Source organism: Saccoglossus kowalevskii, chromosome 19, assembly GCF_978046115.1.
Source record: "Saccoglossus kowalevskii chromosome 19, keSacKowa6.1, whole genome shotgun sequence".
NCBI lineage: Eukaryota > Metazoa > Hemichordata > Enteropneusta > Harrimaniidae > Saccoglossus > Saccoglossus kowalevskii.
The window spans coordinates 14,761,452-14,881,198 of NC_140659.1; the positions used below are offsets into that span (position 1 = coordinate 14,761,452).

The 119,747-nt window shown below is 34.9% G+C and overlaps 3 protein-coding genes across 5 annotated transcripts; all 3 read left to right on the plus strand.

Moving 5' to 3' along the window:
* Positions 1–11,683: 11,683 nt before the first annotated feature.
* LOC144356687 (uncharacterized) lies at positions 11,684–15,294 on the plus strand. The gene is made up of 2 exons (XM_085493595.1): positions 11,684–11,799; positions 13,670–15,294. Exon 2 carries the CDS (start codon positions 13,675–13,677, stop codon positions 14,932–14,934), a length of 1,260 nt encoding a protein of 419 aa, XP_085349721.1. The 5' UTR covers positions 11,684–11,799; positions 13,670–13,674; the 3' UTR covers positions 14,935–15,294.
* Positions 15,295–15,498: 204 nt separating this feature from the next.
* On the plus strand, positions 15,499–62,880 carry LOC102801874 (vitamin K-dependent gamma-carboxylase-like). 2 transcript variants are annotated; one of them, XM_085493954.1, is made up of 18 exons: positions 15,499–18,277; positions 29,330–29,490; positions 38,117–38,356; positions 39,236–39,391; positions 42,644–42,809; positions 43,869–43,947; positions 46,017–46,123; positions 47,041–47,204; positions 47,861–48,015; positions 48,796–48,936; positions 49,620–49,751; positions 56,497–56,648; positions 57,483–57,652; positions 58,008–58,138; positions 59,085–59,229; positions 59,687–59,855; positions 60,330–60,487; positions 61,935–62,880. In XM_085493954.1, the coding sequence occupies exons 3-17, from the start codon at positions 38,125–38,127 to the stop codon at positions 60,442–60,444; spliced, it is 2,214 nt and encodes a 737-aa protein (XP_085350080.1). In that variant the 5' UTR covers positions 15,499–18,277; positions 29,330–29,490; positions 38,117–38,124; the 3' UTR covers positions 60,445–60,487; positions 61,935–62,880. The 2 variants fall into 2 exon arrangements, with proteins under 2 accessions (XP_085350080.1, XP_085350079.1); XM_085493953.1 differs by having other exon boundaries at positions 60,330–62,880.
* A 19,004-nt stretch (positions 62,881–81,884) lies between these two features.
* Positions 81,885–109,177, plus strand: LOC100329050 (polycystin2-like protein). Of its 2 annotated transcripts, XM_085493978.1 has the most exons (17): positions 81,885–82,461; positions 86,099–86,212; positions 91,564–91,694; positions 96,333–96,586; positions 97,623–97,847; positions 99,084–99,312; positions 99,746–99,916; positions 100,849–101,030; positions 101,935–102,055; positions 102,635–102,733; positions 103,085–103,218; positions 103,643–103,760; positions 104,361–104,408; positions 105,210–105,370; positions 106,182–106,329; positions 106,777–106,977; positions 107,644–109,177. In XM_085493978.1, exons 1-17 carry the CDS (start codon positions 82,101–82,103, stop codon positions 107,674–107,676), a joined length of 2,730 nt encoding a protein of 909 aa, XP_085350104.1. In that variant the 5' UTR covers positions 81,885–82,100; the 3' UTR covers positions 107,677–109,177. The 2 variants fall into 2 exon arrangements, with proteins under 2 accessions (XP_085350104.1, XP_085350105.1); XM_085493979.1 differs by lacking the exon at positions 104,361–104,408.
* The last annotated feature ends 10,570 nt before the right edge of the window (positions 109,178–119,747 follow it).

Consider the following 119,747-nt stretch of genomic DNA (forward strand, 5'->3'; position numbering starts at 1 on the left):
TTTTCGAGATATTGATGGTTGTATATTAGTGGAAAGTCGCCATTTTTACACTATTGTAACACTTTTACCACAGGTTCATATGGCAGAGATATTATGCAATATCTCAAAATCTGACCTGGTGGCATAGGCTGAAAAAAATCATATATTGTTAATGATGGAGTACAATTTGTTGTTCTGAATTATTTAAAAAATCTGGGTTTTAAAAAGTGTCAACAAATGCAATTTTTCTTTAACACTGTGTTCTATGGAATTGTTCTAAAAATAGCAATTTTCAAGAAATATTAGGACACGTTTTCTAAAAAGCATAACTGTAACACACAATATAATGTTATTTCAATGTACCATGAGACATTAGCTTCATGAGTAGACTTCTACCTTAACGCGAGTTGTACACGCTCTGACATCTGTCTTTACTTTACTAGAAAAAAATCTAAATTTCATTAACGCGTTACGAACTTTTTGCGATAATCTCAGTGTCAAGTTCTTGCGAGATTCTTATGCGCGACACCAATGATATTATTTTATTGTCTTGTTATTTCCCGGGAAAGCTGTTAAAACCAAAAAATATAATATATAGAAAGTGGTGTGAGGAAATCCTAGTATTTGGTACTTATTCAAAAAAAAACATAGAGATGTATGAGTAAATTGCCATGCGGACGTTTGACTCAATAAAATTAGTATTTTTATTTTTTTTCATTTTGGTATAATTTATATACAATCTGTTTAAAATCTGATGTAGTGTAGTGTAGTGTAGTGTACGGGCTTTAATTATTTTTAGCTATGAACTTATTTTTTATTACTTTTGTTATTATTATTTTATTATTACCTTTTATTACCAAACGCTTCAGCGTGGTATTAAGAGTTTGTTTTCAGGGGTGGGTGATACCAAGGTGGGAAATGGATGCACATATGGGGTTAATTCCTTGAATTGCAATATAGAGGGTTCAGGCTGAAATACAATATATAGTGTTTTCATGTTTCGTCTGATATTTCTGTGGTATTCTGCTGATGTAAGTAATGCACGACTTGTTCCGAAATTCAGTATATTGTGTGTATTCCAGGGTTATTCGTTTTTTGCTGAAAACACCCCTATTTTTTAGTGGCAGAGTTTGAATAGTCTCACTCCCACTGGGAAATCTGCATTGTTGCTTGAATGTGAGTTAATTAAACACATTTTCCAGACCGGCGAAAGAGTATGCAACAGCCAATTTTAACAGCCTGTCACGTGATTTTAGTCTGAATGTCAACATGAAGAGGCTAGTCCATTTTACGCAGAAGTAATTGGGAGTAGAATATGTGAGGAATAGTATCAACAGAGATGTGTATAGTGAAAAGTAATATCTATCCTTCATTTACATCTCTGAGCATTTCTGTTTTAGTATATTGGTTTGAAAATGTTGAACTTGCATGATTTGCAATGTGTTTTTTTAATGGGACTCCCCTATTGATCGTCGAATCCCGGGTTTGAACGAGAACGGCACACCACGTGATTCGTTTGAATACAATGCTGATGGCAAACATGCCGTGTTACTGCGGTACTCCACTGACGGGATGACTTACTGCATGCTACAACGTCGCTTGTGATATTGCTTGTTAGCCATGGATTACATGAATCTTGATTACCAGTCAAATGTTGCTCATTTGACGTTGGTAATCTTTATTTGGAACTGAGTAACTTCCTGATACTTCGTACTATGATAAAAATCAGTCAACATACATCAAGTTCTCTCAATTGTAGTATTCCATGTGATGTGCACCTAATATGCCAAAAATGTTGCTGAACGATTTGAACTGAATAAAAATAGCAGACGAAAATTTGTTTACAAAATAAAAATACTTCGGTTGCCAATGAAAACCGGTAAAAAACAAGCAATATGTTTTCGGCTGTTATCATGGAAGGGACATGAACGTGAAGCTAACGTCTGTTTATAACTAAAACCGGGCACCTTATACGAGGTTTGCAAAATAACATGGCAGTCATTAGAAGTCACTTTATTTTATTGTTAGGACGTATTCAGCCGTTAAATGTATAATTTCCAATCGTTTTGCGATAGTATTTTCTAGATTGGAAGCAGCATTTACATTTTATTCAAAGTTCAAAGCTGCGTTGGGATTCCGTTGACAGTGGTAACAATGTCGGCGCCGGTGATCTCTTACCAGTGCGCAACGTAGCCAAAATAAAAGGCATGATCATTTGGGCGCTGCTATTACAAGACTTTGTCTGTTGCCATGGTAGCGGTGGGTCAGGATTGTTTTTCCAATTAGTGATGGTACGACCTGCCTGTCAAGTATGAACCGTGACAAAATCAGCCAAGCCAAAAAAAAATCACAGAAGAGTTAAAAAGCCATTCCTGCTGAACAGTTACTCTAACTTCGGGGTCAACTTTCTCATTAATGAAAAAAGATATCAAAAATTCAAATAGTAACTTTTTGCCCACACTCCAGCCGAGTACAATGAGCTATGTCTGAGGTGTTGTATCACAGGGAGTTGGACAAACTTGTGTATTTTAATAAGTTATTGAATAATAAAATGTTATATAACTTTTCTTTTACCCCCCTCCCCTTCCTGGTATCTATTTCAAGTATTTTTGTCAGGTTCAAATCGTTCACCAGCATTTTTGGCATGTTAGATGTACATCACATAGAATACTAGGATTGGGAGAACTTAATGTTTGTTGACCACCTGGAATCTGAGTTTTATAAATCTTGAAGGGCTCTCGGAAGATCCACCCGCTGCCTGGACCCGCAGTAAAATCTCCGATTAATATGGAGCCGCAACCATCAACATCGATATACCATGAGGTTTCTGCTGGCGACGTTGCGGCGTTACTCAGTTCCAAATGAAGATTACCAACGCCAAATTAGCAAAATTTAACCGGTAACCAAGACTCTTGTTTATCCACGACAAGCAAGCAACATCACAAACGAGGTTGTAGTGTGCAGCTCACGAGTCAGCGACGACCGATTTCAACGAAAGTCATTCCGTCAGTGGAGTACCGCAGTTGCACGGCATGTTTGCCAATGCACAGATCTGTAGAGGAACTTTTAACTTCAACATCAACCGTGTATCGTAGTCGCCCAGTTTAAGTTCTGGTTCTGTCGTGGTCCCAACTAAAGGGCGACAGTCGTCGTGTCGCGTCCTGTTCGATATGGGACTCACAGCGACGTATACAACGCGTGTAAAATGCATTGTTTATTTACATGAAATTTGAACACGCGTTGTGCTACGACCACCGCGCTTAAACATCCACGAGTTATTTATTCGGACAATGACTTAAATTAGACGTCTGATTATTTTATTTTCACACGTACAGCGACACGCGTTCTACACTGACAAGCGTTGCTAGGTCGCAGCACTGTCTTGGAGCATATTAATGGGCAATTGGGTTCCCCGATCTAAATTTCTATCCCGGTTTGTTGCACGTTCTTTTTTTAATATGAAATAATCAAATATGGGACATGTGTATAATAACAGAACCCCACACCCTCCCCGTGGCTTCGCTCGTGAAAGTACGGCAGCAGGATACACCGCATCACTCGTGAAAATAACTTCCATACGCAATGAAAGCCACGGGGAGGGTATCTGTCATAATACTTCATTATCACTGAAAACATTTTTCCCCTGAAATAAATTCCAGTGAATATGCCATTTCCCTCATACTATATTGAGACACAGCGCAGTGAAAATTAGATTCACATGTAATGCTTGAAAACATGTCAGCAAAAATAAATTAAGTGAAATTCTACGTGACTTCATAATAGTTGGAAATGAACACATTACACCCGACCCTACCACTCCATATACAATGTAAACTACACCCCAAAACATCCTTTCACCCACAGTTACTACCGTGTTTCACCAGTGTATTCTATTTGACGTCAGGAGAAATTGAAATAAACAAATTAATTATAATTTCAGCCTCTAGTTTACCACTGATTAAATAAACTACCTCGTCTTTATGTCAACTTGCAGTTATTCGTTGCCTACATCAGTGACTTCAAAATATATGGTTCAATCCCAGGAATTTCACTCGCTGTTAATTGCATGGGAGTGGCAGTCTTTAATGAATTTCTATTGTCATGTCAATTTCTTGCGATTACTCAAACATTAAGCTGTAACCACATACCGCCTAGGTGCTGTAATTAAATCCTGGTGTAAGCACCATATGAACTATGAACAATGCATGTGAAGCCAGCTGTGGGGTATATTCAATCCTATAGATTTCTCATTGTTTGGTAACTATTTGCTGCAAATGCAACAAAAATCAATATAACAAATATTACCCACACAGTATTCTACAGGTTACTTGTTTTATTATTTTACTTTGATTTTGATTTTGAGATTTTTTTTTAATTCCGCCCTACATACAGATCCTTGTTGGCTTTCGCAATTACCAAAATTTGAAATAAATAATAGATGAAAATAAAATAAATATACAAAAAGACTAGGATCTTATTTTAATCAGATTGAATTTTAATATATGTTGTGTGTTTTTAGTGGCGCTGAAAATAAGCCGACGCACCTCAGTTTTATGTAACAACAGGAACCACAGTTATTTTCTTTGGCCTCAGGCTTTCTTTCTAAATTGTGAACCGTTATTGTAGTATCGCAAACTAAATTTTTATACCATGTTGTATGTTTTCAATACATTTGATTCGTGGTTGGCCAATAACGCGTCACACTGATCATCCTTATTCCATCTTAACATCGGGGATGTCCGGAAGTATTAGTTATCGTAATATGGAAGGAACATACAATTTTGGTTACCACTCCCCTACAATTGACGTCCAGTACCCACGATGCGCCCTCGACGACGACTAATAACGTGAAATTAGTATACTTCGTTCTGTCAACATTTAAATATCGTTTGGAAGGATATTGCTTCGCACACGAGCATCGTACATCAATAATACATGAACTTAGCTTCAAACAGTTAAAAAAAAACATTATGATACAAAAAATTCGATGAACATTATGGAAAGCCATGGCATCGTAAGCATGAAAATAATAATAATAATAAATTCATTAAAAAAAGTCCCAGTGATCCGTCCTGTCACGCACAAGATGGCAGTTACATTTCATCGAAGTGTGTTAGATGCTTTTTCACTGCCATCTTAAAACTTATTGCATGCAAAATACATTAATGTTATAAGCGTGTTATCTCTGTGCATTACTATTTTTTCAACTTTTATCGTTTTATGGAATACTGTTAATATACCCCACTTCGATAGTCAGATAATACAAGCAACAGACAATAAATGTCGAGTGTTTAGAATAACTTAAAATGCTTAAAATGTAGGTGTTAACACGCTTACTAAATATGTTATAATAAATTATATAATAATACGCGACCACGACTTAATTATTTCCGATGCGAGTGCGTCCCGCAATCACCAAGGTCGCACGAAGCGCATCTTGAATTTTCAAGGTGAATGTTCCGGCGAAGCACTCCACTATGTGGAGGAAGGAATGTTCGAACGGAGCATCACCGTGCAGGCGGACGATGCACGAAGCGTGGTTAAAAGGATAACCTTTGTCTGTAGTTAATGCGCGGTGGTCGTCGCGCAGTGTGTGTTCGAATTTCATAATAAACAGTGTAATTTACGCCCGTTGTATACGTCGCTATGAGTCCCATATCAAACAGAACGCAGCACGACGATTGCCGCCCTTTAAGTTCTACCAGTTGCACCACATTAATCATGACTGCTGGTACAATCATGTAGGTCTATGTTGGAAGATAATTCCACTGCAGAGCATCACTATTATGGCAATTAATATGGAGCCGATGGTGTTATTGAATACTATATGTAAGTCTGTTTAAATCACCACTACGTGTTGTACATTACTGTACTGAAATGATGCTCGGTTTTATCCATGATTGGATTACAACATGGTGTTCATGTGAGAACAGTTATCATAATCTCGGGCTGTCGGCAAAACGCGCGTTTCTGAAAACAGCACCATTAGATCAGAATTACACGTTCTAATCACAACTAAAAAGAATATTAGGTGAAAAAAAATCCTACAAGTATTATTCTTGACTTACTGTAGTACATTATTCCACGTTACGTAGTTTGCCATAATACGTACTGTAAACCGTGTAATTTTCACTGCTAACATTTCATTTTGCGAAGAACTAATGTCGCGTATTCTCCGTGTCAAAGTTTTGACCAATTATGGATATCAAACGCTGGGCATACCTTTCCCTTCAATTGAACATCCCATGAATCCAAATGTGTTACTTTCCCCAAGACCGTCCTCTGTATTTCCTCTACTGTGGAGGCTTCTCTTCCCCTTGCTTTATTCATCGCCAAACGTGATTGTATGTGACCTGTTCTTACACAACTAAGGCTTAACAATCCTTAACGAATTAAAAAAAGTTTCCCCGGATCTCACAGTGATGTTAAAATATTCTGCCACCCCTGTTGGCGAACGGATTGTTAGATTAACAACACTGTTTACTTCATCTGGTATACATTGGATAAACATTATACTTGTTCAAAATTGTTCTCAATTTAAACATATCACAAGCCACGATATTGTTTTATGTTTATTTTGATTTGTTAGAAGTGACGCAAAGACGAAGCAATCAAGGCAAAACCAATATAACTGCTTATATTTGAGTCAGCACCTCAAATTTCTAACTTCACACAGTCCCTTTATCATTACACTTTGCCCCTAAGTAATCACATACTAATATAGTCATTTATTTATTTATTTAATCCAAAAGTTCGACAGCTGTTATACGATTTACAGCCTATTCATATTAAATGTACGACTGAGAACATAATATTTTGACATAGATTCGAACACTGTGCAAACACCCACAGATAATAGGTGATTTCCGTACAATTGCGAGATCTCGCGAGATGCATGAAAGACGCGCGTCGAACGATTTGATTTTGAACTAGAATTTCTTTATTTCGCAGCTTACATTGACCGGCCGATCTTCGACAGAGGAATATTGCTTCCGAATACCCTTACTTAATCGAAATTGCCTATCATCAAATGTGGACAGCACATTATTAAATGGAAATGTCCCCGAAATACTTTCGCGTTTGTCGAATCCCACGCGATGTTTGACGCGATACGACGCTATGACCTTTGTTTGTCCTGTTTTTACGTTCGATTTCACGCATAACGCGTGATTCTCGCAGTGAACGGAAAATGGTCTATTGAGTTACCTCCGTGTACTGTGGGCACCGGTGACTCACGTGACATTTAGCTAGTAACTAATTGGGTCAAAATATCAGTATTTCTGAACTAACCCATTTTATTCACATCATATCAAATTGTATATTTCTACTTTTATCCAACATCAGTCACGTCTGATGACAGCATACTAATATACTAATTATATATCCTATTGTAACAATTACAGTATAATAGTGTCTGCATAAACTAATACCACCACCACGACGAAGCATCGGGAAGTGATTGGCTTGCACAAAAATGTGATTTGCGAATTATTAGCATTAGGTTAGGGGGTACTAACAGATACTGTATACAGTAAACACATAAGTTATGGATTGGAATTTTAATTTCGCTATTTTCGCGTTTTAGTGAAATACGTTTAATTAATTCAACGGCAAGCCAAGTCAACGCTTGGAGAGTAATGTCATTGCATTCTGTGAGACTCGTATAATATATTGCGTTGTCTCTTTCCAGAAATAATGAAAATGTGGTGTTTGGTTCGTCGCATGGCAACGGGAGTAAAGAAATAATTTGAGAGCATCGTGTTTGTTTATGTTGTCGCCTTAGTAATCCGCATCCATGTCTTGGGGTCGAAAAACTATATTAAAACTGTTTACAGAATATGGAATAATGGATTTAAAGCCAATAAAATGAATGAATGATCGAGATGGCCGAATAGTCAGAAATGTTTGCTGGTTACTAGTAGTTGTAAAGGTTGCCTGGAAATTCGAATAAGTTGGAAAAAGTTCAAGAAAGAGTGTTGGAAAGCAGGGCTGGATAGATAGAATGCGCAGTTGTCTAAAAATTTAATAAGTTGCTGGAAAAGTAGAAATGTTTGCCAGGAATATCACAAATATTGGTTTGGAAAGCTGGAAAGTAGCATTGACGTTTGGACGATGTTCCAAATCGCTTAACGATGTCTTTTCGTAATTATTGAAACAACTCGTTAGGGGGGGGGGGTATATCATGAAAAGGTTGATGATCAGCATGACTGACTTCCAGTACCGAAATAGCGCCCTCAGTGGTATAATAAGGCCTGCATTAGAAAGACCTAGATTTCTTCAATAGTTACGTCACATTTTGTAACGTTGAAAACTGGACAGAAATCTAGAATAATATAACTGAAAGATGTACTCACTTCTAAACAAATCACAATCATTATGACAATAAAAAGTGACACTCTACAACAACCATGAACTTGAATAGATGAACATTTATTAAAAGTAATTAGATAAAAGTAATTAAAATGATAAATTCATTAAATATCTTTCAGTGCCAGTGATTCGTCGTGAACCAGGTGGGAGTGGAGGTTTTGATGTCACTATTGGCTCCTCTTCACTCTCCCAGTCTGACTGATATTCACACTCCGACTCCCACATACTGGTATCTGTGTCACTGACACTGACTTGGACGTTCATAATTGATTTTGATGAACAATCAAATTCAGAGTCCGTATAAGAATCAGCTTCCGATTCATCGCCGCTTTTCATTGACGGTAAATCGGTCGAGTCGGTCCAAAAATTCGACTCTCCCTCGCTGGAGTCAGGATATAGCGCATAACATTCATCATCTGTAAGATTGCGCAACTTTACTACGTCCGAGAGATCACTTTCGTTTGACGGCACGTAGTTTGGCCGTAACGACGAGGATTGGATGCTCGTCGCTGATGACGTCACGTCTACCCCACTCATCACCTCGGATGCACCATCACGTTCAGATACGGCAATGAATGTGTCCAACAACAAACCATTTTTTCTATCTTCCAAAGATATATCAATTTGTTTTTTAACATCATTTTCTTTGGAAATATTGTTCTTATTTTCCTCATTTGCCTTAGCGCTATCGTGGGTTTCAAATGTTTCAGACCTTGGAGATTCAGAAACCACAGTGTTAACAGACACGTAACTTTTCTCCTTCTCCAATGACACACCAATTCGATTCTTTTCGTTTATCGCATTCTCTATGGGTACCATGTCCCCATTTCTAGCACAGTTCATGGCGCCCTCTACGTCATTTTCAAACACTTGCGGCATGACCCTAGAATATAGACATATACGAACAAAATTAAAATGTACTTCTCATAATAGTTATGTTGTTACTAATTGAAATATTGAAGGACACATCGTTTATGACTTTTACTCATACGTCTATTTAAATTAATAGTGCGCACCGAAATCGTTAATTCGACAAAAGTTGACAATTCTGTCAGTGTTTTTTTTTTCGGAAAGTTGTTCATTATTTTTGAAATTAACAGAACTGAAATCGGAACTTTGGGGAGAGCGAGTTTAAATAGTCGGTGGCACTATTGAAGACGTGTTACATCACAATCTTATAATGCAAACGCTGTGTTATTTTCATGTGCGCCACAATATTGTAACGAAGACGTCTAATACGAGTATTCCATAATAACAAACAATGTATGTAAAGTATTCAGTCCGATTCACGTCCATTTGCTCAAACAACAAAATATTAATAAAACGTACCTGCTACTCCTTCGACGAAATACCTTGAAACTACTAACACGTGAACAACATTGCCCCATTATATTCTCTGTAACTATGTATGTGTAGTAAAAACAAAACGCTCCCCTCGCACGACTGTCTCCACGCAAATACAGTATAATACTATCAGCGTTCGAAGAAAGTTCTTTTCGAACGCGCGCCGTGATTGTGACAACCTCGTTCCAAACTCAGTAACGTAACAGAAACGCGCCCTCTACGCGAGTCTTACACGCTCTAATATTATTATGACACCCGTCTTTATTATTGTACTACAACATAAGCAATATTTCAGTTGACACGTTACGAACGTTTTGAAATAATCTTTGCGATATTTGAATAACATCGGTGTTCTGACGAAATTCTGACGAGCGCCGTGATTGTGACATCCTCGTTCCAAACTTCAAACGCGCCATTTGTGAGTTTGCGCGCTCTGACATCTGTCTTTACTTTACCCACCAAATCCTGCGACGTCATTGAAATGCTGATGAATATTCATAGCAAGGGGACCCTTGCAAGAATCACAAGTTTCTTCTGTATTTCGCAGTAACCCGGCATTCGCCATTTATAAACCTCCATAAACACCAAAAAATAAAATAAACAAGAGACTCAGGCTGTCAGTTAGAAAAGTGTGAGTTGTCCGAACTGAGAATTATTGAATCGGAATACCTTACTTACAAGACGGTGCCTGATTGGCTAACCAACCATAACACCTAAAAATCAGACCAATCAAAGAGCAGCTTGTTTGTTGACAGTTTTTCCGGACACTGATAGACAGTGCTAGAATCGATAAATATAATATATAAAGCATGGTATTGGGGAAATGGTAGTATTTGGTAATTATTCAATACAACTACGGTTTTATGAATGTCAGGCGTTTTGGTTAAATCAAATTAATGTTTTTCTTTTATCTGTTTTATTTTGGGATAATTTATCTCCTGGTGTATTTTTTCAGTTGCGCATTTAGAATTTTAAAACATCCCCCTTCTTTTAGTATCTCTCATGGTGTTCTAGTCATCTTTATTACATATTTTTTTAGATAAATGACTTACCATGGACATCATAAGAAGGCTAACATCAAAAAAAGCCGAGACTGTTTTGGTGTTCTGTATCAGTAGGATTTATTGTTCTTTCTTAGAACCAGAATCATTTTCTCGGATATAAGCCTCAGCATTTTTTTCTTTCTAAATTGTGAACCATTATTGTAGTATCGCACACTAAGTTGTTATACCCTGTCATATGTTCTCAAGTTCATTTTATTAGTGGTCGGCTAATGACGTCACACTAATCATTACTATTCCAACTTAACATTAGGAGTGTCCAGGGAGTATTAGTTCTCGTAATGCGGAACGGAAAAAACAAATATAATATTATACGAACTTAAATTCACACATTTCTAAGAAAAAAATCGACCATTTTGAATAAAACAATCTCGATGAATACAAATGAATAATTTTTTGAAAGCAATTGCACCGGGTCCTTTTAAATAATGTCAAAAAGTGTCAGTGATCCGTGGCTCAACATGTGACGGAGGTATTTCAGAAAACTGTATTAGTTAAGTTTCTCACCTCAACCTTAAAACTCATTGCACCCAGAATACAGTATTCTCTTCAAATATCACAGGCGCGTATTGATTAAATGATAACTTTGTCTGACAATTAAAATACTAACTTCGTACTATCGCCGTGCATGCAACCATATTTTATAATATCGTAATTTCGCTTTTAATGGTTTATGGAATCGTGTCTATATATACCTTACCTCGTTAGCCAGATAATGCAAGCAGCAGGCAAGTATCAATTGGTTGGAATAACTTTGAATTATTGGTGTTACACGCTTACTAAATATTTTATAACATGCGCGATCACGAATTAATTATTTCCTTTAACTTCAGTGAAATTATGCGAGTGCGTTCCACGGTTACCAAGGTCACACGAGGCGTGGTTAAACGGATTACGTTGTCTGTATTTAATTTATACCAGTTGCGCCATATTAATCATGGCTGTTGGTAGAATCATGTAGGTCCATGTTGGAAGATAATGTCACTGTAGAGTTTCAGTATTATGGCAATTAATATGGAGTCGATGGTGTTATTGAATACTACATGTAAGTCTGTTTAAATCACCACTACGTGTTGTACATTACAATACTGAAATGATGCTCGGTTTTATTGTCATCCATGATTGTATTACGACATGGTGTTCATGTGAGAACAGTTATTAAATCTCGGGCTGTCGATAAAACGCGCGTTTCAGAAAACAACAACATTTGAATCAAAATTATATATCTAATCTCACATATAAAATTATTTAAAAAAACTGACATACAATAAATACAGTTTTCGGCTTACTGTCGTAATTCCATGCTATATCGCTGCCAACAATACACAGTGTAAACCGTTTAATTTTCACAGCAAAAAAGATCGTAATTGCAGGAGTTCGTGACATTCGTGAAAAACAAACGTGTCATAGGAAATAGGAGAAATGCTCGCTGCTACACAAGTTTTCGATTATCATTAACACGCAAAATTCACGAAAATGTGTCTCTCACGAAAAAAAAAAAAAAAAACGGAACTGTGCATGACTTTTGAAGTGACTGTCCCGTGGCTGGATTTTATTTTCCCAATTAATATAAAAAAAATCATGATAGCTTTGAACATGTTAAATGATAGAGGGTTGGGTTTCCCTCATTGTAACGGTTACTGGGGCCGGAGAAACACGAATACAAGCAATAACCTCCAGTTTTATGATTACAACAAATGGCGCCAGATTGCAACATATATATGCACATCCAGCTGTTACAATCGAAATGACTGCCACATTTTGTACTAGATATTTATAAAATCAACATTTATATAAAATTTAAAAAAAATTATGGAGACTGGGCTTATGTCTATATGATTCAACCATAGGACAACATTGAACATTGCACTTGTTTAGATATCATCACTCCCCACGTGACGTCATGGCATTGTAGTTGAATTACTAAACATATGTTGCCATAGTAACGAACTATTGAGTCAAATGATGTCATCCACTAGAAGCTGGTAATGGAGAATGAACCAATACCGAAACAAACTAGAAGGCACCGAGAGCACAAGCCTGTGTCATAGTATTAACATGTCTTACATGTGTTACGTGTTACATAGAATGATCTAAAATCGAACCGGCAATGTTTGTTTGTTTGGAAAAATGTATTTGAAAGTTTTGACCAATTGTGGATATCAAACGCTGGTCATACCTTTCCCTTCAATTGAACATCCCCTGTATCCAAATGTGTTACTTTTCCCAAGACCGTCCTCTGTATTTCCTCTACTGTGGAGGTTCCCATTTCCCTTGCTTTATTCATCGCCAAACGTGATTGTATGTGGCCTGTTATTTTCTTACACAACTAATCTTTAACAATCCTTAAAGAATTAAAAAAGATTTCCCCGGATCTCACAGTGGTGTTAAAATATTCTGCCACCCCTATTAGCGAACGGATTGTTAGATTAACAACCCTGTTTACTTCACCTGGTATATATTGGATAAACATTATACTTGTTCAAAATTGTATCCAATCTACACAACTCATAAGCCACATTATTGTTTTATGATTACTGTGATATGTAAGAAGTGACGCAAAGACGAAGCAATCAAGACAAACAAATCTATATAACCGCTTGATTTGAGTCGGCACCTCAAATTCCTAACTATACACAGTCCCTTTATCATGACACTTTTGCTCTTAGGTAATCACATACTAATATAGTCATTTATTTATTTATTCCAATAGTTCGACAGCTGTTATACGATTTACAGCCTATACATATCATATGTTCGACTGAGTACATATTATTTTGACATAGATTCGAACACTGTGAAAACATCCACAGACAATTAGGTTACCGCCGTACACTGTTGCTGGCATTGCACTGTTGCCTGTGGAGAGTGCTGTACATTACCGTGTGTTATCTAATTTATTTCTTTCTTTCCAGAAATAATGAAAATGTGGTGTTTTTTTCGTCGCTTGGCAACGGGAGTAAGGAAACAATTTAAGAGCATCGTTTTTGTTCACGTTGTTGCTTTAGTGATCGGCATCCATGTTTTGAGCAATCGCAGCGAGTGGTATCGAAATAGGACTCTTCATCGCGATATACTAGCTGAAATGAGAAAAGATGACGTCCCAGTCTACCAAACTGTCACGCCTTACATCGCGAGCGCTGTCCTGGTCAGCACAGTGTACGACAACCACTACAGTGTAGCGACGTCTGTCCCGGTCAGCACAGTGTACAACAACCACGGCAGTGTAGCGACGTCTGTCCCGGCCAGCACAGTGTACGACAATCAGACCAGTCTGCCGATGGAATGCATAGAAAGTATCAAATCAACAATACATGACAATGCTTACGAATTTCGATCTTCTAACAACAGTTTACCGATCTGTAAGGAGGAGCTGAATCTACCTGTTAATATTGCGTACCACGAGAAAACTGTAGTACCCAATATTGCACACTATGTGTGGTTTGGCAATCTCTCGTTTCGATTTGATCATCTAATTTCTCTGCTAAGCGCCCACAGGGTGATGAAAGCCACAAAGATCATGTTTCATACGAATTGTGAACCAAATGGTACTTTTTGGGAAGAAGCGAAACTGACAATACCCACATTAGAGATAAAATACAGAAAACCTCCTAAAACAATTTTCGGATATTCTCTGGAAAAGTCTAAAGTATTTCACTTAACCGACATCGCCAGACTTGAAGTGTTATTAGAATACGGGGGAATATACATGGATTGTGACGTCATCGTCGTGCAATCATTAGAACCATTACGTCATTACGATTATGTAATGGGAAGAGAAGACCCAACGCATCTCAATAACGGTATACTCATAGCAAGGAAAGACTCGTTGTTTTTGAAAATGTACTACGAAGGTTATCGGTTCTACAAACGATCTTGCTGGGGTTGTGATTCCATTTTGTACCCAAACGCTCTCGCAATTCAATTTCCGGGCCTGATTAAAATCGAGAACAAACGATTGGTTCAACCAAACTGGGATAAAACATGGCAGATTTTTTTCGGTTATTACAAATGGTGGCGCTATCACCATTACACCATACATACGTACATACGAGTATGTCCAGAGATGAAAGGACGAGAGATCAATTACAATGCAACTAACATCAAGACACTGAGAACTACATTTGGTGCATTATGTCGCTTTATTTACTATGGATCAAAGTCTCTCATACTTGATTGAAGGGCGGCAGTCGTCGCGCTGCGCATGTGCGAAATTTGTGTTGATGAACATTGATTTTCCCACAATCCAACGCGCTCTTCTAACGGGAATCTTTCGATCCCTTCCAACCACCTTCTAAAATACCTAATTAAAGCTTTATAACGTCTCAGTTTGTACTCGTTGATCTGCGCAACAGTCAAAGTCGCCATCTGTGTTTATATGAAACCCATATATCTCGCGTATGTGTGGTGCGACGACTACCGCTCTTAGAGGATTTTTGTTAGACGTCACACGTTGATAGATGCACCAGATTGTGATTGTGTTGTAAAGTTGAAAACGATGTTCGATGAAATAATTTAACGCGTAAACGCGCATGAGCAATTGTGCACTTAATTATTAAACTAAACGGATACTATTTCATGAGCGACATGATAAACAACCTTGCGATCAATAATGATAATCAATCTTTGGCAAAATTCATTATCGGACATAATACTAACATTATTGAAAAGACGCAATATGAATACATCTAAATTATTTGAAAAGTATACTATCAGAAATGCTTGACTCCGGTTTGAAAGCATCATTGATAGCTGGCCTCGTTTGTTTTTTGCTCATTATTTCGATTTTCAGGCCACGACCTACAAAGGGCCCCGGGTGTCACACTAGTTCAGGTTGAGAGTCAATATGCGTTCTATTCAGAATGTTATTACTGAAATGCTCCGAGACATATTTCAGAAAAACCACGACGTACATATAAAAACAAGAATGAATACAAAATCAGTAGATTGACACAAATCAGCCATATTTCAGTGCTCAGAATGCTAAATATAATTCGCGCCCTCAAGTGACGGGCTTTTCTGTGACGTCAAAATGACGTATTTGGGAATCAGGAATGTCGTTCAAATCGACAACCGCATGTGCTTGTGTCGTCATTCATCGTCTAGATTACAGTGAAGTCTTAAAAAGTAGTATTTTCATTAATGGACGACTACAGATCAAAAAGATTTCAACGCTTTGAACTACCGTACTTTCGTGTCATTATTTAGGTCATATAAACGCGTCATTGTTAGAGGGCGTGATTTACAGAAAAAGTGTACATTGTATACTGTATTACACTCACATATGACTATGATTACAAGTGATACCACAAATTCACCTTATCTAATAAATGGTGTGAATCCATGACAAGCCTCTAAAAAAACAAGAAATGTGAAAAATACAATGTTACCAGTCGGCCATCTTGAAAGCTCAAAACAAATATCGTAATTATCTATGAATGATAACGATATATCACTGAAAATTGTCACAATGCAAAGAAATGCTGTATGTGTTGGGCTCTGCCAATGAGTAATACTATACACAAAAAGATAGTACATGTAAAATCAATATGTAATCCAACGAAACTGCTCAAACCGTCAATAGACAATTTGTGAGTTTCACGGGCACGTGATATGTGGCATTGATATCATTTTCAATGATTGCGTGAGCTTTTGCCAGGCTTTGCATGTTCCAACACCAACCAGACAAATTGTCACAGCATTGACACATTCAGGACCTTTACAATTTAAAATCACTCTTGATAATAAAATAAAACTTGCACTTGATAATTTTAATAATGTATAATTATAGTAACTATACACGTACATTCACAAACATATCCATCGGATGTAGAATGTACATATAATTTTAGGGATGGACACCGCTCTACAAATCACGCCCTCTGCAGTTAGATTTGTGTGTTTAACATTCACCGAGCGTTGCGTGCTCGTTACGACTTTTTCACGCATTATTACGCCCAAGGCGACATATTTATCCGATCCACTTTGTTAAAAAATATTATTTGTGTGAGACCAGGGTGCCAAACCATGAGCCTTTGCGTGTTTAGCGTTTATTGTTATCATCGCTTTACAGTTTCATTGTTAGTCACGGTAATGAGAAATACGCACATTTTTAACATGGCTAACAGCGTAGGTATTATGAGTTCATTTTGATATGAAAAATCCCCTGCAAAAATTATACCCTACTTAAATTAAGTAGGGATGTTAATGGAGTTAAAAATAAAAAAAAATAGTAATACTACCAGAAATTATTAATATTTAAATGTGGCATATTTCTATAAATGGCGGCACACTGGTATGTAAAATCCGCTATTTTTACATCTGCGTAAACTGTTCACATCGTGAAAAGAGCATCGTCATTAGATTTACGGCTGTGCTACACAACAGCGTAAACGTTACGCGTGAACAAGGTAATGTTGTAAATAGAGTATTTGACGAAGAAAGATACAAACCTAATATACTAAGTGAAATGCGATTCTTGTTAAAATATTAAACACTTATATAATTCCTGTATCAAACGCCCTTGGTTACGGTTAGATGGGTTTTCACCCCCGCAACAAAAAATCGGCGATAATAGCTAAGTGGCAAGAAACTGCATTTCAAAAAAAAAAAAACATTTTATAATATGAGGATACAATAAAATATAGCGTGATTTACCTATTTCATGGGTTTTATTTTATTTTTACTTCCAGCGCAACAAAGCCATCGTCTTCATTTTTATAAATATTTAAAAATTTCAATGACAGTCAGTTGAATCAATCAACCAGCCAACCAGCGCAATACACGATGTCATTTTAAAAAGTTCCAATGTTATTCAGTCGGCCAATCATTTTTCAGTTTGAATTCATAAATATTTATAAAGATGTAGGAACTGCATTTATTGCGCTGAGAGTATGATATTATTAAATTAAATTGTCATTGTGATACATATTACTTTGCGTTATTTCGTCTACTGCCGCTACCTTCAAGTTGCGGGCCACGACTACCAAAACTTAAAAAGAAAATACCAGCAAATAAATATTAAATTAAATATACGAAAAAATAATGATTAAATACATATTGAAAAAAAAAGAGGAAAAAAGCCCGAACTAGTATCTTAAGCCCCCCCCCAAAATATTTTTCCTAATGGATTTTTTTCCGACACCCCCTCCCCCGTGCCGCCGCCACTGACTACAGATGATCAAATCTGAGTTCAAAACTTGCACCCAAGAATATCCGTCGCCAGCTCCGTCGGTTGGCTCTGAGATAAACAACGAACGGGCCGGAATGTACAAACAATTCTTAAATATTGTATTGCAAATATAGAGATTAGTTTTTGACCAGAATAAAAAAATTCGAGTTTGTTTTCAAAACTCACATATCCGTCGTGAATTAAATAGGCGCGTCATCGTTCTCATAACTTTGCGCGGCAACTTAAAATATTCGCATGGAATGCCGGGAAAGTATTAAACTTACTGACCTGCGAGAAAGAGGACTCGGAGGTCACATGGATGTAAACATCATGGCGGCGGCGCATATGAATGGTAAGTTCCCGTTATTCGCTTTCTCTGTGATAATTTAAATGCACCGCATAGTATTTATTTACGCATTGATGCGTGGAGTCGCCCACTGACTAGATTTGCATTAGTACCCGCTATGGCCGTTGTGTATTATACTTTTCGAGGGTTTGAATGATCGCCATGGAACCACAAAAAAACAGTACACTCCGCTCGTCAATCCGTTCATGACAATGGTGATGATGGAACCGAGTTTCATCTTACTGCTCCGTATTTCCGCTCATTCAAGACATAGCTTTCTATCTACGACTCTCCGTGATATAACATTACTTTATTGCTAACATCATTGCTAAGGTTCAGGGGGAATATTCGACGTGCAGCCAGAATAAAATCTTGTCGTATTTGTCCCGCGAGGCAATGTAACTTAAACGAAAAGAATGATGAATTGTCCCTTCAGTGATTGATTTGCGCAATTCCTCATCTTATGTTAGGGTTGGCTTCCTGCCCTTTAACACAGTTATTTTTTCCCCGGCAATTAATAACGTGATTGCGGAGGTGGTTTCACAATCTGTGGACAACCATCCAGATTATAACAACACAAAACATAGGATCGAATTCGCGGAAGTCTGTCATCGTTATAGCTACCGTAGAATTATTACATTTTCCCGTGTCTTTAAATGTATTATCCTCCTCCATTAATTAATTTTCAGCTAGTATAACGATTTATTGTTTACGTAAAAGGCTTTCAATATTAACATTGTCTAGTTTAGGCACAGCATGGAGGTAAAATTACCTCCACGGGCACAGGGAGCCCTAGCTGCGGTTCCGTAGCTCTTTGGTGCGACCTACAATCGAATTTCGCCCTCACAATTTCATTTGGACGTCTTTTTTTTAATTTTGTTGTTTTACGTCGAACATAGAGCTACGGGATCTATCACCGTTTAAAAACAGAAATCTGGCAAACGTAAATTAAATCGCTTTTGCTTTCGATTACGATGGTGTGACGTACCTTTATTGTGATTTGATCGCTGGATGAATAACATACAAACCTTTGTTTGCAATTTGTGTTTATAAATAAGCAATAATTTGTGATATTTTCAAATAATTACCGCGGAAACCAAGCAAATTTCGAGAAAACGGCAGCCATTGACATCCCACACTCCCTAGCGCAGAATAAATGTAATCTCGTTTGGCGGTCATGTGATGCAGTGGTGGAAGAATAAAACTCACTCTTCCCGTTATTCTAATTGTTCCAAGAAAGCAATCACATACAGTATTTATAATTGTATGATTTTTGTTTAATAATAGATACTAGTTGCATAAACGCAATTTATCTACTGATTTCGATCACGTGGTACAAAATGATAGGTCTCGCGTCATTTGCTATAAACTCTGGAATACAAAATGGCGTCTTTCGTCTTGTTATTTTTCTGCGACTCGGTGTACGGTAAATAAAGTCAATTTTTTATGACCACCGTCATCATTTCACAGCGCAAATAGGTTCTGGTCATTGTTTGGAAGTAAATAAACATAGTGAGTACTTTCGAAGGTCTTAAAATGTGATTTTCGCGACGACCAAATTTGGCATGTGGATTTTAACCGGTATTCAGTCGCACAAGGCCCCATAGCCCTATGGGCCGGCCAGAGTCAGTCACGTAAATAATGCGGTCGGCAACATAGGGCTATGATTCCACAGCTAAGGGAGCCCAGGAACTATGATCAACTGTACACAGTCTCTATGGGGGGGGGGGGGGTAATTGTTCGTAAATGGAGTCAATTTGAAAGAGCAACCAATATTCTTCAAGCTGGTATTTTTTTAGATTTTATTTTTCATTCTGTTTGACTGTTTTTTCGAGTTTAAAAAATGTGAGCTGGCTGGGGCTTTCATTCCTTGTCTAATTTTTACACAAGATACCAGCCGATACCCCCCCCCCCCCCTCGTACAGTTGATTATAGTTCCTGAGCTCCCTGTCGTTTAGGTAGTTTTTATTTATTTCAGTACACAGAAGGCATGGATATTTTTTTTATGGAAATTTATAAAATATTTAGTAAATATTTATCCCAGAAAGACCTTTATGCTTCTTTCAAATTCATCCTTTTGACTATAGAAAAGCCATGAGTATTTGCATGTTCTTTTCAATCATGAGGGTATGGCATTTTACTACCATATTTATGTTACATCAGTGAATCTGAAATTTTTTTATTGGTCTAGTTGTTTTCAACCATCAATGACATTTATAAAACATCTATGAATATTTTATATGAAAAAATATTCATGCTTTTTTAAAACAGAGTGTATACAGAGTTTGGTTTATAAACATATATCATTTATTAATTTGAAAACTGTTGTTGACCAATCAGAACGATTGCTGCGATGTCACCACGGATGATTACACGTTCGTGAATCAGATGACCCATAGGATGATGTGTTCTTAGGCGTATCAAGCAGCCATTGGCTTTGCAGTACAACATGAAACACAGCACAAATTATTATAGCCAATCATGTTGTGTCAATTAGATTTGACCAAAATGTTTGAATAATATGCTATAAATTAGCTTTTTTAAAAGCACTGTAATGATGAATTGTTTCCCTAGTCTTCATATATCTGTCTTACAGTGTACAAGTGAAATACATAGCTTAGGCTGCATTAGTCTTAAAACCTGATTTTAATGAACTTTAGTAACGCTCCAATACCATCAATTACTTTATTCTGCTCAATCAAAGCCAATTTACGTGGATGATAGATCCCATCAAATTGATTCAAAATGCTTCAAATACATTGTTGGTTTACATATATGTAAGTAATATGGACATTAAGGTTTGGTGCAGAATTTAAATTGTAATACGCATTAATTTTTGGGTAATGGAGAAATTAGCATGATACACCAAATCAAAACGTTTCTAGTCAATTTGCATTCTAATATCTGCTTGCACAGCCAGCTTTTTCTTTTAATATTTGTTTATGTAGGTTATGGCAACTGTGGATAAAGAGGGGAATTATTCAAATTAGCCATAATATTTTTTAATCCTAGCAATGTACTAAAGGGTCATATTAAAATTGCTTCAGCACCACTTGTCTGATTGTCATTGTTCATTGATATCTGAAAAAAAAAAACATGTATCAAAATAACAACTTAGATTTTGTGTGTAGGCAGATGCTTGGTGGTATGAATCTTGTGAAGATTTTTTTGTCACCATTTTAGGTTATTACTAAATTATAACTACAGGTCAGAAAAGATTAAAATAGGTTATCGAGAATTCCATAAAGTATGCACTGAGGCGGAACAGGATCACATCAACTTCCGCTTCATGCTGATTTGCATAATCCCCACATTATGTGAGTGCATACTAAACAGTATGCTTATAATAACATCATAAACTATTTGCAAAAATAAATAAAATTTGTTCAAACATAATATTTCAAAATATGCAAGTGTTGTATGATCATATACGTAAAATTACCCTATTGAATGCTGAAAAGTGATTTATCCTCTATAAAATTATGTCATAAACATTATAGGCCAATACGTAATAAACATAATTTTTCTGGTCAGTTCACAATAAGCTAGATAGGTTGAGTAGGGGTGGGGGAAATGTTAAACCTGAAAAAACGGTTCATATCATACAAATGTAAAAAAAAAAAAATATTTCTAGGGACTTTCATATACTTTAAAAATGAATAGTCAATGCTGAAAAAATTTCTTTTTAATTGTTATAACTAAATAAAAGAAAAGAAAAATAATTATAAAAAAAAAATGTTATGGTGACCTTCATACCTCATACAAATAGATATTCAGTACAGATTTTTTTCTGGTTTTTGAAAGAGTTCAGTGTAGAAAAGTTCTCCAATGTCTATTAAAATGAATCTTGTGTTTCTAGTCTTCCTACCTACACATATTTGTAGGGTTGTAATGCATATGAGCTCAATTAATTATTCCTATGCAAATTAGTAGTGGTCATTCCATCAATATTGTGATTTTTTTTTTTTTATCTACTTTTTTTATGAAATGAATGACTAGCATATATGTGTAGTTGTAACTCACTGAATCCCATTATTTTTTAGCGCCACCATTTGTAAATTTGTATGTATTTTTCTGTAATTTATTCTCATGAACCTGTGTGAAGTTAAGAGACTTCATTAGAATGGTCTTTTAGGTTGCCACATTTACATGGAGGTTGGATTATTTTTTTATGGATCGTCAATTCGTACATTTGACATAGAAGTTAATGAGAAAATAATGAGATTGTACTGTTGCAACAAAAACACAATTAAAAAAGTTAGATCAAAGGTAATTAAAAATTGATTTATGATTTATTTAACAGAATGCTCATTATTATTTTGGGCTCTAAACAAAGACGTATCTGCAAAAAAAAAATTGCTGAAATGGTTGTCACATAAGACCGGTGGTCTTTATACACAGGTTGCATCTTGTTATGCCTTGGGATGATCTAAAAGTGGTTACTGTAGGCAGGTGGTCTTTATACACAGGTTACGCATACGTTATGCCTTGGGAAGACGTAAAAGTGGTCACTGTAGGCAGGCGGTATTTATACACAGGTTACGCATACGTTTTGCTTTGGGACTACCTAAAAATGGTCACTGTAGGCAGGTGGTATTTATACACAGGTTACGCAAACGTTTTGCCCTGGGACTACCTAAAAATGGTCACTGTAGGCAGGTGGTATTTATACACAGGTTACGCAAACGTTTTGCCCTGGGACTACCTAAAAATGGTCACTGTAGGCAGGTGGTATTTATACACAGGTTACGCATACGTTTTGCCTTGGGACTACCTAAAAATGGTCACTGTAGGCAGGTGGTATTTATACACAGGTTACGCATACGTTATGCCCTGGGACTGCCTAAAAATGGTCACTGGTCACTATAGGCAGGTGGTATTTATACACAGGTTACGCATACGTTTTGCCTTAGGACTACCTAAAAATGGTCACTGTAGGCAGGTGGTATTTATACACAGGTTACGCATACATTTTGCCCTGGGACTACCTAAAAATGGTCACTGTAGGCAGGTGGTATTTATACACAGGTTACGCATATGTTTTGCCTTGGGACTACCTAAAAATGGTCACTATAGGCAGGTGGTCTTTATACACAGGTTACACATACGTTATGCCTTGAAACTTCCTGAAAGTGGTCACTATAGGCAGGTGGTATTTATACACAGGTTACGCATACGTTTTGCCTTAGGACTATCTAAAAATGGTCACTGTAGGCAGGTGGTATTTATACCCAGGTTACGCATATGTTTTGCCTTGGGACTACCTAAAAATGGTCACTATAGGCAGGTGGTATTTATACACAGGTTACACATACATGTACGTTATGCCCTGGGACTGCCTAAAAATGGTCACTGGTCACTATAGGCAGGTGGTCTTTATACACAGGTTACGCATATGTTATGCCTTGGGATTGCCTAAGAACGGTCACTATAGGCAGGTGGTCGTTATACACAAGTTACTCATACGTTATGCCTTGAGACTTCCTGAAAGTGGTCACTATAGGCAGGTGGTCGTTATACACAAGTTACTCATACGTTTTGCCTTGAGACTTCCTGAAAGTGGTCACTATAGGCAGGTGGTCGTTATACACAAGTTACTCATACGTTTTGCCTTGAGACTTCCTGAAAGTGGTCACTACAAGCAGGTGGCCTTTATACACAGGTTACTCATACGTTATGCCTTGAGCCTTCCTGAAAGTGGTCACTACAAGCAGGTGGCCTTTATACACACGTTACTCATACGTTATGCCTTGAGCCTTCCTGAAAGTGGTTACTATAGGCAGGTGGTCTTTATACACAAGTTACTCATACGTTATGCCTTGGGGCTACCTGAAAGTGGTCACTATAAGCAGGTGATCATATTAAACAATGAAATGTTATAGTAATTATTTGCTGGTTATGTTAAATATTAGGCACATTAGTTGCAAAATTACATTTCAGGTAAATTATAATTATAAATTGTACTTTGCAAACTATCAAAGTAGTATTATAAATTAAAAGTCCTTGGTCATATCAAAGTAAGCCTCATATAGAAGTAAGCTGGTGTAAAACAAGACTGTGCATGACGATGTGATTGATTTCTAATCTCTCGGCTCAGCATGCAACATTTTAATAATGACAATGACTTCCATAGAAGATATGTTACCATTATTTCTTAAAGTAATTTACTGTACAAAATAGATTACTTAAATAAATAAATATTTATTTATTTTTATTTAAAAATTTAGTTTCATATATTAATCAGAATACCACTATTAATCTGTTCACCACCAGTTACCGCTTTTCATCAAAAATTCACAAAATTGTCCCATTTATAGTCCTTCAGAAGATTAGTAAAAACTGAAAATAGAGTCATTTCAAGAAATATTGAAGAATATAAGAAAAAAGTGCAGAAAAATTTGGGTGAGAAAGTCTGGTGGTGAAATGGTTGATTGATAAAAACATTATTTTTGAAGGTACCTGAATTATGTTTTTGAGTGGTTGAATTCATGCTAGAGTGAAAAATATAGAAACAAAACACTAAATTCAACATTTTGACGTTTAACCTTCAAAGTAAATTTTGATCACTTTTCACAGTACAAATACTCATAATTTGATTTCAAACATTTTGATCAAGACATGTTGTTGTTTTGGTGGGATAAATTCAGTTCAAAGGATTAAACATGTGACCATTTTCCACCAATGGGGTGCCAGAGAAATGAATTGGCAGAGAACAGTAAACTGTTATTGTTTTTAAAAAAAATAACAGGGTGCAACTAATAGAAAACTTATCATAGATATTGCTTGACTATGTTTGTAACTTTTGTTAGATGTTGGGTATCAATAGTGTTGATACAAATGTATACATGTAGGACAAGAAGTTACAATGTTATAAGATAATTTCTATCTAAAACGCTTTTTTTTTTAAATCCGTGTGTTATACGTTTTGGTCATTCTGTGCATGCTCGATTTTCGATTCGAATGTCTGATATCAGTTAGCTCAAGAGATAAATCAATAGAATAAATTTAGTGTACTTCTTTTGACTCAGCAGCCCTCAAAATCTAATATTGCATCTAATAATCTAAATAATCCATGAAATGTTTACATTTTCTCCATAAAGGTGTGTTGACTGTTCCCTCTCTGGATGCCAACAAAATATTTGCTGTTGTACTTGACAAAGGAGATCAGCACTGAACACAAAATTTTTTTATTGGCTTAAACTAGGATTTAGATCGTGTTACAATCCAAAGAGTTGTAAGCAGAAATTTTCATATGATGGTGACCATTATGATTTCCACACAACCCTTTATTGCCCTCTCCCAGTGCCAAACATAAAAATACACTTCTTTCTAATATGTCCGAAATACCAAACCCATCAAAAAGAAATTCTTTTCAATATTATATTCTCAAAAGATCGCTAATCTATAGAAATTGATTTATTTAATGAAAAGTGGTGACAAAAATACAATTAAGGTATTACTATGAGGTGATTTTATTCATAATGAGCATTCTCTTAATTTGTAATACTGACTTTTTCTTTTAATATTACTTTCTTTTTATATACACATGTACATATTGTTAGATATGTTATTTCTAAGGATGCAGTAACGATATTATTAGGTTGTCAAGGCCTATGGCTTGAAAACCTTTTGTTTTTGTTAACTAAATGAAAAACTTCCATCAAAATATTCAAGAAATAATGTCAGATGGATAGAGACAGACAGATGAAACCTTAAAATTAGGTCCCTGTTTCAGTCCAGTGAGTACTAATAACACTTTATTCATCAGGTATCTGATTTATTGGTGTAAATTAGCCCTGTTTACGTTACTGTCCATGGACAGTTTAAATTGTAATGTGAGACTAGTTTAAGCAGTGTACGTATGGTTGGAGTGCTTTTGTGAGGTCCCACCTCCCCCTGACTTGTTGTTACCCACACATCATCTTTTGAAACATCACTTCCCACCTTTTCATGGGGGTCACTCAGTCTCACTCCTTTTTCTTCGTGCTCCCTCGCTGGGCAAAGGACTTCATCCTGTCCCCCATTACAAGAACGAACGCCCACTTTCTGGCTTTTCCTTTGTATGGCATGGCAATTTATGAACACCTTTGCCCAATGCTCACCAGTGGGAGTTTTGAAGGGTGACCCCTTGCCCAATTTTTAGTGTGTATTTTTTTTTGTGTAATTTTGTGTAAACCCATGTTTTTTTTTTTTTTTTTTTTTTATTTCTTTATAGCTGACTAGTTTTAATAGACACAGCCCCTGAGCTTGATGCAATTCAAGGATTCACACCTTTTTGAGTTAACCAATCAGTTTGCATTAATTTTGACCACTCACAGAGCTCCTTTTTTTAGCCAATCAATGTAATTCTATTAGCCAATCAGTGCTATCTTGCATAGCGTCTCTCCTTTGTTTTAGCCCATTTATAAATCGTGTCATTCATTCTTTGATGCAACTCGTTTGCGTGAATGTTCTTGTCGGCTAACCCACCAACCATCCCCATCTTACCTCCTTTTCTGGTCATTTTTTACCCCACTATTGGGCAAAGGACTTCATCCTGTCCCCCATTACAAGGACGAACGCCCACTTTCTGGCTTTTCCTTTGTATGGCATGGCAATTTATGAACACCTTTGCCCAATGCTCACTAGTGGGAGTTTTGAAGGGTGACCCCTTGCCCAATTTTTAGCTCCGCTGTCGACTTTGTCGAGCTAAGCTTATCATATGAGTGATTGTCCGTCGTCGTCCGTCGTTCGTGTCAATGTTTTACTTTTTCGACGACTTCTTGAAAACTACAAGCCTGATACTGCTTTGATACTTGGTGTATATGTACCTTGGGTAGACCTCTCTTAGATTTGTTCATTTCATATTGATATCTTCAATTCTCTAATTTTGGTGAATATTTTTGTCATTTTTGGTAAAAAGTGATATTTTCGACTTCTTGTTAAAAACCGCAAGTCCAATTGCTTTGATACTACATATATAGGTACTACATGTGGACCTCTCTCAGATTTGTTCATTTTGTGATGATTTATTCAATTCTCTAATTTTGGTGAATATTTTTGTAATTTTTGGTAAAAAGTGATATTTTCGACTTCTTGTTAAAAACCAAAAGTTCAATTGCTTTGATATTACATATATAGATACTACATGTAGACCTTTCTCAGATTTGTTCATTTTGTGATGATATCTTCAGTTCTCTAATTTTGGTGAATATTTTTGTCATTTTTGGTAAAAAGTGATATTTTCAACTTATTGTTGAAAACTGTAAGTCCGATTGCTTTGATATTACATATATAGGTACTACATGTGGACCTCTCTCAGATTTGCTCATTTTGTGATGATATCTTCAATTCTCTATTTATTTTGGTGAATATTTTTGTAATTTTTGGTAAAAAGTGATATTTTCGACTTCTTGTTAAAAACTGTAAGTCCGATTGCTTTGATACTATTCATATTGTTCATTTTCTAATGATGTCTTCAGTTCTTTAATTGAAATGTGCATTGCTAACAGCGGAGCTATCTCAGCCGATAGGCTGCTTGTTTAGTGTGTATTTTTATTGTGTAATTTTTCCATTAGTAGTTATGTTAACACATGTGTTTTTTTTTTGTTTTTTGTTTTTTTTCTTTATAGCTGACTAGTTTTAATAAATTGTCTTACTTTTAATCTGGTGTGTTGTAAAATTTTTACAAAATTGTAATGTGAGACTAGTTTAAGCAGTGTACGTATGGTTGGAGTGCTTTTGAATTCAAGTATTCTTAAAACCGGAAGGCCATTAAAGTCTTTCTCATCAATATTTACATATATCTGTTCTGTAGGTTACATGTATTATAACCCATTCAATCTGTCTCCACCAGAAAAGGTTACTGTTCGGCCTTTTAAAGACGCAATATGAATAAAAATATAAATATTTTTGATTGATTCTGTAGGTTGATAACCAAATTTGATTATGATATCGTGTAAACTGAAACTGTTAAGCACACACACACTGAAAAAACTATAAAAAAACTAATATGCATTGATTTAATGCAAGAAAATTTATGGTAAATTTTAATAAACATTTTATCATAAAATAAAGGACTGTTTTCCTATGCTGATCAATCATTAATACATGGTGCATTATTGTCCTTTCCCAAAATGATTATGTAGAGTTAAGTCATAACAGTGTCTGTCTCTGGCTGTCAGCGTTGTCAACATTTTTGTGTGTGGTCATGATAACTTTCTATTTTTATAAGACTAACTTTGAAAGAAAACAAAATTTTAGTTCCATGTACTAGATCTCAATTGGAATATTATTAGAAACAACATTAATAATAATCTTTATTAACCAAATGTATTAATAACAATGAACTAGTATTTAACAAGAAATAAATAAGTAATAGTGAAAGATATTAGAATAAATAACTACAAATGCAAAAAGAGGAAAGAAAATAATTTGGATAAAAAGAGTCAGCTAATCTAGACCCTACATGAATAATGAATGAATGAATGAATAAATAAATAAATATTAATAAATAAATAAATAAATAAATAAATAAATAATGTCAAATATTTGTATTTCTTGTATTTCCTTGTTAATTTTCAACTAAATGAACATAATTACCCATAAGCTATAGGTTAAGATCAAAATAACAAACAAAATATATTGTGAATGTTGTCAAAAGCAGACATGCGCATTAAGGTAGAATGCCACTCACAATTTTTTTTACATCTCTTTTTGGCAATGGTAAAATGTCACACAGACTACATATGCTATTTTCACGGTATGTTATTGGTCACTTTTCTCTGAACTGAGTACAGTGACTCCATCTTTTTATTTCATTTACATAATTCTTGATATATAAAATATGTAAAAATAAAGTACTTTATATCACCTGGCCTTACCTTGTCCTACACTATATTGGACTGTCCTATCGTAGTAAACCCATGCCACAATCTTTTATAATAGGTATTCATGACACTTCAATTTTGCTAAAAATCAATAAAATTTAATTCAGTATAAAAAAGACTCTGATACCTTAAGTCATCCTTTTCTGAGAAAATGGGCAGCTGTTTAACGTATTATGTTTAAATTTCACAGGAAACAACCAACTCTAATTTCATCAATATTAAACACTGTCAGATGCTTATTGGCCATTGCAAGTCAGCGGTTTGGATATTTGACTTTTGGTGTGATCTCGTAAACATTCTGTACTCAGCTGTTCAATTAATGTTATCTCTTGTGAAGTGACGTTATTAAAGGTAAGTGACATTCATTCAGTTGTCTCTTGACTCTTGCAGCATCCAGATTAATTAAATTTGGCCATCAGCTGAAAACGTGTTAAACACAGCGTTTTGAGGCACTTTATCAGAATTTAGGAGAAATTAAAATTCAATTTTCATAAAAAAAATAGAAATAAAAATATTTTAAATGACATTTTTCAAGTACTTAACTTTTTAAAAAATATGTGTGTGAAAAATGCAGTGGGAAAAAGTTGACCAAAAATGGAAAAAAAAAAAAACTGCAAAAATGATTACAACCATTACAGTATTATATGTGGTAATTTTACTGACTTACAATTCACTAATTAACTCTGAACTGCCTCAATTCGAAGACAGAAAAATCTTGTTTTAAAAATAATCATATCCAAACAAGAAAGTTGTGATGTCAGTATATATGTAATATTAAATATAAATTGAGTTTCTATTTTTCTGAAAAAAAAAATGAAACTGTTTCTATTTTTTTTCATATTTCTCTGTGAATATAAAGCTTGCTTTGCACTATAGTTTGGTTTTATTTATTACGCCTTCTTCTTCTTTTTATAGTTCATTCTGATGTTGTTGTTTTTTTGCAAAATAAATTTATTGTTAACGGGTGGTTGTCTTCGTACTGTTTTTTGTTCAATATGGGACCCATAGCGGCGAATACAATGCGTGTAAAATACAATTCGAACATGCACTGCGTGATGACCATCATAAATTTGAACTGCAACCTTCAAACCTCAAACACTTCCACATAATAGTCACAGAACCCCAATAATGTTTTGTAAATAATCTCAGAATTCATGTATTAAACTTTAAATCCTGCTTGTTAAAGATTAGCTTACCTAATCACTAATTACTAATTAAACCTAATTACTCTCAATAGTACAGATCTTAATGTCCAGATAAATATAACTGCAAAGAGTCAGTTTGCACATATATAAAATAATACCTACTACTCAATTTGTATCTTGGATGATTCAGAATTCCATTATTGAATTGAATAGGGCCAATATGCAAATTAGGATCAGCCTCCCTAGCATGTGGAAACATGATCACTAAGACCACTTAGGCTAGCATGTATTCTAGTTTCTCGTGACTATCAGTAACTTAGTGGTGCAGGCACATAGCTCACACTAATTTGGTAAGTCTAATAAAGGTAAGTATGATTTTATCAAATATAAAAGCTTTATGAAATAGACAACTGTCTCTTCAGAGTCTAGAACTGTGTAATTGACAAGTCATGGTAGGCTTTACTGCAACATACATGTATGTAACATGTTTTACAGCCACGTAAGTCTATCAAGTACTCCTTGCAAATTCTAGCATAAAAAATGTTATTTCTGGCATAAAATATCAACAAAAGGCATTAGAAATGTTTTATTTTGGTGGCAGAAATGGCTTGTACAATACAAAACAAAGGACAAAATGGGAATTTAGTTTCTGAAGGGATATATATTTTTTTCAAATTTTTTTTAATCCATGTAATAAAGAAATATCTATTGTTACTTTTAGTCTTTGACCCTAAAGTCATGTTTGTCACCTGTTATAAAAATGAACCTACATAATTTTTCTTTTTTTTTTAACAAATTATGGTTAGGATTTTTTGGGAGTGTTAAATTATGTACTTTTTGTCCAAAATCAACGAATAAATTACAGAAAAATACATAAAAATCTACAAAATGCTGTGCTATAAATTTTGGCGAGAAAAAGAATGAGGTTTAGGGTTAAGCAAACATAAAATACCAACTGTTTAAATTATCACTGTCTTCACACCTAATGAATTCACTGAAACATAATTTGGTAATTTTTTTTTTTGACTTGCGAAAATTTATCACTTGTTTAATTCACATGTAAATGTTTAAAACAATTCACCATGTTGAATGTTTTACCATAATACAACATATCTTTTTATTCAATTTATTTCGTTTTTGCTTGGATCTAAGTAGTAATGATTAATTTTAAGTAAGGATTTATCTCTATTTTAATACTTTTTTTTTTAATCAATATTCTTACTTCTTGATGGTTTAAATCCAATTTTAAATGTAATGTTTTATCTCTAAAACTCAAAATGACATTGATCTCTGCTTGTATAATAATAATAATAATAATAATAATAATAATAATACAGTTTTATTACACCGTAATGAAATTACAAATTCTTTTTTGGCTGAAAGTAATAAAAGGTAAGGTGAAAAAGTAAGTAAAAAAACAAAATGTTAAAATAACATAAGATTAGGCAGTAAAAAATTAATGCAGTTTGTGTTTTTCAAAACACACTTTCAGATAACGTGTACGGTATATATGTAGGAAATGCAGTTAAGTATATAACCCTAGAGTAAGAAAATATAGCAATGAAAATCAAACATTGCCCGCTAATTATTCATTCCCGTAAGGCACTCCTCGCATGACACTGACGTAATTTGCTATCAGCAGTAAAAACTGCGAGTAAAATTCAAATCACCGCATGTAACACACATTATGTACGAAGCTAGAACATTACACTTTGCATGCGATTTGATCAATCTTCATTATTTTTGAATCAACTGTAATTGGATTTTATAGTCTTACATTTATTGATGTTAAATAAGTTTCTGTGTAATAATACCCATAAGGCTATGCAAATCAACAATAAATTAATTATTATTGACATATGGTGTTCATTGCAATAGAGATAATACAGGCAGTAATTACAGTTGCTGGAGATGTATTTGTTTAATGTAATTGAAAGCCAGGTGATTGATAGCGTTGTTTGCATACATATGGGAAGCACTTGCGGTTCTGGATTCTCAATAGCTTTGTCTTGCCTGATTTGACTACATATATTCTTGTTGCTTTGTATCAAAGAAAGGTAATTCATATTTTCGCTATATGATTTATATTTGTTTAGATTAGTATATGAGGGACGAGGGAAAATATTAATTTACAGTAGCGTGAGTACGTGATTGATTTTTTGTGTATAATTTATTTGTTTTACAAGCGTTGTTGTTTGTATCATTTCGAATAATGGATCAGATTGCAGTTCATCATACAAGGATTGAGTCCATTTATTTATTGGGAACATTGGGAACGGAAATGAAATACTGATAGCCATCATAAAATTGTGTTTATTTATAAGAACGATGGCCTGATTGAATATATTTGCTCTATTCTCATTGTATTGTACATGTTAAATGGTTAAATGTATGGTCATTTCTATTCATGAAGCACAATTGTGTTAAATAAAAAAAGTGCTGTACAAATAGATTAATTCAGCAGACAGTGACTCGTTTATGGTTTCGAATTTTCTAGTATTTCTCTTGTGACCACTAAAGGACACACGTCCTGGCTTTTTTTGGTTGTATTAAGTATTTTCCAATTTTCAGGGAGGAGCTATGTCACAGAACGTTCTATGTCGCTAACTGTAGCATGTATTTCTATAGGCTTTGTGGAACACCATGAAAACAGCATAAATTCAACTAAGAGACAATCCTTAACAACCAAATTTATATAAGTTGTATGGGTAATCTTGTTATACTGTTCAGGAGAATCTCAACAACTAGCCCAAAATACAGTTTTCTGTGAGTTTTTGGCCTTTGTTTTCACCATGATGGTTGCCAAGTGGTGAAAATGCCCGGATGTCCCAAGGATAGAAAAACAACAGTTAGTTTGAAACATGGACTCTGTCCTTGATATCTATGTATGGTGATATATGATGAATAAATGTATTGTAATATTTTATTTATCCATGGCTAATTTTCAGGTAACTCTGGATAGGCATTAATTATACATAATTTTTACAAATGGCTCCACAAAATGCAGTGGAAATGTCAATTGCGTAAACTATAATAAGTGTTATACATAGCTCCATATGAAAATAAAAAGTGCATATAATACTTATGCTTTGGAGGTAAGAAGTGACTCTAAGAAACAACCAAACACTGACCAGTTCTTTCACAGAATCATTCATTTACATTTACATTTAGTATTACAGTCAATTAAACCTGCGTTAGAGACTCAAGTCATAACATATCAGCAACCTGTGTATAAAGACCACCTGCTTATAGTGACCACTTTTGGGTAGTTCCAAGGCATAATGTATTAGCAACCTGTGTATATAGACTACCTGCCTATAGTGACCATTTTTAGGCAGTCCCAAGGCAAAACGAATGAGAAACCTGTGTATAAAGATCACCTGCCTATAGTGACCATTTTTAGGCAGTTCCATGGCATAACGAATGCGTAACCGGTGTATAAAGACCGCCTGTTTATAGTGACCATTTTTAAGCAGTCCCAAGGCATAACGAATGAGCAACCTGTGTATAAAGATCACCTACCTATAGTGACCATTTTTAGGCAGTTCCATGGCATAACGAATGCGTAACCGGTGTATAAAGACCGCCTGTTTATAGTGACCATTTTTAAGCAGTCCCAAGGCATAATGTATGAGCAACCTGTCTATAAAGACCACTTGTCTATAGTGACCATTTTCAGGGAGTCCCAAAGCATAAGGGACGATGTCAAAAGATCGATGTCGGATAAAAAACTTATTTCCTTTAGTTTGGGGGTGGGGGGTTTTAACCTCAAAAAGTTTCCATGCTACAAAAATGATTTTATTTTTTAATGAAGTCAAAAAAATCTTGTAGTATTTGTAGTTCGTTTTTTTTCTATCCAATTATGGACAGAAATAGCCGAAAAGGAAAAAAAACAGAAAAATGGTTTAGTTCGAGTGTAAATCTGCATTTGTAAAATCTTTTTACACCCACCCGACAACCAACGTCTATGCAATACTACTGTCCGATTATCAATTTGTATTTAATGGTGAATGTAGTCTGACGCCATGACCAATATTTATCAATTAAGTTTCAGGGGGGTAGGGGGGTTTGGAAAAAAAATAAAGGAATTAAGTTTTTTATCCGACATCGATCTTTTGACGTCGTCCCTAAAAAATGAGCAACTTGTATATAAAGACCACCTTCCTATAGTGACCAAATTTGGGTAGTCCCAAAGCATAATGTATGAGCAACCTGTGTATAAAGACCACCTGCCTATAGTGACCAAATTTAGGTGGTTCCAAAGCATAATGTATGAGCAACCTGTCTATAAAGACCACCTTCCTATAGTGACTAAATTTGGGTAGTCCCAAAGCATAATGTATGAGCAACCTGTGTATAAAGACCACCTGCCTATAGTGACCAGTTTTAGGCAGTTCCAAGGCATAATGTATGAACAACCGGTGTATAAAGACCACCTGCCTATAGTGACCATTTTTAGGCAGTTCCATGGCATAACGAATGCGTAACCGGTGTATAAAGACCGCCTGTTTATAGTGACCATTTTTAAGCAGTCCCAAGGCATAACGAATGAGCAACCTGTGTATAAAGATCACCTGCCTATAGTGACCATTTTTAGGCAGTTCCATAGCATAACGAATGCGTAACCGGTGTATAAAGACCGCCTGTTTATAGTGACCATTTTCAGGGAGTCCCAAGGCATAAAAAATGAGCAACTTGTATATAAAGACCACCTTCCTATAGTGACCAAATTTGGGTAGTCCCAAAGCATAATGTATGAGCAACCTGTGTATAAAGACCACCTGCCTATAGTGACCAGTTTTAGGCAGTTCTAAGGCATAATGTATGAACAACATTTGTATAAAGACCACCTGCCTATAGTGACCAGTTTTAGGCAGTTCCAAGGCATAATGTATGAACAACCGGTGTATAAAGACCACCTGTCTATAGTGACCACTTTTGGGTAGTCCCAAGGCATTACGTTTGCGTAACCTGTGTATAAAGACCACCTGCCTTTAGTGATCATTTTTAGGCAGTCCCAAATTTAAATAAGCATAATATCTGATTATTAGTTATGATTCCATTAGTTGATGGAAATAAAAAAAAAATTTTGACAAACATCTCTGCGTAAAATTCTGGGTTGCAAAACTGACGCATACATGTACAAGACATTTTGCATATGCATTTCTTGCAGGGATTTCACATGACATTTTACTTTACAATTTTTAATGCAATATACATGTTTCTTGAGGTAAAAAGACATAACATGTAACCTTAAAATGGAAACTGAGTTTATTACTTTCTGTTGTCATGACAACACCACAGGCGGCAATCACCTTTAGTGTATATCACCAAAAAGATATTACCTAGTTGCAATGCATTAATGTGTTTGCACTCAGTCAAGAATGTCAGTTACATCTACTTAGTAAAAGATATGTTTTTCTTAATGTTTGATGTATTTTCTGTAGTTTAACCAAACTTGACAAATATCTAGGGATGTCAGTCACAGTTGGTTGTACACCGTAAAAACTTTCACATTTGCACTTTCTCATTTATATAAAGAAAAACTGTGTAAAATTTAATATTTTTAGCTAGAAATTATGATTTTATTGAAATACTGTAAAAGTTTCATATGCACATATATAAGAGATGGGAGTCAAACTCTAAAAAAGACTACACATGCATTACGAGTTTTTAAAATCACTTCCAAAATTACCCGGTATATTGTGTTAAAGCATTATTAGTCATTGCGCAGCGCATGTTCAAATTTCATGTAAATAAACAATGTATTTTACACGCGTTGTATACACCCTTTAAGCTAGACTGGCGCAGTCAGGGCGATTAATTTGTTTTTGTAGTTTAAATAAAATAAAACAAATCGCAAAATGGAGGTGTTAGCGCGAAATAATCCCCGACTGGTTTATTCTGCAGGAAATTCATTGCTATTAAATATTCATGAGCACATATTATAATGACGTGGGCGCGGAAATACGTGCATAATGGATCAACATGGTAAAGGTCACACTGCAGACCCAATACAGTGGCACGTTGAAATTCGAGTTTGTCATAGTCGTCGTTTCTAATTTATCACAATGTGTAAAAAAGTAACTCGTACTAGTCGTAGAAATAAAAAAAAAAATCGGCTGCTACAATCAGCCGACGTCTTCTCGGTCAGAGGTCAGTTGAAGAGACAATGTGATTGGCTTAGATGATTGTCAATTAGAACACTCATTAACATAATTACCCGTTGAAAAATCAACGGGTTCCTGCAGTGTCGATAGAGGACCATGCAGAATAAACCAGTCGGGGTGATTTCGTGCTAACACCTCCATTTCGCAATTTTTTAAAATTTTATTTCAACTAAAATCAAAATCAAATTAATCGCCCTACTGCACCAGTCTACCTTTAAGCATAAAATATTAATATGCTAGGGATACATGTCACTTTGTAGTCGAATGCGTAATATAAAAAGAGAGATTTTCCTCATTTTGGAACCAAAATTAGGGTCTACTAATTTGGATTTCTTTTCATCTGTATGACCGTCCAGAAACATTTCTGAGGTATGCTTTGACTCGAACTTAAAATAAACTATGTATGATGACTTACATACACATGTATGTATGCACATCCATTGTTTATACTGTTTAATAACATATGGCTGAATGGCAGCCATTTTTCTCTCAAAGATGAACATGATATGATCATGCATATTATGTTAAACGTACACGTCATATTTTTTGGCTTGCTCATAATAAAGTAAAGGGGGAGTCATAGTAAAATGTCTGTCGTCCGTTGGCGTCATCATTGTAAACTTTTCTTCTGCAAATTGCACATGTTTGAAATAAAAATGGTTTCTCAGAATTGGACAGGGCAATTTTCAAGGTTTGGACATTTTATGGTATCCATGCAAATTTCTTTAGGATACAATGACTGATAGATGATGTATGAAACCTTTAAATAGACATATAAATTTAGATGTGAAATCAACTATCGATACTATTACCAGTACTACAAAACTGTCACTGGTTATTGTCAATACCGGGGTAGTTGTTTCTCATTTGGTCCAAGTTAAGTCCAACACTAGACTCAATTCAGTTCCTTTATCAATTGCTGCACTACTGTCAGCTGGGGGAGCTGTATACATTGAAAATTAAATGGTGAATACACCTCTTCTCCACTGTATGACTCTAACACGAATGCGATAATGAGGCGTAGTGAGTGGCTACATTAAAAACAATTATATAGTACACTGACAGTTATATAGTATACAGTGACCCCTCGCTAAGTCACGATTAGTAAGTCACGATATCGGCTAAGTCACAGGAAATTGAATAGCATGTAAAAAAATTCTATTGTCTTGTTTTAGCGATGGCTAAGAAAATGGCTAATGATTCATTGCTTCGTGTAATTAATGGTTAATTAATGGTTAATTAGGTATGAGTCAGTTGGTGTTGGTGTTTCTTCAAACCGTTTCAATGTTGTCAGCATTTAACACCCATTGTTCTGTCCGTTACTGAGAAACAAAAGGTACCTGCAGCTCGGTTTAAGATGTCAAGTTTCTCGGTCAGTACTGCTTTGATAAATCCTTACAAAACTCACTGCAATATGATTAATTCATCAATCGGATCTCTAGTTTTTAACTGAGCAGTGTGTCTGAGCGAAAGTTATCCGATCTGTTTGTTTTCGATAACTCACATTTTTGGCTTGGAATTCAACATCTGTGACTTAGGGGGTCACTGTATATTTATGACTGTATAGTAGTGTCAAATTTGAATGTATACTAGAATGGAATCAAATCTTTGCATATATCTGCAGTGTATTGAAAATATTATAATTATTTTTATTCTTCACAGATAAAACAATGAGAAAACGAATGAAATCTACTGACGACATCAGCCAGAATAAGGAAACAAAACAATCGCAAAAAACAGTTGGTGATGAAAACAGCCACAATGAGGAAGTTTGTACGCAAAAGAGAACAATGAAGAAATTGTTCGGTTTCGATTTTCAAGATATAAATGAAAAGGGTGTTGTTAAACTCTTGAATGAACCAAGAGATCCATCATCTCTTGGTGTCACCAGGATAGCATTCGGTAACGTACTACTGTCAACTCATACCTGTGTTCGTCAAATAGTGATATCAACCTGCATAAAAATACTCATCAATTATACTGACATTAGCTTGTTGTTATTCATTATAATGCTACTATTATTTTGATATTATCTATTCCAATAATAACATTATCTTAATATTATCTATTATAATTATAATATTATTATTTTGATATTATACATTTTAGTTATAATATTATTCATTATTTTACATCAAAACAATAGAATTTGCAATTTCGTGAAAAGCGGTATCAGCACTCATTCGAACGTTCAAATTTGTTCTTATATTTGGTAAACTATGTGACGATCATTGACGCCTTCCAGGTTATTGACGTCACATTCGAACACTTCTTTCCTTGCAAGTAGAAGCGTTATAGCACGTGACAGAAATAAAATCTTGTTCCTGAATTCAAATGTTTGTTCAGTGCGAAACATTTTTTGGGCGATAATCTCTCATTAAATTATTACTGCAAGAAGGAAAGCGATGTATAATAAGGTCATCCCAAGGATACTGCCATGTATGCACTCGGACGTGTTGGTCGATATGAATGCAGTACTGCCTTTGTCAATACTTTGCGATATTCTCTTGATAACCTCATACTGTAAAGAGGGTAATTATTCACTGGGTTTTAATTTAGCTTATTTTGCTGACTGGAAAATGCGCTAAATTAAAACCCAGTGAAAATTAGTCATTTTACAGTATTACCGGTATAGTTATGACACATTTTGATATTATTTATTGTTATTAGTATATTATTTATATGATAACAATGATAATGCTGACATTATTACATTGATATTATCCGTTATGATTTCATCTTTTTAATTTTAACATTTTAAAATTTTCTCTTGCTATCCAGGTCTTCTGATGATATTTGATACTTTATACGAAAGAGGTTTTAGTGCCGCTGACTACAGATGGGGCGATCCTTATGAATGTCGGTTTCCACTGTTTGACTTCCTAAAACCCCTGCCAGTTGATTGGATGTATGTGGCATATCTTATTATGCTCTTAGGTAAAGTACACTATGAAATATACTCGTAGACCTGTGGACATCCTGTCAGCAAAACATTTCACGAATGTATGTGTTCTTGAAATCCACTACCATTATCCAGTGTTCTTGAATAGTTGGTGGGTAATGTTTCTGGTCTAAACACTATTTATTTTTGTGTTTTTCAGTCAGTTTTCACAAAATAAAATACCGGTACACATTTTGTATTTCAAATTTTAATCAATGCTTATCCATCTGGACTAAAATTATAAAAAATTATAGAATTATTCATAGTGTGCAAAATATGGCATAATAAGAAATTAAGTGTGTAGTTATAACGGTATTATTATACATCTGTCATCGTAACAGCGTGCCGTAATTTTGCGGTATTTTATGGGGTATTTTCATCCTACCATATTATATTGCCACCAGGGTTTAACTAGACTCCACACCCAGTCAGTACACCTTCGCATCGACCTTGACTGCATGCCGGTTAATACTTCGGCTGTACTGTCTTTGTGCATACTCATATTCCCATATATATATTTTTATATATAATTTTTGACCAAATTGATATAATTTCAAAGTGAGTATATTACATATTTTTGAAAAAAAATATGGAATAAATTAACAGGTTTATATGGTGAAAAGCTACAAAAGGTGAATTTGGTTTTTAATTTGTGTTAAAATTGATTTCCAAAAAAAGGTTGCTACATTGTATCTGTAGTTTCTAAAAATGCAGCAATTGACAGGACACTTATGTTTCTATCTGAAAGACTATTATATTGATTTGTACACACACAAGTATTGTATAAATACCTTGGTGTTACTGACACATGTTGCTTTTCTCAGCATACTTGTTATAATGCTAAAAGGTTAAGTAGGTTTATATTAAAACATTTAGTTTCTAGGATATTGTTGATATACGTTTTTATCCACACGTTGAGGTGAAATGTGCAAATTAATGGGCTGTCAGCCAGTTTCATTTTTGTTGAATGTTTATTACTACAGTTTTATCAGAATTTTTTAAAAGATTAATGTTCATTTGTGAAAAGATTTAGCATTGTTTTAGATGTGTTCTATTACAGTCTGACTGTATCTTGAAGTAGAATGCTAGTCGTGAGTTTTTTACATTAGCAGCAGTTTCTATAGACCACAATGAAAACACATTTTTTTAGTAAAAACCCGATAGAAATATTGTCAAAATGAAATACCTCGAGACATCAAAAATTACCTTGTAAGACACTATATACCTTTTTTCACCTTACGTCACCGAGATACGAGTCTCATATAGCAACTTTGACTGTTACGCAGACCAACTTGCCAAGTTTTAACTAGATACATGTTTTGTAATTTCTTCGATGATTAGTGCATGTCGCCAAAGTTAAAGCTTGTACTTGTGATTTTCATTAGAAGAGCGCATTGGATTGTGGGAAAATCAATGTTTATCAACACAAATGTCGCACATGCCTGGTGTGACAACTACCACTCTTGAACATTTAGATGGCTTACAAACAACCTAGAGCAATGTTTTGGCTCCCTTTGAAAACCACCGTATATACTGTGGAATACTTTATTTTCGTTGGAATTAATTTTCGCTGAAAAGGCTTTTTCCGCGTTTTGTATGGAATTTATTTTCACTGATTTTTGATGAGTTTAATGTGAAATATAGGGACAAAAGTATATTTGCTGGATTTTATTTTCAAGTAATCATCCTTTCAGCGAAAATAAATTCCAAGCGAAAATAAAGTATTCTACAGTATTTAAATTGTGCAGAGTTATCGAATAAAATACCTCTTATATTATACTACAAAGAATAAATTAAGATTACTAATGACAATGATTCACACATTTAAGGTAGAAGCCTACTCATAATTTTGGACAAAATTGGTCATAAATCGCATGACAATGTTCATTAGTTTATTATGTACAAACATGAAGCTAATGTCCCATGGTACAATGAAATAGCATTATTTTGTGTCTTACAGTTAAGTTTTTTGAGAAACGTGTCCTAATATTTCTTGAAAATGGCTATTTTTAGAACAAATTTCACACTTTTTATACCCAGATTTTTAAAATAATTCAGAACAACAAAAAGTACATTATATGATTTTTTCAGCCTATGTCACCAGGCTAGATTTTGAGATATTGCATAATATCTCTGCCATAGGAACCTGTGGTAAAAGAATTATGATTGTGCCAAAATGGCGACTTCCCACTAAAAATAAAACCATCAATATCTCGAAAATAAGGCTGGTGACCCCCAACTTTTTTTAAGTCAATATCCTTATATTGCCTTGGAGTACAATTTATTGCAAAATGAATAAATTCTGGGTATTTTAATTTATGAGTAGACTTCTACATTAAAATTGTTTTTATGGAAAGACAAAGTCAGCTATTCGCTCGCTTGGAAGTAAATTTGACGCTTGTGATATTATCGGTGAATTTGTTTTTGACTCACCCTCACACAGTGTTCAATTCTCTCCTATCATTGCGTACACTCTTCCTGTGAATCCATGTAACCATGGTATTTTGATCAGTGGATGCATTGATAGGGAAAAAAAAAAACTACTATTTAAAGAGCAAAAAACATGTCTTGCACCTAAGGTTAATTCTGAGTAATTGCTATTCAATCTGAATTAATTTATCAATGTGTGATAAAAAGATGTTACTGCCACATGTTTTTATTTTTATTTTATCAATTCACAATTCTCATCAGAAGTAATATTTCTTACACATTCGCTATGTGTCTTACTCATAAATATGAGCAAGGTTATAATAGTTTTGCTATACATGGTATTGTAACTGCCATTTTATTGATAGAAATGTTATTTCTAAAGATGCAATTATTATTATATAATTATACATCTGTCACCGTAATGGCATAAGTTACAGGGTGCCGTCATTTTGCGGTATTTTATGGAGTATTTTCATCCTACCATATAAGGAAATGCAAATTCCAAATATGGAATTTTTACGCGCATAAGTGTCCTCTAATAATAAAAACAAACATGGCACCACCAGGGTTTGACTGTACTTCACACAAAGAAGTTCGCTGAATCTGTTCTAAACTTTTTGGATTTCTACATTCCCATGATGTATCCTTGGAAGGAAAAGATGTATAATAATAAGGTTATTACAAGGATACCTAAAGGTATGCACTCGGACAGTACACAGTTGCATCGGCCTCTGCTGCGCGTTGGTCGTACTACCTTGGTGCATACTTTGAGGTATCCTCGTAATAACCTCATAGTTTATTCTTTGTTTTTTTCCTAGGTGGTGTTGGTATTTTACTTGGTTTATTTTATCGGCTAAGTACTCTGGTATTTGTCACTATATACTGGTATATCTTCTTTCTTGACAAGACTGCATGGAACAATCATTCGTATTTGTTTGGATTAATAGCGTTTCAGATGTTACTATGCGATGGTAACAGATACTGGTAAGGCTTTCTTTGTTTCTACCATCACCTAGGTTTTATGCATAAAGTGTTTACCACCACTACAATTGATAATAGAACAAGAAATTTTCAATTTAAACTAAATCATAATATTCTCTATACAAACAAAGATTTATATTCCATGAACTCTAGCCTGGTTACATCACCAAAATGCAGTTTCTGTGAAACGTATGATGAAACATTGATTCATCTATTCTGTGAGTGTATAGTTGTAAAGACTTTCTGGCAAACTATTTCGGTGCGTTTCGCTCATCTGTTAGCCCTTAGTAATATGTCCAACCAAGATATTATTCTTGGGAACAAGGATTTTTCGAATATAACAAATCATATTATTCTTCCAGCTAAACGCCATATCTACTTTTCTAAAATGAGAAATGAAAAACCTTCTTTCCATGGATGTCTATATCTCATTAGGCAAGTTTATAATTTTGAAAAAGAGATAGCGATAGGGGGAGGCAAATTAGCGAAGCACACTGAAAAATGGGAATCATTTAATATGCTGTGACATTGACATACCCACCCCCCTGTTTTTCTTTTTTTTTCTATTTACTTTATATTCATATTCTTATTATCTCGTTGCCATATTTTTTTCTATGTGGTTAACGTAAAAATAAAATAAAATATAAAAAAAAAACTGTTTATTTCCTAGATAGTCTTGCATTACATCTCATCTCCTGTTGCCCTTTCTCCCATATACTTTTCAGTTATTCGTGGAGAGCACATCAAGTTCTAGCAAGCTATGTATTATAGTTGCACTTTAAGAGCACAATTGTTGGAACTACTGTAAAAGTATTAATTATTCACTGGGTTTTAATTTTGTTTATTTCGCTGACTGGAAAATGCGCTAAATTAAAACCCAGTGAAGATGTGAAATTTAGCATAGAACACATTATCTAAATGATAAAACCGTGAATTTAAAACCCATAGAATATGCCTGAAATTGTAAATAAGCGAACTTTAAACCCAGTGAATATTAGTCATTTTACAATATATTTTATTGCTATTTCATCAACAGTGTCTCGTTTTGTATCGTTATTGCAGGTCACTTGATGGGTTACGAAATCCCCAAATCAGGAATGCTGAGGTCCCGCTTTGGAATTATGCTTTACTTAGAGCCCAGGTACGATATTTACAATGTGGACCAGTATATGCCCTACGTCACACTTTGTCATAATTTAAATTTTTGTCAACCAACATACGAATGTGTAATAACAAATGTTGCTATGACAACATTGTCGATAAATTTTGTTAAATAACAGTAGTACATGCAAATACATGTACATTTAATAACAATAGCAATGTACAATGCCGTTATTAGTCCCCGTTTGAACGAAGTCCGAAAATGGGGACTTATGATTCAGTCTCCGTTCGTACATCTGTGCGTCCGTCCGGATTCATATCTCAGAATCCCTTGGACCTATTCCATTCATTCTTTGCATGTGCCTAGTTCTTTATGTGGGACATATGCACATGCAGTGGTTTAGCAGTTCAATTCAAAATGGTCGACTGGCAGCCATCTGGTTTTTTGAAAATGTCGTATTTTGGACATGCTTTGTCAGTTTTCATTCAAATTTCGTACATAGATCATACATGTAAGGATACATGTCCCCGACCGTCCGTGAGTTCCTGAGTCTGTCCCACCGTCCATCCGTGTGTCCGTCCATGCGTCAGTCTGTCCAGAGTCATATTTCAGAATCCTGTGGACCGGTTTCGTTCATTCTTTGCATGTTCTTAGTACCTTATGTGGGACATATGCTCATGCAGTGGTTTAGCGATTCAATTCAAAATGGCCCACTGGCAGCCATCTTGTTTTTTGAAAATGTTGTATTTTGGACATGCTTTGTCAGTTGCCATTCAAACTTGGTACATAGATTATACATGTTATGATACATGTTCATGACGATTTATTTCGCAATTGGATCAAAGATGTTCGACTGGCAGGCATCTTGTTTTTTTTTTTTTATGCGGTATCTTGGACGTGCTCTGTCAGTTTTCATTCAAATGTTAGGATGCATGTCCATGAAATTTTTTTTCAAAATCTGGTCAAGGATGGCCGATTGACAGCCATCTGACTTTTTGGCCTAACTACTATATTTCCACAATTTATGTACCATTTTCATTCGTATTTGGCACATACATCATACTTATCAGTGTGATTCATAATCAGATCAAAGATGGCCTAATAACGGCTGTTTTTATTTTTGGTCATATTACTACTACACAGAACATGTGTTTTGATGTAAATAAACAATCTGTTGTATACGCCACTTGGAACTCAAGTTTCAAGGATAGCTCGCGACAACCCCCCCCACTTTAATATGACGAACACAAAGAGAACTTTCAAAAATTTAACGGGGACTGTGTCATTTTTAATGTCTTGTTTTTACCTTTCGTTATGATCGACCAGTTCTTACCAACCAGTTGCAAATCGTAAACAAGTGCAACGGCCAATAGTTAGATCACTTCACATAAAAACATACTCTACAATCATGTGATATTGTTCACAATTTACTGCTTTCTATATGTTATTCCCTACTTTGGTAATAAACAAAAGCAATCCTGCATCTCTTGCCAGAGGGCGCCACTTACAATGTTTTACCCCAAGTTGAGTGAACTACAGCATGGAAAGTTGTGAGAAATAGGTGTTAAATTTGAGTTTTTAAGTGTAATTTTTAATGTTCAAAACACTTGATTTTTGCAAATTTTATTAGCATTTATTTATAATCACCAGTGAACCATTGCGTGGCCTATTATGCCATGACATAAACTACATATTTCACAAAACCACAGCGTATACTAATAAGCATCCACAAGTTCAAATACTCTGTCATTTACATCTAATTATATACTATTACTACATATTTGCTGTATAATTCTTCTTTTCACCACCAGACTTTATCGCCAAAATTTTTCTTCACTTTTTTTATTTATTCTTCAATATTTCTGGAAATGAACCGTAATTTTGGAGCCAACAGACACAATTGAAGTCAATTTTTTTTTTCATTCAAAATTGTTTTCTATTTTTGTCCCCAATTTTCTGAAGAAAAGTGCTCTTCTAATAGAGTAAATATGATATGGAGTGCTACTGTGTAATATACATAAGAAATGATGGTATATTTTGTGCCATGTGTTAGTGTAATCATAAAACCTCTATGCTTCATAGATTGTAATTATATTATTCTCTCTCAGGTTTTCTTAGTTTATTTCATTGCTGGACTAAAGAAGTTAGATGATGACTGGGTGAGTGGGTATTCTATGGAGAGTCTGGCATTACATTGGGTTTTCAAACCATTCAGGTGAGATAAACATGTCTTACCGTCGTTGACACACATTAACTTTTAATATAGTTGCGATATGAACTATTTCTATGTTCCTATATAGGATTGCGTTTTAATTGGAGTTTAATTAAACTCAATTACAATGCAATACAACTTAGAATTGCATTTTATAATCAAGTTTAATTAAAAAAAAATAAGTTGAATATCACGTGACTTTAACTTGAAACATAGAAATGTTTGCGAAGCTTAGGTTTAGTAAAGGGGTTAGGTATGGTACAGCTATATTATTAATAATATAAATTGAACCCTACCTACCCCTTTTACGAAATTTAAGCTTCGCAAACTTGACTTAATTTTGATTGAATATTAATATAAATTATGAAAATAGTCAGAGTCGTCACAATGTAGTTCCTGTCTTCACAAGTCGGTGAAAAGTTAAATTGAGGTCGTCACAACGTTTGTAGCACACACACACACACATACACACACTCACACATTCACTCGCTCGCTCGCTCGCTCACTCACTCACTCACTCACTCACTCACTCACTCAATCAATCAATCAATCAATCAATCAATCAATCAATCAATCACTCAATCAATCAATCAACCAATCAATCACTTGCTCAAACACTCACTCACTTGTTCAATCAATCACTCACTCACTCAGTCCAGTAATCACTCAATCACTGTATCAATTCATTTGTCTACTATTTCTAATCCGTTTTAGCATCATAAATATTTCCAGAAAAGTTTTTCTTTACTTTTTTGATCATACCCGGTAGATCACAAGTTGTTATTCATAAATTGTGTAGCCAAATGCAAATCATTGTTTAGAGGTTGCCGATGTTACATGGTTTATTTTGACCAGTGTCTGTCAAGACTAAATTTTAGCCTAATTAAAATACTAACTTACTATTTAATTTTAAATTCCAGATACTTTTTGACACAGGATCAAGTTGGGTTGTTCATTGTACATATGGGTGGATTAAACTATGACCTGATGGCTGGATACCTCTTATTTTTCGATAAAACCCGGCCGATTGGAATATTTCTCAGTTTAATGTTCCATGGAATGAATTTCTTCATGTTCTCAATCGGTAATTAAGACCTTTTTTTTTTTTCGCTAATTGATAGAAATGTGATTATGTGATCCACTGCTGACCTTTGACCTGGCGGTAACCAGTATAGCTTTGCGATTCACTGCATACTGGGATCCCACAGATAAAATCAGATTTGAGCTTAATTTCTAAAGCAACAGAGCAATCAGTGATAAAGCAGCTACCTGGGAAGGTGTAGAAGGTAGGGCAAGTCACTGGAAGTGACTAATCAAGGATGAGGCCCTGTAGTTTATATCATCAGTTCCAATCGCTACCACTATTTGTTAGTAATGCTTGAATGCAGTTTTAGTCCAAGATTGTCACATACGGCAATGCATGCAGAACAATTGTCAGCAAAATAAGATTTAACTAAAATAAAGATTTAAACAGAACCTGAAAAAAACAAGCGAGATTCATTATACAGATGCTAGAACAAAAGTATTAGGTAGAGATGATCAATTATATAGACAATATTGTCTACTCACCAAATCTAACATACTTTTCATTGTTTTAACCGCTTAAGACCAATTTCCTTAATTTCTCATGAACTATACAGAATCTAATCCCCTCCTTTATGATGCTTACATAGGTCCATAAAAGATTTTCTGTCGATCATTAAAAATGAGAATGCAACTTTAAACATTGTTTTGTTCTAGGCATGTTTCCGTGGACAATGTTAGCAACTATGTTTATATTTTGTTATGCCGATTGGCCAAAGAAGCTCCTCCGTCGTCTTCCAAAGATACTTCAACGTATGTACCCTTCAGTGGAAGTGGCCCAGCCGAGTATTCACTGTATTTATGATAATAAAGTAAGTCAATATAAACTTATGGACTTCGAGTCACTTTGGGAAATTAGTTCCCTCAAACACATGTATGTCCGTAAGAATAGTACTGTAAAGCAAAATATTATTATAATTAACTTTATTTTAATTTGGATTTTTTTTTTTTACTGGAGGAATGGATCAGTGAAAATTTTACATTCAACTCATCGAAAATTAGGGAAAATAATTGCAACCAAAATGTCTTTTCAATCAAAATTCAATCCAGCTCAAGTAAATTAATTTACAGTTGGTTAAAAATCATAGCACTACACTAATGTACACATGCAGGACCAGTTGTGGTAACATAGAGTCTGTTTTCACTTTTTGTAAGCCCTGATTTGTCAACCAATTGCTGCAAGCCTTACTGGACAACACTAGAAAGTGCCCTGTAACACAAGTTCTGATAGGTTATTGATAGTATGAGACTTAAATGCAATTGGCAAGTAGTTGCTCAGATATAGAGATGTGTACACCAGCAGCCAAATACAGGCACTACCAGATTATCAAACAAGTTTTTTGCCCTAGTTCAAAATTATTTAATAAAATAATGGATTTAAATATTGTACAAGACGTATGAAATTATGCGTGATGTGACGAATTTTGGTGAATTCAGTAAGTCAGTGAAAATGGGAAAATTCCTAGTAATGAAATTAAATGGTTTACCAAAGTTAACGACCACATAAACTATTGGGACATGTTTCCAAAACTAAACCTGACTGTGTTTTCAACTAATTTATGTTAACATTTATTGTGTTATTTTATCAACAGGAAAGCAATGGAGATTCCAAATGCTTGAAATCGTCATTAAAACCTACAAGGCTGACAAGAAGACATTACAGTATGAGTGCTATTGTTTTATCTTATTTGGCAATACAGATGTTTTTACCTTATTCTCATTTTATAACTAAGGTATGAATTCTTGGTCATGTTAACGTTCACTTCGTTTCTATTCACTTCAGATGTTGTTATTGTATCCCACAGAACCTGGCGAAATTACAAACTGTGTAAAATACCATGTTTACACCAACTCTAAACGCAGACGGTGGTGTTTGATTTCACTTCACATTGGTATCACATTAAAGCTTCTACACACTTTCAGATTTTATATAAACAAATAATTTATTTTAACAGCGTCGTATACATCACGTGGGACCTGTATCGAACATGATGCGTGATGTACTCAGGTTTCACTCGTACTGTAAAACCATTTAATTTCACGATTTTGATATTTTGAGCATATTCGGGTTTTAAGTTAAATTTTCAGGGAAACAATTAGGTCTATTGTTATATTACATGTTCATGTGCATTTAGCGTATTTTAATTATTATCAAAAATAGTAAAATTAAAACCTAGTGAATAATTAATGCATTTCAAATGGTATCACCTTAATACCAAATGTTTTCCATATTTTTCTAATAATTTTGATCAAGACCTATTGTTATTGGGGAATTATCTTCATCTGGCCAAAAATTAACATGAAAAAAAAAGAAATCATTTTACTACAACAGTATTTTGATTAATTATTAATCAACACCAAGACTAGTTTGTTTTTTGTCGCTAATGCAAATGTTTGTAATATATTTTTTGTGAAGGGTTATAATAACTGGACCAATGGTTTATATGGGTACTCATGGGATATGATGGTACATACCTGGGAATTACAACACATCAAAATCACCTACATTGACAGCAAGACGGGTGAACTTGGTTATCTTAATCCAGGGGTAAGGATATTATAGCTTCATACTTTGATCTGAAATTGCCAAGTATATTACATGTATATAAGTCTACCATGTTTATATAATGACCACCTGCCCATATCTGTAATATAACTTGACTACCTGTCCATAATGCACCTCTATATAATGACCACCCCTCCATAATGCACCTTTATATAATGACCACCTGCCCATATCTGTAATATAACTTGACTACCTGTCCATAATGCACCTCTATATAATGACCACCCCTCCATAATGCACCTTTATATAATGACCACCTGCCCATATCTGTAATATAACTTGACTACCTGTCCATAACGTACCTCTATATAATGACCACCTGCCCATATCTGTAATATAACTTGACTACCTGTCCATAATGCACCTCTATATAATGACCACCCCTCCATAATGCACCTTTATATAATGACCACCTGCCCATATCTGTAATATAACTTGACTACCTGTCCATAACGCACCTCTATATAATGACCACCTGCCCATATCTGTAATATAACTTGACTACCTGTCCATAATGCACCTCTATATAATGACCACCCCTCCATAATGCACCTTTATATAATGACCACCTGCCCATATCTGTAATATAACTTGACTACCTGTCCATAATGTACCTCTATATAATGACCACCTGCCCATATCTGTAATATAACTTGACTACCTGTCCATAATGCACCTCTATATAATGACCACCCCTCCATAATGCACCTTTATATAATGACCACCTGCCCATATCTGTAATATAACTTGACTACCTGTCCATAACGCACCTCTATATAATGACCACCTGCCCATATCTGTAATATAACTTGACTACCTGTCCATAACGCACCTCTATATAATGACCACCTGCCCATATCTGTAATATAACTTGACTACCTGTCCATAGTGCACCTCTATATAATGACCACCCTTCCCTTCCATAGTGCACCTCTATATAATGACTACCCTTATGCAGTACACCTTTATATAAATAACACCTGTCCATAATGCACCTTTATATAATGGCTCTAGCCCATATCTGTTATATAACCTGTCCATAATGCACCTTTATATAATGACCACCCTTCCATAGTTATCTTTATATAATGACCACCTGTCCATGGTTACCTTTATATAATGACCACCATTCCATGGTGTATCTTTATATAATGACCACCTGTCTTTGGTTACCTTTATATAATGACCACCATTCCATGGTGTACCTTTATATAATGACCACCTGTCCATAGTGTGTCTTTATATAATGACCACCTGTCCATAGTGTATCTTTATATAATGACCACCCTTCCATAGTCTGCTTTATATAATGACCACCTGTCCATAGTTACCTTTATATAATGACCACCATTCCATACTGTATCTTTATATAATGACCACCTGTCCATACTGTACCTTTATATAATGACCACTATTCCATACTGTACCTTTATATAATGACCACCCTTTCATAGTGTACATTTACATAATGACCACCTGTCCATAGTTACTTTTATATAATGACCATCTGTCCAAAGTGGACTTTTATATAATGACCACCTGTCCATGGTGTACATTTATATAATGACCACCTGTCCATAGTTATCTTTATATAATGACCACCTGTCCATGGTTACCTTTATATAATGACCACCCTTCCATAGTCTGCTTTATATAATGACCACCTGTCCATAGTTACCTTTATATAATGACCACCATTCCATACTGTATCTTTATATAATGACCACCTGTCCATACTGTACCTTTATATAATGACCACTATTCCATACTGTACCTTTATATAATGACCACCCTTTCATAGTGTACATTTACATAATGACCACCTGTCCATAGTTACTTTTATATAATGACCATCTGTCCAAAGTGGACTTTTATATAATGACCACCTGTCCATGGTGTACATTTATATAATGACCACCTGTCCATAGTTATCTTTATATAATGACCACCTGTCCATGGTTACCTTTATATAATGACCACCATTCCATGGTGTACCTTTATATAATGACCACCTGTCTTTGGTTACCTTTATATAATGACCACCATTCCATGGTGTACCTTTATATAATGACCACCTGTCCATACTGTACCTTTATATAATGACCACCTGTCCATACTGTACATTTATATAATGACAACCTGTCCATGGTGTACATTTATATAATGACCACCTGTCCATAGTTACTGTTATATAATGACCACCTGTCCATAGTTACCTTTATATAATGACCACCATTCCATGGTGTACCTTTATATAATGACCAACTGTCCATACTGTACCTTTATATAATGACAACCTGTCCATGGTGTACATTTATATAATGACCACCTGTCCATAGTTATTGTTATATAATGACCACCTGTCCATGGTTACTTTTATATAATGACCACCTGTCCATGGTTACCTTTATATAATGACCACCTGTCTACAGTTACCTTTATATAATGACCATTCTTCCATAGTGTACATTTATATAATGACCACCTGTTCATAGTTACCTTTATATAATGACCACCTGTCCATGGTTACCTTTATATAATGACCACCTGTCCATGGTTACCTTTATATAATGACCACCTGTCCATAGTTGCCTTCATATAATGACCACCTGTCCATGGTTACCGTTATATAATGACCACCTGTCCATAGTTGCCTTTATATAATGACCACCTGTCCATAGTGTACCTTTGTATAATGACCACCTGTCCATAGTGTACCTTTATATAATGACCACCTGTCCATAGTGTACCTTTATATAATGACCACCTGTCCATAGTTGCCTTTATATAATGACCACCTGTCCATAGAGTGCCTTTATATAATGACCACCCTTCCATACTCTGCCTTTATATAATGACCACCTGTCCATACTCTACCTTTATATAATGACCACCTGTTCGTACTGTACATTTATATGACCCTCTTCCATACTCTACCTTTATATAATGACCACCTGTCCATGGTTACCTTATATAATGACCACCATTCCATGGTGTACCTTTATATAATGACCACCATTCCATACTGTACCTTTATATAATGACCACCTGTCCATGGTGTACATTTATATAATGACCACCTGTTCATAGTTACCTTTATATAATGACCACCTGTCCATGGTTACCTTTATATAATGACTACCCTTCCATAGTCTGCTTTATATAATGACCATCCTTCCATAGTCTGCTTTATATAATGACCATCCTTCCATAGTGTACATTTATATAATGACCACCTGTCCATAGTTACCTTTATATAATGACCACCCTCCATACTGTAACTTTATATAATGACCACCCTTCCATACTGTACCTTTATATAATGACCACCTGTCCATAGTTACCTTTATATAATGACCACCTGTCCATGGTGTACCTTTATATAATGACCACCATTCCATACTGTACCTTTATATAATGACCACCTGTCCATGATGTACATTTATATAATGACCAGCTCTTCATAGTTACCTTTATATAATGACCACCTGTCCATGGTTACCTTTATATAATGACCACCTGTCCATGGTTACCTTTATATAATGACCACCTGTCCATGGTTACCTTTATATAATGACCTCCTGTCCATGGTTACCTTTATATAATGACCACCCTTCCATAGTCTGCTTTAGATAGTGACCACCCTTCCATACTGTAATTTATATAATGACCACTCTTCCATACTGTACCTTTATATAATGACCACCTGTCCATAGTGTACCTTTAAATAATGACCACCTTAATCATTATCTTAACTTAATTATTCTGAGATATATATTGTGAATAGTTGTATTGTCACAATAGTTTGGTATAGAAGGTGGGCATCTCATGGTGACATGTTAAAACAATACAGTACTTGCTTTCTCACTGATAGGTGTGGAGTAGTAGTAGAAGGTGGGCATCTCATGATGACATGTTAAAACAATACAGTACTTGCTTTCTCACTGATATGTGTGGAGTAGTAGTAGAAGGTGGGCATCTCATGGTGACATGTTAAAACAATACAGTACTTGCTTTCTCACTGATAGGTATGGAGTAGTAGTAGAAGGTGGGCATCTCATGGTGACATGTTAAAACAATACAGTACTTGCTTTCTCACTGATAGGTATGGAGTAGTAGTAGAAGGTGGGCATCTCATGGTGACTTGTTAAAACAATACAGTACTTGCTTTCTCACTGATAGGTGTGGAGTAGTAGTAGAAGGTGGGCATCTCATGATGACATGTTAAAACAATACAGTACTTGCTTTCTCACTGATATGTGTTGAGTAGTAGTAGAAGGTGGGCATCTCATGGTGACATGTTAAAACAATAAAGTACTTGCTTTCTCACTGATAAGTGTGGAGTAGTAGTAGAAGGGTGGGCATCTCATGGTGACATGTTAAAACAATACAGTACTTGCTTTCTCACTGATAGGTGTGGAGTAGTAGTTAGAAGGTGGGCATCTCATGGTGACATGTTAAAACAATACAGTACTTGCTTTCTCACTGATATGTGTGGAGTAGTAGTAGAAGGTGGGCATCTCATGGTGACATGTTAAAACAATACAGTACTTGCTTTCTCACTGATAGGTGTGGAGTAGTAGTAGAAGGTGGGCATCTCATGGTGACATGTTAAAACAATACAGTACTTGCTTTCTCACTGATAGGTATGGAGTAGTAGTAGAAGGTGGGCATCTCATGGTGACATGTTAAAACAATACAGTACTTGCTTTCTCACTGATAGGTATGGAGTAGTAGTAGAAGGTGGGCATCTCATGGTGACATGTTAAAACAATACAGTACTTGCTTTCTCACTGATAGGTGTGGAGTAGTAGTAGAAGGTGGGCATCTCATGGTGACATGTTAAAACAATACAGTACTTGCTTTCTCACTGATAGGTATGGAGTAGTAGTAGAAGGTGGGCATCTCATGGTGACATGTTAAAACAATACAGTACTTGCTTTCTCACTGATAGGTATGGAGTAGTAGTAGAAGGTGGGCATCTCATGGTGACATGTTAAAACAATACAGTACTTGCTTTCTCACTGATAGGTATGGAGTAGTAGTAGAAGGTGGGCATCTCATGGTGACATGTTAAAACAATACAGTACTTGCTTTCTCACTGATAGGTATGGAGTAGTAGTAGAAGGTGGGCATCTCGTAGTGACATGTTAAAACAATACAGTACTTGCTTTCTCACTGATAGGTGTGGAGTAGTAGTAGAAGGTGGGCATCTCATGGTGACATGTTAAAACAATACAGTACTTGCTTTCTCACTGATATGTGTGGAGTAGTAGTAGAAGGTGGGCATCTCATGGTGACATGTTAAAACAATAAAGTACTTGCTTTCTCACTGATAAGTGTGGAGTAGTAGTAGAAGGGTGGGCATCTCATGGTGACATGTTAAAACAATACAGTACTTGCTTTCTCACTGATAGGTATGGAGTAGTAGTAGAAGGTGGGCATCTCATGGTGACATGTTAAAACAATACAGTACTTGCTTTTGTCACTGATAGGTGTGGGGTAGTAGTAGAAGGTTCGCATCTCATGGTGACATGTTAAAACAATACAGTACTTGCTTTCTCACTGATAGGTATGGAGTAGTAGTAGAAGGTGGGCATCTCATGGTGACATGTTAAAACAATACAGTACTTGCTTTCTCACTGATAGGTATGGAGTAGTAGTAGAAGGTTGGCATCTCATGGTGACATGTTAAAACAATACAGTACTTGCTTTCTCACTGATAGGTGTGGAGTAGTAGTAGAAGGTGGGCATCTCATGGTGACATGTTAAAACAATACAGTACTTGCTTTCTCACTGATAGGTGTGGGGTAGTAGTAGAAGGTGGGCATCTCATGATGACATGTTAAAACAATACAGTACTTGCTTTCTCACTGATAGGTATGGAGTAGTAGTAGAAGGTGGGCATCTCATGGTGACTTGTTAAAACAATACAGTACTTGCTTTCTCACTGATATGTGTGGAGTAGTAGTAGAAGGTGGGCATCTCATGATGACATGTTAAAACAATACAGTACTTGCTTTCTCACTGATAGGTATGGAGTAGTAGTAGAAGGTGGGCATCTCATGGTGACATGTTAAAACAATACAGTACTTGCTTTCTCACTGATAGGTATGGAGTAGTAGTAGAAGGTGGGCATCTCATGGTGACATGTTAAAACAATACAGTACTTGCTTTCTCACTGATAGGTATGGAGTAGTAGTAGAAGGTGGGCATCTCATGGTGACATGTTAAAACAATACAGTACTTGCTTTCTCACTGATAGGTATGGAGTGGTAGTAGAAGGTGGGCATCTCATGGTGACATGTTAAAACAATACAGTACTTGCTTTCTCACTGATAGGTGTGGAGTAGTAGTAGAAGGTGGGCATCTCATGGTGACATGTTAAAACAATACAGTACTTGCTTTCTCACTGATAGGTATGGAGTAGTAGTAGAAGGTGGGCATCTCATGGTGACATGTTAAAACAATACAGTACTTGCTTTCTCACTGATAGGTATGGAGTAGTAGTAGAAGGTGGGCATCTCATGGTGACATGTTAAAACAATACAGTACTTGCTTTCTCACTGATAGGTATGGAGTAGTAGTAGAAGGTGGGCATCTCATGATGACATGTTAAAACAATACAGTACTTGCTTTCTCACTGATAGGTATGGAGTAGTAGTAGAAGGTGGGCATCTCATGGTGACATGTTAAAACAATACAGTACTTGCTTTCTCACTGATAGGTGTGGAGTAGTAGTAGAAGGTGGGCATCTCATGGTGACATGTTAAAACAATACAGTACTTGCATATCAGAACATTTAATAGAATACAATATCTCAGAACCACAGATTTATTTTGATGTCTGGATGTCTATGAATCACCGATTTCAACAGAGGTAAGGAATAATTCAATTAAATGCTGTATTGTATATACATATATACTCATATGTAATCCGATTCAATCATTGATACTTTGAGGCTAAGTTTTGGAAATGGTTTTGACCTGCCGAATTTTGGTCTTTTTATTCTGTGGATTAAGAATGTAGTAGAGGTTTTTTCTTTGAAAATAAAGCATGCATTGAGCTAGAAAAAACAATTGTAGTGATGGTTTGAGAGCGTAATATATTTTGAGTAAATCGAGATTCCGTTGTGATTTTTTGTGATTTTTCATGCACAAGAAAACATCGGTATTTGGGGTAAGTCTGAAGAGTTGATCTTGACTCCCAACTGCTCCACAACGGTGATTTTTGGCATCGGTATTCTCTTAAAGCTGCTGATGAAATCTGGCAAAGATAGTTTGTCTACCACTTGATGTCGTGAACCCTGTGAAAGCAATCCTGCTTCTCAGTCTCTTAACTTATAATTAATGAGTTAAAGATGGTTTGATTGCAAAGTTAAGATTTTAGTTATTTGAATTAGTGTGCTCGGTTAGACAAGAGAACCTGTTAGTGAACATTTGCTAACAATTACTATGTTTGGCTTCTTCAGTTAGCAACTGGTTGCTTGGACTTATTCACTTCCGAAAAAATATACAATAAATTCGGTTAATTTGGGGACAATATCTGAGCTGTGGAATAAACTATTTTTGTAATACATATGTCACAAGCATTGGAGCTAAACTAGTATAGGGTATAATCATTTTTTTCTCTTTATTACAATGATTAATTATTCTTAAAGATGTACAAATTGAATGAGTTAACAACAGTAAAATTATTATTTTGTCTTGACAGAGTTTGGGATCCTAGAGTGGATTTAGTTAAAGCTGATTGGTCAGTTCTTCAGCCGACATCGTACTTGCTGCCATTACTTGTAGAACTGTCTCCATGGCGATCTAAGTTTGCTGAAATAAAAGAAACTCTAGATTCAGATACTGATGTTGTTTTTGTTGCTGACTTTCCAGGTAACATAACCTATTATTATATTCTATACATTCATTGGGGTCTGTTCAACAATTGCAACTACCAATGGTCAAATGACCGCAGAAATCTTGTTGAGAGCCAGAGGGGTTTCATTCTCTCGAGTCCTGTGTCCACAGTTTCACACACATATGGAACTATGGTATAAGAAACAGTGGGCCAACAAAAATGGAACACTTTTTGCGGTTAAATCAAGTCTTGTGGCTCTTGATTCCCATTTGCACTCAAGGTCTATTACAACTCTTGTCATATGGCAGCCTGTTTCTGTATGTTATGTTATTTTGTCAGATATAGAGTATGTTATTGAGGATGCTAAATGTTTGATTGAATTACTTTCAGATTTATATTTAGAGAATTTTGTGAGTGAAGATCTTAGGAATACCAGTGTACAAGTATTGAGTGGAAGAATCCGTATTCATATAGAATCTAATGATACTAACGTATTTGTGTCTGAAGGAGAAAAAGTTCAAGTAAGCCCACAATGTATATATCTCTCATTAGTCTGAATCTCGCCATATGATTAGCTGAAGCATTCAATGTCTTATATCAGGCATTAGAAGACCTGAGTTTCTGCCACCAAAGTGAATAAACTGGCTTAAACGTCTACTGTAAAATACTTTATTTTAGCTGGAATTATTTTTCGCTGAAAAGACTTTTTGGGTGTTTTGTATGGAATTTATTTTCACTGAATTTTGATGAGCTGAATGTAAAATATAGGGAAAAAAGTATATTCGCTGGATTTTATTTTCACTGAATCATTCCTTCATAGCGAAAATTAATTCCAAGCGAAAATAAAGTATTTTACAGTATATAACTAAATAAATTCATATAACTGTCAGCACTATTTACAGTGATTGTGGGTTTATGATATACTGATCAAAACAGGGAATCCTAGTTTGAATTATTGTTGTCAGGCCTGTCGTCTGTTTTGTAAACTGCTTTGTTTATGTGTGGAAATAATATGTGGTCAGTATTACTTCCAGTTTGTTGAAATATTCCGAAGTTGTTGTTGATTTCGTCATGAACCTCACCCATCTATAGCCCCGAAATTTAAATACAAAATCTAGAAGTGCACTACATGGTGGGTAAATTCTGATTCGCCAAAATATATTAGAATGTCATTTTACCCAAATAAAACTAAAAATCGTATTTGTTGTATACTGAATCATTCAAATATTACTTATATTGACCGAAAAAAGAGCTCTATAATTTACATAACTGCATGCACTATAAATAAAGCAAATACGATGTATATCGTTAACTGCTATGATGTTTAGTGAAAATGATTCGTTAACATACATGTAGTTGTAGAAAATTACAATTTCTCTGTCTGGTAATCAGAGTTGGTCGTGTGATTAAAATGCAAATGATTGATACGAGTGTGTACTCTAGATAATTCTCATATTTTTCTGATAGCTTCCCGCTGGTGAATATCACAAAATATTTACAATATCTGAAACACCATCATGTTATATGTATATTTATGAAAATACGACTGAGATTGAATTTAACAAGAAAGTTAAAGAGTACCAGAAAAGGAACAGCTCTGAGCAAAGTACAGGTGAGTTAATTTATAGTGAGTCATATGTAAGCTATCTGCATCCTTTCTTTTTAAGAAAAATATAAATTCCAAATATGGAACAATTATGCAGTGTTTGAAAAATGGCAAATGTTCCAATAATTTCCACAAATTTGCTTGGTTCTATGCACTAATCGGTTGGATTATTGTATATTAATAATGAATAAACATGAATATCATGTATTTACTCGTAGTACATCAGTCGATACTCTCGCTGCGTTTCTTTGTTTATACTTTGCTGTAAACTTTCTCAAGACCAATACAAATTAGATGCAAATGTCATCTTCAGCAATGCGATACACCGAAAACTGGTTGAAACCAGTTCATAGTAAAACACATTGTAACAGTTTATACACAAATTCAAACAGCAGCATGGTGACTTTGACTATTTAATATACGTTTATCATGCTTTGTATAACTGTTTCTCTCCCATTATCAGATGATGCCAGTATTCATAACAACACAGACCTTGATACTGATCCTAATTTAGAAGAGAAAATCAAACTGAGACTGGAGTATATAAAATCAATTGATGTTTTTGAAAACAAGACAGCATTGGAAAGTGTACAAAATCTTTTCAGTAAAAGATATCAGCAATTACAGAGAAGGTAAGAAAAGAAACATATTATTATACCCCAAAATATTAACAATTTGTGCTATGCAGCTCTAGTCCTCGTCAGATGTAGTGTGCACCAGGACTTATGTTTTGGAGTTTCATGTTAGATCATCATCTTTTGTACATTTGTGTGAACAAAGTAAAGTCATAATAACACCGATATGCATGACAATTGCGTTTTCATTCATTGACATTTGACTGCTGGTCATTTTGTTTTTCAGATTGCATTCAAAATGGCCAACTGGTGGCCATTTTGTTTTTAATGAATGTGGTTCTAGTGCCATCATATCTCTGCCATGCTTTGACTGATTATGTTCAAATTTTATATATTCATTACCGGTATACATCATGACATAGATATATTGGTTTGAATATCTGATTCAAAATAGCCAAATGGCAGCCATTTTTGTGCTAGTAAATAGTAACATTAATATTTTTCTGTTTTTTGTTGTTGTTTTTTTTGCAGTGTTTATAAAACAGGAGAAGCCCTTCAGAATATAATATTTGGTGCTGAGCATTCAACACAGGACACTATGAGTGATTCCGCAGATGCCGTGCAGACACACTCAGATGATTTATAGTAGTCATAGCAACTACTGGAAATATCAAAACATATCATACCCTGTAAGAATTCTTAGACTATTTGTTGTATTATTTATAGTAAATTTGCTTTTTATTGAGCCAAGTGAAATTGATTCAGAGAAACAAGGATACTTTGTTCTCCCTGGGTGCCTTTTAATCGCCATCCTTTGTTAGTCCCCGTTCTAAAAAACATCAAAATCAAGAATTTCTCAGCTGTTTACAGATGGATTTTGTTCAAACTTGGTATATACGTTGGACATTATAGGACCTTGATGCACATCATTTTGTTTTCAGATAATATTCAAAATGGCTGACTGGTGGCCATTTTGTTTTAATAAATGTGGTTCTAGTGCCATATCTCTGACTGGTTGTGTCTGGTTATGTTCAAATTTTAAATATTCATTATACATTATGTCATAGATATACAGATATATTGGTTTGACGATCCTATAAAAAATGGTCAAATGGTGGCTATTTTTGTGCTAAAAAATCATCAAATATCAAGCATTTCTGGCATGCATGGCTTGTTACCATTGACACATTTTTTTCATAAATTTACCAAAATTTGGATCAAGCTGTGTACCCAGTGGGAAACTATAACTATAACTATTTAGTACAAAATATAAAAATAAATAAAAATAGACAAAATATTTTACCTACTTTTTGGCGGGAAAAAATCATGGCACATAAAGGGTTAACCATCAACTGTTGTCACCTTTCACAATGCATATTCTAATTAATCATCATTTTATGCTAATTGGTCCATATTCAAACAAAGTCCAAAAACTGGGACTTACCGATTGACCTCTGTGCGTCTGTTCATCCATCCATATCCAGTCATATCTGCTTGAGCTGATCAAGTTCAAACTTCACAAATACTTCATACATTTTATCTGCAATACATGTTTGCACAATTGACTTTTTTTCACCATTCCAGAAACCAATCCCAGTCTTTCATGCATAGATTTTGCTCAAACTTGGTACATACGTTGGAACCTCGATGCACTCCATTTTATTATTCAGATTGGCTTCAAAATAGTGGATAAACATATTTTTGTCAAATCCAAAATGGCTGACTGGCAGTCATCTTGTTTGAGCAAAGGCACTTCCACAAAGCCATATCTCATACATACCTGGACCAATCAGGTTTATACTTCACAAATACCATGTACATCACACAGTATGTCACATACATGTATATATCTTGCATCTATAATACAAACAATGAGTTGTTCATCACAATAGCAAATTATCACCCTACTTTGACGTAAAGCTGAGCAGAACACTGTAATTTTTTTATATTATTCAGGTTCAAATTAGTTTTTCATATGTTCTTTAATGCTCTTTATATTACTTTATCTGTTTTGTGAATGTGTTTGTTAAATATCTACTCCTCTGACAGCTTTCATATTCAGTGTGTTTCTCTGAATGTTTTTTTTTTATTTCTCTCTGTGAATAAAAAAATGGTTATGAACTTTATTCTTTGAAGATCAAGCAGTGTATCTAGACATTGAGTGGTATATAACAAGTGGAATGTCACATAAATTCTAGGCTACATGTATTTCAACAACGAGATATTACTAGCACTGTACCTAGGCATTAATGGAGTGATATATAACAAGTGGAATGTCACATAAATTCTAGGCTACATGTATTTCAACAATGAAATATTACTAGCACTGTACCTAGGCATTAATGGAGTGATATATAACAAGTGGAATGTCACATAAATTCTAGGCTACATGTATTTCAACAATGAGATATTACTAGCACTGTACCTAGGCATTAATGGAGTGACATATAACAAGTGGAATGTCACATAAATTCTAGGCTACATGTATTTCAACAATGAAATATTACTAGCACTGTACCTAGGCATTAATGGAGTGATATATAACAAGTGGAATGTCACATAAATTCTAGGCTACATGTATTTCAACAATGAGATATTACTAGCACTGTACCTAGGCATTAATGGAGTGACATATAACAAGTGGAATGTCACATAAATTCTAGGCTACATGTATTTCAACAATGAGATATTACTAGCACTGTACCTAGGCATTAATGGAGTGATATATAACAAGTGGAATGTCACATAAATTCTAGGCTACATGTATTTCAACAATGAGATATTACTAGCACTAAACCTAGGCATTAATGGAGTGACATATAACAAGTGGAATGTCACATAAATTCTAGGCTACAGTTCTAAGTTCAACTTCTTACATTTTTTCCATAAGAAATATTCTCTTTTGATCAAAACAATTAAAAAACAGATTTTGTTGTGCTATGTATAACACAAATCTGGAAATGCTTTAATTTTTAATTTGTGAAATTGTATTAAGTTTTTATATTGTAGCTTATTGTATTGTCAGTTTCATAATATATATTTTGTCCTTAATGAAATAAAACATTGCAGTATGTATAATTGCGTTTTCTGTTTTTCTATTCGTTTCAACCTTCCATATAATAATGGCAGAATGTTGTGTGTGTGGCTGATCAGTCATCATTGTGTCTTTCCTGGTCTGAACATTTACTAGTACGTTCAAAAACAAAAACAAAAAAAAACGCTATTATGATCATGATATGTATCTGATGAAATTCTCTTTATGACCGAAGCATTGGCATTCCTGCTCCTGCTTTCTGATTTGCAAATATGCAATTGTATTGAAATGTGACATTAGAAATAAATGTGTCACAACCTTGTGTATTTTTTAATGTGTTCAACAACCCCCTAGAAATCACCAACTTTTTTTGTAGCAATGCAGCACTGAAACATGATAGATTAAGAGGCCATTGATTTGAAATTGCTGTTCAAAAGTAGTTCAATCAAATATAGAGCGCCCTCATTTCTGTGGTGTTTTGACATACCTCTTTATGGGCGGTAAAGTTTTTTGAAAGCAATAAAAACAGTCTGAAAAAAATTTCCCTTTCAAAGACCAAAAAGTTGCCTGACACGTCACAAAAGTTGTTTGCGAAGTTCTAGAAGTGGCTTTTAGACGGCAGGTTTTTTTAAATGTCAGGAATGCATTTTGCGAAGTTACAATGTCACTTTCAAAACATGAAAGTTGCCTGAAAAGTCACGATGGCAATTGGCAAAGTTTGAAATATAGCTTTCGATGCAGGGAAAGGAAAAGTTACTTAAAAGATTATGGAAGGCAGAAATATTCCCTGGAAAAACACGAAAGCCACATGCAAAGTTCGTAAAGTCGCTTTTAATGATTTCCTCGGCAATTATCTCGGGTGGTGGACTGTGCTGTAAGGTATATGGTTTGTCCCCTCGGATATACGTGTATACGTTGTTTGTGTGGCGCCCTCATCGTGACTAGATGGAAATACGCAAGGTGAATCTGTTTACTAGTGGCGAGGCTCGACGCCGTGTGCGTGAGTTTGAATCTTGTGTTTCGCCTGTTTATTTAAGTTTGAAATGCCAATTTCAAGGTCGAAAGAAATTTATGAAAGCTAAAAAAAGTCAGCAAAGTGCAAACAAATCGTTTTCGCTTTTGATGACATGAAAGTTACTTTAAAAGTTTGCAAGGAAAGTTTGGAGAGTCGCTTTGGACGGCGGGAAAGTCACTTGAACAATTTGACTGATAAGTCAAACAAGTCATTTGCAAAGTTCTGAAAGTCGATTTTAAAGGCTGGAAAGTTACCTGGGAAAAGTCACGAATGTCTGCAAAGTTCTAAAAATGCCTGTGGAAGGAACGCAAGTTTTCTGAAATGCCTCGAAAGCTTTTTGCAAAATAATAAATGTCACGTTTCAAGGCAGGAAAGTTTCAAGTTGCAAAGTTTCAAAAATTCGTTTTTGAAGTGCGAAATGGTTTTATAAAGTAACAAAAGTGTTCTGCAATGTTCACATAAACATTTTAAAAAAGCGCAAAAAATGCATGACAGTCACAAAATGTAAAACCTTTTGCAAAAAAAAATATTCACGTTTGAAAGCGAAAAAGTTGCCCGAAAAGCCATTAAAGAAGTTGCATAAAAATTTTCAAATTTTACAAAACTCGAGAAGTGGCATTCAAAGCCATAAAAGTCATTTAAAAATTACGAAATTTCGATTGTGAAGGCAAGAAATGTTTCCTAAAAGTAATAAAATCAGTCTTCCGATTTAGAAAAGTCGATTTCAAAAGCGGAAAAATTGCATGAAAAGTCACAAAAGTTTGAAAATACACTTCTGAAAGCAGGAAGGTTACTTGAATAGTCACGAAAATCATAAGTAAAGATCGGAAAGCTGCTTTAAAAGATGGGAAAGTTGCCTGAAACAAAAGCTTTAATCATCGAGTTAGTAGTCGGATACGATACCTGAAAATTTAAGAAACAAAGATAGTTGAAAAGATCGAAAAGTCAATCTTGAAGGCAAAATGTGCTTTTGAGGGTGGGAAAAGTTCTGAAAGTCATTTGCACAGTTCAAAAAGTAGCTTTCAAAAGCGTCAACAATCGCAACCATCGATCTCTTTTTGAAAGCGGGAAAGTTACCTGAGAGGTCATAAAAGTCAACTTGTAAACAAAGTTCGAAAAAGTCGCTTTTGAAGGAGGGAAAGTAACCTGAAAAAGCAGTCTGAAATTTTGATTTGGAAAGCTGCGACATTTTACCTAAGAATTGCCTGAAAATTCAGAAAAGTCATTATCAAAAATTGAAAAGTGGCATTCAAAGGAAGAAAAAAAAAACCTGAAAAGCCAGGAAAGTTGTCACTACCCTGAAAATTAATGAATGGCCACCTGTGAAGTTCAAAAGTCATATTTAAAGACAGGAGAGTAGTCCAAAAATCAAATAACAAAATGTTTTCTGTAGAAAAGGCGGAAAAGTTGTCTGAAAAGTGTTTAAACGCTAAAAGGGTTTACAAACTTCGCGGACAGGAAAGTTTGCATGAAAAGTTTAAAAGTTGAAACGTCGCTTTTAAAGTAGAGAAGTTACCAGAATTGTCATGAATCCTGAGCAAAGTTTTGAAAATCATTTTGTTAATTTGTTTTCTTAACTTTCCCTATCAAAATCGACCACTGTACAACTCAATTCTGTTACATGGAAACTGCATTGTAGTTTGACGTTGAGGGTCTGGTTGTCGACGTTAGTTTTAATATTGAGTTGTGATATGTTTAGTCAAATTGCGCCCTCACTGGGGTTCCCAGTAAATATAGTGTATATCATAAATGTTCTATTATACGCAAGTGATCATATGTGGGTAGGAGTCTGTGAAAGTCTGTATAAGAGTTCGTAGACCTCTGGAATGCCTACCTATTTTCCTTAAATGTGTATATAAGGGGCTGGCCATTAACAAATCTGTGACGAGAGGGTGGGTTTAAAAAAAACAATTTACAGATAAAACTCTAGAGAAAAAATTAGAGATAAACCATATTAGTGAAAAGAAAAAAACTAACACAGCAACATTATTGTGAGAAACGAACGATGAAAAATACAAGTTTTATCTTCTCCCATCCCTATGTTTCTAACAGTCAGAGTATGTGGACGTTGTACCGGAGTGACAGGGTCGCATATTAACATTCTGCGAGAAAAAACGTTAATATTCAGGATGTAATATAAACAAAATCCAGCGACAATTGAGAGATGGCGGCCATCTTGAAAACAATTAGCAACAGTCCGTGCTCTAGGCACTGTGGCGGGCAATGCTAGCTTTACTGGCCCGAAAAATTGATGTTTCTATCTATCGCATTTTTTGTGAAAGTGAATGCGAATATCGGCTACCATAGACATGTTTTCTAAGGTCTGTGATTATATAAGCAACATCACGAATTCAGCTTGCCAAATTACAGCCAAATTACGGCAGAACATAATATTCCAAAGACCAGTTTCAGAATTTTGCAAATTTGTGGGTGACCTTGAAATAAATATGTCCAAAAAGACATTCAAACGATTTAGTAAATTACGACATCGGTAATATTGCGATATGTGCGTAAATTCCAGTATCGTTTGTTGTTGCTCAGTATCATATATTAGAACAGAATTATAGCTATTTCTTACGTCAACTAAAAACTTCGTATCACATAAAATAATTATATCAACATTTAACCATGGAACTACTTAAGTCATGGTTGAATAAAAACAGAAAAAGTATAAATAGAATAAATAAATATTTAGTGTTTATAGAGGAGCTGTTATAATATTTACTATAGAAGGCTATGCATTCACAATTGCTACAGCTCGTGTTTTCGTTTCGTTACGTCTAGTTGTGTAATTTCTATGAATTTACTTTTTGTTAAAAGAAATTCTGAAATTTCTAAGTTTACAATTTTCACCAAAATGTTGCTGTAACTTATATACATTATTATGTATTTTACTCATTGAAATAATTTCATTTAATTTTGTACCAAATGAACAGAATATTTTTAAAAATATGGAAACAATTGTGTGGGTTTATTTGTAAAAACAATTACTCAAGTGTTTGATGTTTCCCGCTCAAATGTTGCTACAAAATATTTTTATGTATTTTTCTATATATTTTTTCGTTTTTTTTTTTGTTTTAGACCAAATGGACATACTTTGTATGGCCACAAATCCGGAATTATTGGAACACTGAAGCTAGCATAATTTTAATTGTCGTAATCTTTTGTATGTGCTTCAAAAGTGTTTTACACTGATTCGATTTCAGGATCAGGATTCCCACCAACTTCTCCAAAACTTACATGACGATTACAGGAGTCAGTGAATAGTTTTCTACATATCATACAAAGTGAGAATGCAACTTCAATGTCGATATTATTTTTTTTTTGGAGTTTCGAATTTTTGTACCACGTTATTTTTTGTTATGTTTTGATTTCAACGCATAAAGAAATCTACAAGTATTGTTTGTTGAACTTGTTCTAACTCCGACAACAAAACTTTTCTTTTCTTTCTTTTCTCATTTATACTATTGTTTTCTAAATTGTTTTCTAAATACTTCACACACAAATCGTAATATCATTATAAGAATAAATATGTCCAGATAATAGAAATGATTGTCTATATTAATTTGAGCTGCACCCACGTGAAAAATATTGTTAACGATTGTAAACATTTATTTACTCAGACTAACAGATACTCGCCATCAGCTGCCACACTGCCTTTAGTTGTCTGGATAGTTTTACATGGATTTATGATAGAAATAAGTCATTACTAACAAATACAATAATATAAATACTTGGTCAGTTACTAAATTTGACATTGTCATTATTAGGTGGTATGTCTTGCCTTGTCTTTATAGAGAGTTCAAAACTTACAATGCGCCTCAACCATCGGTGGTTGGTTTAAATATATTAGTTAAACTCATTTGTCATTTTACCATATATACACCAATTCATTTCCTTTTTAAGAATATTGAAATTACATGTTCTAGATAATATTATAAACAAATAAAATGGTGTGCTTCTGTTGTTTCTAGTTTGTTTTATATAAATTATCTTACCAGGCCGCATTCAACACCTTACCAGGCCCCATTCAACACCTTACCAGGCCCCATTCAACACCTTACTAGGGCCTCATTAAACAAATGAGCGACATTTTCTTTGGAGTATGCACTTTACATCGCGCCTTTGTCATCAATATAAATGTCGTAAATAATTGATTAAAATTTGTTCAATTAATTCTCTCATTACACACATTTACACAAAGGCTTCTTCCGTTTCATTTGAATGAATAATATAGTGGCGAGTGTTTCTCCATTGTGTTACTAAACGTTACGCGAGATAATCAGTCTAATAGTGTCAGTAACTAACTTTAATAGTTCCCGTGTTTAGTCAATTCGAACACAAATTCCACTCTCAGAACGTTCGAAAACTCGCATTTTTTTATCGTCTGCGTGTATCTGCGGCTGCGTAGATGGATGGTCACGGTTTGAAGTGATTAATTCACAGTAATAATAACTTCCATGCCTTCGTGTATAATAATTATGTTGATTACAACGTGTAATAACAAGAGAACAAGTATTTATTTATATCAACTGCAAACGAATGGATATTCAAGCCACAAACATATCGCACAATGCGGGACAATCTTGCGAGATCTCGCGATTATTGTGGTATAATATTATATTTTCATTAGCTGGAAGTAGTTTATAGACTGATTGTCTCTCAAACCACGATAATTTGCGCAATCCAGAAGTAATAAGTGTTACAGTAGCTGATACCTAATGTTATATGAAAATTACAAAAGTCTGGCCGCCATCATTCCGGCACTTAAACTAACATTCTATATCGTTTGCGGGATAATTTTTCTCCCCATATCGTCGGTGTTTCGCGGATTTCTTCCAAAAAATGTTGATATGATTCTAGGTTACCTAACGAGCACAGATAAACATATACAAATGCTCGTTATCAATTCTGGAAAAAAAACACATTAAAGTAAAACATATCTAGTTGTAGAATATCTGGGTTTGGTTTAAACCTCACTTTAAGACAATTCTTACTGTGGTCGCAAGAAAGAATGGAACGGCAATATTGCAGTAGACCACACTGTTTTTCAAACAAAATAGCTACATTACACGGGCAGCAATGGCTGAGTTTTGAGCAATGTATAGCTATATCATTCCATCATTTTTTCATGCGCTCACAATAATATATGTCTCGAAGAATCGTTAGTGATGATCGCTCATCAGTGTTTATATGTGTTTAACCACGTGTAACACTGACTCGAGAACGCTCTCTAAAAAGTTAATTGAATGCTGGGATACCTAATCCGCTTTTTATCACGTGGTGTATCGTATATTATGTCTCGGGGATTGTCGGAACAATATTATATCTAGTATTATGCTGCTTTACATTCTTTCCTTTACATTTTTCATTCAGTTTTCCATTATAGATGAAAAGTATTTGAAATATTTGACATTGCCATTTTAAGTCAATTTCAGACCCGCCTCAAGATAAATATTTGTTTTTAGTTGCAGTATAGCTAATTGTATTGATAATTTCAATTTTCATTTTACTTATACGAATATTGAGTCATTGTTGTACTATAAATTGCTTTGAATTTCTTTCTGCGTATGTGATAGAAATTAAACATTTACGTAAGCTGTTAAGGTGTTGGCGTTACTTAGGTAATTAGTTAAAGTGTTGGCGTTGATTAATTATACTAATTGAAGTGCTGGAGATGATTAGTTGAGTATTGGGACTGCGTTTAATTGTGTTGGCGTTGCGTAGTATAAGTTTCTCAGTATATGTCTTGGCGTTTCTCAGTATATGTCTTAGAGTTTCTCAGTATAAGTGTCAGCGTTTCTCAGTATAAGTGTTAGCGTTTCTCGGTATAAGTGTTAGCGTTTTTCGGTATAAGTGTTAGCGTTTCTCAGTATAAGTGTTAGCGTTTCTCAGTATAAGTGTTAGCGTTTCTCAGTTCAGTATAAGTGTTAGCGTCACTCAGTATAAGTGTTAGCGTTTCTCAGTATAAGTGTTAGCGTTTCTCGGTATAAGTGTTAGCGTTTCTCAGTATAAGTGTTAGTGTTTCTCAGTTCAGTATAAGTGTTAACGTTTCTCAGTTCAGTGTAAGTGTTAGCGTTTCTTAGTATAAGTGTTAGCGTTTCTCAGTTCAGTATAAGTGTTAGCGTTTCTCAGTTCAGTATAAGTGTTAGCGTTTCTCAGTATAAGTGTTAGCGTTTCTCAGTATAAGTGTTAGCGTTTCTCAGTATAAGTGTTAGCGTTTCTCAGTATAATTTTTGGCGTTGCTTAGATTAAATATTGGCGTTGCTAGGTAAAATTGTGTTGGTGTGTACAGTTTAAGTGCTGGCGCTGCTTAGCTGAGTGTTGGCGTTGCTTAGTTTAAGTGTTTATGTTGCTTAGTTTAAGTGTTTATGTTGCTCAGTTTAAGTGTCCATATGTCCATATGGTATATATTCAGAGTTAGAGTGGATGACCCCCCCCCCCCTTCGACACCCTTCTTGTTGTTGTTTCCTTGGGAGGAATAGTGTTAAATCAGCTTGTAGTCCCCGGGGAAGCGATGTTCCACAAATGAAAGTGAATCATGCGTGACATAACCATAGATACGGTGGTGTAAAATCCTGCGTTGTCCCCGTCGTGCGTGTCAATCGAGCGATACTGGAAACGAAAGTGAACAATGTCTGGATAAAGCTATTCGATACGTAAGCGAGTTCGGGATCGATTTCTTGTCATTAGCAAATACATCTTACGCTGTCGTAAAACATGGACACAAATGGCATCTCTCGTGTTTTCAGAACATTTTGTTAAAGTCTGTGAAATAAATACGTAAATTGCTAATGCACTGTGTATTGTGGCGACATAACAGTGGCGTGCTAAAAATAACCTGTTGATGCGATACGTAATACGACTAAGGTGGTTACTACGCGTTGTCATGGCATGCCAACCAATCAAATGACACCGCGTGTTCATGATAAGAACTCAAGCTCGTTGAAATTAAATTACACATCGTTTTAATAATGTATATGATGTCGATGTGGTTGACGAGTTATGTGCAGGAAAAGAGAAATTAACAAACTATATTTAGTAGAGGGTAGAAAAAATGCCCTAACAATTCAGCTGCAAACAGGTACCAAGCATGAGAGGCGAAATTACCTGATCATTAAATATTATTTGAAAGATAGGTTTAACATGCATGGTAAAAAAATATGCAGACAAAAATTGCTGTATGTTTTAACGTGAAAATATGAAGCATTTTTATTGGTTTTCTTCGTTATTACATAATGACATATACACTCTATTATGGTTTATTTTTAAAATAAAATCAGTGTGCCAGTCAGTGAGATTTGATCAAAAAAGGTATGTCTTCATTTAAGACCAATTTTAGCCCCGCTGTTTGCTATTAGCAACTCCTTCTTGTCGTTTTCTGGTAAAACATGGTATACTCGTACTGTGTCTGACCACACGCCAACCAGATTGCCTTGATATGTAATATGTCTGTATATTTGGGCAGACCAAGCATTACATGACGAGATGTGTAACTGCCATTATTTCCTCGCAAATTCGATGCATGATTTAGAATATAAACATCCGGGGTGTTTTGCGGACCAGAGAAGCGTGTATTGAACGGAGCGAGCCGTTGCTGCTTTTCACTTGCTGCGCTCAAGATGGTGGACCTCACAAAAATCTTCGACTGGATTTTGATAACTAGTAATATGTTTTAATTAGTCTGGGGAGCAAAATATCGACTGTGCATATATCGACTGGGAGGCATGTTACTCAGCCAGATTATGGGTGTTTGTTTGTGCGCCAATAATCGGTCTGTAATACACACTGGGTGACTATGTTTGCAAACTCCTACCTGTTCGCCACACACAGGACTGCTTTGAACTAGTTGGTGTCTTCTAATAGAGCCGGGCAAATGCATATTGGATTGTTTATTATTTGTCGTTAGTTTGGCAAAAATAAAATAAAACGACTGTTCTTATTTAAACAATCGATGGGGTTATATTGATTCTTGGTAAACGGATATATTATACAGTATCAGCAACATATCCAATACATCACGTGATATCGACTCTAAGACATTCTTAGCAGAACTAAGTCTCGTGGCTCTCAGCGAGATTTCGGCGGCCATTTGTTTCCAAGGTCTGACACTAATACACTGTCAAACCGGTTATGTTTCACCAACATTATATTTCTGTGAATCAAAATATGTTTTAGCAACAACATTGGAAACAAACATGATAAAACCCATAACAACCAGTTAAAAAACTATTGCACCAATCGCTTAACCACTCGCCTAAATTACTTCATATTTGAAACACTAAATAACAAGAAATGTATAGACATCTACCGACCACAAGCACGCTTATATAGGGCAGAAATGTGTTTCCACCATATTGGATTATGCAAATGTATTTCCACCATATTGGATTTTTCAAATGTGTTTCCACCATTATATTGGATTATGCAAAAGTATTTCCACCATATTGGATTTTTCAAGTGTGTTTCCACCATTATATTGGATAATGCAAATGTGTTCCCACCATATTGGATTATGCAAAAGTATTTCCACCATATTGGATTTTGCAAATGTGTTTCCATCATAATGGATTTTGCAAATGTGTTTCCACTATATTGGATTATGCAATTGTATTTCCACCATATTGGATTTTGCAAATGTGTTTCCACCATTATATTGGATTTTGCAAATGTGTTTCCACCACATTCGATTTTTCAATTGTGTTTCCACCATGATGGATTTTGCAAATGTATTTCCACCATATTGGATTTTGCAAATGTGTTTCCACCATATTGGATTTTGCAAATGTGTTTCCACCACATTCGATTTTTCAATTGTGTTTCCACCATGATGGATTTTGCAAATGTATTTCCACTATAATGGATTTTGCAAATGTATTTCCACCATAATGGATTATGCAAAAGTATTTCCACCATATTGGATTTTGCAAATGTGTTTCCACCATTATATTGGATTATGCAAATGTATTTCCACCATATTGGATTTTTCAAGTGTGTTTCCACCATTATATTGGATAATGCAAATGTGTTCCCACCATATTGGATTATGCAAAAGTATTTCCACCATATTGGATTTTGCAAATGTGTTTCCATCATAATGGATTTTGCAAATGTGTTTCCACTATATTGGATTATGCAATTGTATTTCCACCATATTGGATTTTGCAAATGTGTTTCCACCATTATATTGGATTTTGCAAATGTGTTTCCACCACATTCGATTTTTCAATTGTGTTTCCACCATGATGGATTTTGCAAATGTATTTCCACCATATTGGATTTTGCAAATGTGTTTCCACCATATTGGATTTTGCAAATGTGTTTCCACCACATTCGATTTTTCAATTGTGTTTCCACCATGATGGATTTTGCAAATGTATTTCCACTATAATGGATTTTGCAAATGTATTTCCACCATAATGGATTTTGCAAATGTGTTTCCACCATATTGGATTTTGCTGACTGTACTTAAAGGGGAACCGCTCAATCCCATGGATTGCACCAAAGAATCATGGGACACTATTGTTTATGTTGTTTATAATGTTAATCTATCTTTTGTTATCCATTGTTATTTTAATCCAGAAAGTAAATTTGTTGTGAAATTAATCTTAACTGGAAGGTGCCCCTTTAACAGTTCAACAATAATTTCCCAGACTACAAAGATTTTTATATTTTGTTCAATTCTTATTTTCAAAAAAGAAGTATTCTAACTAGACAAAGACATCCTTGTATTATAACTTTTATATTGTAGCTGAAAATGCGACTATGTAACAGTCTTGAATCACAAAATGGTATTTAATTATTAGAAAACATTCCGGCTGTCTATACTGTCTCAATAAGATGAAGTTGATGTACTCATTTCCGGGGATTTAAATTCAAGAACCGGAAACAAACCCTATTTTATTAAGGTTGATGATGATAATAAACTATTTTCAAATACAGATACTTTCAATACACCACGTTCTTCAAATGACAATGTCCTTTGATCAATTGCCGTGGCTATAATGTTGAAAGAAGGCGTGGGGGAAACATGTCTTAGGCAAAAAAGACGTGTAGATTATGTAACAGTTTCGTCTTATTTATTCTCTAACATTACAAATTCACGATCATGAATCAGACCACATGCTACTCACATTTAGTATGCAAAGCTGTTTATAATCATGAAACACGTGGTTTCACAGAACTTGTATAGTTGCTGAATCAAACAAATACGTAGCCACTCTCCGGACAATCAAATGGAAACTCCAGCAGTAGATATTGAATATTAGGGTTTCAGTGACATTGCATGGAAGTCTTATGCGTTCTGCTGCTCAGAATTGCTAAATGGTCAAACGGTATAACCAAAATGCAACCACCATGGTTTGATTCAGAAAGTAAACGGATCAATAATGAAAAATATATATAAATTTCTGTGGATGTTTCGTAAAACAAATGATTTTGACAATCTGGAAAAGTTCCACGTAGTACGTACTATTTTTAGAAATGTGTGTCGTAGTAAAAGGCATGAATATGTCAATCAGATGCGTCCACGTGTGTCGTCTTGGTCCGTCAACAAGAATGAGATTGATAAACTCTTCCAGTGGACCTGTACCTTCATCAACGTCTGTAAATCGCGGTAATTGGTTCGTTTACTATATTGATCTTTTTTTTCATAAAAGGGCAATATTCAAGATTGTATTAAGGCAAATAAATTTAGCGGAGATCCACATGATATTTGCCAAGTTTGCGACAGAGAAGACATTTATTTGCTCGTGTGCCTATTCTACCATAATTTTCAGACTTGTATTATGTTCCGTCATCTTTTGAAAAATTCAAAGAATTCAGTACTGAGTTCACAAAACACTGACGTTCTACAACGGATGGCTGCCTTTTATACGTGATAAATTATCTTGAATATATAACTTTGCAATGTGATATATTATTGATTGGTAAATAAAGACCATAAATTACATATTGGAGTATATCACGTGACTTTATCTGTACAACGATGATTAAATTGCACTACACTTAAAAATTGACAAAATAACATCACGATGTGTAACACTCGTGGGTTCGTGGGTTCGATGAATCTAGATGTTAGTGTAAACGGGTGAATATTCGGGAATGTTAATACCCTTACAGAATGTTCAAACGGTATAGCCAAAATGCAACCACCATGGTTTGATTTAGAAAATAAACGCATCAATAATGAAAAGTATATATACATTTCTGTGGAAGTTTCGTAAAACAAATGATTTTGACAATCTGGAAAAGTTCCACGTAGTATGTACTATTTTTAAGAATGTGTGTCGTAGTAAAAGGCATGAATATGTAAATCAGATGCGTCCACGTGTGTCGTCTTGGTCCTATTTTGCCGCGTGCCACTCCGATTATACAAACCCGAATATTTATTGTACAAATATGCAAATCGCATAAAGACTTCGTACCTGCCTCGTGGTGTCTTTATACCAATGTTATGTGTAAGCACAAACAATATCGAGGTAATTATCAATTGTAAACAGTGTTCTATCGAATGCTAGTTTCCATGCGAATGCATCGAATGATCTAAACTTGAAGGTGAGCCACCTACTCGTGTACATTTGTCCTGTTCATTTTTGCTGAGTACTGTTATGCTTGCTATTAAAATATCTTTTTTAACATACACAAAAATAATTATAGTAATTGGCGCGCAGGTTGCTCGTTTGCAAAGTAAAACGGGAAATTACGTTCGATTTGTTTTCAGTAATTGAAATGGAAGCAACCACGTGGTCGATCTTATGTAAAGGTGGTACATATCACGAATATATGCTTCGCGCCGTTTGAAAAAACGCGCTCTCGCGTACGACTTCACAGTAAAGTAACATGGCTGCGTCATTGAAACAAATCTGGCTGTCGCTGAAACAATATTAGGTCAAAAGTCACAGTGAGTAAAAGACAATATTCAGAGGTTATTCGCGAGAAATATCAGAGATTTCGGCTGATAAACAATATTTGTAAAATAGTATAAATTACGTGAATAAATTATGGAATTGGAAAATAACATTGTCAATGTATAATATTGTCGTATAAGTTGCAAATCGTTTAGGGTAAATACATTTTGTAAAAGCAGCAACAAATTCAATTTGTCAAGTATTTGTGTTCTCGTGTAAATTCCGCGGTTTGTAGGCTGAGATGGATTGGCCTGTAATTGTCAGGGACTGCACAGTATACTTGCTTTGCCAAACATTTAGACTTGGCGTAATACTATCTGAAATAAATTATTTCTAATTTCTTATGTGAAATGTGTGACGACGTTAGTCTATGATATACGATCCGCTTACACGGCGGTCGAATTGTTTGTACTGCGATTTGCTAAAAAAACTCTGCAGCCCACCATCGAACACATAAATTCATAACATTTATAGTAAATGTGTATAATTAATTGGGTGCATTCCTATGCATATATTTCAAATCAGACAGTTTATATGACGAGTGGAGAGCATGTGTTCCCCATGCCATGCGTCATGCACGTCGGCGCCTGGAAACATATTAGAGTCTCCAATCACTGTAATTAATTTTGCATTAAGTAAATCATTCGCCGTAAACATGAAAAATGCGTCTTGACTTTTCTGCTGACAAAAATTTTAATCTGGCGAGAAATGTGATCCATTTCGGATTAAATTAATCTGTTTTTGTCACGTGTTTCCGAGCAAGATCAAAACGGGCGACATTGTACGTTAACAGTGTTTCGAACAAATTACCTTGGTCCAATTGGCCGTGATATTGTAGTGCAACGAATAACAACGACATGCTGTTCGTTTCATTATCATTAGTACAATATCAAATTTCTTGATCATATTCTAGCTAGAATTCACATATATTTTAAGTTCTTTTTCCATAAATCTCATATACTGATACGCATCGTATCCATGGAAAAAAAGCCTGGAAACCATTTACAATTCTCAACCTTCGCAATCGTTTCTTCTCTGAACCGGAAGTAAGTAATGAGTAACAAACCTGTGTTGTCATAGTAACTAGTGACGTCGGTGCAATCGAGGCAGGTGTTTCAATGACACACTGTGGCGGCATTTTGGCGGTTTTACGGACAATTACTTCACATTAGCCTTTTACACAAACTATTTTACTCAAATTAAGAAAATAGTTTCATAGGATGAGTTATCCATTTTGTTCCACAATGTCCTCCCAATCAATCTTTTTGATTTATAAGAGATCATTATTTCAACTGGACTAGTTGCGGAAGACCGATCAATACGTTGAATGGAGGTAATTTAGTTGGGTGGTATTTCAAGCACAGTCGTTATCATGATATATAATATGATCGCTGAAACACGCGTCTAGTACAAGATATGTCTTCTGAGTACAACATGTCCGTATTTCTGTCAACATACTGTCAGCATGCAGGAAATAGCTTTATAAGAGGAGATTTTTAACCAAAAAACAAAAACATCGTTGTTGAAAATGAAGTATCAAGAACACGTTCCTGAAATATCACGATTTTATTTTTCCAATCATAAACGTATTGATTAAATTATTGATCTATATTTCATTCTCAAATCTAAACGTAGTTTATCACTAATCATATAAGTTGTTATCGCAACCGGCCAGATTAATTGGGTCTGTAAATGCAAACCTCGGCGTTAGACGTAAACATAACAGCAATCAGTCTACGAATATTGAAAATAATACCTCTCAGTCAATATTTCTAATAATCAGCATTTTGTATTTTGCTATATAAATGGCAAAATGTTTTATGATCAATGTTTTTATTAATAATAGATTTCATAAAAATGGACAACTCACAACAAAGACATGAATATAATGAAGTTATTTTCACAATGTTTAGAAGCTTTTCGGTGAAATAACATTTACTATAAGCTTGCACACAATTCAGCATATATTATCCCGAAATAGAACGTTAGTTGATCAAATAAAACTGTAAATGGTTTTCGTTATTATTTTGCTACCATTATCATTAAATCGCCAACGTAATGTTAATAGGTATGTGTTTTGATCATCCTGTCTTTGCGTAAATTTATATAAATTATATATATATATTACTCACTTGATGTTATTGGGAAGGTAAAGATTAAAGCGGAGAGTCGTCGTTGAGTCCCATGCGACGATAACAACGCATGCTAAAAACGCAAAGGCTCGTGGGTAGACGCGTGCTTGTAAATAACGACACGCTATGGCCGTCAGCCGCATGCGCAGATGACGACTCTCTCGCTTTAATAGTCCTTTATTCGCAAATGGCTGTTAGCATCTCGCTACGAGCGAGAGCGCCATGCGAGTTGTTGTTGCCCCCCCCAAGTATTCCATTCGCTGCCACCTTTCGAAACACCATGGTTACATAGCGAACAGTAGACGAGATGACGGTAATGAATTAATCACTCGGGTAAAGGGGGGGTAATACAAGTATCGTGACTCTCTTACTTTCAACAAGATCTCGTGGTTCTTTGCAAAGATATATTCAGAAGACCATGAGGATTCTATTAGCGTCGTTCAATCGTCATTGTTGGTAGTCGATATGGAACATGTGCATTTCATGCACAGAAGAAAGAAATAAAACAGAAATTAACATAATAATTTCCTTTTTCCTGAAAGCATGTCTGAACATCTTTTTTTCCTCTTGGTAGTTTTAATCTTATTATTATTATTGTAATATTCATTAATAGTGTTGGGTATATTAACACCTCTAGGAATCATTTTTAAAATTCCCAAACTTACTAAGCGTATTTATAAACTTCAAGAAGGGCCGGGAGGGTTGTGTTTTGGGCTGATACAATGACGTCCACAGCCCCCGTTTTCAAGCGTTTGATTGGCTACCCCTGGATTACCGCACGGATTATTGGCAGATTGTTGATATGGCATACAAAGTTTTAAACAAACTTGGTCGCCAAAACATTTATATCCACCAAAGACATCCATGGAACACACATTTGACTTGCTGATGAAAACAAGGTTAAAGGGCGGTAGTCGTCGCGCCACGCGTGCGCGAGATGTATGGCTCTCATGTAAACAAACTGTGGCTGTTGTGCAGATCAACGAGTACGAACTGAGACGTTACCATGCTTTAAATAGGTATTTTTTAGGTTATTTGGAGGTATTGAAGAAGTCATCGGCGGTAATTGGTGCAAGTCGCGCCAAGGTCAAACCTCATACTTGTGATATCCATTAGAAGAGCACATTATATTATGAGAAAATCAACACAAATCTCGCACATACGCAGCGAGACGACCACCGCCCTTTAATATTTAATCAAAGTTCACACCAGTCAGAGGAAATACGCAATGATGGGTCATTGAGACACAAAGATTTGATGTGACACAACTAGTAATGCTAATTCACTGGCGTGTCATTAACGCAACAGAAAATCTTAAATTAACATAGTGACCTTGAAAAACATCTTGCTACAGTTATGGGATTTAGTAAACTTAAAATCACATTTTATAAACAAAATACGCGTAATAGCGGAGGGAAGCAGGGGCCACAGTGTTACTGTTTGTGCCTCGTTACCATGTATTTTACCTCCATGCTTCTACGGTCACATACAATTTTCTTTTTCCTTGAAGACCGACCAGTAGTCAACAAGCTGACTCTACAAAATCATTACATGAAGTCCCATTGATCACTGACCCTTACGGTTAACTATTGCATTGTTCGTATTTCCACCTCAAATACGGAATTGAAGGGTTATAATAACAATGACACGATGGTAACTACCCTCGTTAAATAGAGTATCAATAAAAATGAGCAAATTACCATGAAAACGATGCCCAGTCGGAACCGTGTATCTATTCTACGGCTCTAAGTCCTCTACGATCCCGACCCCTCGAATAGAGAAAACCACCATGATAACCTTATTGTACTCAATAACAGCACGATGTAGGCATGTTTCCCGGCAATAGAATGTATTGCTACCAAGTACGACCACTGTTTTACATGTTCAATGGCAATTGAATGGAACAAGTTAATTCCACGAGAAACATTAACTGTTAATTATTAATTAAATTTTGTTCTGATTTTTTATGTCCTACGTCTTAATATTTTGCCTGGCCGCTACATTGCTCTCGGTAAGAAAGAAAGAATGAAATAGAGAAAGAATAAAAGTAGTGTGATATATATTGCTCATAATAACAAAATAAACTTCTGTACATAATATATATATCATTCTAAAGAAATATTTAAGTCCAGATCATAGCAATTCACTTCATGACGTTATTTTGATGTCAAATAATGTCCACATTATGATGCAAATATATCTCTACTTGTAACATAATTTCATAACTCATTTCTCCGAGTCTATTATCGATTTACTTTCCAATGAAATGGCTTCCAGTGATGATGGATGTCACTTGTATATTTCATGTATAACAAAATATAAAAAAAGAGTCTTGAATTATTATCTGTTTGTAACTAGGGGGAAGTCTTTCTGTAATTTATGTAGCGCGCGGGTATGAGGCTACCCCATTTTACTTATCCATGTTTAAAGGGCGGCGGTCGTCGCTCCGCGTCCTGTTCGACATGGGACTCATAGCGACGTATACAACGCGCGCAAAATACATTGTTTATTTACATGAAATTCGAACACGCTCTGCGCGACGACCACCGCCCTTTATATTGGCGCTTAGACCATCGCCGAGTAGTGAAATTGGCATGCGTACAAACGTACTAAGTATTCTGTAGCATTATACCATTCCACTGCTATCTAGTAAGAATCAGCGTGTTTATGTGGTTGGCAACATACTAACCCACTACAATGTATCAGTGAAATACACAAGGTAACAACGAACATGTCATGTGGCATTATACTACTAGTATTCCACTGTCGTCTTATAAGCATGACAGCATGGCTTTACGTACAAACCAAACCATTATTACCATTCCACTGTCATTTAAGAACAACATGCGTACAAACCAAACCAACATATTTATGTGGCAATTTTTGGGGGTTGGGGGGTGTCTTTTACGATAAATGCATATCGCCTTTTTATCAGTTTCTTCTTCTTAGCCTATGGAATTCAATTAATGATCTTGGATGGATGGGAAGGGATTTCATTCACAACCCTCCCAGTTTCCATATAACTTTTCCACGCATTCATGTGTTAGTGTTGATGTTGTTGTTGTTTTGCGGAGTTGTCCCAGAGTGATGTTACCAAATCTAGATCACCTATTACAGATATGAAATTACAAGACGGTACTGTCAGCTGATCTGTTGAAGCTTGCTGAAAGCTGGAATATTATGAAGCATTGCACTTAGAAACTTCCACCTGTATTGTCTTCCTGTCGGTGCCCTTCAAAGTCGTCCCAGTCTGGCTAGGTCATTTGGAGGCCTTCTCTTTAGCACGGCCTGCTTCAGCTTCAATATTATTCATGCGATTTACGCCACGATGTCCCCATAAACCCGCTAATTACGACCACAATAAAGACACGGATGAGAACTATAAATAATTCATCTAACTGAAAGTAATTTGCTAGGCTCGACTAGCTGGATGAGGCCAGGGGACCACTTTGCGCTGAACTAATTAATAAGTTATTTTTTGAAATATTTTTGTATGCGACAGACATTCACTTCCTATTTACTTTATATTCATATCATTCTCAATTTTATTATCGATAATTGAGTTATAATACGTTGCTTGTTGACAAACAGTTACTATTACTATTACTAGATGGTAACATATTCATCCAAAACATACATATATTAGCATTATTGTGTATTTACACCATGAGAGGATTTTTTTTATAAAATACGTTCAGTTGTTTTTAAAATGCCTTTTCTCAGGGATGATGGATCGTGATGGCCGATACACTCCGGAAGCTGTCTCCTAGGCAACTGTTTCTGCCAACGTCACCATGGCGACTACGTGCTGCGTTTAAGTGCCATGGGTGAGGCTAATACTGGAGCCTTTTGGAGCAACTGTTCATGCTGCGCTTTTAATTGACAGTAATTTCTTCAATTTAACGGAATTTTCACGATGAAACACTTTTTCTAGGAACATTTATTGGTTCCCGACTGACTAGGCTGTCTGATTACTTTTTGAATTCTCCCAACGTTTCGCAAGTAATTACGTGACGTCACCGTCCTGTCGAATGCTGTGTTGTGAATTTCACCATACTGAGCCGCGTACGAAAACTGCTGTGTGTTGTTTAACAACAAGTGCTCAGTTTTTGTTCACTAACTGTCATTTATTGGGTTTTAGCACTTCAATTTTGATCATTTTGTTGGAAATACCACTCACGGAATATTTTGGGCGAGTTTTAGCTCAGAGAAATGAGCCAAACGCGCGTTAGCCCAACTAATCGTCCGACCAGTGCAGCTGGGCTGTCAATTCACGACGAGATGGAAATGGACCGCATTGTGCAAGAAGAACTGGGCAGACGATCGACCAATCGGCCTAGTAGTGCCCAATCTAGGCACGCTTGGCATGAAAATGAAGGCATGGATATGGATGACGGGCCTCTGGACAACTATGGAAATGACATGTACCCTGACGATGATGACCATGCCCCAACCGCCATGGAGAACGAAGTTTACGTTGATGGAACTATGAGGGTCATGGATGCACAGACAAAAGCGAAATTGGAAGAGCCGCGAACTGGCTGCATGAATAAATTCAAACGTGGAATAAGATGTAAGTGTTAACTTAAACTAGACTGTAGATGTGTTTCATAAGCTCGCAGTATATGTCTGTCATGATGCCGTGTAAACGGACACATGTAGTCAGTATTAGTAGTTCAGCGTTTTAGTTTTGTCGTGGCGGTAACGAGTCTTTTTCTAGACCCATGGTTTTGTTGAATACTCATGCTAATCAACGTTTACCCGTTACATTAAAACTTGTTGAAAAACTCACATTTTATGTCTAACATGTTTTACATGAAAGTGGATTACACTTATAGACAATAATCCCAAACATCACGTTCAGTATCAGTTATTACTACCAAATACTCTGCTCTCGACTCTGCTGCTCCGCGTCGCTCGCGGACGTTTGGAACGCACAATTCTTCAAATCATACCCACCAATAAAATTGTCCTAGTAGTTTTTGCATGAATGTTGTATATCTATGAGACCGTGCACTAGAATTGTTTTTTTTTATGTAATTTGAAAACCAGAAAGTTTCCCAGGTTATTTAGGCTGTGGCGAATATGCTGAAATAATGCAATTTGCGAAATTATGCGATTGTAAAACTTGTTTCCACGTGAAAAGTCGAAAATATACAAGTAACGAGCACGATTATCAACTGGGTGAACATCACATGTTTACACATATTTGTTGTCTAAATTAAATCCATTTGATAAATTAATTTATTGTTGTTTTTGCAGGAGCACATGTTTGCATAGTTAAGTAGCCACTTTTGATAATCTAAGTCAACAAAAGTTTAGTTGTATACTGGTATATGTAAAGTAATCCATGTCATGTAGAAGTACTGGGGTCTTTCTGCTTTCTTAACTTTCCCATTTGGGTAGAATGGTGAACGTAAAATTAGCAGTTCAATGTGTTGTTCTTGTTCAAAGGTGCCCGTAAAAACATTACGACCTAACATCCTAATAGTTGCAGATTACTGATTTCCACTGGTTGATCAGGGTTTTATAATAAAACAAGGGATTTTAGAAAAAACATCACCAGGTTGCTGAAAAAACTACCATGTAAATACAGTTTAGATCTTTCTCTAGTCTGAAACAAGATTATTGTGTAGAACATGTTACATACTCGGGTATAAATAAATAAATTTACAATCATAGCACTACTCTTCTTGTGTTTCATGTTTATTGAATAAACATTTTAATAATATGAAGTGATAATTAACTGTTTTCACTGTTACATTAATGCAATATGCTGTTATTGAAAAGTACATTGGTGAATTCATTTTCTATCCGATTAGCTTAATTATCCTTGTTGCCAAAGAAACAGCATATTTATGCAGTATTCAAAGGTGTGTTTCAGTGAAGCAAAGTGTCATTAGAATTTTCTGGATGAGTTAGTGGTGAGCCACGTCGTAGCGCTGGTCTTCGGACTTTGGTGCTTGTTTCGCTGTACATGATGTAGTGTTGTTGGAAGATGTGTTGAGACTATTGATGAGTGCATGCATTCTGTATTGCTATACGTGCAAAACACTTCGTTATTTTTGTACGATAATAATGGCTACATCATTTCAATGCTATGCACTTTATTGCAGAAAATATCAATTCTGTTACTAAAAGCTTTTAAGGCTGATTGTCTTCATAGCTATAGAATTTCATCCCCTGTGTTTACAGCTGCATTATTTTTATTGAATTGTAGTATTCAGTTCAAACTACGCTACTACCTGTTGAAGAATCCTGAGTCAGTCACGTTCGATCAATGCCTTTTATGAAAAAAAAAAAAAGAATAGTTTTGCACGGTGAAACCAATCAATCAATATGAAAGTGTAACTAATAAAAAAGAATGTTGAATAGAGAAATGAAAAATAATTTCTGAAAATTTCATCAGCCTTTTCATTAGGTTCATTGCTTCGCAGAGTAATTTCAAAGTTCTAGTTTCTGTCTCTTACGGTTGTTCAATGTGATCACGCGCACACCATATCGTTTTCACAGCAGTAACGCACAAATGAGAGTAATTTGAAATCTCCAATTTATTTTGTTTTACATGATTCACTGTTTTCACAACAGTAACGCTCAAAGTGTTAATTCTCGGTTACTAGGAAGCCATAGCAACAGGGTAATAAATTGAAAAGCTGTCAAATTTAACAACTTGTTTGATGTGAAGTCTCACATTTTGGGCTTTGACAGGTGTTGTTAATATCCTTAGTTAATAAACCAACCAAGTACACTGTGCACTTTTGAAATTACACTGTCATATCCATGAAAGTTTAAATGTTTGAAATTACTACCTACTGAAGATGAATGACAGAATTGAGTCCGCATTCTGATGTTTAATATCCTGCAATTTAAAATTGTAATCACCAAGTTTTGATCTCACAGTTTTCTTACAAAACTCGCGCGATAATATTGATTAGTAATTTTCATACATGAACTGTGCAATATTTTCGCATTTTTTTATAATCGTCTAGGTAACAATAATCAATTACATCGTCCTATTTCCATCTGTTCTATATTTATAGTAGTGAGCTGATCAGTAATTTTTAATAATTTTGGGGAAAATGTAAAATCAATTTTATGTACGACATTGCTACAGTGAGGCATAGTTTAATGCATGTTGTTAATTAAAAAAGAAATTCTGGTCCGCAAAGCGAGTAATTTAAACTGTTGATTCTTACTTTGAATGTAGTTGTTGCCTGCTCTTAGAATTTGACCGGTTTTCTCAGTCTGCCTGTATTTCCTGCACTAGTCTAATCCATTGGTCTATCTATCTGTGCAGGAAACATTGTTTCCTTTTCTTGTCTGTCCAGCTGTTAGTGTTGTATTGTTTTAAAATTTCACATCTGATTCATTTTACTCAGCTTCACTCAACAATTGGAAGAGTATTTATACACTGATACGTTCAAATTTGAAAGTTTTTTTTTATTATAAATTATTTTTTTGTTTCCCTACTAGTTTTGCCCTGTATTGCTTCTTTTTTTGTTGGCAGATTTTAGAATATTCTTTATTTATCAGGGCTCAAAATTAACACCATTTCTTGGAAACCTGCTTGGCTGCAGAGTTTTTAAAGATGTTAGTCCCAAAGTAATATTTTGTAGTCCATCAGGTTCACTTAGATTCTTGAAAAAAGAGTAAATACAAATAAACACGCACCATATCTCTCAATGTGTGTGGAACATCCATAGATTTGAAGAAAAACTGATTTATGTAAATTTTGAATCCTCATTTGTATTCTGCAGCAAAATAGGAATTTATACAAATCTACTAAATTCAAAATATCTTGAATTATACAGAAAGTGAAGCTGCAGTATTTTTTTTTTTTCAATATTCTTCAACATCAGAGAAATCATTCGTAAAACTTGTGACCTATTTTATTTATTGCACATACATATACCGGTATTTGTTACTTACGCATGTACACTGTCGGTGGCGTGGACACATTTTGACTAATATATATAGTAGTATTTTTTACTTGATTTTCTCTGTTAAACTTGAAGTTTCATGAAATAAATGTAGGCTCAACTCTTTGAATGAATGCCGAAGTCAACTTTCGTCACCATTCTTAAAATAAACCAGTTTTTAACTTGTATATTTTTTCATCAAGACCAGTAGCCAATGTGATATTACTTCCATTTGGTCAAAAATATGATCAAAATATTATTTTTGATTATTATTTTTTTTTTTTTTTTCAGCGATATGGAAAACAAGACAAACTGAAGACACTAAAACTGACAGAGAGTTGCATGTGAAAACTACTTTGAGGGAACTTATCATCTATATCCTGTTTATTATAGTTCTCTGCATTGGTAAGTTGTCTGTCTTAAAGATTCCCGTTTTTGTGGCAGATGCATTTGATCTGCAGCCAAGCCTTGTTTGTCTAAATGTACAATTGGGGTTTGGAGACCCAAGTTGTTGCAGGCAATATTTCTTATGGTTGGGATAAGTATCATCTTTAAGGCATTATCAAGTCAATGAATATATATATTTGAAGATCAACATTTCACCAAATCAAAAATTTATTTTACTCATGTTCTCCTGTGTTTGAGCAAACTTCGATCATTGGATATTACGTACATGTAATTCCTCGGTTTTGTGAAATTTTTGTCTCAGTTTTCGACCAATATAGCTCTTATACGATGTAACTTTCAGATCTGTTCTACTACTCAAAATTTAAAGGGCTTTCAACAAAATTGTGCAGATATTACAACTTTAAAGAAGAAACGTGAAGTAACCCTAATCTTGTAAGCAAGTTAATAATACAGGATTAGAAGTAACTCGGTTTTATTAACCTAGCCAAAATGTTTTACCCTTATTGGTATCAATTAATCGTCATCACTCTGTAATTGGAGCATTTCCTGCGGGTTACTGTGATGAAATATTTTCCAGAGATTTGTATACATCTTGACGCCACTGTTTAATTCAGCTTGTGATAAATGGAAGCTCTTATGTCAAAGTTCATTTGCTAGGCGTATTAAATGTTGCTACTTGTTTATAAAATTGTGTCATATTGAACTCTTTCTCTCTGGGCTGACATAAAATCTGCTTAATGTATATGTGCTTTGTCTGAGTATGCATGTTCTAGGGATAGTCATCCATTGATACATATATTTTTATGAAGGGGATCAGTAAACTTAACTGCGTCACATAAACCCATTTTTCGAATTTTTCTGCATTATCATGAAAATGTTAATGATCTATGCCGATGAGTTGCAATTATTGCTTTCTCACAAAAGACCTGCTTTCATTTCCTGAGTAAATTGGCACAGGAAACTATACTAATAACACAAAATAAACAATTTATAATTATTTAATATGGACTTTTTCATGTTTATTGAACTGGAAAATTGCATAATGTCCTTAGAAGTGCATCGTGGGAATATTTTCCTCGTCCCTGCAGTTTTTTAGTCTCCGTTCGGACGTAGTCCGTAAACGGGGACTTATGTTTTGACCTTCGTGTGTGTGTGCGTGCGTGCGTGCATGTGTGTGTGTGCGTCCGGACCTGTATCTTAGACATGGCTGGACCAATCACAATCAAACTTCACACATACATCATACATGATATCATACGTATGCACGTCAATTTGTTTCATGATCTGATTGAAGATGGCCGAATGGCGGCCATTTTTATGCTTAAAATCATCAAAATCAAGCATTTCCCGGCTGTTTACAGATGGATTTTGTTCAAAACTTGTATATATGTTGGACATTATAGGACCTTGATGCACATCATTTTGTTTTACGATCTGATTCAAGATGGCTGAAAATCAAATACCGGTAGTGCACATTTTGTGTTTTTGAAGCTGAAAAACATCAGCATGGAGATGTAAGCAATAATGTGCAAACTGTGATGTTCCTGAGATGAACATTTCGCTCTTGTAACCATCATGATTGAATGTATTTTGTTTCTGGGTGTAGATTTAAGCATGTACATGTAATAATGCCATCATAGTGTACCTTGCTCTGAAAGATGGATGAATGTATTGCAGCTGTATGTACGTAGAAGTAATTTAGGAGACCACAGGTTTTCTTTTTATTTGAAGAGGGGGTGTCATCATTAATTGTCATCATCATTGAGATCCTAACAGAATTTCACCTTGTTCCATGAAAGTATAGATCTATATTTCTCCTCCTCGTTATATTGTATCTGTTCTTCTCGTTGATTGCCTAATTCTAAAAAATCCTACAAGGAAGTGTTATTTAGGTTATCTACCCAAAGCACAAATAATGTGAAATTAAAATCGAAAACTAAACCAAAAGTTGTACAAAATATCAAAAATTATCAGGTCCAAATTTGGTTCACAGACAGTTTTGTTCAAGCACATCAACGTAAGTTCTTCTGCGTCATTCAATCCAAGATGGCTGACAAGGCTGCCATTTGGTTTTACATTTTGCGAATACAGACATTAGGAATCTCACAACATTGAATTGTCTTTGACAGTTTGTTCGAACATAGAACTGGTAGACCCACTTGTAGCAAAAAAACACATAAATGATGACATTTCATTTGTCATATATTAAAATACAAGAACATAGGGGACTGTGTCATTTTTCAATGGCTTATTATTGTTGCAAAACATGTATTCAAATTGGATGGCAGTATTATGCATATTAACCGCTGAGTACTGGTTTTTATAAGTCAGAAATTATCCCACGATACATAATTTTTTCACCCTGTGGTATCAGGCAACAATTTAGGATATGGCATGACATCTCCACCATAGCAACCAATGGTAAAAGCATTATTACATTATATGAACAAAATATCTCCTTTCACTAAAAAAACTATCATTTTATCAAAAAATAGGTGATCCTAAAGATTTTTTAGGCCAGTATCCTTATATTGACCGAGAGTACAATTTATTGAAGTGAATAAATTGAGTATTTTGGTTTATGAGTAAGCTTCTAACTAATAAAGGAATATTGGACTTAACCACAACATTAAGGTATCAGGGTTTCTAACAGATTTGTGAAGGATTTACACAATATCCATTACTGAACTTAAAGAAATTTAATATTTATTTCTGTGAAATCCACTTTAACTTGAAGTAAACTAAAATACCTGGAATGAAAGGCACGCTTGCATCTGAAATGAGTTGAATTTTTACTTAAGTCTTTGAAAGCCTTAAAAAGCTAGTCAAATCAATAATTTCTTTGTGCGTCCTTGTTGTCTTTCCGGCTCCTTCTTTTTACACCTGCCTCAGGTTGCTAGTTGTACGTGTACAAACAAACGAGTGTCTCCATGGTAACCAACTGTGACGGCATTCTCTGGTTGTTATTTCTCTTCCTCACTCTCATTTGTAAATTCAAGTGGTAAAACCCTAACAGGAAAACATTTTCAAATTATGATGCATTTCCGTTCTTTTAGCGTACAGAGAAGTTTCTTGTCGTCACTCGCGATCATTTGAGTCTAGCCAGATTGATCGAGATTGTTTGTGACATTATTTTGTAATTATTTATAAATATCATTAAGTGCACTTCATTAGAAAAATTTATCCGTATTTTTTTGGGTAAGATGAGTCAAGCTGTTCTTCATCATTCTAATCATTATTCAAAATTGCCATATTGTCGAGCTAACAATATTACGAAGTACTGATATAAAAATATCATCTCCATGGAAATACCTTGATGATCAATTCCTGTTTTGCTCATTTTTGAATCTCTAAGTGAAAAGTATTTTAAGGAAAGTTGGTGTAAACACATTTTCTCATAAATTTAACATTTTGTGACATTAACGAGAATCGTACAAGTAAAAATGAAATATAAAGCATTGACTGAATCAAGCAATCACTGTATACAGGGATAACTAAATCAAACGCACAATGCTTTCAACGCAATGTAATTTTCTGTTTGTTGTTTTCTGTTTATGATAAATCATGGTCTGATTATTAAATAGCAATATTAAAAAAAAAAAACATGTTTGTGTCGATATTGCGTTTTCAATTTCTGAGTGGTGATAATTTTGAGTTTAGATGTGATGTTCAAAATAGATCTACACATTTATTGTCATCAACATTTTGTTTAAAGCCTTCGGCCTGTGAAGTAATATGCATTATATATTAAAGTGGAGGGGTTGTCACCTGCGCATACGCCGGAATTGAGTCCAAAACGACGATAAGAACATGCGCTAAAAGTGGGTAGACCCTTGTTTGTAAACAACAGTATGCTATGGCCGTTTTTGGCATTTGCAGGTGACGACTACCTCACTCTAAATGCAACTGAAGATATCTGCATCTTAAGTTTCTTTCCAGTAGCCGAAAATACCAAGTATTTCCAGAGATTGTGATTCAGTTTTTAGCATCTTAGGGTGTCACTGAGTTGCGCGTAGGGTTTGACAATCGAAGATGTTTCATGTCACAAAATCAAAATTCTATGCAAAGCTTTTTTCTGAAATGCACAGCAGATTATTATTAGCTATTAGGTTTGTCCTACTTGGTTAATTGTGTTTAGATCAAATCCGAAAGAGCAATGCATGACAGAATATAATGCAGCAAATACTAATATCAATGCATGAATGCCGTAACTTTCAGATTCAATTTACGTTCAAGTTACTCAAAAATGAAAATGCTTTCGACTAAATTATGCTGACAATTAAACTTTAAGATTTCATGTGTTCGACTGTTATTAGCAATATGCCAAATGGAAGGCTAACATAAATTCTGTGATTCTGTCGTAATATCGCATAGATTTTATCAAAATGCCAAAGCTAGCGTGTATACGCATTTTGATATCCAATAAATTTAAATGAAGTGCAGTATTCATGATGGCGCGCCGTTCCATTTTTCTTTATGAATGATCAATTAAACCTGCAATCATACAGAAACTGCACATCATTTTTCACTCATATTATTAATGACTTTCATTTTCGTGTGTGTTATATTATCCCAGTAATTTAGAGTATCGCCTCTAGTTATTTTATGATTTAAGTGCTAAAGTTTGAATGTATATTCTTGTTATAAATGCAATTAGGTTTCGCAATCTCCAACAAATTCAATTTCATTTTCTAATCATTTTGTGCCAGCACATGTGAAAGTGAACTCAGATATTGTTGGCCCCCAGCGTTTATGTACAGGGTTTTATTATACAGTGTTATTGGAAGGGGGGGGGTGTTTAAATGTGTTTATCTAACTTGAAGTGATATGGATATGTTTGATGTGTTGCACAGGTAATCTAAAGCATCAGAAATGTGATTCTTTAAAATTTTTTTTTTTTTTTTTTTTTTTGTGAAATCTGCATTGGTGTTTTGAATTTGACATCTATGTTTTTTGTTCGTAATGTTTGATGTTTAAAGTCACTCAACTGACATCATGAGAAAATAGTCATCAAGAAATAGTCAAGTCACTGATAACTCAGAGTTGAAATCCTCCCTGGGGCTACTTGCCTGAAATTTCTCACCTTGATGTCTTTTGAATACTATCACTTGTCATTTGATATATGGCTTAAGGTTGTTTCATATGTCAAGGGTTTTCAATAAAATGTAGAAGCCATTAAAACTTTTATGTATGATAGCTTTCTATGTCTTTTACTAAAATGTTAAATTGAGTGTGGATTTCATACATGTATCATTTATATAACAGATTTGCTGTAAAATGTCATCCATTATTGAGAAGAGTATTGTAAAATGTTATCTTATTAAAACATAATGATGTTTTGTTGACAGTGACCTTTGGAATGACCAGTTCAACAATGTACTATTACACTAAAGTCATGTCTGAGCTGTTCCTGGACACTCAGTTCCCGGATACGAAGAACACATTCCGTGGCATGACAAATGCATTGGATTGGTGGAGGGTAAGTATTATCTGCAATTGTCAAGTCCTTACTCAGAAAACTATTTGCATATTTTTAAAACAAAATTGACGCCATTGCTTTTGTCGATCATGGTGCATTTCAACGTGTTGCGGCATTTTGATCAGCGACATCACTGACCTGCCAGGTCAGAGGGCAGCTATCAGAACACTTATGTGGTACTGGGTATCACAGTAAACACATTGAGACCTACATACATGTTTTTGCTATTTCAACGAGTGTGACAAACTGTAATTGCTAATACTCAGTTTTCTAGGTGTGGTCTCTGGTAATATCTTCTTCACCGCATTATATCACAGTATTTCCAGTAGCTCTTTTAAGGCTCAACCAAAAAACCAATTTGTGCTACTGGTGTGTGTACACCACAAAAAAAATCTTCTCACTCAATTCACCACTGTACAGCGCCCTCTGTTGAAAAATTGATTAAACTTGTGAAATTTGTGCGCTGTCAAATATTTCAGCAAAAAAAAAAAATAGCTTCACCTTGACCAGAAACAATTTTTTTTTGAAAGAGACCAAACGTTCCGTAAATCATCAGACTTCATCAGCACAGTACTGATCAAAGTTCATTAAAAATTCTTCAAAATGCTAAACATTAAATCAAGTCCATCGTCTTTTAAATGTTTGTGTTGATGCATTCGATGATAACAGCACATTTTACTTTTTACTTTATTACTCTGTTTCCTTCTGATTAATATTCTGAAAATCTGCTGACTTTTTTTACATTTTGAGTCGTGTGGTTATAGCGCCCTCATCAGGCTTATTTCTATCATGTACAGAGACATAACAATGAATCAGAAATAGTGTTTGTTTTTTGAAGATTTTGTCAGATATAATGCCCAAAGTCGTCCTTTTAGCGTATTTTTCGAAAGGCACTTTCTAATTCTTGGCTAATGCCCTGATGTGATTGTAATTTAATACACATTTATTTATGAGATATTACTTAACTCAGAATAGACCAAATGAAATGAAATTCAAACCAAAATCAAATGGTGGAAGTACATGTATACATTCAGAAATGATGAAAATTGTTCAGTTATTTTTAAATAATTTTCCTGCATGTTATTTTTATACCATAAAAGACATAATAGTCAGGGTTGTCTTAATATTAGAGCAAGGCATGCCACTGAATAATTGCACAATGGACTTTGCATAACAATTATAACAACGATATTTGCTTAATTAGAAGTGCAACTGTAATAGAAATGATTGTAAATAATCAATAGCATTAAATAGTATACTGGATTGTTCAAATATTAGTTGTTTTTTGTTCCATCAACACACCACTGACATTCATGTATGCGCTACTAATAGAGCAAATACTGTATAGGTGAATGACATGTACATTGTTTTAATATGTAAATTAGCCACGGTGTTGTGCTATTTGGGAAAACCAAAAACAAGCAACCTTACAGCAGCAGTGTCAGTACAACAATAAATTATTCTTTTAATCTGCAGTCCAAGCTGAATTCAAATTTTCCACTACTGAGCATGTTACTGCACATATATGCAATGCATTATGGGAGAAAACTTCAAATTTTGCACTATTGAGCATGTTACTGCACATACTCGCTGTGCATTATGAGAGAAAACTAAATCTCACTAGAAACTGACTAAATTCAGTATCAATTTTTCGAAATGTTTTAACAATATCGGGATTTATATCACCAATAACAAAATTTGAGATATCATATTGAAATATAATTTCACCATAACAAATGCAAACGTGGAAATTTTGACCATTTTTCATGACATGACTCTTGTTTCACTGAAAATTTTCATTTTTTGGATCCTACTCAGTAATAGCATTAATAATAAAGGCATGAAAAAAGGTGACTTTTCAATCTGATTTAAATATGATTTGTTTTTGTATGGTAATACAAAACGCTACTTTTATTATCGCAGTGCTCATTTACTCAAAAGAAATGAATGCGGGAGATTAACAAACAAATATGTGTATTCCAATTTATCCATGTTGAGGTTAATATGTTAAAATAACATCCTTGCAAACAGAAACCATACATCAAATGGAACACTTTATGTGTGGTCTTCCTGTGTGAAAAAATATTACGACTGTTTTGTAAAACAATTAGTCTGGTCTTCCAAACTCCAATACTAGAGGTTGACATTAAACAATTTCCAGAATCAAAACTGACTGCAATATGATATATACAGATCTTCTAGTCTGAATTTTTAGCATACAAGAAGGTTATTGATGAGAGTAATAACTGTTTTGAATTAACCACTATAATTTATGAGTACACAGCTGCTTTCACAGAGATACGTTTAAGATTTCTTATAGTAAACTACGGTATGACATCATTAAATTTCATGCTTAAACATTGTTTTAAGTTGTACATGTACTGCTACTAAAATGCTTTTCAATTCAAGTGTTGTTTTTTTATTTTTAAATAAATTGTTGTGCCAGGCTACAGTTTCGGACATTGAATGTCACTGTTTTCTCTGCTGACTGTTTTTATGTGTCAGTGCTGACATGTAAGGCATTTTGCCACAGAGACCATATTCCTGTTTGGGACTACATGACAGGGCTGTGTGACCATCTTCCTATCATAATGGCATTATGGCAATTGAGTACACTATCCTGACATTAACCAGGCCTGGTTGAACGAGTTATAATATTGATCAAGCCTGATGTGTTGCATCATTTATTAACTTTATAGTTATTATTGCCTTCATTACTATAAATCCCATGATGCATTGCTGTTTTGATGTCTTCTTCGAGTGCATGCTAAACACAACGAACTTAATATTTAATGTTTGAAGTTCACTCGGATGTGTCTCATGCAACTGTATCAGTAACAAGGGTATTTACGACAATGAGGAAAAATTATTGAAGCCAATGATACTTGCTTTAAAAATTATGAAAATTGAAAGCCACTCGATAGCCAGCTTGAAAGCTTAAACTATACTTTTAGTTTACTGAGTAAAAGAAAAGTCTGGTGTGCATCTGAAAAATGCTTCACATCGAGTATCTTGATTTTGTAATATACCCCGGTAGTCCATCTTTGATTGTCAGACAGGGAATCCTGTGTGTGCTTCATTGGCTTCATGGCAATCTCAGATGCGGAAACCTTGATCATAACCAAATCTATGCATGGAACAGTTCAGACTATTGTCAAAACACCTCTGGCACCTACATATTACAAATACCTTTTGCTTTTATTGTATAATGCAATGCATAATATGTCACTTGCCAAAGGCCTCAAACAAAATTTGATATTTGATCAACAATATTCATCAAAAAAAAAAAATCATAACATGTACTTCGTTTATACAAAAAAATGGAATTTAAATAAAGCCAGATATGCAGCTGAATGTTTTAAAATGTTTCATTAGAGCTAAAACTTCCAGTCACCAACGGTAATTACAAATTGTTTGACTATTTTTATTACTAGCTTATGATGAATGAATCTTGATAAATTGTTATCATTTAAAAAGTTGGCTAATCATGTCATCACCCACTAAAAACTATACATCAAGAAGGCTGTTCAATTTGAAGTATACTGTCACTTTAAACATCCTCTGCTTATGTGGATTTTGTGTAAAACCCCAGTTAGTGTTAAGGTATTTGTATGTATTTTTGGCGCTTGAACTAATGAGTATGTGGGGGCATCTGATTTGAATGCCAGCATTTCTAAAAGTGCCTTTGACTGATGGAAATTGTGAAATATTGAAGGAAATGTACATGTAGATAATCAATTACATGGTCTTTGAGAACTTCAAGCCCTTTCTCCATTTGCATTGTTATTGTATGGTATAACTAAAGAGCTACATTGTATACATCGTTAGTTACTGCCCAGAGAAACTTCGGTTTTCTCTTCCGTGTGTGAATCCAACTCGGTCTAGCCATTATGCAAACATTACTCGTACTAGAGTGTATCCTAGAGTGTGACTTAACGTTGAGCTAGCTTTTAACTGCTTGCTTTCATGCTTGCTTTAAAACCACCTTACATTTAAATAATACGAAGAATAAGTTGAAATTATTAATGACAATGATACCCACTTCAAGAATAGGTGATTTTCCATTCAACTGAGAGATCTCGTAAGTTGAATGAAAGACGCGTGTCGAACGTCTGCCACAAAAATCGAACAATTTGATTTTGAACTCGAATTTCTTTATTTCGTAGCTTACCTACCGGCCGATCTTCGACAGAGGAATATTGCTTTTGAATACCCTTACTTCATCGGAATTGCCTATCATCAAATGTGTACAGCACATTATTAAGCATGGAAATATTCCCCAAATACTTTTGCGTTTGTTGAATCTCAAGCTATGACCTTTGTTTATCCTGTTTTTACGTTCGATTTCACGCGTAATTCTCGCAGTGAATGGAAAATGGTTAATTGTATTCTTGTCATATCTGAAAAAATCTTTCTGTGATGGGTAATCTGATTGCCATGAATTATTAGGAGATTCTGGAGAAAACTATTAATTTTTTATGACGTATGCTTTTGCATGAAAATTGTTCTAACAATGCAAATTTTTGTCATTTTGTTTTTCAAAAATGATTTGTACTGTGTAAAAACATACTGTGAAAAAGGCTATGGCATATATCGAAATGTGTAATCAACTAATGTGTACTCTATTTCCTAACACAGTTTGCAGAGGGTCCATTGGTCAATGGCTTGTATTGGGAACAATGGTACAACGGTGAAAACTTGACTGAGGAGGAATTGGGATTTATATACTATGAAAACAAATTACTTGGAGTACCACGTATCAGAGAGCTGAAAGTGCGGAATAACTCGTGTGAAGTTCACTCTGATTTTGAAGATGAAATCAAGTATTGCTATGATGAGTATTCAGAGAGTGTTGAAGAGAGAACCCCATTTGGGAAAATGAATGGCACAGCGTAAGTAGTTATCACTGATTATTTATGTCTGTGTGCCTGGTTAACCAACAATGAGAAGCTCGCAGTTTCCTTAAGAATCATCTTGTGTGAAACTGCCGTTATATCTGGATTTACAGATATAGAGGTTCTCCAATGTGTGACCATGTGATATCGAATGTAGTGATTGTTGTATGTTCCAAGCCTTTGGGCAAGAAACATATGATAATTACTACACGAATTTGATGAATCTGATATTACACTGATGAATTGGAGACGCTATTTATCATATTTATCTGTTTTGCAGTTTTTTGTTGCTATCAATACAATAGCCCAAATATTTTGGGTTTGATATCAAAAATATGTCACATGATACATGGAATAAATAAATATAAATATCTTGTTGAATGAAACTATAGGCTTTTAACTCCATCAGTTTATTACAGATAAAGCAAGGTGCAGCTCTCTAGAAACCATTTAGTCTGATCTAGTTTTTGACCTGTGTGTAACATTTCTTAATACCCTTGGTCAGTAAAACAGTCAGCTACTTGCCGGCCACTTTGTGGAATGGTTTTCTGTGCAGATGTTATGTCTGTGTTTTGAAATGACCCACAACAAACAATCAGCGCAGTAGCTGGTATTTGGAAATTCTGTGCTCACTGTAATCAGCTTGTAACACTTTTGAATGCCAAATAACCTAAACAAACCCACATACTTGTTTTCTTATTTCTTTAAAAATATATAGTAATATGCAAAACTTCAAAAAAACTTACCTCTCTTCATGATTTAGACAATCGAAAGTGACAAAATTTTCTCCGTTTCAAATCAAACGTAGTATGATGAAGAGGTTAGACATTCAGGTTAGTAAGAATTCATGAAATGTATTATGAGGAAACAATGAGGGCTGACCACCTTACTACTTTGAATTTTTAAAATCTCTGAAGTGTAAAGAATTGCCAGTATGTTGAAATGAAGTGCTACATTCCAGTGTTTTGGATATGGGGCTCTCCTACAATACATGTCACAGTATTTAACAAATTCATTTTTGTTTTTTTGACAGATGGGAGTATTCAACTGAGGAGGAGCTAGATGGCTCTAGTCACTGGGGGCAGTTGGCCACTTACGGTGGAGGTGGGTATTATCTGGATCTCAACCATGATAAAGCATCATCGCTGGAAGAGATTTTAGAACTAAAGGAGTATCTATGGTTGGATCGAGGAACTCGGGTAGTGTTTATAGACTTCACTGTTTATAATGCTAATATCAATCTGTTCTGTGTTATCAGGTAAGTTATCACAGAATTTAAAATTGGTGTTTTTTGTTAATGTCTAAATTGTTAATGAATATTTAGTAATTACTCCTTGTTTGTATGCAGTCTGAAACCTATATATTGTGCGTGCGTGCGTGTGTGTGTGTGTGTGCGTGTGTGTGTGCGTGCGTGTGTGTGTTTGGATTGCTATATGTTGCGAGGACAAAAATACAGATATATACCTACTTCCGAGGACATACACACCTTCCGAGGACCTTTTTCATAGTCCTCGGAAAACATAATTTATATTAATAGTTAATTCGATTATTAATACGTTTTGCGTAGCTTAGGTTTAGTATCGGGGGAAGGTATGGTTCACGTTATATTAATATTAATATAATTGTACCATACCTTACCCCGATACTAAACCTAAGCTTCGCAAACATTTCTATGTTCAGTCACCGGATATTCAACTCTTGTTTAATTAAACTTAATTAAAATGCAATTCTCCATTGTATTGCATTGTAATTGAGTTTAATTAAACTCCAATTAAAACGCAACCCTATATAGGAACGCGTTTTAATCGAGTTCATATCGCAACTATATTAAAAGTTAATTCAACTATATTAAAAGTTAATCCAATGAAGTCCTCGGAACATATTGCAATACAAGTATGTGTGTGCATGCGTGTGTGTGTCCATCCTTTATCTTGGATATACCTGGACTGGTTACATTTGAACTTTATGAACACATCATGTAACACATGATCAAATATTTATGACTGGATGACTTTTTTAATATTTAAAAATACATCAAAATCAAGCATTTTTGTCATTCCGGAACCTGATCTTGGTCATGTTTGTCTGGATTTTTTTAGACATCATTGGACCTTGAATATTTTGCTTATTATTAACCATATGAATTAATTGTAATATTATTTTTAATTGGACAGTCAGATTTTCATGGCTGTGGTAACAGTTGATATACATGTAGCATGTAGGGAAGACATCTGTCATCCATTGTTTGGAAAATTTGCATATTCAGATTAGTGGTGTGCTATATTTATCAGCCAATCAACATCGCCGTCAACCACTGAACATGGAGGCGAACACTTTTCTAACTTGTTAGTACTAGTGTAGTAACCAGCTGAATGGTCGTCAGGCTTGCAGGCAATATGAGTAGCCTCGGTATAAATATGTTGAAGCAATAACTTTTTATAAAAAAATTTTGCCTAATTATTATGACACGTATATTGATTACTTTCTTCTCAAGGTTGGTGACTGAGTTTCCTGCCACTGGTGGCGCTATCCCGTCGTGGGATTTCCGTACAGTCAGATTGTTGCGTTATGTGGATACTTTTGACTACTTTATCATGGCCTGTGAGGGCATATTCTGCCTTTTCATTGCCTACTACATTGTGGAAGAGATCTTAGAAATTAAGATGAACAGGTGGTCTTACTTTAAGAGTGTATGGAACTGTCTTGATTTGCTGGTCATTGGGGTAAGGCTTCACTAAAATTGCAATAATTGTATTCACTTTGATTTGCTCATTATTGGGGCAAGGCGAAACCAAAATTCCAGCTTGATTTGCTGGTGATTCCACTAAAATCACTAAAAATGTTGTTAATACTATTGATGTTTATCATTCCAAATTGCATTACGGTAATCCAAAAACGTGACACACAACCTATCATAAACTCTCTCTTTATAACACCTGTCAAAAGTTAAAACTGTGAAAACTAGGAAAATATTGTAAACTGATCGACTGTTTCTCAGAAACACAACCTTACAGTGATTATTGGACATGCATTAGACTTTTTAAAATGACATTTTCCATCTATGGATGTACTTTTCAATGACTTGCCACATGTCTTGCAGAAAGACTTACTAATCTGCACTGCTAGTAATTTTGTTATTTTTGTGTTCCATTGTAGCTGTCACTTGTCTGCATTGCCTTCAGTGTGTATCGTACGATGGAAGTTGCTGAAATGTTAAATTCACTGCTAGTCAATCCAGAAGTCTATGCTGATTTTGAATATCTCAGCTATTGGCAGTCGATGTACAACAACATGCTGGCAGTGTTAGTTTTCTTTGCTTGGATTAAGGTGGGTAAAATCACATTTTATATTACATCTCATCATCAGATCTTTGTTCTACACAATTGTCATTATCTTAATGAGTCTGGTAATTAACCAAAGCATGTCACATATACTGCTGTAAAATGACTAATTTTCACTGGATTTAAATTTCGCTGATTTACCATTTCAGGCATATTCAGTGGGTTTTAAATTCACGGTTTTATCATATAGATAATCTGTTCTATGCCAAATTTGACATATTCACTGGGTTTTAATTTTATAGCTCATTTTCCAGTCAGCGAAATAAGCAAAATTAAAACCCAGTGAATAATTAACCCCTTTACAGTATTACTTGATATTTTCTGTGTCAAAATCAGTCGCTATTTTCACAGTTAAGTTAAATTTGCTTACTGTAAAAAAGTTTTTTTTTGTTTTTGGATTTTATTTTCACTGAAGGGCCGATTCAGTGAAAATAATATTCATTGTATTTTACATTCAAATTGTCAAAAAAATATTAAACACTCAAAAAGTCTGTTCAGCAAAAATTAATTACAGCTAATATATAAAATATTTTACAGTTATTAAATTCATGTGAAATTAGGACATTGATTCACTAACAAATTAGACAATTAAACAGCTAGTGAATACTATAAAACCATTTAATTTCTGAATCACTATTTTTAATTTTTGACCAAATTCACTGGGTTTTAAGTTTTGCAGAGAAACAATGAGTATATTTGTTATATTGCATGTTCATGTAGATATAATTTTTCAGCGAAGTTTTCTTATCTGCGAAAATAGTAAAATTAAAGCCCAGTGAGTATTTAATGCATTTACAGTATGCTAAAAATGTCATAATAGTGAAATTAGATACTTGTGAAAATGAATGCACTTGCAGTATTTCTCTGAGATCCTTCCACTGAAGATAATAACAATTAATAACATTTATTTTTTGGCAGGTGTTCAAGTATATCAGTTTCAACAAGACCATGACCCAACTGTCCAGCACTTTGGCTCGTTGCGGCAAAGACTTGGCTGGATTCTCTATTATGTTTCTGATTGTCTTCTTTGCTTATGCCCAGCTGGGATACCTTATCTTTGGCACTCAAATTCATGATTTCAAGTCTTTTGGTGATGCAGTGTAAGTTCTTGCATCGATTTTTGAGTTCACATGTTACAATGCAAATTATTTAAAATGAAGTCAATTTTATTAACTGTACCATATATATGAGATCATATCAACAAATTGTTTACCCAAATTGAGTGTTGATCTAATTATGGAAGTGAAGTTCTCATTGTATATAATGGAAAACACACTAAATTTAAAGTCAGTTTTTTAGCTTCGCTGCTGACTTTGTCGAGCGGAGCTTATCATATGAGTGATTGTTCGTTGTCGTCGTCCGTGTCAATGTTTTACTTTTTCGACTTCTTCTTGAAAACTACAAGCCTGAATGCTTTGATACTTGATGTATATGTACCTTGGGTAGACCTTTCTTAGATTTGTTCATTTCATGATGATATCTTCAATTCTCTAATTTTGACGAATATTTTTGTCTTTTTTGCTAAGAAGTGATATTTTCGACTTCTTTTTGAAAACCGCAAGTCTGATTGCTTTGATATTATATATATAGGTACTACAGGTAGACCTCTCTCAGATGTGTTCATTTCGAGATGATATTTTCAATTATCTAATTTCAATGATATATTTTTGTCATTTTTGGTAAAAAGTGATATTCTTGTTGAAAACAGCAAGTCTGATTGCTTTGACACTATACATATTGTTCATTCTAATGATATCTTCAGTTCTTTAATTGAAATGTGTATTGCTAACAGCGGAGCTATCTCAGCTGACAGGCTGCTTGTTGAAATATACAACTAATTCCAAGATATGCATTAATAATTGCTAGTGCAAAAATGCAAATTTATTCCATGACATTTGATACTCTTGTTTGTCAAACATTGTCTGAACAAGATTACATATAATCTTTAAACCAGCCCGAATTTTCTTGAAGCTAACTGTACATATTTAACTTCTCACTTTGCAGTTTCACCCTGTTCCGTATTATCCTGGGAGACTTTGATTTCCATGAATTGGAACAAGCTAACCGTATCATGGGTCCCATCTTTTTCTGTACCTATGTGTTCTTTGTATTCTTTGTACTGCTGGTAAGTATTCTTCCCACTCAATGTTTAACACGGATAATTTTGTTACTTTGGTCTACATTGGAAAGACCTCAATAGTAAATTGTCTGTAGTGAAACTTATTTGACAAAAGATAAATCAATTTGTTTGAATCATGTTTTAAACCTTAGTACAAGTATAGTAGACTATACTCTCTCAGTCGGTGATTTATTTTAAATTTCCTGAAAGTCTCTAGATTACGTTAAATATTACGTTAGAAATGGAGGCTATTTGTTGTTTTTGTTCTTGATTATCATATTTACTAATAATTTAAAATTTCGAGTTAATTTTCATTGTTTTAGTTATTACTGTGAGCTGCTAGAATGTCCTAACAATTTAAATTAACATTTTTGTATTTTACTATGTTGAGTTTTTCAGCCATTAATGGTACCTTTTATGTATTCGATAAATAAATATGAAATGAAACATCTTAGGCTTTACCATCTAGGTGATATTTGCACCTCAACAGCTACCTTTAAGACCAGTGCTAATATTTTTCGGTCCATGGTAGTGCTTTAATTAATTAATTAATTTATTAATTAATTTTCTATTTTTTGTTCACAGAACATGTTCTTGGCTATCATCAATGACACCTATAGTGAGGTGAAAGCAGATATTGCTACCCAGAAGAGTGAATTTGAGATTACTGACTACTTCAAGAGGGTAGGTTCTGCCTTTTCTGTTTCACAGATGTGACATGTTTTATTGCTCTGTAATTTACCTACATCTGAAGTATGTTTAAAGTGAATCTCCAATTTTTCTTATACCTCTCAATCTTTGCAGAAATTCTACGTCATCAGTTCTTGGGTTGCTCTGTGTAGTGTTCAAAACAGGATTATTTCATAGTACACTGTGTGTGTGTATGTAAACTTCTAAACAGATCTGTAACTGTGACCATAATTAACTATGATGATTATGTGCTATATTTTTATCATTTTTTCTGTTATGTGAAGCATACATGCTGTTACTGGTTCTAAAAACTGCCTTAATTCCATACCATTTTGTCTTTTATAGGGTTATGATAAAATGCTTGGGAAGCTGAACTTCAAGCGTGACAAGATTGTTGACATTCAGAAAGCACTTGCCCAAGCTGATATCAACAATGATCAGCAACTAGATTACGATGAGTGGAGACATGAACTTAAAGCGTAAGTATCAACAATTAGATGCTTTTCTGTATTTCTAGTTTGTTAATTCTTCTTTTCACATGATACTATTAAAGTTCAGTCTCAGTTCTAGAGTTAATCTTGGTTTAAGCATGTATTACATTTACACAACTTATCTTTTTACAAACTAATTGATTTCATAAGTCGAGTGCCCTCATCTTTCAGCTTAGCCCTGGGTCAAAATAAATATAAAGTCAAAATTCACAGCATTTCTTACCTTTAAAACAGTACTTCTTGGATATCTGCTGTGTCAGTGTATGGAGACAGTGGAGTTTCTATACCTACTGACCTCGCTTTCAGTCAATCATTCTGTAACAAGAAATGTTGAGGGCACTCGACTTACAAAAGGGGTCTATTGAAAGTCAGAGTTTAGTTTGAAATGTTCGTCACTTTGAATGTTTTGTAGTCGTGGTCATGCCGATGCTGAAATCGAGGCTGTTTTCGCCAAGTATGATGTTGACGGTGATCGTGTATTGGATTCTGATGAACAAGCTAGAATGGCAGCTGACTTGCAAGAGCAAAAGGTACTGTATTGATGCATGCTATTAATTTGGCCAGTGTGCTGGTGCATGTTATCTCTATTAATGTGTCGCTGAAGTACTTGATGTATGTGTGGCTGTCTTGTCTGTCGGTACATGTAGCTACAGTTAGTAAATTGTACGGTTGTGTTTGATCAATGCTCAACTAAAGAGAAATACGTGAAGGATGAAAAATTTCACTTATTTTTTAAGACTTCGTTCAGTATTGCTGTGTGTGTACATAAAATATTCAGTCATGATTAGAAGTTCAAAGTTCAAATTCAATCCTGCGAAGGATCGACAGACTCAACAAGGAGGCTGGGAGATTCATTGATTTGCTGATGATTGTGTTAGAGCAGGCCTGGTTGATGCTGTAATAGCACCATAAATACTTTAAGAAGTATTTTGATTTTACAGTTCAGATAACATTAAGGCATGGTTAAATGCTGGTCGTGTTCAATTTGGAGATAATTATAAGTATTTAATAAAAAGTTACCTCACTGATAACATGTTTTATTTATCAATTTGTCTGTGTTCACTCAACTATAACATTTTTTTGACTACCGGTACTTAACCTGTCGGTTCTTATACTTACGGTATCCATAGAAACATATTAGTGCTCAAATTGATGCTGAAATTCGTAAGAAGGAGAAGGTACAGACTGACAATTGTTTTAATATCCTTCTCACATTGTTTGTGTGTGATGATTTCATACACATTGCACATCATTTGATGCATGAAGTTTGAATGTCGTGCATCTCTCATAAGTGTCTCTTACACATGAACCTGATTGAGTTAATGAGTGATTTGGATTTTGTTTGTCATCACCTGTTTGCACATAATTTCACGTACTTGTGTTGCCTTGGTAACATATGTGCAACTTTTTGATCTGATCCTCTATCACTTCAATCACCCTGGTCTACGAGTCTCTGTCCATAATAATGAATACCAACAACACCGTATTGGTTGATTTGTTTCTGTATAATATATTAAGTGTAAAATTGTCTAAGAATCTGATTTTGCACTGTAGGGAGTTCATTATTGTTATTATGATGTACTGTCAAGCGTGTGTTATTCTGTGATTGTATCACCTATTTTTGCTGGTTCTATGCCCAAAACCTAACGCTCCACCAACTGATTGCGTAATGTAGAATGCTGTGGCCTTGGAACATGAATACAACACACTGAGTCGTTTGCAAACAAATACTTGATAAATGCACAGTGCTTTGGTTTAGTTCATTTGTACGACTCCACTTTTATTTTTACGTCACGACACTAGAATTTTTTTTTGATTTTTTTTAAACATCATTATGTTATGAACATTGGGGGTTGATGAATCAAAGTAATACTCTATTGTCTGATACAATGCTAATGTCCAAATATGGTCGGTTTACCTTTTTAGCTATGTAGGATTTCATTATTACTCTCTTTCGCTTATTTTTTTGTTATCAATAGACGGAGTTATCCAATGAGATTGCTGAAGTGGAAGAGGCTGCTGCTACTGGCGTTCAGCGCAGCAAGAGCCGGGTCAGTTTTAATGATGATGACAGCGAGGGTGAAGATGAACGAGGTAGAGGGCGTCCCGCTGCCGGTGTGTCCTATGACGAATTCACAGTGTAAGTGCATAAATACTTCCTTAAGCCCCCCCCCCCCCAATGGAATTATATGTGTCTTGAAGAGGGGCACTGAAAGGGGCACTGGAGGGGCTTAAGATTAGAGATAGGGGTGAGGGAGCCCTAAGAAAGTCTTTTAATTGTTCAATTTCCAAGTGATTTCCTATATCTGTTTCACATTTTCAACCATGGCTACCTTTCACAAATTAACTGATTATAATTTATTTAAAAAAAAAAATTCTAGAAAAATACATAAAAAAGTTGCTCTCAAATGTTTGCAAGGAAAATTACGCAGTTCATAAGGTTAAACTCTACTATTAATGGCTAACACCTTTGAAAAACATATACCATATTTGCCCTAATAGTAGTAAAGTCACTAGACTACATGTTGTCTAGGATCATATGATTTTGAAAATCTACGAATAATAGATAAGTGAATCGGTCTGGAGTGTTGTGGGCATGCCTTACGTACTGGATAGTCTGCCTATTCGAATTCCCTTGGCAATGTACTGAAGGCATGGAGATGGCCAATCAGTGATGACACAGAATTCTGTGCCAACTATGTATTTATGTAGCGATTCACTAAACCATTCTTGAGTACTTGGATAGTCTGGATGTATTTACTTATAAGTAAATGACAGATGTGTGTCTATGATCGTAACAAGACAATCTTTTAAAGAGCCAGATTGTACAATAGATGTTATTGCTGGTTTATATGTGATTTTATCAGAGCAAACACTGTACTGATTTATTTTATATTTAGAATCAGTGAATATAAATTAAAAATATTTACACTTTGTTTTTCATAATTCAGACTGAGTCGCAGAGTTGATCGTATGGAGCATTCTATTGGAAGCATTGTCTCCAAAATTGATGCTGTGCTTGTGAAATTGGAAGCGATGGAAAGAGCAAAATTGAAACGCCGCGAGACCATGGGCAAATTGTTGGATAGTATTACCGAGGTTAGTTTTCATCATTTAATCCAAAATATTAGTCCATGTGTGAATGAGATCATCTGTATTCCAAAATTGTAGTCATATATCACTTTTCATTAGGATTAGTGTGAGATTAATAGTCATTAGGTTCATTCTTTTGAATTCATAGGACTACTATTACGCTGTTTTTATCGCATCCAAGTGAACTTGGAATTCCAAACATTATATACTTCGTAAATTAGTTGTGTTTAGCACGCACCTGAAGCACAATTCGAACAGCCATGCATGACTAGTACTGGATTTATTGTAGTGAAGACAATAAATAACTTGGTTGATAAACGCTGCAATATTTCAACTTTAGATCAGTATAACTCGCAAATGCTGTTATACTTTCAAACTACTCAAAATTGAAAAAGACTTTCAATTCTGTTTTTCAGACAGTGCAACTTCAATATATATATGTTTGTTTTATAGGATGAACGTCAGGGCCGCAGTGAGGATGATGGCAAACGTGATCAGATGGAACGTCTAGTACGTGAAGAACTAGAGCGCTGGGATTCTGAGGCTTCAATCACACAGGCCAGTGGGCGAGCTCAGAGTGCCAATAGCAAGGCTGGCAGTGGAAAGACCAGTTCCCGCCCAGGAAGCACTGCTTCAAATCACAATATCTCACTGGTAAGTTTTGAGTTAGCTAGCATGAAGAGATAAATTAGTAATCCACAAAATATTTGAATTCATTTCTTTATATATTCGAGTTTTCAGCTAATGTTTGGTAATTCCTCCAATGAGAACACTCACATGTTATACCGTGTGTTATACTGTCACACCTGAAGATAAAACCTACACTTTATGTGAGATCTACCCTTATTCACTAAATGTTTTGAATAGACAGATTCAATCATTGATAAGAGCACAGGTCTAACCCAACCAATAGGACAGGGGCGTATGTAAATTATGTTGATACTTCATTTCCATATTGTACTTATCCTGGGTCTAATTTAAAACCTGTCCACCTGTCCCAGACAGGTAGCTGGGATAGGTTAATTTAGAAATTGCCTGTCCCTTTTTAGTGGTGAATAAAGATAAATCTGGCCAGATATGGGAGACCAAATGGTAATAGTGTAATGAAATTAATTGGATGAATCAAAATTAAAAGTTTGCTTTCATTATTTATTTATTTGTCCTGCTAGGGGCAGGTATGCCATTGATTGGAACAGGCACTGTTATTCTTTAACCTGTTCAATGGATGGACAACTTAAATTTTAATTTCCATTCCTGGTTATGTATAGATAAGTAGCATTCAAGTGACTTTTTTTTCTATATTTTTTTTTTTTCCAATAGGACCCGGGAAACATGTCAACCAGCAATGTATAACTGCAATCAGAATATCACATTCTACTTATCATTAATCCATCCATTTTATCTATGACAAATCTATGTATATATACATATATATATATCATACTTATAGTGTAACTTGAGCAATATTTCAATGTTGATGGTGCATTATGTGTGTGATTCACAGTTTGCCGAATTATAAGCTCTTTCAGTGCTGTGAGTGCCTATCAGGATGTTAAGGTAGTTTTCTACTAATATTGTAATGGATTACCGATTTCTAACGGTTATTCTCAACACACACCAGATGAAATAATGGTATAAGCAGATTTTGGCACCAATTAATAACACTGATATATGTGCTGAAATATGCAAACATGTAAAAAAAACAACAACATGCGAGTAGCCTACTACCTTAACAAGAAAAAATGATATCTTTAAAAAAAGGGTACTCTGATAGGAGTTACTATGTCTACTTATTGTTTACTTGTATAGAGTAAGTATATATTACTCTATCGTTATTTGAGATAATTTTATTGTTATTATATACGTGTGTTGCCATGACAACCTGAGTACATTTATTGTAAGTTTAATGCAGTCCTGTCTGGATTCTGAAACATTTGGCACAAGTGATAAGTGATTTGATCAACACTCTTGATAAGTACAGGCTGCTAATAAAAAGTAATAAAATCTGTAAGCTAATTTTAATCGCGTATTTATTTATGCTGTTTCCCGTAAAAAGAAAATCTTTACTATAAAAAAAAATCGGGTTGTGTATATTGTTATTTACCTCATTTGTACGTACAATCTTCATTAAGAAGAGCACTTAGTCATGTTTTAACCTAGTAAGTGGCTGGGATTGAGTTTACAATTAAGAAGGTCTGTGGTACAAAGCTTTAAAAGAAAATGATGTTTACCAGTGTTGAGTGCCTCTGGACACCCAGTGTCATGTGTTCGCCACAGTTATTATATTAATTAGTTTCTTGTACTGTTATTACACTCTTTACTAACAAACAAGAGAAATACTGGTTAAAATGAAATATTTTGGAGTTAAATGTAAATCAAAATGTATATAGAACTTATTGTACAAAATTGAGATTTAAAAAAAACATTCCATGAATTCGGAATTTAGTTTCTCTTGTTTGTTTTATTTTGATTGCATCATTGACCTTTTCAATTGGTTTCCGACCAAAGCAAGAAAACAAGAATTACAATGTTTCTGAAATGAACATGTTATTGACAAATCAGCGGTTTTCACTTCAAGTAATCTGTGAAATTATTGAAATTTTGTTTTTGGAAACAACATCTTTGAACTAAAAAGGCTAATAGAGTGTTAATAGATTTGATCTCATATTTAATATGCGTGATGAATCAGTCTAAATTTAAACTAATATTATTCGTAGCAATGTTTTATTGTATATTTTTCAGTAGTTTCAAAGTTTTATGACATTTTATGAAAGTTGTGAAAATCTGCGTATGATGTTTTTTTCTTGTTGGGTGTGACAAATATGCAATAAAGCAATCCAGTAGAAAAAAAAAATCTGTAAGTTTTCTTTTATTTGTGTATACATGTATGCGTTTCCATTGAGGTGCTGTCTTTCCTTAATGAGAATTCAGAAATATATTGGGTACAATTAGAGATTATTTTGGATTGACCACTGTGCATGTATATATATATGCATGCATGTATGTATGTGTGTATCTGTCCTTCCAGAACTGTTGTATCTCCGACATTCCTCGGCCAATCACATTCAAATTTCGCACACATTGTTTATCTGGTGATACATTTGCACATACTTTCATTTCATGAATTTATTCAAGATGGTAGTGTGGTGGCCATTTTAATGTTAAAATTCATCAAAATCAAATATTTCTGCCATTCCACAACTAGATCATGTTTGTGTATGGATGGATGGTACCGGTACATGCAAACTTTGTACATACATTGGACATTATGGGATTTTGATGAATGTTTTGTTTGCAGATCAGATTTTTAATGGCCAACTGGCAGCCATTTGCTTAAAAGAATACTGTTTCAGAGCCATATCTCTGACAAGCCTTGATCAATCATGTTCAGATTTAGTATTTACATCATACATGACATTGCACATATGCACATTAATTTGTTTGATGACCAGATTCAAGATTGCCGAATAGCTGTGGATATTTTAATGTAAAAAATTCATTAAAATCAAGCATCTTCAGATCTGTTAAATATTATCAATTTTGGTACATACCGGTACATTGAACACGTGTATAATATGACCATTTTTCAGATCAAATTCAAAATATCCGAATGCAGATGCTCTTCTCGAACCATGTTTCTGACAAGCACTGTACAACATGGCATTAGTTTAGCTGGATTTTTTTTGACTGAAACATTCCATCAGTGAAAATAAATTCCAAGCGAAAATAAAGTATTCTACAATAGTTGGGAATGTGTGTGTATGTGAAACTGTATCACATATCCACAATTGAGTATCAGTGTCCATGTAAATATCCTATTCAGATTACTTTGAGCTCAAGGAGTAATAAAAACATGATTTAGTTCTTTTCTTGATCCTTATAATATGGGTTTTTAAAAAATGCGCATGGAAACCACAAACTCTATCAGTTTCTTTTGATACTGTAGATGTCCTGGATGAAAGTACTTTCATGACTGGGAAAAAACACTACTAACAAATAATTCACTTTTTCAAATAAAGAAGTACATATATGAAATGTATTTGAGTAGATTTGTGAAATATATCATGCAAACTATTTACTTTAGTGGGTTTTCTATTACGCAAAGTGGCTATATTTGTTTTGCTCCAAAACTCCAACAACTATTTCTTAGAGAAACCATACCTGCAAGGTAAGTCTATTGCAGACAGAAATCTGTGAACACAAGTTCAAACGCACAAAAAAACAGAATCACTTAAAAACCAATTAAATATTCAAAAATTGGACTATTTATTGGACTTCAAAATTAAAGCGCGTTAGTCGTCGCGCTGCACATCCAATGCGCTCTTCAAATGGAAATCACAAGTATGAGGTTTGACCTGGGCGCGATATGCACTGATTACTGCCGGTGACTCCTTGATACCTTTGAATAACATGAAAATTATCTAATTAAAGCTTGGAAACGTCTCAGTTCGTACTCGTTGATCTATGCAACAGTCAAAGTCTCCATATTTGTTTATATGAGACCATATATCTCGCACATGCGCAGCGCGACGACTACCGCGCTTTAACTTTTGTTGAATCATACAAGTATCTCATCGACATCGACTTTTACGTTCTTCTTTTCAACGACCAGGGCATGAACTTCATAAAATATTTGCCAAACTAATCAATGGACATACAATTCTAAACCCAATCTCAGAATACTCCAAAATGTGTTGGGTCTTCAGTTTCAACAACGAGAGCGCAAACAGTATACTAACTATTCAATAAAATATAAATGTCTTCTAACAAACACGTTTCCTTAGAAGTTCTTCTTTCTCGGTAAACGATAATGCCTACATTCTCAAATAACATTTGTTATATATTTTGGATTGTATAATTGTTAATGTCAAATAAGTCAAATAAAAGTTTGATATTTAAATTGGTGCATTATGCTTTAAAATTCTTTAGTACTACCGGTATATATATATCTGTTCTATTTTTATAGAAGAACCTTCTCAAATAAAAGAAATTTTAGTATTTAAAAACATAGGAGGTAGTCACTAAACCATGTACTTTCACACTCAAGCAAGAGAAAAGACATGTTGGTGAACTAGCCTTGCACTGTGAGTATTTTATTGTTTGAAGTCTAAAATACCATTTTTTTTCACAAATATAAAAAAAAAAAAAAAATACACATAATATTTCTATTTAATTTATTTTATTTTATGATATTTTCACTTAATTCTTTAAAATAAATTTACCATTTACAAATTAATGTGTTGGACACTATATAATCTTAATATTTTACAATCCATATCCTTATATTTGAATCTGTTTCAAGACATTTGAAAAATTTATTTTGGAAGCATAACAATACAACGACTAGATTTGGTGTCACAGTTTGCTCCCAATTCATATTGGAATATTGCCAGCAATAATTAATAAAGATTGTTCAGAATATCATTTATTCCCGACATCATATTCAGTGGCTAGTTCTCAGGATCTACAACAGTAAATAAATAAACAGAAATCATTTTGATGCCATGTTTTTAGACGACACCGCCATATCGAATTTTGTTTTGGACCATACCATTTCAAGCTGCAGGGTGTTTGAACAATGACTCAACGAACAAACACATCTTCCACACAAATTTTAGCCATAATTGAACAACCAAGAAAACAACAAATATCAGGCTGCATCCTGAAAGCAACGAGATAGAACATTACAACCAGTCATTGCAAACATGAAATGCTCCACCCCTTCCAGTACTAATGGTTCCTATACTCATTTGCATCTATGTACAACAAGCTTAGCCAATAGATGCACCTGACTCATCAAACTTTTGACCAACCGCTCATTATAATTATTGTTGAGTGAGGGCGCTATTTACTAATGAGAGCAATCTTTTAATTTGATTCAGTTTACAGTTTTTACTAAGTTTTTGGCCATTCCTGTCCAAATCATCAGAGGGAAAGTGCAGCCTATCAACGGGATTATTTCGTGAATTTGTTATGAAAAGAGGGAACTGGTGATGAAAAAGTACTATAAAAATAAAGTTGGTTTTTAATATCTTTTTTTTTTGCAGACGTAACAATATGCGCCTTTTTATACAAATATTACTTTGCTGTTGTCACATTGACAAGGATCTATTTGCGTGAAAGTGCGAGCATGTAAATAAAAAAAGCAATTTAACGTCATGGTCCACCCAAGATACATACAATGTACATGTTACATACACATCAATGCAATTCGGCTGGTGGGTAGCAGACATACATTGCGTACTAGTAAAACAAGAAGGTTATTTTTACCCATCGTCGCAAATCACGCCCTCTTTCGGCAACATATGGCTGCTTCCAAGAGTGGGGCAGAAAAAATACTCTTGCGGGCGAGAATGTTTTTACCAGAAACAACAACTAAATAAATATGTACATTTCCCCTCAAATTGTAGTAACTTGTGACAGACGTTCTAATTTTTACTTCTTTATTTGCACTCAACATTCTTGTATAATCAATTTAATTAAATGTAATTTAATTTAACTTAATTAAAATAAAATACGATAAGATAAAGACAACGTTCTGTTGACAACATTCTTGCTAAAAGACATACATAATCTTTTCAACCAGAACGATGAGTAGTACTACTGATTGTCACACTGACTTTTGGTCAATAAATCATAATACAGTGTATATGTATATAACAAATATACAACTTGTCGTTGGCGTTGATTAATTAAACTTTTTTATAGCATTACGTAATGTCAATTACACTTATTACTATATTGCGTAAATGATTATAGTCAGAGAGTCAATTATTCTACAAACTACTTTCAACTAATGAAGGTGAGATTCCAAAGTTGTCGCGAGATCCTCTTATTCATATAAAATCGTAACCGTCCATTTGCACAACCGCAGACACAAGCAGACAGGCATTTTTTTTTGTTCTGAATAACTAAACTAGGGAACTATAAAGGTCAGTTAATGCCATCATTATCTCGCGTAACGTTTTATAACACAATATAGAAACACTCTCATCATAGTAAGCATTCAAATGAAGCGGAAGATGCCTTTGTGTAATGAGAAAATTAATTGAACAAATTATTTACGACATTTATATTGGTGAGAAAGGCGCGATGCCAAAAATATATGTCGCTCATTTGTTTATTGGGGCTCTGGTAAGGTAATAAATGGGGCCTAGTAAGGAGTCACATTGTTTTTGTTCAATATTAACGAGAAGATATAATGTAAAAAATATTTAAAAGTAAATGAATTGTTGTATACATGATTAAATGAGGAACGGATTTATTTCAAATTATTCACCGATAGGTGAGGTGCATTGTAAGTTTTGAACTCTCTATAAAAAACTCACCAGGCAAGATATACCACCTAATAATGACAATGTCAAATTTAGTAACTGTGTTTATTTTAATGTATTTTCTAGTAATGTCTTAATTCTATCATTAATACATGTAAAGCTATCCAGACAACCAAAGGCAGTGTGGCAACTGATGGCGAGTGTCTGTTACTCTGAGTAAATAAATAAAAATGATTATCATCACAAGACTTTAACGTGGATGCGGTTCTGAAGTTTACTTAGAAGACAATTGCAATTATCTAATAATAATTCCATAGTGGTTAATATGAAGTTTTAGTTGACTTGAAGGGCGGCAGTCGTCGCGACGCGTCCTGTTCGATATGAGACTCATAGCGACGTATACAACGCGTGTAAAATACATTGTTTATTTACATGAAATTCGAACACGCGCTGCGCGAAGACCACCGCGCTTTAAGGAATAGTTTACCCCAGGCGCTGGAGGCTGTAATGTTCCGCCCGCCCGGTGGGATAATGCTACACAAGTTTATGTAATAATACTGGGTAACAACAAAGAACACTGAGATTTACGCACATATCGCAATATTACCAATGTCTTAATTAACTAAATCGTGTTTATGTATTTTTTGACATTTATTCTAAGGTCACCCAGAAAACTGGTCTTTTTGAATATTACGTTATAATGTCGAGATCCTGTATTTTGGTAATCATATTCTTACTGACTAGTTTCATAAATTCTTGTTATAAGTCGTGACATAATTCACCACGTGATGTTGCTAGGTAAAGATATTCATTACCAAATCTTAATATGTATTATTGATAGTAAGTACCACTGTCATCATAAAGTATGCAATGTTAAGACAGATTGTTTTGCTAGTTTTGCTAATTACAGACTTGGTAAGTTTTTCCAACTATTTAGCCAAATTTATGCAAATATACGGTATTTTTCCAATTATTCAGCCCAGTTTATGCAAAATTCGGGGCTTAAATACCAAAATAGAAGTAAAATTCAACGTTGTAATGAAAAAGTTCGTCAGCTATTTCAATAACTATACTCGTAAAAAAAAATTGTCTCCAGTTACAAATGTTGTGAATTTGGGAAACAACCGCAATCCTTAAAACCAAAATTAAAACCAACACGCTGCCTGACTGAGCACACCAAATCTGTCTCAGCTCACGTCAACACGTCCAGTTTTTAGACGGTCGAGATGGAGTCATATTAGTTCAGATTTGTGGATTCAATAAGTTTAACAAGTTGTTGGGAGTCGCTGATGTCATGAGACACGGCAAGTCGTTAACTGATCGCGATTTCATCCAATACGGCAACAGCAACTTAAATACTTTAGCAAAAATATTTTCAAAACGTTTCCAAACCTATTGCGCCAAAATATACTCGAATAGATATTGAGCAAGAAACCAATTTGAAAGTAGCAAGTTATTTTCAACACAATTGGAACTATTTTGGGATAATTGGATTCGCTTAAAATGTGCTACTGTAATGGTTTGTTTTCACAAAAATAAGTTATTTGTTCGTTTTAGATTTTTTCTGATAATTTCTTGTATTGATATCAGAAATGAGGAAATTAAGAACAATACTACCCTACAGTAGCACATTTTAAGCGAATCCAATTATCCCAAAATAGTTCCAATTGTGTTTTTCCCTCTTGGACCACCACTTCATTCATGGGTTCGCCCTGTCCTACAGTCATTTGTAAATTGACACTTGTTATAATTTTGACGCGTTTTGTAAAAAACAAAATATCAAAATTTTGGAAGAAAAATGGCTACACGAAGTGCAAAATATTTATGTATTTCATGTCTTTCACGGTGCGCTAAAATAACCAATCCTAAGCGGCCAATTTTTGAATAACGTTGATTGTTTTTTTGTAAATCATAATGCGTTTACGCATGCGTGGTCATTGATTGTAGGAATATCGCGAAGACTCCTGGGTAAGGGGCGTTGTCAAAAAACTCCTATAGCCAATGAAACGTCTTATTTGGATTTGAATAGAGCGCGAAGTTCTTTCATGGGTAAATGTTTTGTACAAAATTTTCATGGAAACTTAATTTTACAGATGATATTCGTGACGTTTTTTAATTGTTTTCTGCTTTTTAAAGCGACTTTTCGAACTATGCAGTCTGCTTTTGTGAATTTCCCATGAAACGTTGCCGCACTTCAACGCGACTATTCGATCTTAGCAGACGAATTTCATTACTTGTAAAACATTTTCTTCTACAAAAGCGCGACTCTCTTGGAGACAGCTTTTTTCAACTTTTCAGGCAACTTTCCCGCTTACCGAAGTGACTTTCCGAACATTGCCTTACAACTTTTAAGCCAGATTTTGAACATTGCACATTTTCAATTTTCTAACGCAACTTTTCAACTTTGCAGACTGCTTTTGTAAATTTTCGTTGCAGCAACTGTCTTGCTTTCCAAAAGCAACTTTTTTCTTCGACTTCAAGGTAACGTTCCCGCCCTCCGATGCGACTTCCAATGCGGATTTTAACAATTTTTAGGGAACTTTCCCTTTCCCCAAAACTACTTTTCAAACTATGCAGACTTCCCACGAAACTTAATTTGCCGCCTTGCAACGTTCTTTTTTAAACTTTGTAGACGGATTTCATGACTCTTCGAACAATCCCCACAACTTTGCAGGCAGCTCTAGTGACTTTTCAAACCATTTTTAAACAAACTTTCTGAACTATGGAAGCTTTCTTAACTTTTCAGTCAACCTTCCCGCATTCAAATGTGACTTCCCAAACTTTAATAACGGCTTTCGTGATTTTTCATGCTAATTTTATTCCTGCCAAAGCGACTTTTCCAACTTTATTTGCAAGATCACTTTTCTAGCAACATTCCCGCCAACGTGTCGCATTTTGTAAATGGCTTTCGTGACTTTCAGACAACTTTCTCGCCTTCAAGGGCCACTTTTAGATCTTCGCAAATGGCTTTTCTGTCTTTTCACAAAACTTTATTATCTTTTTTGACCTTCAAGCAACTGTGATGGCTTAATTATCGTATTATTAAACCTTCAAGTCTGACGTACCAAGTTCGCGGAATTCTCCACCTTTCTATCGAACAAAGACACACAGGTATCGAATTGTGTCACATTTGGTCTCAGCCACGTTGTAACTCTCTCAAGACCGCGTCAACTGAAGACCCTTTCCTCCTGGAGAGCTGCCAAGACTCTGAGACCAGCCTTATTCACTTCTCAACCCTTAGCCAATTACAGAGGAGTTTAGGAGCTTAAGGCGTAACCACCATACATTCAATTCGCACGTAGCCAATCACACAAAGTATTTAACACGCCATAATGTCTGATTAATTGCCCCCGATGTCGGGACATAACTCTCATATTTATAGGCGCCAGGTTGACTTAAACAACTTCCATAGTTGACAATTATATCAGCCAGTTGTTCCAATCACTAATTCCCTAGCATAAAAATGAACCTGATCATGATAAGTTACGAGCAGGTGTGGATTATCCAGGGGTCATCAGTGAAAGTCGCTATGGCTGCCAAAAGCGGCCTCAACCAAACACATGGAAATATAAATCATGACAAAACCTTTCTTACTTTACTTTTAAAACAATCCCCCGCCATTCGTGACTTTTAGACTTTTTTCCTTTCCGAAGCCTGGGAGTTTTCAAATTTTGACGACAGTTTTCTCAACTTTAAAGGCAACTTTACTGTCTGTCAAAGCAACTCTCTGAATGTTGCCCGTGACGTTCAAGACTTTTGAGACTTTTCAGGCCACATTTCGCCTTTCAAATTTTGCAGACAGCATTATTGACTTTTTGACTTTATATGCGACTCCTGCCTGCTTGATTCCCAACTTAACTCCTTGAACTTTGCAGATGGCTTTCTTAACTTTAGAGGCAACTTTAAAACCTTCCAAGTTAACTGCTTTTGAGACTTTTCATACGTTTCCGGCAATTCTTTTTTTAACTTTGCAGAGGGCATTCATGTCTTTTCAGGGAACTTTCCCGTATTCCAAAGCGAATGTTCGAATATTAGTGGCTTTCGAGTCTTTACATGTAGTTTTTCCGCCTACCAAATCGAATTCTTGAGCTGTGCAAGTGGCGTTCATATGTTTTCAGGCAACCTCACTGAATTCCAAAGCCACGTCTTCAACTTGGTAACATCCAATGCAACTCAATAACAGCATTCCTTATGACTTTGAAAATTGTTCAGGTAACTTTTCGATCTTGCAAAGCGACTCTCCGAACTTTGCAGGCGTATTTTTTGTTGGGTAACATTCTTGTCTAAAAAGTAACTCCCGAACTTTTCAGAATGCTGTCGTGATATTTAAAGCAGCTTTTATACCTTCCATGGCGACTCCCCAAACTTTGCAGACGATTTCTTTGCTGTTGAAGTAACATTACCGCTTTAAAAAGCGGCTCTGCAATTCTTGAACATAGTTATCGCATTATTTCAAGAAACTTGCCTTCACAAACTACGTTCAAATGCGACTCTGCAAAGTTTACAGAAGGCTATTGTGACTTTTTATTCAACTTTTCCGCCTTACAACTCAACTCTCTAAATATTGCCCTTGTCTTTTCAGACAATTTTCTCGTCTTAAAAGCGACATTTCCGACTTCACAAATGGCTTTCAGTCGGACGAACTTTCCAAAGCGGTCTATTTGTCACCAACTCGATGACTTTGTGGCAGTTGGACGTACAATCGGATTCTGTGTCATGTACCGACTAAAGTAACGGCGAATTCATCTAATAGACCAGCTGATCTCACTGTCAGAAATGGAGAGCGGCGATGATTTAGAAACTAATTGTAACACGGACTTTGACATTGATTGTCATCAAAACCAACAAGTATTATGAATATCCACATCGGCGTGGGAGTCGGAGTTCGAATACCAGTCAGACTGGGAGAGTGAAGAGGAGCCAATAATGACATAAAACCCTCCACTCCCACCTGGTGCACAACGAATCACTGGCACTGAAAGATATTGACGGGTCCAGAAATTCGGTGGTGGGTGGGTGTTAGGGTGGGGGCGGTGTTGTGACGCTCTTTCAACAATTAAATACTAGTACTAGCCAGTGCGAACATCAGTTGTGGTGGGGGAGGGGCTTCCGCAATACGAGAACCAATCACCTCCACCAGATGTTATGATGTAATATAATAAATATCGTGAAAACGCTTGGTTCGAAAATAGGCCACAATACTATCACTTTAAAATAAACTATTACAAAAAATGTATATTTTATTGCATCTATAAAACAACAACAGAAAGTCCCCTCATTGCCTATCTGAGCATAATTATTTTACTTTCCGATACGTGCACAGTAAAAACAAAAAAACTTGACTACAGACTGATGGTGGCGCTATTGTAGAATGTTATTCAAACACACACACAGTCTGCGTGTGTACTGAAACGGAGAGTTTCAGTAAACTATTTACTGCCGTGTTATCTTTTTTGTTAACTGTATTCGATGAAATTCGAAATCTGGTATACGTCACTCATAATCCGCACATGTGTAAACTTGACATTTTCTCTGGTTTGATGGATCGATGCATGGAGATTTTACGCTATGATAGTCTGGTATATTGATAATTGTGGGGGTGACATGGTGAACAACATTTGGCCAGCAAAAGTTTGCTCACCGGGACAGAAAATCCCCGTCGTGCGATTTTGAGCTAAGAGTAGACTTGCTTACTACATCAACCTCGATTTTCGTGGCATCGACGCGGTTACTAGTCTTATAAACTGTGACTTAGTTTTAAAGTCGACTCTAGGTGGCGCTGTTTGTAAAAACAGTCTCGTCATAGTGATTTTCACATATCGGTTAAAGATGATGTAATCGTGCAAACACGTAATCTCACTTTTCTCATCATGGGGGCACAAATATGGATGCAAATATAAAACACGAAATCACTGCTATTACCGCAGGTTCGGTGTCAAAAAAAGTATACTGTGTCGACTTTACACAGCTTGCACCTCGAATAACTATCGGTCCTTGTAAATAACAAAAAGGCCGGGGCTACCGAGTTCTAAAAAGAAATCTTGTCCTTTAGACCCAGTAAAACGACACTCCGCCAGCTATACTACATCAAGTCTCAGAAGTATTGGGACAACAAGATAGCAAACTTGCTCACTGACTCGCCAAACACTT

Coding starts and splice junctions, on each gene's coding strand:
- LOC144356687 (XM_085493595.1), top strand. CDS start 13,675: ATGAAAATGTGGTGTTTTTTTCGTCGCTTGGCAACGGGAGTAAGGAAA.
- LOC102801874 (XM_085493953.1), top strand. CDS start 38,125: ATGAGAAAACGAATGAAATCTACTGACGACATCAGCCAGAATAAGGAA. Junction 47,205..47,860: donor TTTCTTCATGTTCTCAATCG/GTAATTAAGACC, acceptor GTTTTGTTCTAG/GCATGTTTCCGTGGACAATG. Junction 57,653..58,007: donor TTTTGTTGCTGACTTTCCAG/GTAACATAACCT, acceptor AATTACTTTCAG/ATTTATATTTAGAGAATTTT.
- LOC100329050 (XM_085493978.1), top strand. CDS start 82,101: ATGAGCCAAACGCGCGTTAGCCCAACTAATCGTCCGACCAGTGCAGCT. Junction 86,213..91,563: donor TATTATAGTTCTCTGCATTG/GTAAGTTGTCTG, acceptor TTTTGTTGACAG/TGACCTTTGGAATGACCAGT. Junction 99,313..99,745: donor TTGATTTGCTGGTCATTGGG/GTAAGGCTTCAC, acceptor GTTCCATTGTAG/CTGTCACTTGTCTGCATTGC.